The sequence below is a fragment of the Ceratotherium simum genome, chromosome 8 (assembly GCF_057802395.1).
Source record: "Ceratotherium simum simum isolate JZ-2026a chromosome 8, ASM5780239v1, whole genome shotgun sequence".
In the NCBI taxonomy this organism is placed as follows: Eukaryota; Metazoa; Chordata; class Mammalia; order Perissodactyla; family Rhinocerotidae; genus Ceratotherium; species Ceratotherium simum.
This window is the reverse complement of record NC_141907.1, coordinates 18,358,554-18,502,732: the sequence shown is the minus strand read 5'-3', so window position 1 is coordinate 18,502,732 and position 144,179 is coordinate 18,358,554. Positions and strand designations below refer to the sequence as shown.

The 144,179-nt window shown below is 38.8% G+C and overlaps 1 protein-coding gene across 1 annotated transcript; it reads right to left on the bottom strand.

Moving 5' to 3' along the window:
- Positions 1-33,668: 33,668 nt before the first annotated feature.
- On the bottom strand, positions 33,669-138,145 carry LOC101395770 (cytosolic beta-glucosidase). Its single transcript, XM_004432315.3, has 5 exons — positions 138,084-138,145; positions 103,410-103,637; positions 92,709-93,505; positions 91,843-91,966; positions 33,669-34,746 (listed from the first exon to the last, which is right to left on the bottom strand). The coding sequence occupies exons 1-5, from the start codon at positions 138,139-138,141 to the stop codon at positions 34,544-34,546; spliced, it is 1,410 nt and encodes a 469-aa protein (XP_004432372.1). The 5' UTR covers positions 138,142-138,145; the 3' UTR covers positions 33,669-34,543.
- Between the last annotated feature and the right edge of the window lie 6,034 nt (positions 138,146-144,179).

Here is a 144,179-nt window from a genome sequence, read left to right as displayed (position 1 = left end):
TGGTTGTCTAGGATGGCAGGCCCTGCCTAGATCTGCTTATTATATGGAGAGAAGTCACAAGGGAGAAGGAAAGATGCCCTTCCCACCTTTGAGGACTGTAAGCATACCTGTAACAACTGGTGTGGCCCCAAGGAGTGCTTTGATCTGATCAATCATATTATCAACTGCTTCCTTGGTGGCAAGTACAAAGGTGATGGGTAGTGGCAGTGGAAGAAAAGTCCAAGTTTGCTCCAGCTGCAATTCACTTGATAACTGGTTTTGACATTGAAATGGAATGGTCAATCTGTTCCCTTCCCCCACCTGCCTTTCTAAATCTTACCCATCCTTTAGGATTCAGCTCAAACACAGTCTTCTGCCTGACACCTATGCAGGCAATTCTTCCCCTGTGATCACCTGGCACACATTTAAACCATTCGTTTGCCAGCTCAAGTATTGACAGATTGTGAATGGTGACGCTTACAAGAAAGTAATCTAACCCTTTCATGAACTCATGGAATAATCAGGAGGAATCTTAGAAATGTGATTATGCCTCGTCTTCTTAACTGGATTCTCCATTCCTCGAATACAGCATTTCTGTTTCAAATACTTTTGTAGTCCTTGTATCACCTGTAATGTATAATCCAGAAATCCCCTCACTTACAAACATTCAAGTTACAAACTTTCATAGTACCAAGCTTTTCACTTAAGCACAAAAGTGAAGCAATCTGCCAGCCATCAACAGATGGTCGGGTACGGTCCCCTGAGATGTGGTGATCAAGTCTTTCATTGATTAATTGCACTTTTGAAGTAGTATCATGTTATCAACTTATTTTTGATAAAAAAGGAAAAAATGAAAATGCACATGTATTTGAGAAAAATGTTTGAGGATTAAAAAAATCAGAACTGTCAAACAGTCACAGTTCTTTTACAAAACTACATAAATATGCCGACAGAAATTGCTTGTTGATTATCCTAGGACTTCTGGACAAATAAGGTAATGAATGGCCTTTTGGATCCCAACTCAATTATAAATTGAAGAAGATTTTGGCCATCTAATCCATGTAGTAAGTACTCAGTAAATTTCGATCTGATTTGATTTTAATTTCTTTGACTCCACAAGGAAATTTTAACCTTTTCAAAGGCAAGAACCACATCAACTGCTTCTTTTACATCCCCCTCAAAAGACCAAGCATGGTGCTAAACAGCATTGTCAGCCATAGAAAGAGAACAAGTTAAAAAACCATCATCAGAATAAGTTCTTAGCATAGACGTCTGTGTATGGTTCTACATGCTAACTCAGATATTTTTCCTCCAAGAAAGTACCCCAGGAGATGAAGGGAAAGGAAAGAACGTGGAGAAGATCTTCAGACACTCATGTACATACAGCAAAGTGCGTAGGTTTAGATCAAACAGCTTGGTTTATACAGATGGAGGCCCTGATTAAGTATATAACTTTGGATAAGTTACCTAGCCATTCTGTGCCTCAGTTTACTCTCCTATAAATAAGGGTGACAATAATAGCAGGACCTACCTCATATAGACACTCTGGGACTTATAAGAGTGAGAGATTTGAGAACTACAGCCCCACAACCCAAATCTGGTCCACTACCTGTTTTTATAAATAAAGTTTTATTGGAACACACAGACATACAAAAGAGGTCATGCATGTGAAGTGCTTAGAGCTTTGCCTGTCCTCTAGCAAATGCTCAGTGAGTGTTAGCTATTGTTTTTGTGGTGTCAGGGGACGTAGACTGTGGTCCTAGTTCTGCTGCTCCTGTGCTCTGTGATTTTATGTTTCCGTGTCTGAGAAACGGAAATATTTAAACTAGATGATCTCTAGGGCTAATTCTGACTCGGATTATTCAGTAAAAAGAATACATGTGGTATTTGGAAGAGGAATATAGACAAGAAAAAAAAAAAGCAGAGTAAATTATTTGACAGAAAGGATTCTGCCTCCCCCTCCCACACAGAATAAAAGGCAGCCGAGAGAGGGAACAGGATATAAGAAGAGATAGTGACACTATGAAAAGAAAGAAGAGGCAATATTTCACTCATGGCTCTATTGCTTTTATTAACTGGGAGACAAATTCACTCAGAACTTTTAATTCTTCAAATAACAGGCATCATAAACACCATTATCTGTTTGCTTGTGCCTGTAGCGTTGACTGTAATTCCTCAGATTAAAACCGCATCTTCTAATATTACAGGACAAGGATGGAGTGAGAAAGGCTTAATGCAATTCAAGATATTCAAAGGTAAAAAGCCGCAAATGAAAATTATCACAATGAGCAAGAATAAAATTATTATAAAACTGTCACATTTCTAATATTTCATATCACTTCTGACCATAAGCTCTGCAGCTATAAAAGCAATATCTTTTACTCCCCAGTGTGCAGTGGTGATGGTTCGCATTCTTCAAGGCTTATGATGTTAAAATGCCTTTAATTATGTTCTGGATAGCTATTCGGAAGGCATTCTTAAACCTCTCCAAGGTCGGCATCTTCCTTCTCACTGATTCTCAGATCATCACTCTATGATTCTAGCTTCACTGACACAATGTTCATATTATCTTGGGGAAAGACACAATTGCTGAATTGGTCACACTGGCATCCGGGATGGGAGCAAGAATTGTCCCGGAAGGTTCCTTTGCTGGGCACTTGATGTCTGCATTGGTCTCCTCTGCCGTTCTTTAGAGGTCAGCCAAATGGAAAATTCAGACTGGTACTTAATGCAATTCAAAAGTCCGAGCGCTGCAAACGGCCACCACCTTTTGGGGCCATTTGGAGACCCTGAGTATCAAGCAGATGGTGAGCAGCAGAGCCCCGTATAGATTTGTGTTTCTGGTGACACCTTGTAATTGGGAACATGAAAGCAATGTTGACTTGCCAATTGCAGTGCTAAGTGGGCACCTTGAAAACTGAAAACCTAAGTCTATCCATAGTTTATTCTGAATTTAAACAATTGCTGGCTATGCTGCATACAGTAATAGACTTTACTCTCAAACCATTAATTTAAACACTCAGACACCAAACCCCAAAAAAGAATCAACTTCATGGATCGCTGGCCTTGTTAACAAGTAGCAAATGGGGTAAGTTATATTTCAGGAGCACTGGCTCACCAAGTTCTTCTTAAGGTCATAGCAACTTTGGAAATGTCCTTGTTTTCAGGGATTTTCTTTCCCTTCACACACACATCCACCCACACAGACCCATACATCTGTTTCCTCTATGCGAAATTTCTGAAAGGTTGTGAAAAATAAGTGGGGATGGGGGGGATCCAAAGCCCAAAGCCCTGCAGAAGGGAGACCACGTACAGAATTAGATATGGAGTCATTTCCAGGGGCCACCCAGGTAATAAGGAATGACTTCACCTTCTTTCAATAACTTTTAACAATAATTTTAGTGTGGTTTTTCTGCTTATTGAGAGAAATCAACACCCGTTTTAGGAAATTTGGAAAATTTTTTGAAAAAACAGAGATGTCGTGGAATAACTTTTACTACTTGAGACCACTATTGATAACATTTTGATGTATTTTTACCTAATCCTTTTTCTAAGCATCATTGTATTGTTGATTTGTTTTACACCTGCTCATTTCTAGCCTAGACCTAATCACAACCTTTAATTACTTTGCTTATTTGTTTGTTTATTGTCTGTTACCCCACTCCCAACCCAAAACCCTCCTCCTGCCCTAGAAAGTATGCTTCCAAAAGGAAAAGAGTTCTGTCCTGTTCTTTGATTTCACAGAATCTAGGACCTCTTGATCTTGCAATAAATTATCTGATGCACAAATTAATTGAGATCTTTTTGAACATGTAACTTTAGATCTTATATTTCTCTCCCAACATTGTAACAGTATAATGAGCACATCTTGTGTATCACTACATGATCCCCTCAATCTCTCCACTCACTCCAAGTACTGCAGGAGAGGTGAGTTCCTTGTAGGCCTTGATGGGCTTCACCCAAGAGCAGTTAGAAAATGCCTCACATGGACTTTTGCTTCCAGCCTGAAGGCTTCCCTCATTCCACAGACTCATGAGAATCCTATGCAAAATCTGGAGTTGTGCCCATGAGGCCACCCTTGACCAATGAGAGGCAGGAGCCAGTGGATAACTGCTTCCTCCATCCATTCCTGTGGAAGATCGTTCTGAGATGTATTTTATAAGACCCCTCCAAATGTCCTGGTGGGACTGAGTTCCAGTTGGCCACGCACAACATAAAAACGCATCCCGATTTTCGTTCTCCCTGTTTGACTTCTCTGTGTTCTGCAAGCTTGCTCCATGGAACCCCATCCTAAAGATACTACCTGCACACAAGACTTCATCTCATATTCTGCTTCATAAGAAATCAGTGTAAGAAAAATAGAATTTTTATACATTATTATAAATTATTTAAAACATAATTTTAATGGCTGTATAGTATCTACTAATATGAATTACTGTATACTGTGTAATAATTTTAATATTACTGGAAGTTTAGGTGGTTTATAGTTTTAATCTTATAAATAAAGCTATGATGATCATCTTCACATGTAAAGCTTTTTCCTCATTTAGGAAATGGAATTACTGAGTCAAAGGTAAGAATTTTCTTAAGGTTTAGATCATATAGACCCATTACTTTCCAAAAAAGACTGTACCATTTTATAGTCCCATTAACAATATATGAGCTTGTTCCTTTCATTGCAACCTTGCCAGCACTGTTTATTATCTTTATTGCTATTTTTTGATAATTTGGGAGGTTGAATACAGTTTTTTATTTTAATTTGCATATCTTATATTTCTAGTATTCTATCTTTTAGTAACTGCCTCTTATTGAAGAGCAATGCTTTTCAGAATTATGTGAAACTCTGATTTAGTCATACCCTACAACGCGAGCCAAATCACCCTCGGAGATGGTCATTAGAGTAAATGAAGGTTGGAGAGGAAGTCTAAGGGAAGGTTTGAGTTAGAACAAGAAGGAGAAGGGAGCTCTTCAATTGAAGAAATATGGGTGCCTATTACACGCTGGGCACATGGGAAGATATTGGAGATCCAAAGATGAAAAACACACAAAACTGTCACCTTGGAGCTAAAAGTCCAATGATCATGCTGAGGAGAGAACTGAATGCCTGAGCTAAAGCCATCCTAGAGGAAAGTTGTAGAAGAAGCTTCATTAAAGTTTAGTTTTAACTGGAAAAGGAAAAAAATAGTTCAAAATCCTCCCACAGTAGGTTAGGAAAGGTGGATTCTTTGGACTGCATTTAGTTTGGCTATGAAAGAAATTATACAATGCTGATGGTTTAGAGCAAGACAGAACTGGATTAGGCTCAAGTGATACCAAGGAGGGTAAATGGGAATGTGATATTATAATAAGAAACCTGAGCATATGAACCAGGCAACCTGGTTTCAGGACTGAATTCAACCACTTCTAGTTTATGGCCTTGGACAAGTTAATTTCTCTGGTCTTCTACTATCTGTGAAATGAGAATTATAATACCTTCCTGACAGGGTTATTATTCGACTTTAAATAAAATAGTATATGGCAGATCCTAGCAAATTATAATGACACAAAGTAGATAACCAATAAAAGTCATAAAAATTTTATTTTTTTTAAGTCAAAGACAAAGTCCTCTGAGGATAACTGTATTTTGTTAACTAAAATAAGATCAACGTCACGTTTGACCGTGAAAAGATAGACTCAAGACCAGCATCTGAAAATGGAGAAAAGACTCTAAAATATAGAAACTATGAAGAAGGTAAGAAGTAAGAACCAAAAAGAAAAAAAAAAAGCTGATTTAAGAAACTGTCCCAACAACTTGTTCAAGAATGAAGGATATGAAACATCCACTTAAAAGTTGTTTGCTACATGGTAACTGTAGTTAATAATAAGGTAGAATATACTTGAAATTTGCTAAGAGAGTAAATCTTACATGTTCTCATCACACACACACACAAAAAAAGATAATTATGTGAAGCAATGCATGTGCTAATTAAATTGATTGTGGTAATAATTTCCAAAGTATACATGTATCAAATCATCACATTGTCTGCCTTAAATATATACAATTTTTATTTGTCAATTGCACCTCAATAAAGCTGGAAAAAAGTGACTTTTCCCTACCAGCTCACCAGAATTAGATATTATCATTCTTTAAATTTTGACAGTAAAATTTGTGAAAATGTTTTATTTAATAATTGTTTTAATTTGCACATTTTATTATTAGTGGGGTTGAAGACCTTCCTCTCATGAAAATAATAAAAATATTCTCTTGGAACAAAAAGTTGTTTGCTGGACAATTCTGAGATGTAACCCCTCCTTCTATATCCAAAACTACAACAAAACAAACACCTCTGTGATGGATGTGTTAATTAACTTGATTGGGGGAATCATTTCACAATGTATACATATATCAGATCATCACTTTGTACAGTCTAAGTATATCACAATTTTATTTGTCAATTATACCTCAATAAAGTTGGAAAAAAACAAACACCTCCAAAAAACTTTGCTCTCCACATAGTCTAGTACCAAGTATGTTGACTAATATGTAAATATTCTGTTTTTCCACAGTCAGCACTGTTTTTTTGAAAAAATGTGTTAGTTTGAGGAATAAGAAATGGTAGACATAACTAACATATTTTTATCTACTAATCTTTGCATGTGCTTGCAATGCCTTCTCTTCAAGGGAAGTTCTCTTAGTTGGCTTCCCTGCCATCTTTCTTACAAAAATCATACCTATAATGCAGCATTAATTTTCATTTTGGTTTATTTAAAGTGGAGCAAGAAATTAAAGACAGTTGCAAAATAATCTGAATACAGTATCCTTCTAGATTCTCACAAATTTTTCCAAATCATTTACTGTTGTTTTTTCCTTGTTTAATTCAATGCTGTTTTATTTAGCAACTCCTCTTTATTGAGACGTGCCATCATTATTTCACAATAAACAAAAGCTGGCTTAATTATGTATTCAGTTAGGATAATATTTCTATAAATTAATTAGTTATACTAAAAAGAAAGTCTGTAGCAAGGAAGTTGGCAACAGACACCTCTAATTTTTGTAAGCATACAACTTAACTGGTAGAGGTGTATGTGCATGGGTGTAGTTCTAGAGGGTAGCCTGAAATGGCTTCTATTTCTAGCAGTATGGCAGTCCAGATAGTTCTGAACAAGCCTCCTGAGTGAAACTTCTAAAGTGCCAGATAAAACATATATACTCAACCTTCTAATAAACATTGCTGAGTTGGCAGAGAAGGAAGTAATTTACAGAGGCCAAAGAAAAAGTGAAAGCAGGAACCTTGCAAGATAAGAGGATAGCAAAATCAGAGTATATGTAGAGCTTTCTGATGAACGCTGGAGTTCTTGAGTTTCTACATTGATGCTATAAAAGGTGCAGGGAATTGGAGTTAAAATCTAGGATCTGCCCAAGGATGGAGGCTTTGAAGAAAAACTCCATGAGGCTCAGCCCCCAAGGATTACTATATACTCACGGTAAAAAGAGCCCAAAAAAATGCATTTATCAATGTATCGCATTTATTGATTCTATGCTGAGTGAAGAGAGAAAAAATTTCATTTGAGAATTTGTTACCATTAGGCAATCATTAGAGAAGTATACAATTCAAATTCATGCTTCCATTTTGGTCAGGCACACAAAAAAATCCCAAAGTGAAGTAAAGTGATCCTGGGTTGGTTATGCTCCAAATAGCATAAACAAATACAAATGAAGTTTGGAGGAATCCAACTACAATCCAGCCCTCATGAAATTCTCACAAAGTGCCAAGGAAAATGAGTAGATCGCAGCCAAAGATCACAAAACACAAAAAGAAACACAAAAGTGACAGCCAGCAGGAACAAAGAGATGGCAATATCAGAACTGAAAATCTTCAGTGATTGCAATGTCAGGTGCAGAATATAAAATACACAAATTCAATATGTTTAAAGAAATAAAAGAGAAGCTTTAAAATATAAGCAGAGAAAAGAGACTACAAAGAACAACTAAGTAGATTTGGAAAGACCCAAAGTACATTCCCAGACACAAAAAATAAATTAATTAAAATTTCACATACAATGGGTAAATTAAACAGCAAATTAAAGGCAACAGATGAGTGTTAGTGAACTGAAAAATGGATACAAATAAATTATCTAGAATGCATCCTAGAGAGAAAAATGATTGAAAACATTAAAGAGGGTAAGAGACATAGAGGATAGAGGGATAATGTCTGGCATAAACATAACTGGTGGTCCAAAAAGAACACATATTAGTCAGAATAGGCTAATCTATGGTGTAGCAACAAAGTAAGCCCCAAATTTTAGTAGCTTAACAAAATAAGTGTGTTTCTTACTCACATAAAAATCCAATGTGGATTTTCTCTTCAGGGAAATATTCTCCCCCGCAGCACCCCAGGGATCTTGTGAATCTTCCATCTCAACAAGTGGTCTCCACAGTTACTGCCAAAGGAGAAGAGAAAGCTGCAGAGTTGCAGAAGAAGCAGAAATGATATGGTGAATGCATTGCATTATCTTTGCCTCTGTTTGCCCTTCCGTCATTAAATCATTCCACTCTTCTACCCACACATAAAATACATTCAGCTCCAATGCAAAGTCCCATCTAGTCACCACCATCAGTTCAAAATCCAATATTTCTGAGTGATGTTCAAGTTAGTCTCTTCAAACATGGCTTCTCTTGTTCCTGAGAGCTATAAACTAAAAAGTCATCATTATGCCCCCATCACATCAAATCAACAGTGGTGAAACAGGAACAAAATAATTACTATAAATATTCCCATTCTGAGAGGAAAAAAATAGGAGACATATTCTATTCACTGAAATCCACTGGGCAGACATTGTGCATGCTCCTTACTCAAGGGAGATTTTCCGTGATGAAGCCCTGATTTTTCTCTTTGGAAGAATCTTTGTCCATTGGTCTCCTGTCTATGGTGCCATTGTCTGCGAAGTTATTCCTTTTTAGTTACCATCCTCGGTCACATCTGAAGTGGGGTTTGTGAGTCAGTCATCCTTGTGGTCTGCACAGGTTTTATAACTGATTTTCTGTTTACAGAAAGTTGGAACCCAATGGTCGTTTTAAGTCTTAAAAGTCACACGCCTTTTTAAAAAATCTAGGCTCATAGTTTCTTTGTCAATATAGGTTTCCTAAAAACTTATTAAGCTTCTGATGCATTTGCTTCCAGTCAGTTACATGTGCCAGTAATGATACCAGAAGTACTCTTAGAGACATTGTTTTCAGATATAATTTATTTCTTTGTTTTCTTGTCCTTTCTCTCCCTTGATTTAATGGCAGATACAGGCTACCTGGTATAATGTGATTTTATCCTGAGTCGTTTTACCTATTGATAGGTTTTGCTAGTTGGTACTTTTAGATCTTTTGACTTTCCCAATTCTGTAAGGTTCTGAGTTTCCAGAATTTCATTTTTTCCTTTTATTATGCTTGCAAACTAGCTCTGTCTCTCTTGGACAAGTCCCATTTTTATAACATAGTCACAGGTTGGGTTTTCCAGAAAGCAAATTTCAATATAGAGTTAGTGTACAGGATTCTTGTTAAGGGCTGACCTTGGGATTAGTACCTGAGAAAAGGAAGAGAAGGTAGCAGAATTAAACAGAGAGAGAAATTGAGATGTGAAAAAGATGCATAACAGCCACAGCCTACCTCACAGGGAATTCTGGAACTAAAATGGTCAAAGAAAATCTTCACATGCTAGGCCAAAATGGCTGTGTGTTTATACATCTGCTTTGATCAGTCATTTGATATGAATCACAACAAAGAAGATTGTGATTTTGGGCAAGGTGGCTATCTGCAGCCGAGGAATTCTGTGAAGAAGCTGTTATCTGAAGGACCTCTGTTAATACAACTTCTAGAATCAAGGGATTAAGTGCTTCTGTGAAGAGAAATCTAGGTAAAACATCTCCTTGTCCATCACAGTCCGCCCCTTGTGGCTCTCAACTACACTTCTCAACATATTTGAGGAGCAGCTTCTCCACAATTCCAGTAGGCCTCTCTTCCTGGGAGAAACTTACAAGAGGAAGATTAATGGAACAAAAGACGACTCCCACTGCTGCAGATGGTCTCTGGGCCACAACTGATATGCAATGTCTCCATCCTCCACTATATGATACAATCCATGGGTGTCAGGATTGTAGAACTACTTGTACATTTCTTTGCTATAAACTGGGTCCCCTGATCTGACACAATTTTATATGGGATGGGCCAGTGAGTCAAAGATCTGTAAGGTCTTTAATTTTGGTGCTTGTTGAGGTCTTCCAGGCAGGAAAGAAAAACTCGTACACAGAATATGTATCTATTCCTGTGAGAATCAATCACTGGACTTTCAATGGTAGAAAGAGTCAAATGTAGTCAACTTGCCACCAAAGTAGCTTATTGGTCTCCTCAAGGAATGGTGCTGTATCAGGGGCCCATCATTGGTATCTGTTATTGATTAATTGGACATTCAGCAGTGGTAATAGATACACCAGCCTTGGTGAGCCCACATTGTTGAGGCCATTCGTGGCCTGTATCTCTGTCACTTTGGCCATCTCATTCATGTGTCCATCATACCAGCACCCAGGTGACTGAGGCTAGCCGATGTCAATAAGCCAAGTCACTTTGAATACTTGGTTGTTTAGTACTTCTTCCATGGAGGATGCTCTCTGATGTCTATTAATATGTCTTACAAAGATTTTTACACCTAGCATCCACTCCCATATATTCACCCACAGGCCTCTATCCCAGATCACCTTTTCCCTAGTCTTCTAATATTTCCTTTTCCAGATGTCTATCCAGGATAGTCACATTTGCCTATAAATCAATATATATTTTTACCTGAGGTGATCACCTCTCTGGCCAGACAAAGTTGATGACCAGGTACACCACTGGTTGTATGTCTGCCAAACCTGGGTGGGACAAGCATCCCTTCCACCCATATTCCATTGTCCATAACTCAGTCACACAGTCTCTAACTGAAAGGTAGTCTAGATAAATTAATATTATTCTGTGCCTGGAATGCTCAAAACATTGTCTCTGCCACAGAGATAATAGAAAATGGAAAAAAGGTAATGTTCAAATTAAGAATTGTGGAGAATTTTCCAGAACTATTTAACGACACCAATTCTCAGAACTAGAAATTGCAACAAATCCCAAGGGGATTAAATAAAAAGATATCCACACCTAGATCATCATAATAATACTGAAGAATAGCAAAGAAAAAGAAGTCTTAAAAGACAAATTGCCCACAAAGGAATAGAAACTAGACCAATTGATGATTTATCAATATGAAACCCAGAAAGTACTGGAATGATACCTTTAATATTATGAGAAAAAAAAAGTTGAACTATTGTTCAAGAAAGAGGGTAAAGATATTTTCAGATAAATAAAATATGATAAGCTCAGCCTGGCACAGACCCCTCCCTACAGTACAGTCTATGGGCCATATTTGAAACAGAAAAAAAATGATCACAGATAGAATATCTGAGACAGAATTGTGAGCAAAACAAAAAGAAAAAAAGAGAAATATGTGGGTAAATGTAAATCAAAATTGACTATTCAAAATAATTCTAAGAATTTTTAATTGTTGGAGAAAAATAGGAGAGAATAGAGAAAGTACTTAAAGTATTAAGTTAAAGTATTTAAGGTCCTTGAACATCTGGGAGGATGACAAAGTGGTGTTGGTGGTGGTGGTTGTTAAATAAGTCTGTTAAAGATGTTAGGGTAACAAAAAAATACATTGAGCACATAGCATCCAAACATATGAAGGGAAAAATATTAAATGAGAAAAAAAAAATTATATAATCATATTATTTTACTTATGCATAGATCAAAAAGCAGCAAAATGAAACAATATTTCTTAGGTATACATATCAAACCATAAAGGAAATTTGGAGAGTAATTTAGAGAAAATTCAGGAAAGTTTTCACCCTAGGGAGAGGGCAAAAGGAAGGAGGAGCAGTGAGAAGAAGGCAATGAGGAAGGGGCACACAGGTTTCTATTTTTTTAGCTGGATGGTGGGTACCCGGGTCTTTATTTTATTATAATCTTTTAAAGGAATCATAAATGTTTTAAATGCTCTTTTATATGTATGATATATTTCATCAAAAAATAAATATACCAAAAAAAGGTAAATATGCAAGGTGATGTATATATTAATTAACTCAGTCGTGGGAATCCTTTCACAATGTATACGTATATCAGATCATTATGTTGTACACTTTAAGTATATTACAATTTTATTTGTCAATTATACCTCAATAAAGCTAAAAAATAAATAATAAATAAATACATAAACAAGGAAACCAACTTAAAAAGAGCGGCCTACTAACTCTGAGTATTCAAAGTGCCATGAGCGTTAGTAAGTGTGGCTTGTCAGCACATATATTTTCGAGAAGGAATGAGAGTGTCAATTAATGCATCAATCAATCCAGAAAAACATTAATCCAGAAATTGGATTAAGTGGAGATCAGTTAAGAGTAGTTCCACTCTGGAATTGTACATGTATTTCGATGTGCTCTCCCTGAGGAGGAGAGGAGACCCAGTAGAATTCATTGCTCCTAGTTTGGTTTCTTGGAAACTGCTCTGGATCTTGGATGTGGGTTTGTCTGACTGCAATGCTTTGCATGAAGACTCTGTATGTGTTAACTGCGTTTGTACCAAATGCGCACTGACTTTCACTCTTTATGGGTTTATCTCTTTCTAGACAGCACTTTTTCCTCCACAAAAAGCACAGGAACAGGTTATTGTTTAACAAAGAACGATGACAGTTAATAAGGCTTATATTTCCTCTAAAGTTGCTTGAATAGTGTCTGCTCAGCTCCCTGAAGAAACTAGGATGAAATAATGGTATACATTTTAATAAAATATGCAACGAGTTTGAACATTAAAACTGCCATTATCAGTATTACCATTATCGGTAAAGAAGTTGTATACCTAATTCACCATACATTATCTTAAAAAATTAAAGCATTATATCTAATACAATGTTAAAGACAACGGTAATGCAAAAATTAACTACAGAAAAGTATAAAAGTGAAAGAAAGGAATTCTAATTGAACAGATTACAAAGATGGGAGCAAGAACATATCTTCAGCTTCTAGAATTATTACAGAGAGTTTTCTAACGTAGAGCTTTGAAAAAAATTTCATCCTTGGAAGTTCTACCTATAGTCATTTACATTTTCATAAATGATATGTAAAATGACTGGTTGTTAAAATGCAATATTGACATTAGGTTGATAATGAATCAACAACCAAGAAATGCCCAAGAGTGTATTCATCTAAACTATCATAATTGGCCAGGCACTGCACTTTGTCAGAGAGAAATATGAGGATAAAATGATCAGGATTCTGCCTAATGGATGAGTGAAGCAAACAAGCAAAGAGATTCCATGCTCACAGAGTAAGTCCCTGGTTCTCAGTTCTCTGTCTCATGGAAGGCGCTTACTGAAACGTTAGTTAAATGATGGCTATGTGGCATGTTGGCTCAAAGTGCTTTTGGAATACCAAGGAGTAGGTAACATTTGAACTGAATCTTTAAAGAAGGATTGAGCATTTTCAATTAAAGAAATATTCAGCTAGCAGAGATCAGTGGAAAGAAGATGTTTTCCATCCAAAATATAAGGTAACACACGGGTAAATGGACACATATGTCCCGAAAGTTCCAGAGTTCCTGGAACAGAGGATGAGGGTGGAGATGAGATTGGGAGGTAGACTGGGTCACATTATGAAAGAGGTCTATTCCAAACTAAAGAGCTTGTACTTTCTCCTGTATACGATTCAGAGCCTTTAGAGGTCTTTCTGCAGGGGAGTATGTACTCAGGTTTGTTTCTTTAGAGAGGAGAGCTCTTGCGGCATCACAGAGGATGGATTGGGAGAGGGCTGCTGTGTTTTAGGCCCTGTGTTAGTGACCACGTACAAAAGAAGCACTATCACTGCCTTCCAGCTGGTGGAAGCCTAGTGGGGGAGGCAGGTGAAATCAGGGGACAGATAATTTGCTATACAAAGGCTGTAAATTGCTGTGATAAAGATATGCACATTGGCTTTGGGACTTCACAGGAGGCTACCTATCTCATGGTGAAGTCAGAGAAGGCTTCCAAGAGGACGTGTCAACTTAACTGAGCCTGGCAAATCAGGAAATAAAGGCACATATGCTGTACTTTAACTCACTGCTCAGGCCACGCTATAAGGTTAAGTGATCATAGCCAATTTTTGTACAAACAATGTGTATTTTGGGGAACATGGCAGGGCATAAATATGTACACAATTAATTTAAGAAGTCAATAAAATCATAAGCACAGTATTTAATCTTGTTAAGCACAAGGAATTTTTAACTGATTAATCATGCACAGAGAGTGTTTATCAAGGAGTAGGCATCAAAGAAGCTTCGAGAGAATTTTCAGAAGTGCCAAAACTGTGGCCAGTGGGATTCCCACATTGGAGAAGGGGTTAGTCCCTTTGAATACTGAGGCTCTGTTTCTGCTACCTTCCAGCTCTAGGAGCTATAACCCAACTGATGGAGTAGATTTTTCATGCCAGAAAAAATAAAAGGCTAAAACAAGGCTTATTACAAAATTGGAGTAAGTGGTGTGGTATAAACTGAAACTTCCATGGCAGTTCTGAGAGATGAACTGAGAAATGTGGACGAGCGGATTCCAGCCCGAGGAAATAGTCTGAACAGAGGGCCTAGGAATGAGCAGAAGCATGGCTTTCTCTCCTTCCTTCCTTCCCTCCCTCCTTCCTTCCTCCTTCTTTCTTTCTTTCTTTCATCCTTCTTTCCTTCCTTCCTTCCTCCCCTCCTTCCTTCCTTCCTTTCTTTCCTTCTTCTAATAGATATTTACTGAGCCTGGAATTTTTTTTTAACCAAAAACATGTTCCTCCACTGCAAGTTGCTTGCATTTCAGTGAAGGGACACCAAAAGGAGAATCTACCCTGCCTCCTTCCCTTCCTAAATCTAATTCCATCTTCCGGAAGCAGGAATAGTGGGTTAATTAGGGAATATATCCCCAAAGAGATGATGCCCAAACTAAATCATAAAGGAGTCTGCAAATTCCTCTAGGCAGAAAAAATAGCTCACACAAGAGCAAAACACAGAGTGTGTCATATTCACGGAACTACGATGGTCTGACTATAGCAGGAGCTTGGGGTGTGTTGGAGAGGGGTGAGGGATAAGCTCAGAGGAGCAGCTCGATGATGACTCACAGGACAGGAGACTGACCTGGCTCACGGTAGGAAATAGTAGAAGATAAGTTGAATAGGTCATTTAAGGTCCTGCTAGCTAGAGAATAACAGATGGACTTTACATAAAAATTCTTCCTAGTAGTCCTTCAGAACTGTGTTTGCTAAGTAATTTTGCACACTTGAAAGCAATCTGGGTACATTTAGGCCTCCTAACTATAGTTTGTGTTACCTGTAATTATTATTAATTAAGGCAGAGACTCATGTATATGAAAGGAGCGTGGAAATCTGCAGGGTTCATTTTCGTATTTGTCAACTTTTATTTGAAAACAGCAGGTGAAATTCTGATTTGAGCAATGTTTAGCCTCCAACTATCATGCAGATTGTTTTGGTATCCATGTAATTGCAAAAGACTGCTTTGGTCGAAGCTCCCGAACACTTTTTATTGCTAATTTTGGCAATAAACCTGTTAATTAGTTAATTGTAAAACATTAGTGAATCAAGCAAAAAGAATCCATCTGTTTAGAAAATTTCAAAGATCTCTTCTGGGCATAACATTTAAAAGCAAGAGCTGGCTTGCACTGTATTGCCTACTAAGTACAAACCATCTCTTTGGAATATTTGTACAGTCTCCTCTTAGGACTAAGAGGTGATGTTTTAATGCAACCATTTGCTGTATTTGAAGGTAATTTTGTAGGTACGTGGTGCTGCATACAATTTGTTTCAGGAACTGTTAGAAACCAAAAAATTGTAAGGAGTGTATGGCTTTTTCATCTATATCTCAAGCGGAACCTGGAAAAAATTAGCCAGGTGAAGAAAAAAGCAGAAGGGCATTTCACACAGAGAAACACAGTTGTAAAAGCAAGGAGGAAAATAAAAACAGAAAACTGCAAAAATTTCTAAACAAAGAAAATCTGTAGTGTACCTAAGAGAAGAGCAAGAGAAAAGACTGCTGAGTTGTGCAGGGGCCAGATGGGAAAATGTTAAATTTCCATAAAGAGGAACCTTCCTGCAACTTTCCCATCAAAGTTATGGGAATCCATTGAAAATCTTCCATCTAGAGAGTATGGTAAAAATCTGTTTTTAGGACATGATGCCAATCATCCTCTTGGAAAACTGGGAAGAGTCCTAACATCCTCCTTCTCCAAGTGCCCGGAGGGAAGTGTAGTGGAAGCCCAGGAAAAGCCCAGGCACCCAGGAATGAACTAGAAGAAAAGGTCACCAGACTAGGAGCTGGATATATGGGTTCTAGTTCCACCCTGCTACTGACTGGCTGATGAGTAAAGCCATATAATTTAGCTTTCCTGGGTCTCTACTTTTCTCTGTAAATAGGAAAGTTGTTTGGGGACACACACAGTCTGAGTTTAGGGGGATAGATTTATACACTTCCTTTCACAGTCACTTCTATGTATAGCTAAGTTATTGATAGCCATCAGGATGTAGGGATGGCTTTAAGGAACTCTTACCACCTGAAATCCCAACTAATCTGACCTCCTGACATGAAGGTGCAGGGCCAGAGGCCATATCACAATATGAGCTAAGGCACCCATAACCAGAAGTATATGGGTTTGAGAAAGAAACATGGTTTGAAATGTAAGATGCTGGAAACTAGTCCACGATCTAAAATCGTAAACAGAGGATGTAGTTTTGATGGACACCTAATCATAATGGAAGTTACTACATCTGTTAAAATCTGAGTTTTTTTGTTACAATTTGCCTTCAATGTCAGAACGATTTCTATTGATTTTTTGTTGCTGGCTTTCAAAAATTTTGCTGTATATTCCATTTATTATCTGAATTTTCTCTCAAATCTTTAATAAATAAATTTAAAGATAACAAAAGAAGGTACCCTTCAGATATATCTACATCCAAATCACTTGTTTTGGTTCTTTAAGCATTCCAAAACATCTTAAATAGTTTTCTCAAATGCAATTAAAATGACTATAGGTTAGGCCTCTGGAGAGGAGCATCAAAAGATCCAAAACCTTCAAACATTCTGTCTCTCATTTCTGTTTTCCCTTTCTGTGGACTTTATGATGGCATTATGCAACGAGTTATTTCAGCACCATGGGGGACCCAGCCACCACTAACTCCCATGCTCATGTTTCAGCCTCTACCATAGATTACCTAGTTGCAAGTCAAAATTCCATTTATTTCATTTTAAGGCCTACTTTGATATTCTCACTTGGAGGTCCCAGTGGACATCTGTTATGAAGTACTCTGATTTGTTCACGAAGTCCTCACTTAAGTACTTAGCAAAACTTGAAGAAGGGAAGGTACCATAATGTGATGAAGTACATAGGACCAAACTAAAACAGAGTCACTTAGTCAGGGACAAAAGGGAGACAGTCAATGCAGGTGCATAAAGAAAACTTAACCTAATCTCACAGGAATTCACAACTTTTCTCAGAAATCAGCAGAGGACACCAGGCAATCCCCAAATGCCAGGTCTGTTCATGCCATCTCCAGACTTCCTTGTTCTCCTGACTCAGCTACCCTGATCCAAACGAGGAAGACTTCTAGGCAACCAATCAGCTGAAAAAGCCAAATAACTTCCCCGTTTACCCCATAAAAATCCTTTAGTCCATGAGCTACTCGGAACTCATTGCTCCCATAGCTTTGAATGCCCTGGCTTGCTGGTCGAAAGCCATGTAATAAACTCATCTTTCTGCTTTGTTTTACTCAGTGTGCAGAGTTTGGTTTTTGACAAATATTAAGAGCACTGAATTAGGAGGCAGGAAATCTGGCCTCGAGTACAGTCTTGAGAGCAGCGTGACCTTTGATAATCCATTTAATCTCCTTAAGCCCCAGTTTCTTCGACTATAAAAACAGAGGGTTGGACCAGGTATCATTTTAGATTCCTTCCAGTTAAAATGTTCTGGAATTCAATTTCCCAGGCTGTTTTGGGGGCGTCTATTTGCTTCCTCCAAGCAGAGGCCAATGCTATTATAACCTGACAGCTGGAGAGAGAGACAAAGAAGAAAAGCTTCCCTAAGTGCTCTGACCCTCCTTTTCTGTAAATAAATGAAAAGACTTCATTTTCCAGGCAAATCTGGAGTTGCAAATGCCTTTTTTTTCCCTCACGGGGGGGTAAAAAAATTAGCATTTAAAAATATGCCAGCTTGTAACATTTCGTTTGTTTCCATAATGTCTGATTTAAGGATAAAGATCTTTTTTCAACACTGAAAGCCAAACCTCCTAATTCATCTGGCTTACAGGATCATTTACATATCCAATGAAACATTTATTTTGTCTGACCAGAATTGAAGATGATACAACATTCTTGGCTGAGATTAAAAATATATAAGGATGGAATATTGATGGCAGTACATAATATAGAGAAGAACAGCCCAGATGATGCACTGTGGATGATAAGAATGAAATGGTTCCTCGCTAAAGTGAAATGATAACCTCAAAGGATATAGATTAATGACAGCAGTTTCTAAGATTGAAAAAGGAGAGGCAAGGATAAAAGAGGAATAAATTTAAGCATTTCAACAAAGGATAGAGAAATTTAAAGGATAATGTTAATTGAATTATGTGTTGTAACCAGATAATACTCTATTATACAAAGATGAAAGCCACGGTCATATCAAACCATCTAGTGGGAAAACGTCAACTTGAATGCGCAAGGGTTATTTTTAAAGAGGCAGATTCTAATAGGAATCTGGATTTCAAGAGTACAATTTCAGCGTAAGCTTCTTAATTTATAATGGTGATAAACTTAGTTTGATTGCTCTGGAAAATATATCCAGATTTATGGGAACATTGAGATAACTGAATGCATTATTTCTTTTCATCCGGAATTCATTGATTTACTTTCTATATATTTATTGAGTTCTCCTATAGGTCCATAATCCCCAATGGTTCACAGGACACTGTTTTTTCGATCTTCATTTATTCAACAAACCTTTTCTAAGTACCTTCTGTGTGAAAATCACTGTGCTACATTCAGAGTCTAGAAGAAATTAATACACTTTTTGAGGCCAAGAGCTATATCATCTTTACCTTTCCATGCCTAACAAGAGGGCCTGGCCCAATATATATAGTAGGTAAATGTTAAAATAAACTAAACATTTTAGGGAGGCAGATATATGTAAAACTATGAACTAAGAGAGCCAAATAATATCTTACATATGTAGAATCATGAACTGAAAAAGTTGGAAGAGATCTTAAATGTCATTGAACCTATTGTTTCCTAAATTTCTTCCATGGAGTAAAAGCAGTGGATGTTACTAAAACAAAAAGAGATGGGAGATTCCTTGTTCAAACAAGTTTGGAGAAAACAGAATCAAACAAGTTTCTTTACTTCTCAGAGACTTTGATGTGCTAAAATTTTGTGTTTCTCTCAAAATTGGGTATAACAAATAGCATTTCCAAACTTATTCATCCAGGGGCACTTTTATTGAGTCACATTATGAAACTAATGTTTTGACTTTGGGAAGGGCCTCAACTGGTCCATTTTCCTTTACCACTCAACCCCAAACACCCTTCACCCAGTGTGAGAGAACCAGGTAACTCTGCTTAAGTAATTCTACGAATAAGCGATTCATCCTATTTTTTGAGTAATTTTTTGATTCTCTCATTGGATAGCCTTAATTGTTAGAGATCTTTTGGAATTTGAGCTGAAATCTGCCTCACAGTCTGTAGAGCAATGGTTCACAGACAGTGGTATGCAGGAAAAATCTGGCCCACAGCCTATTTTTGTATGATCCTCAAGCTAAGAACGGTTTTTATAATTTTTAAAGATTGTGAAACAAAAAAAAAAAAAAAAGGAAGAATATACAACAGTGATCATATACGGCTCACTCAGCCTAAAATATTTACAGTCTGGACGTTTACAAAAGAGTTTGCAGACCTATGCTCTAAAGAAGTGGTCTCTGGACTTTTTGATCATGCACTCTGTGGTAAGCAGCCTCTAAGATAGTCCCTCAAAATCCCTGCATCCTAGTATTCACACCCTTGTATAATCCTCTCCCCTTGAGCATAGGCTGGATTTAGCAACTCACTTCTATTCTATTCTATTACAGACTTGCTTCTATTCTATTCTGCTAAATAAAATATGGTAAAAGACAAGGAATGCCTCTTCTAAGATTAAGTTATAAAAAGACTGTGGCTTCTCACTTAGATGTTTTCTCTCCCTCCCTCACTTTCCTGCTCTGAGGGAAGCCAGCTGCCATATTGTGAGCTACTGTATGAAAAGGCAAGGAAAGGAGAAAGGCCTCCAGCCATAGCCAGTGGGAACTAAAGCTTTCAGTCCAACAGTCTGCAAAGAACTGATTCCTACCAACAACCAGGTAAGTAAGCTTGAAACAGATCCTCCCCCAGGTGAGGCTTCAAATGTGACCACAGCCCTGGCCAACAGCTTTATTTCAAGTTCATGAGAGACCTTGAGCTAGAGGCAGCCAGCTAAATTACACCTACATTCCTGACTCATAAATACTGAGAAAATAAATATTTGCTGTTTTAAGCTGTTATGTTTTGGGAAAGTGGTTACCCAGCAACAGATAACTAACACACACTTCAACTAGTAAAAATTTTTAGAGCACACAGTCCCTGTATATATATTTACTTATGAATCATAAACATGTACTATTGCAAACTTTCATTTTAAACATTAGTAAAGTTTACATTTTTTTCTTAATTTTTAGGTAAAAATAAATATAGACAGACATTTTAATGACTTGTTATGAGTATAGACCCCACTGGATTGGTTTGTCCATCCCTTGATGTGCCCACATCTACTTTGGAGAACACTGTGATTGAGTAACAAATAACATCATAATAACACAAATACTCCCCAAAATTGTAAACACAGAATTTTATTTGTCTGGTTACTATATCCTTTCAACAGAATCAGATCTTTCAGATAAAATATTTTATTTGTTCAGAAATGTTAGCTCTTCATTCATGTTAATCAATGCACAGCTCATCACAGATGTCACCTTGGAAACCAATTCTTAGGTTTGTAAATGTCTAAGAAAGTTTGTTCTTGTCTTAAGGGTTGCTTGGCCACTGAAGAGGAATGTTAACAGCTGTGGGAGAAGCAATTAGTGTCCATTCTATCCTGATTGACAATACTGTAAAATACCCAGTAGCACTTTCTATGGTTTTGCAAAATGGCGACCTTCTGTTTCAGAGTGCTGGGTTCCTATTGAGTTCTGGGTACAGTTATCATCATGCAGACGCCCCATGTGGCTTCCACTTAGGGAATCAAGCCTAATTTCACTCCTCAACCAGACTGAAATATAAAAGAGACAGATAAGACCTTCATAGTGAGGTATGAACAGAGATTTCAAGCAAGCAGAATACATGAATATCAACTTTTAGGAGCATTCAATTAAAAATGCAAAGGCAGAGCACTCTGAGAAACTGGGAGGCTCTGGATGAAAGGAGAGAGATTAGTGAGAACCCTGCGATGAATGCACTGTTTCCATACAATGCCCTAATCAGGAGGACAAGTGGCAGTTGTTATGAAGCAGTGAGATTCAGAACAATGCCTTTCCCAGGGAAGGAGTCACTCCAAAACCAGGGCTGCAGGAGGACAATGCTGATTTGTACACATGAAAGAGAATAATTACTTTAAGAGATTATGCCCAACATCTGGTGAACTTCCTTGGTCCAAAAACAAAAATACTAGAAACTGGAAAGTAGTGGGTTATTTTTCCCACGGCTTCCAAACTTCCTATTTTTCTCGCTATGCATTTCATATTATCCCAATTATCTAAGTTAGTGCATTAATATAGAAATACTATGATCTTCCATTTTCCCTAATTAAGACTATTAGGAAGACATTTTATGCTCTTATTTTTTTAATGAAATTCAATTTAAAGTCACTGTATCAGATCTTATTAGCTGCTACATGATAACATATAATATTTCATTGGGGGCAAAATGCCTAAATCAAAAATTAGATCCAAACTTCAAGAATACAAACTATGATAGTAACATAGTCATGGTCTTTTGCATATATTTCATCCTGTATAAAATAAAACTTGCCTTGTGTCAAGTTTTAATCAAGAATGTCCCCAGGAAATACTATGACATGGAAAATCTGGGAAGAAATTTTACCATTCCGTCTTTACAATAGAGTATCCAAATTAATGGTTGCACATATTTTAAGGAGGATGTGAGAGGTGAATAAAGAAGTTGACCGACACCATGCTATTTTTTAAAGAAACAAAATGGGAAAATTTCATTCAATTAATTCAGCAAGTATATTTACGTGTTAACTGCACGCTGAGCATGAAGCTGATCACAATGGAATGGGGTAACATACTGGAGGAAGAGATCCCATATTCAGCACATAGTAGTTGCTTAATACAAGGTTTTTGAATAAGTGAATAAAGACCTTACTTTCTTCTATTAAGAAACATGCAATCTAGTCGAAATTAACATTCTTTCCTGTAATGTTCACCATACCTCCATGAGAAAGAAAATATTTTTAAGCTAACTTTGTAAATGAGGAAACTGAGATTCTGAAAAATTATTTGCTCAAGGTCAGAGAACTAGAGAGAGGTGGGGCAAGGAATTCAACCCTGTCTGTCTGACTCTGGAGTCCAGGCTATTAACTTGGACTTGAGTCTTTCAGCTGCTGATGTTTCACTCTTCTGAAAGCTAAAGAGCTGCCCTCAATGATCTTCTGCTGGTCCTTCAGTCCTGGACTCCTTTTAATGTGTTTTCTTCTTTTATCTATTATTCTCCCTTAGAAATGCTATAGGACAACAATTCAGCCCCCTACGGGAAATCTTCTAGCAATAATTACTAAAACACAAGTAAACATGTACCCCGAAAGCTTGAGGGAAAACCATATTTCAAGTAAACCTTGAGGGTTAACTGGCAAGCCACTTGGCATGTAACCAGGGCTCAGAACAACCATCACTAGGACAATTGATACACAGAGATGTTTTCTTTGTCATTGCTGGACAGGAGGGACCTTTCTCAATGATTTTCTGTCACCACATGAAAGTGATAAGTTCTATGAACAGTTTAATGTCCAAATAAAGAATTTTTGGACACCCCATGGAGGGGATTCTCAATTTTACTGTGCTCCCAGTGCATCTCACAGATCTGCTTCGAGGAAACCTTGATGCTCAGATTTTCACCAGTGCTCAGAACCGCCTATTTCTCTTAAAATAGCTCAGCACTGGCAGGACTCAGCCAAGACTAAAAAGGGGAAGTTGTCAATAACATATGGGGCTTCATTTTTAGTTCATGGGGATAGAAAGGTTTTTTACTTAAGGTCTAATTTTTTTAAAACCTTAATAAATTTGAATAACAGAAACTGTACAATGGGTCAATATGCCAGAAAATAAAAATGACAGTTGGGATTCCTCAACCAACAGAATGAGTTGCTTCACACAGCCGAAATAGCCTGTTGCTTGATTTTTATTTTTGTTTTTGTTTTCTCACTTAATGCTTAAGCTATACCATTCTTTCTTAACACTCTATCACTCTTGAAGGAGGTTCAGCCACTCTCGGCAAACAGGCTTCATCCATTCACCGAAAATCATATCTGACTGAGAAAACTTGCAACTGGGATTCCCCCAAAATTGACAGATTGCCAAATGCAACAAAGACAGAAATTTCTGGAAACACCACAAACTAAGTCACACCCAGTTTTTCTGTAACGTCTGATTTGTAGCATATTGATAGTCTGCACTGTATTCTGTACTGTGATCACGATGGTTAGAGGTCAGAGATTTACTCTTTCCACCCTCTGGGACACCTTCCCCAATCTTTGGGCCTTTGTTCGTTGGACACGCTAGGTAAAGATATATGATCACGCTGAGAATTAAGAAAAAGTTTTAAAACTCAGGGCTTTTATCAGTTTACAAAATGCTTTTAGATATGTAATTTGATCCTTTTAACAACTTTGTTATAAGAACATGCATTCTCCCATGAGGAAGAAATTCGGAAAAGTTCAATGACAAGATGATTAAGGCGTTCAAACAGTAGTACTGGATATCTACTCAGGTCTTTTGATTCCTAAACCAATACTCTTTTCACCTCCCCACCATTAAGGTGAGTTGACTCATTGGCGTACACCAAAGGCTGTCAAAGTAGGCAGCAGCAGTAGCATCATCTGGCAACTCAGGAGAAATACAAATTCTCAGCCTCCCACCCGAGACCTGCTGAATCAGAAACTCTGGGATGAGGTCTAGCAATCTGTGTTTTTTTTGTTTTGTTTTATTTTGTTTTTATAATTTTATTTATTTATTTTTCCCAAAAAGCCCCAGTAGATAGTTGTATGTCATAGCTGAACATCCTTCTAGTTGCTGTATGTGGGACACGGCCTCAGCATGGCCAGAGAAGTGGTGCGTCAGTGCGTCCCCGGGATCCGAACCGGGGCCGCCAGCAGGGGAGCGCTCACACTTAACCGCTAAGCCACAGGGCCAGCCCCAGCAGCAATCTGTGTTTTAACAAGCCCTCCAGGGGATACTGATGCCCACTAATGTTTGAGCACCACTGGCATACACTAAACATAGTAGCCTAGATAATACTATGATTGACATACAATTTTATATTAAACATACCCCTTAGGACCATGCAATACGTTGCTACTTATGGTATCATAAAGTCATCCCAGAAACAGTTCCTATATTAATAGTCCTTATATTAAGCCTTCAGAAGACCTCAAAGCCATGAGAAGCAGAATGTTTAAAGCTTATCCGTACAATGCAGGTGACGTGGCCCTTACTTGAAGCTTCTCTTCCCCTTATCCCTACCATTTGGAGATAAAGGAAGTGGTTTCTGTTTCTTGAAGTCAAGATCATCCAACTATTCAATTCTGTTGGAGTAAAATATCTTTATCCTATGCAAGTCCTTTTTCATGGGTCTTCAATTCCTTCTCAGTCTTCCCAGATCAGTGGTTTTATCCAATTCATGGGCAGCCAGAAAGAGTGATTACTTCTCCCCACCCCTTGCCTACTTCAGGCACACTGTAAATACCAACTCTTTCAAAGGCTTTACTCCACTATAGTTTAACATGTGCATGTCTTGGATTTCACCAAGAACAAAGAAGAGGTTAGGCCCCCCTGTCATATGCTTCATAGCACTCTGTACATCTCCCTTACAGTACTCATCACACTTCTAATTACTTGTTCAATGTCACTGTCTAATTACTTGCTCCCCACATGTTCTCTATGAAGACTTGAGAGGCCCTACGCTCTGACAGGATAATGGTGTCTCCTTCAACACCATATGGATTTTGAAATTAAAAAAATCAAAACTTTCAAATGAGTTTGAGATGTCCAACAAGGTTTTGATAGTTCCCATCATGACTGCTTCAATGCTTTACTCCACATATCATATAATAAGCTTAATTTTTAAAAGGGGTAAGGAAGATGGCTCCTCCTTTGCTGGGGCCCTAAGCACAGGGTTGGTCTTCATGTTGGGTAATCCAGCACCATTTCCACATAAATTGTAAGTTTCATGAGGACCAAAGAGATATGTGTCTTGGTCATGGTGTAGTCCCAGTGCCAGCACAATGCCTGAACCAAGATAAGTTCTTAACAAATTTCTGATGAAAGCCTAAGAGAGTGAGTAGATGGAGAAGAAGAGAATGAGGTATAAAAGGTAAGGTGACAGGGAGGAAAGGATGAGAGAAAGAAAAGAGGGAGGTAAAGAAGAGGAAGAGAGAGAGAGGGCAGAAGGGCAGGATGAAATAAAACCAGTTGGACATTGTCTTAATTTTACAATAGGTTAGGAAAGACATGTATTGGCACTAAACTCCCTAGTCTATTGCTAGAGCTCAAAGAATCATCTGTTTCATTATTGCTTAATTCTAGAATAAATGTTGCCATCATCCTTTTATAGAATTATGAACTGTGTCTTTATTTACTTACATGGCACAATTTTCAAATACTTGACAGCCCATTGCTCACGTTGTCTTTGTCACGGAATTAGGGAAGTGTAGCATAAGCTTTAAATTTGCAGCTGTCGTCCAATAAATGAGGAGGGCCCACTGCAGATAGCGCTGTGATACATGAAGTTAGCTATTCAACACTTACAGACCTTGGGATTTTGATTTCTGTCACCCTGGAAAATGAACAGCATTTGTGCTGACAGCTTTTTTTTTCCAATTCACCCCTTCTAATGAATTTATTCTAAAGCAAGGTACGCATTTAAATAAATTCTTCACGCCATATCAAAACAGCAATATTAACAGTATTTGTCGCCACAAAATCCCATGCAAATTACAGGGAACTTACACATGCAATACATTTAGCCAAAATGGGGCTTTTAGGTGACATCAATCTTATAAGGTGTCAACACACAGCAATGATATGCAGACCTTATTTTCTACCTTTTCTTGATGAGAATAAAAGTATGCTTTGGCACAGCATTCAAATTCATCAAGTAAGCACCCAAGAACGGATTTATTGCACAGGCTCAAGTTGAGTAAAGAAGGCCCATATGCTATGAAAAAAGCTCCTATGTCTTTAGGTCCCTAGATCCTAAAGTGACAAGGATATTATTATCCACTAGAGTCATAAAGCCTTTTATAGAGATATTTTCCCCCTTAGCCCTGTTATTTTAATTTGTACACAGATTTTAGCACAGGCAATTTCCCCCTGCCAGAGTTTTTCACTAATAGAATTATACTGTCTTAGCTCAAAACGGCCTTTGGTTCTTAGTCCACTGGACTCAAAAGATTATTTTCTTGTGGTGGAGAGCTCTCCACACCACCCGGGAGCCCACTATTATCTGCACCGAACACCCCACTCCTCTACATCCTTCAAGAGGCTACACAGCTGGGCCCAGCATGAAAATGACAAGCATTAGAAAGCTCCAAGAGTTTATTTTCCTCTGGCTGGGCATCTCGGCTTCTGGACTCCCGTCAATGCCATCACAACACATGCCTTTCAATAAAAAGTGATCCTAACAGGATTAAATGTAATTTAGAGTCAATAAGGAGAAGTTTGCCATCGGGCGGAATTATAATAGACAGTATGATCAGAAAGTAGAGAATCTGGAAGGGTTTCAGGGGCGCATTCTACTGTAAAAATGGAACACGGAGAAGAGAAAAACATTTTATTCTCAGCCAAACACTTTCACTAGTTCCATCTTGCAAGCAAATAAATTCACAGTCTATTAAAGTAATAAGAACTGTGTATTGTCTTTTACGGGGAGGAAAAAAGAGAGAGAGAATTAGAGGAGAATGGAAAACACAGTGTGATTTCTGCACCAGTCTTCTTTGTTGCTATGTAAGTGGTCAATAAAATGTTTTTGGTGTGTGTGACATGGAGCCTGAACCCACAAAAGGCGCATGGAGCCGATCACAGAAGGATGCTTGATGCAGGACAGCTTCTAAATCATCACTCAGCAGGCGGCAGCTTTGGAAAGGCAGTCACTCTTCTGTAAGGCAGCCCTCTATCTCCTGGGCATGGTGGGTCTGGAAAAGTCATGGAGGAATTGAGCAATGGATTGGAACTCCAGTCCAGAGAAAAGCGTCCACTGCAAGAAGGGTGAGCTGGTATCTTGGAGCTGCCAGTGGATGCCCTTCCCAGAATCAACCATGTTAGTGCAGATGGAAGGAATAGAAAGCGAGGTAGGCATGGCGCAAGAGTTGATTGCCTGTGGGGCCGGCCCGGTGGCGCAAGCGGTTAAGCTCCTGCGCTTCGCTGCGGCAGCCCGGGGTCCGCTGGTTCGGATCCCGGGCGCGCACCGACGCACTACTGGGCAAGCCATGCTGTGGTGGTCTCTCATATAAAGTGGAGGAAGATGGGCACGGATGTTAGCCCAGGGCCAGTCTTCCTCAGCAAAAAGAGAAGGATTGGCGGATGTCAGCTCAGGGCTGATCTTCCTCAAAAGAAAAAAAAAAAGAGTTGATTGCCTAAAACTGTTTTCCCAATCTTAGAGTCTTTGCACTAATAAAAACAGAAAATAATAATAATAGTTACCACTGAATGGACACTGTAATTACCACTTAGTGGACAGTGTTTTAAGTTACTTTACATGTATCATCTCATTTAATTTTTACTACAGTCCTATAAAGTAGTTACTTTGTTTTAATTCTTGCTTTACAGATAAGGGAAATCAAAATCAGAAATATGAGTAAGTTGCTTGAGGTCATGCATTCCATAAATGCTGAAGCTATGACCAAGCCCTGGGTTATCCGACACTGTCTACGTGCTTACCCACCAAATCTGCTCAAATGGTGACCAGAAATGCGACATTTTTATCATGGGAATAATTTTGTTTTGGTCAATGCCATTTCTGGGAAGAGTACCTAGTTTATTAGAAGACAGGATTCAAAAGTAAGATGGCCTGGATGAGTGTAAAAACAAAGAAAATAATTTTCGGTGTGGACAATGGTAGTCTTAGGAAAGAAAGTACACATCCACCGCTTTGTGAAATGACTAGCTGTGAAGTACGGAAAATCAGCTGAAGTTTTAGAGACATTGAGCATCTTATACTGAACTGTTGCAACATGGCTAAATCTTGTGTCAGGAAGCTCACTGAAAATAACCGGAAGCCAGAAGCCCTGGATGGCAGGCCGGATTCTACCACAACCTTATCAAGAAAGAATATGAAGTAGCATTTTGATGTCCAGAAACAGACTGTCTGGGTTGCAATGCTTGCTCCACCGTTTACTAGCTCTAATGTTTAGACAAGTTACTTATCTTCTCTCTGCCTCAGCTTACTCATCTGTAAAATGGGGATAATAATTGTAGCATTTACTCCTCAGCGTTCCTGTAAGGATTAAATGAGTCACCCTACATCTTAAGTTTCTGTTGCAAATAAGAATTTGACTGCCTAACATCACCACATCAATGATTTCATACACATTTATAAATTACTTAGGTATGCCCAAAATCATGCTAGGTGCTGGAAATATTAAGATGAATAAGGCCTCAAGTTGTTCACCATCTGGGAGGGCAAACAAACCAAAAACATTATGTGTGGCAGAGATATAATAAATTGGTGTTTATAGACTAGAGGTAGCAATTAATTTTTAAATATTTCAAAACTGTAACAAGCACTTAAGAAATATTTGTTGCCGTTAATGTATTGAAATTATCACCTAGATGGAGTAATGTGTACACTTGTCAATTTCTATCAATGGTACCATTGTTCCCTTACAGAGCCATCTGTCTCCATTACTCCAACATCCATTGAATCACCTTCACTGCTGAAGTTAGTCTTTACAAATATTTTCTAATAATAAAAGGAAATAGAAGCTAAGTGTGGAAAACTTGGGAACCAACTATAAAAAAGAGGAAAAACAATTAGCTATAATACCACAACGCAGCGAGAGAGAAAAGGAGTATCAAGACATTAACAGTGATTATTTCTTTCCTATCTTTTATCCTTGTATACGTAGATTATTATATACGTCTATATCTAACATACTATCCGAATATGTTACTCACTGTTCCCATGTACATTTTGAAGACTTTTGGGGAGAATAATTTTAGATTTACAAAAGAGTTACAAAGAGAGTACAGAGCATTTCATATATTCTTCACCCAGCTTCCCCAATGTTAACATCTTAAATAACTGTGATGTATTGTAACATTGGTAAAGCACTATTAGTTAACTAAAGACTTCATTTGGATTTCCTAGTTTTTCCACTAATGTCTTTTTTTCTGTTCCAGGGTCCAACCCAAGAGACCATGCTGCATTTAAGTTCCTGTGTACTCTTGATACATTAATTGTAATTACACATTGACTTTTCCTATAGGCACTTGCCACCTTAAATGTTCTGCTGCAAGTAACTTTCTCTCTGGTCCCTACATCCCAATTTCTTAGCCAACTTTCAACATGTTGCTTTTAAATCATCACCATCCTGCTCAGAGAGCTTCAATCTTGCTCCAAGAGAAAACCAAAATGGCTTCAAAGAACATCAGAGACTCTCCATATTCTAGTCCCACCTGCCCACTCTCTTCCCTAAGGTGAACTGGTTTGGGTACTGCCCCCCACCCTCAACAAGCTTTATGCTTTCCACGTCTATATTTTTACCTATATTATTTATATTTTATTATTATTCATATTATTTCTTATATTGAAGGATTTATCCTTACCCATGAAGCCATATCTGCCCACCCCAGGTAGCAGAGAGTTCTCCCTTGTCTTAGCATCTGGAAAACTCACCAGGCAGCATTTGTTATCATTTCCTGCCTCTATCCTAGTTCCCCAACTAGACTACGAACTTTTTTGGAGAAGAACTGTCTTGTCTGCAGTATTGCATCTCTACTATGTATTGCACAGTTTAGTTTAATAAAAATGTACTGATTGGGTTGCTGGAAACCTACCGTTCTAATGATTATAAAAATAATGGTGACTTCTGGTTTCCAGTCCGATATGTAAGGATCTTGGAGGTTGTCACGCCCATCCTAACAAGAAGAAAAAAGCCAAACAAACTGAAAATGAACAACTCTTCGTGGATTCATCAGAAAATTGAGGTCACAGGGAAAACCACTGCCACAAAAATGGGAGAGACGGTGAATCACAACTTACCGAAGCAGAAACCTCTGCAGGAACCAGGTGTAGGACCAGGGTAGGAAAAATCTAAGCTGTAATTGGCGAATTGCCGGAGGATAAGGGTGAACCAGCTTGAAAGTTAAAAATAATGGCTCACTAATCGTGTCCAACTACTCTAAACATGTTACCTCTATCAGCGTATTTAACTCTCACAACAGCCACATAAGGAGCCCATTTTACGGTTAGGAAAACTGAGGCACAGGGAAGTTCAGTAAATTGCTTAATGTCACTTGGTTAATAAACGTCAGAGCCAAGATTTAAATCCAGGTAAATTGACTCCAGAGCCCACATTCTTACACTATATTTGCCTCATACTGGATACCAATAGCCACTCAGGCAAGGTCACATAAGCCAGTCATGGGTCAAGTGACACTTGTAGACACTGGGAAAACCAGGGACAACAGCCGTGTCTACTCTCTACAAGAAAGTAGAGTTAATGAGTTAATGACTCATTAACTCCCACCATTGGGAGTCGCTCTTCCCCATGACCCTAGCCCAGCGCCTCTGCATATCTCCACATCTCACCTACTGCCACGGTTATAAGGGTCATTCTCCCTTTGTGCTGCCATAATTCTAAAGGCCACAATAAAGTGTCTCTATGTCAAAATTTCTTCTAATTTCATTCTTTAAGTCTCATCATACTTTGTGCTCAGTACTACATCCCTCCCAGGACAACTAGAGCCTAAAATATTGTGATCAGTGATGAATACGCATTCTCCAGGTAAGGTATATTGCTAGTAATTAAACAGTATTAATTCCATCAGCTTTGATTTATTCTGTTCTCTCAGTGATGAAGTTCAGTATTCTATTGCCTTTCTGCCTAGCATTGAGCAATAGAATTGGTGTTTAAAGATTATCATATAAATCTACTTTTTGGTTAGCCAGTGTTGGGGAATTTTTTCAATAGATTTCAAATGTATTCATTATTCTCTCATTCATAAAAATAACTAAAAGCTACGGGCCAAACACAAATTAACAGAGCACAAAGTCTGACTGGCATTCCACTGTCAAATACCAACGTTGCCAGATTCTTAGTTCACAGGTTTCTTACTGAGAACTCGAACATTCTCATTCAATAAAGAGCTTGGGTGGACATTTCCTGCTGGCATTCACAGGAGTTATAAAACTAAAGCCCTACACGTCAAAATGAAAATGTGCTACTCTTATTTTCTGTATGTTTTTAGCAATTCAGAAATGTCTTGCCCTAAAATAAAAACTATCAAAAAAACCAATTCTTTAAAGTGATCCCAGGGTGTTAATAACATGTGTTCACATTCCCTTTAAAAAGAAAAAAAAAAAAAAGCAAAGAAGGAAGGAAGGTGGAGAGAAAGAAATACAAGTAGTTCCAATCCATCATTGTGCTATCCAAGTTTCTTCTTAGATAAAACAGACATAAAACATGTGCTTTACAAGCCTCAGATGACCTTCAAGACATCTAAGTACAGTATCTATGGATTTTTAAGTATAATTAACAACTCCTGTTTTTCCATTTGAAGGATCTAGGTTCTGTTTCCTTGACAGGCAAAAGCCAATCAATTTTGTTCTTAAATGCTAATACAAGCAATTAAAAATAACATTAATTAAAATACTACAGGGGCCGTTAGGTTTTGGGCTGGTGGATTTTTCTTTTTCTTCACCTTAACCTCCTGGCAATTCTAATTTACAGGACTAATTAGGGAAGCCCCCTTGGTTTGATCCATCTCTGGGACCTGGGACGAAGAGCTGGCCTTTAGAATCCAGTAGAGAGCCGCAGAAGGCCACTGCACTATGAGGAGGCTCGGGCGCCGCAGCTAGAATGTTTATTTTGCCTGGTAGACCAAATGTGACAGATCGTTTTATTTATGGTACAAATATTAATTTTCTGGTTTTGGTAACTAAAAAACTGTGCTCATTTGTATTGTTGTAAAACTTGTAAATACGCCCTGTAGGATAAGTAATATTCAAAGCAACATCCTAATTAAAAGGAAAACTCAGTTGTCTTGCAAGATAATATAAGAGAACACATAAATTGTAAACAAGATACATGATAAAAATGAAAAAGACAGACTGGATAGGAGAGGAATGAAATAAGATTTGGAAATGCTTTTTAAATGAACACAAATTGTGAGATAATGTCTCATTGAACAATAAAAATAACAGACCAGTGGCAAAGATGTAATAGAATTTCCTATACCATTTTAATCTTAATATGATTTTTCCCCAGTGCGTCCACGTTTATTGAACTACTACAACCATCTCTTTCTCACTCTGTCCAAAGTTACTGAGAGACTGTTCTTTGCTGTAAATAATTCCCTGATTATGAACATGAAAATGATCCAGAAATTGACCACAGTGTTTTTAAAAATTGACAAAGTGTCCACTCAGGGCCGAAAGCCTCCTGAGAATGGCAACGTATGTGCAGTTTCCTCAGGCAAGCAGAATGAGGATAGAACACCACCTGCCCCACTTCCTCTTGCAGAAGACAACTTCATGCTTTGTTTCTTTTCTCTTCTATTCAAGAAATGCAGAGAAGACTTCCAGGGCACTCCAACTACAGTGTGCTAGGCAGAGAATAGAGCTGATGCCAAGGAAGTGCCAAGTCCAGGAAACAAGTACTAACGTGACTTGAGGAAGATACACATCAGTGTGGCCTCAGTTGCTCAGTCTGCAAAATGGGAGTGGTAATACTTACCTCTTAGCTTCAAGCCCGATACACAAATGAATGTTTCATAAATACTACTTAAATATGGATGTGAGGGTCCAAATGCCACATATGTGAAAGGTTTGTTGGAGGGAAGACAAGAAGTCCAGAGGGAGCCCTACACCTACTACTGAGGAAGCTCAATGAAATGTCCAATTCTAATCAACCTCACATACCTCTCAGACATTTCAACTACCAGTGTCATGAATCCTCCCCTCCCTTGCTTACGCTCATGTAGGTCAATCAAGTCATGAATTTATTGATGGTTATCACGAATGTTCTTACGGGTCTTACATTTAAAAAAATACCTAAAAGTAGAGACCGTGCCTTGCTTATTATTTTGTTTTTATTTATTTATTGTTTTACTCTCTAATTTTTTTTATTGCAGTAACATTGGTTTATAATGTATAAATTTCAGGTATACATCATTATATTTTGATTTCTGTGTAGATTTCATCATGTTCACCACCCGAAATTATTTTGCTTTTCATTTGGTGCCACTCTGGAGTAGGAATCCAGTTTCTGCCAAGCATCAACACTCAAGCACTTTTGCTGCCATTTACAGTCTAATTTGTTTTATTAATTTATTATTTTTCAAAAGTTCTTCAGGCAAGAGAAAGATGTACTTGTTCATGCATGGATAAAATATGTGCCAAATCAACATCAACAAACCCATTTTATTAAATCGGTTACCAATTAATCCCTTTGGTGAATAGAACGCATAACTATATAATGTGACTAAACTTTAATTTTGTCTTTTTTTATACTAGATTAAATAGCAGAAAAATTATGGACCACACAACAATGGATCTGCTAAGCAAACAATAGCTTATGTAACCAGAAAAATTAGGTTCATAAACAAGCATTCTTATAATAAGTGGTCTGCTATTAGAGTTGCAAATCATGAGCTTACTGTCTTTATAAATTTTGCATTACTTTTTCTAGAAAAATTCTAAGGATTTAAATTGAAGTTTCCAAGTCTATCTGATTTCTTAATTTAAAAATCAATTTCAGTGGTTTTCTATTCTATTTTTTTTTAAAGCCTCATTGATCCAAAGGCAAATAGAGTAAAGGCCATCATTAAATACATCCCCAGGCATTACACATTCAGACTTCATAATCATGGATAAATTGGTAGGAGCTGTTGATTACAAAGGCAACTTGAGTTTATCCAAGGGATCACCAAAGCAGATTTTCTTTCCAAAAGCAGAGGCCTCTTCTCCAGGTGAAATTGCCCAGACATATTTTTTATAGATTTCCCTCTAGGCCATTGTTTCGGATGATCTTAGCATACTCCTTGGCTGATGTGTAAGGGACTCGGGGTCTAGCTGGATCTTCAAAATCAACATGGAAGAGACCAAACCGGCTGCTGTACCCCTCGTTCCACTCAAAGCTATCCAGAAGAGACCATGCACAATACCCTTTAAGATTGACTTTATCAAGTTGGATAGCTGAAATTAAAAAAAAAAAAAAAAAATTACCATTTCAGGGAAGGTTTTATGAGAACACAGACAAAATCTTTGATGACCAGCGTAGGTCTCTTTCTCCTGCAGAGGATCACAGTGGGAATAGAAAAAACCTTCTGTCAATACCCTTTTCCAATTTTCTGTTTTAACCAAGCAGGGGCTTCACTCAAGAATTAAATTACTTAATTCTAATTATTTGGTTATTCATTCACTTTGATATTCATTTTATTCATTCATTCATTTACTCGATACACATCTTTTCAATACGTACTTCTTTTCAGACACAAAGAAACACACACACACAGTTTCTCCCTAGTGCCTAGAATTATGTTCAGTAAAGACACTGCCCAGTTTATAAGTACAACCTCTAGATAATCCAGAAAGCCCATTGGTAAGTCGGAAGAAGTGATAATAACATGGCTGAAGAAACCCCAGCACTTAATATGTGTCCTCACACTAAATTGAGACGTGTCTTATAATTCTACAAATAGAACCTCCAATGAAAAGGGTCAGCACACAGCTCTGGCTGTGCCTATATCCTAGATTGAGTAGACACAAAAGTGCTATGGCATCCCCTCTGCCCCACATCTAAAGTCAGAGTGGTGCTTAAGCTCTCTAAGAACCAAAGCAATAGACCACCTCCTCCAGCAATGCACATATGCCCAAACACAACATTCTGTTTAATTTCATTTGTGGACGCTCCCAAAACCCATCCCTGGACTCCATATTAAGATGCCAAAACTGTAGGGAATTCTCTAAGTAGTTTTACACTGATTTCCATCACTTTAGTCAGGGAATTGACTCATTTTTTATTAGTATTTTAAGTTTGACAAAATGCTGAGGTTGTGTGAATCTCTGCATTTTCTTTTTTAAAACCAGAATAAGTAAACCCTATCTATGGGATGCACTAATATTTGTTTCTCTGTACATAAATTAAATAAGAAGGTAGGTTTCCTTTACAAGATAAATATATTCCTAAATAAGTTGAGTGAAAATGAACATTCATATAATAAATCAAATTTTAATTGTACTGGGGATTGCTTTCAAAGAAAATGACTCTTGCAGTTTTGCAAAGCAAGATCCACCCTTTAATTTTTTTCTTTGGTGTAAATCTGTATTTTTCAGGTCTCTTAAAAGTACTACACTCATAGGGGCCGGCCCTGTGGCTTGGTGGTTAAGTGCGCGCACTGCGATGCTGGTGGCCCGGGTTCGGATCCCGGGTGCGCATCGAGGCACCGCTTCTCCGTTCATCCTGAGGCCGAGTCCCACATACAGCAACTAGAAGGATGTGCAGCTACAACACACAACTATCCACTGGGGCTTTGGGGGGAAAAATAAATAAAATCTTTAAAAAAAAAAAAAGTACTACACTCATATACTGCTACCCATGTGTTGGTCTCCAAATCTTCTTGGAATTTTTTTTTGACTATGGATATTCCATAGACAAATGTTCCTGACAGGTTAATTGATGCGTAACCTCCCTACCTTTGTGCACAGAGGCGTGCAAAGTGCTCTGCTTAGAGAATGCTTATGAATGTCCTAGAGGCAGGAAGTCAGCCAAGCTGGATTGGCCCTTTTTAAATAAAGTATTGTTGGAAAATGAAATGTATAACATTCAAGCACATCAAGCTTTGCAGAAATGAAAACATTTACTAGATATTCCTTCTTCTCCTACTTGTCTACATTGCCATGTGTGTCTCCTCCCTGTCTGTCAACCACAATCTGCAAAATACCAATTTTTTAAATTAAAAAAAAAAAAAAACTCATTTAAGTTCTTGATGGTATATTTCTAAGAATTAAAGCGACCAAAACCAAATACCAGCCCCAAAAACAACAATCTCCTTTGACTGCCTTGTAATTCAGTCTGGGGACATGTGAGAATCTGCATATTTTCTTTCTCATTTGCAAAACTACTGTCCAAGAAGCAAGCCTGCCAGGTATAAAGCCAGACGGTTTCTGAAAACACACACAGTCCCACCGATCATGTACAAAAGGATTGATTCATGTGCTAAACCAGGGGATAAAAACCATGCCCTGCCTGCTTGGAAGGGAACAAAAAAGGAAATCTTGACAATTTCATTGTTAACTGCCAGGAGTTCCACAGCAGGTACTAAACTGCCCGAGTGACACTGGTGGATGTCTCTGCGTGTTCATTGCAGGAACATTCAAGGAGAGAATTACCTAGTTAGGGCTGCGGAGCCAGCCTGCTGGAATCCTTCTCACTGTGCCACCACTGAACAAATTACAAAACTGTGCTGGAACCTGCACGCCTCTCCTCTTCCAATCTCCTCAAGAGCAGAAAGAGACCAGCATCACATTTCTTGTCACCATGATTTATGAGGTCCCAAATCTTAGTGGGGAAAAAACACTTCTGTGAGTTCACTTTCTTTCTTTAACCAGAGTCACAGGCCAATACAGTAAATACAGACTGACAGGAACTGTGGATGGGCGCAAAACACCCTGGGATACAAATGACACCCATCGCAGAGTCAGAGTTTGGTTTGGGATTAAAAGGCCAGTGGGAAGTGTCTCACAGTCAACAGATTGAATATAAAGATGCAGGGAGAAAAATAGGTAAGCCTTGCTAATATGTTGGAGTCTTAGTCGGGCTATTCTACTTGTAGGAACCCCATGCCAGTGTTGTACTACACACACACCCATGGACACATACACACACTGCCCAGTGTTAGCCAAACTGAAAAGTTGAGGGGACAGTCCTCACTTCTGAACCAACTGCAAGTTCAAAGGATTCCCAAAACCACCCTCAGTTTCAATAATTTGCTAGGGCTCACAGAACTCACTGAAACCTATTATACTCACAATTATGGTTTATTACAGGAAAGGATACAGATTAACATCAGCTAAAGGTAGGGCAGAGTCTGAGAGGTTCAAACATGAAGCTTCCATTGTCTTCTCCCCAAGGAGTCAGGACAAGTTACCCACTTGGTATTGAGATGTGAAAATACACGCAGAATATTGCCAACCGGAAAAGCTCACCTGAGCTTCAGTGTCCAGAGTTTTTACTGGGGCTTCATTACATTGGAATGATTGATTGATTGATTGCCCATGTAAATGAACTCAGTCTCCAGATCAAGTGGCACTGTGTCACCAAAAGCCCCAACCCTGACATGGTTGGTCTTTCTGGTGTGACCAGCCTCTGCCCTAAACAAAGACTTCTATCAGGTATGACATAGATTACCTCTTAGAAACTGAGAGCAAAGGCCAATCTACTCTTTAGGGAAAGCCAAATTCTTTACTACATGTGAACACACACCTATTTTAGAAGCTCATTATTTCATGGTACCAGGCAGAATCTTTCCAAGTTACTGGTTTATGAAGTGCCATGATTATGCTTGTGTTTGTCACATTACAAGAGGCTAGAAATTGGGCACTCAGCATCAATGGAATTTATATCTCCCCAGGTTACAAACAGAGATAGTCTTTGTTTTCAAGATTGCCTAGGACTTATAGAAGACATTCATGAATGTAGCACAACTATCAAGCTATCAAACAAAGCACTAGCCCACAGACCCAAACTGCCATGACAAGAACCAGCGGAGAGTTCAGGACAGTGCAGAAGGCAGCAGCCTCATAAAAGAAAATGAGAGAGAGAAAGCCCCGGGAATGAGTGAGAAGAAAAATTAATGGCATCCAGATTTCTGTGTTCAGGTAATGACAAACTACATTATTCAAGCAAACCCTCCTAATGAAAACAAGTAAACATGCTAGATAAAATTTTAAAGACAAATCTTGAAAACAATGGAAAGCTAACAATTTTTGTAAGGCCAAAGCAGAAAGTGGAAATTGAGATTGGTAGACATGGCAGCTACCCTGGATGGAATTTTCCAATCTTAGGAGATCAGAACCTTTTTCTGTTTTCTGGGGTGAGCATAGGTCTCAAAGCCCAGAGCCACACCAGCTGGGAAATCTAGTATGTGACCCACATACAGAAAACTAAGGTCCCAAAAGACTAAACTCTCAGGGTAAGGATGAGCCAGAAGCAAACCAGTCATCGGCAAGTCTCAAGTCACCTGGTGATTCAGAAAATGTCAAGTCTGGATCTTGGATTGAGGTGATCCCAAACTGGTAATACTCCAAGTGCCTGGAATATGCACATTCAACTTCTTTAGGAAGGGAGATACCTATATTCCAAACCTCCAATTATTGTTACAAATGTTTTTAAGTATAATCATCAGCACATAACCAAATATAACCAGAGAGACATGAAAAAATGATGACATAAAAACATCACCAGAAACAAACCCACAAAGATCTCAGTTATTAGAATTTTCAGACAGACTATGAAATAACCATGTTCACTATGTTTAAATCATAGAGACAAACTTGAAATATCTTCAAGGTTCAGAAACCTATAAAAAGTGATGTGGCAGGTCTGGAAAAGGAAGCTCTACAGGCTTGGGTTTGAGTGCAGCAGTTATATAGGTGAGAAGGTCCTTCATTTTTCATGAGTACAATGGAGACAGTAATGTCTACTCCTAGGGCTGTTGTGAAGATTAAACAGGAGAGCATGAACCCAGCACAATACCTAGCCCACGTTGGGTTTCTGTTACTTTCCTGTCTGGCCACCCCTTGGGAGAACGCAGAATACAAAGTAAAAATATACTTTGATGTAGCCTTTCCCTCCCAACCAAACATTTTGATAAAGTAGAAATTGGGTTTAAATGAACATCTAGGACAGCGTAAAAGGGGAAAAGGAGTCGCAAGGACAACATTCACTCTAAGAAAGGTGAGTGTAAGGATGAAGGGAGAGGTACAGACAGACTGTGTAAATCTGAAGACAGGGCTCTTTCCACCAGTTGGCAGACTCCTTTCTTTTCTCCAGGGTGACCTCTCCAAGTCATTGCCTGGCTTCCTGCCTCCCTGAGTCCTGAGCAGCTGGCCTGAGACCCTCTAAAGTACTGAGTTTCAAGTGTCCGTGCTCTCAAACTCATATGATGTTAGTTGAACAGGTGCATCCTGGGGTTTAGTTCTTGAGCAGCAAATCCTATCCCAGGTGTGGAAAAAACTAGTAGAGTGGATATGAGTCAAAATCCATAGGTAGTACATGGCTAAGTCAATGTTGTTATAAGTCCAAAAGACAAGATGCCGAACAACCTCAGATTCAAGGTCATTGAAATAGAATGGGACTAGATCTGAGACAAAGACACAGGAGTTGAGGAGAGGTCTTCAGGAGTGTCTGCAAAGGGTCATGGAGTATCTTCCATTTGCACTAATTTATTGCTGAATATGTGGTGTATGGAAGAATCAGGATGATGTAAAGACATGGAGCCAAAGCAAATGCCAAAATGATTACCAATCCACCACAGCATTGTGTCTCAAAGAGTTGACTCTGACCAGTTGAACCAGTTGGAATTACCTGGGGCATAGCTAAAAAAGTTCATTAGCCCCACTCCAGACCTACTAAAATCAGAATCTCTTGGGTTGTATTACCGGCTAAACTCATATGTTGAAACCTCAACCTCTAGTACCTCAGCATATGACCCTATTTTGACATAAAGAGGTGATTAAGTTAAAATGAAGTTGTTAAGGTGGATCCTAATCCAACATGACATGCATCCTTAACAGAAGACAGAGAGACATCAGGGGCACGTGTGCACAGAGACCAATGAGGACACAGGGAGAAGGTGGTTATGTGAAAGCCAAAAAGAAAGGCCTCAAGAGAAATCAAACCTGCTGATACCTTGATCTTGGACTTCCAGCTTCTATAACCATGAGAAAATAAATTTCTATTGTTTAAGCCACCTAGTCTGTGGCATTTTGTTATGGCAGCCCTCACAAACTAATAGAGGTTGAGACCTGAGGATTTCTGTTTTTAGTAAACTCCCTGAACATTTTTTTTAACTTAAGTTTGAGACTTATAAGCCTGGCATAATCTGCGACAGTCCACTACAATTTTTTGAACACAGCTTCCAACCCCAGAGGCATCCCTCTTGAGGCTTATCAATGTCGGACAATCTCCGTCAGCCCCTCTCCCTAGCAGTCACGGCCAGAAGAGCTCAGTGCAGAGACACAGCTTTGTGCAGCCCAGGTGACACAGCCTTTCAGACATGGATGACCACCAAGAAACTAAGGTGGAGATACTGCACACTCAGGAGTGTCAAAATGCCTTTCCACTCCACTGCTCAGTGGAAGCCTAACCTTACCCCAGTGGATCATGAGAAATCCTCTCAATTTACCGTGTGTAATGGGTTTATTGGTGGCTCCCTCAAAAGATTTGTTCATCCAAAACCTGTGAATGTGAACTTATTTGGAAAAACGGGCTTTGCAAATGTAATTAAGTTAAGGATCTCAAGATGAGATCATCCTGGATAATTGTGAGTCCTAAATCCAATGACAAGTGCCCTTATAAGAGAAGACAAGGGGAGAAGACATATGGGGAAGAAGGTAATGTGTTAAGAGAGAGGCAGAGATTAGACTGATATGTCTACAAACCCAGGAATGCCAAGGCAGCCCCCAGAAGCTAGTAGAGAGGCATGGAATAGACTCTCCCTCAGAGCCTCCAGAAGGAACCAATCCTACTGGCACCTTAATTTCAGACTTCTGGCTGCCATATCTCTGAGAGATTAAATTTCTATTGTTTTAAGCCACCAGATTTGTAGTAATTTGTTATGGTGGCCACAGGAAACGATGCTCTTTTAGAGTGGTTGCCAACTGGGCTCCAAGTCCCAAACCACCCACCTGACTTTGCTGAGGGCTTTTGAGAATCTCTCTCAGGGCCTGTCAAAGCTGAGGAGCGAGAGCCTCCCTGGGACATAGTTTGCAGCAGATTTTCTGGCAACTGTCCCCCCACACAAACTTTGAAAATGTGTTTCTCTGAGTTGGGTTGCAATGTGCAAGAGCACTACAGTTGGAGGACAGCTTTAGCTGAATAACAGTTCCTGCAGGAGAACTGGCACATCTGCTGTTTTCCCCTTTCTTTGGAAAAAATAAAATAAAACAACATTAGGAAGATCTAAACACAGAAAATGCACGATAAGCACCCCCCCCCCCAACTCCAGGTGAATATCAGTGGCTGGACATCATCTGTGAAAATGTCCAAATAATCCTAACGCCGGAGGCCCCACCTGCACATGGGAATTCCTAGTAGCAAAAACTGTGACTCCCTGAAAGAGAGTCTTTGAACACCAAAGGCTAATTTTTAAATATTTTATAGGAAAGTGCCAATTACCCAAAGTGAGCTGTACAGATTTCTTAATTATCTGCATTGTTCCTAGTACTTACATTAGACTTCCGAGTAAAAAAGCTGCAAATAGCAAGCAGTGGAAAGGGATCATGTAAAACTATCTAAATTATAAAGCTGATCTGAGGATAGATACTTATTCAGTGTCATCTTCTATAATTTCTCCATCAGTATTATTTTTTGAGTTAATTCTGCAGCAGAGAGAAGTTCTTCTTGTGGAAACCGAAGTTCTCAGCAAGGGAAGCTCTCTTCCACCAGAAAAGCTTCCTTCCTTCCTTCCTTTCCCTCTGGGACTTTCTTTCTCCTTCTATAAAATGGGAGTAATAGTATCTTCTTCCTAGGATTGTGGAGGGTATTAATAAATTAATACATATAAAGCTCTACAAATAATGCCTAGTTTATACTACACACTCAGCATACACTACTTGTTGTAACTGTTGTTGTTATTTCTCTCAGAGTCTGGGAGGGCAATGAATGAAACCTATTTTATTTCTTCCTACCATCTGGCTTTAACAGCTTTCCGAGGGTGTAGTCAGCACAAAATGCTCGGTGCTGAGAACCAGAAAATCAGGGCATTGAGAGAAAGTGCAGCATCTGGGGCAGGGTTTGTGCTCTATGGGACCGGGTCAGTTGTGGGTCACGAAAAATAAATCACTAAAGACAAGGAACTTAGGGTGAGGCTGCCAGGAACACCAGGTGCTGGTGAAGCTCCCCTCCCTCAGTGTGCTCGGAGGTGGGATGGCTCACTCAAGGTTTCTGGGACCCTGAGACAACATCTACCCTACATTTATCAAATAAATATCTATTGTGCTAAGAATTGAGAATATGATGGTGAGCAAAATAAACAGCCCCTCCTTTTATAGAGCTGAACAGCCTATGTCAAAGACATATCTTAATATAATTACCACCCTGTGAGCTTTTAATTACAATCTGTGAAAAGCATTATGAAAGAAAAGAAGTGGGAACTGTGAGAAAGAACAACATATTAGCTAACATTTATTGAACATTTAGGTGCTGTTTCAAGGATTTCATGTATGCATTAATTCATTGGATCTTTACAGTAAACCTATGAGTCAGATAGATATTATCATCATCCCCATTTTACAGATAAGGAAACTGATGCAGAGAGAGGTTAGGTAACCTTTAAAAAATTCATATATCAGGTAAGTAGGAGAGTTGAGGTTGTGACCTAGGGAGGAAACAACAGAGGTGGCATGCCAAGCCACAACACTATACTGAGTCTTGACAACATTCTATAATGGAAGATCTATCTTTGTCAGCAAGGGTGGGAGACTGGGGAGGATGGAGCAGTTTCCTGGAATGAGCTAGAGCTGAGAGCTCAAGGATTAGCTGGAGCTATCTACTGCTGTCAGCCAGAGTTATTCCTTAGTTGTAAAGGAACAGAAGCTGACCTTGGCTGATGAAGCAGAAACGGGGTCAAGCTGGAGAGCTAGGCTCAAACGAAGCTTTCAGGAACAGCGCCCAAAAGCACACCACAGCATCGGTGGGAGCAAGAAACTGCCTTAACTGCCGATAACCCAATGAGCACGAAGTCCTACAGTTCATGTTGCTACCAAAACCCAATTTACCTGCAACCACAACAGCCACCAGCATCTCAACTACTTCTGCGCCAGAAACCAAATGTTACAACCACTGTTGTTCTCAAGAGCTGGATGCCTCTGCCTCCACCCTCTCCAGCACAATAGGTTCTGCTTTCCTCAAGCTGTTTATCTTCAAATTAAATTCTCACATGGATAAGTCCAATTGGTAGAGACTAGATCACATGTCTGTGCCCTTGCTCCAAAGAAACCTGGGAAATGTTATTCTCTACCTTGGCTAAACAAAACTCCTAAGTCTGGACATTCCTCAAATGTAGCAGGTGTATTCAACAAGTGCTAGGCAGCCAGGAAAAATGACAGATGTCTGCTTCATGAGATGAAGAAGGATAAGAGCAATCCAAGAAAAAAGAATAGCATGTGTGAAAGATGGGAACGTTCATAGCACTTATAAGGAACTTAAAGAAGATAGTTCAATGTCATAAAGAATTATCAGGAACTCATAGAAACAGAGCACAGAATGGTGGTTACCAAGGGCTGGGGGATGGCAGAAATGGGGACATGTTGATCAAAGTGTACAAACTTTCAGTTATAAGATAAATAAGTTTTGGGGATCTAATATACAGTATGTGACTATAGTTAACAATACTTTATTATAGACTTGAAAGTTGCTAAGAGAATAGATCTTAAATGTTCTCACCACCAAAAAGAAATGGTAATTATGTGAGGTGATGGAGGATGTTAGCTAATGCTATGGTGGGAATCATTTCACAATATATGTGTATCAAATCAACACATCATACACCTTAAACTTATACAAAGTTACATGTCAATTATATCTCAAAAAAGCAGGAAAAAAAAAAAAAAAGAAGAATTATTGGGAGAGAGCCACAAGGCAAGCGCTGAGCCATGCAGTCCTTATAAAGATTTTAAGGATTTTGATCTTTATCCCAACAGCAATGAAAAGTCATTGAAGGAGTTTAAGAAAGGGAGTGACTTTAGCTAATTTGCATTTTAGAAAATTACTGTGACCTCTGCGGAGAACAGATTTGAGTGTAGCAAAAGTGGAATCGAGAGAGCACTTAGGAAAGATTGCAGTAAATCATGAGGGCGATGATGGGAGCTTGGGCTGGGGTGGTATAAGTGAAGATGGAGAGAATCAGATGGATTCGACGGATACTCAGATAAAATCAACAGGGTGGAACAATTCACTTGAGATCAGTGGTGAAGGAGATAAGGTAGCAAAGTTCGCACAATTTAATGGATAATGATATCAGTCTCTGACTTAGGAATACTGGACACAGATAAGTTTTGGAGGAGAGGCAGGGAAGATGATAAATCAAGCTTTGGTTATGGAGACTTTAAGGTGCGTTTTTGACTTCCAAATGAGAGTTAAACAGGTAGTTGGATAGACCAGTAAAGACCAAAGCAGAGTCTGAGATAGAAATGTAAATGATGGAGTCATCATTACAGTATGACATGTGTACACATGATGTACACATCATGTAAAGATGGTAATTGAAATCATGATTGTCGAATAGAAGTTAGAGAATAAGAAAACAAGACTTTGGCGCAAGCCTGATGGCATTCCAACATTTAAAAAGAAGCCAGAAAGGGAGATGGAGGAGGAGGGCCAGAAATGTCCCATGTCCTTGACCTGATACCACCACAGGTGACAATTTCTGTGGGTGTAATTTGACCAAAGTCACACAGCTAAAAGGGGAGAATTTGCAAATGAATCCTAAGGTTGTCTGACCCCAAAGCCTAAAATTCTATCAGAAATGACAATGAAAGACTGCAAACCTAGGACTGTGATGACACGTAAGTGTCAAAGTCTCTATGGGAAGCACATTGCCAGGCCATGTGGAGAGCATAAAGTGAGTGGAGGCTGGGGAGGCACCTGTAACACCAATCCCCTAAGAGCAAAAATCTGGACTTATAGTATAGGGAAAATTCTCAAGGCTTCTCCACTCTTCCATAATCCCCTTATATCTCTCTGGGAAAAATTCAGGATCAAAACCAAGAAACTTGCTCCAGTGAGAAAGAGTAACACCCAATTTAAAGGACAGTAACTGGTCCAAGTTTTTCTGGGGTGATAGTTTTAAAGGGGGTCAGATTATGAAGTTATAATCTACATGGGTAGGGGTGTCTCTTTCATGCATTCCTGAAGTCGGTGGTAAAACGCACAGATTCTCTCCCTTTGGAGCACACTTTGCCAACACTTATGCTTTGTTCAAAGTCTCTCTTTTCCCTATATGACAACAGGCATAGAGCTTTATGACTTGCTTAAAGCCAGGACAGAGGCAGACTTGGTTGGTGGTGGTGCAGTGGTGGGGGGATAGTAAATGCACCCTCTCCTGGTGTCACTCTGGTTCCATTTCCTAGGGTGTGGTCTGGTGGTGTGGCTTTTTATCCTATTAGAAGAATAAATTCAGAGATCCTAATATAAATTTAGGGGAAATTGTGGTCTTTTCAGACTGTTTTAACTCTGGGCTTTAGACTAAATCTAGCCTGCCTCTAACCTAGGCCAAAAAAAAATGTGCCAAATTGTTCAGCCTAGCCCGCTAGATTTCTGAAGAGAATTGGGGGCCAAAGACCCAACCAATAATAAAGTTTTACTTTACTTTCTTTGTCTTCTTAGTGTATATATCTCCACGGGAGGTGACCCAGCTAAGGCAAAATTTGGGTCGTGGGTCCTCCAGTCAAACACTGTGATGACTCCAAAATTTATATTTCCTGCTCGGGCATCTCCCTAACCTGCAAAATCTATAAATAATTACCTACTTGACTTCTCTTCTTTCGGTCTAAATGACATTTAAAATTTAACATGTATATTTGTACACTAATATTCATGGCAGCATTATTCACAATAGCCAAAAGATGAAAACAACCCAAATGTCCATCAATGGATGAATAGATAAACAAAACGCAGTATATATCTACGATGGAATGTTATTCAGTATTAAAAAGGAGTAAAATTTTGATATATACACAACACGGATGAACCTTGAAGACACCAGGCTAAGCAAAATAAGCCAAACATAGAAGACACATATTGTATTATTCTACTTATATGAGATCCCTAGAATGTCACATTCAGAGACAGAAAGTAGAATAGTACTAGTTACCAGGGAACATGGGGAGGAAGCAATGGGAATTTATCATTTAATGAGTACAGAGTTTCAGTTTGGGAAAATGAAAAAGTTCTGGAGATGAATGGAGGAGATGGTTGCACAGCAAGATGAATGTATCTAGCACCACTGAACTGTACACTTGAAAACAGTTAATAAGGTAAATTTTATTTAAATACTTAAAAATTTATTTTATTTTTTTATTTTAAAAATTATGTATTTTAAAATTTAAAAATAAATAAAATTTATTACGTATAAAGTAAAACTCGTGATTTTTAACTCGCTTCTCAAAACTGCCCCCACTCTAGCTTTTCTAATCCTGATAAATGGCACCATCATCCCTGCAATTCTTCAAGCCAAAAACCTAGAAGTCATGCTTGATTCTTCCTTTCTGATATTCTCTTCCACTGCCGATCTGTAGCTGGATCTGCCTCCATCCACTTCTCTATCCCTCTAAATTACCACAATAGCTTCCTTACTGGTCTCCCTGCCACAACTCTTGCACACAATGTAGCCAAATGTGTAAATCTTGGAAAAACCAGTTTAGCTGTTGTCCTTCCCCTATTTAACTCCCCCACTCAATTGTTTCCTATTTCACTTAGCACAAAATTTAAAATCCTTATATGACCTCTAAGGTCCTACGTGATTAGGCTTATGCCTAACTCTCCTACATCTTCTCCTTCCTGCCCTCCACTTGCCAGGCACACTGGGCTTCTTTCTCTTTTTGAAATGTGCTGAGCTCTTTTCCATCTTATGGACTTTACACTGACTTTCCTTCTCCTGGGTCACTCCTCTAGGTCTTCATCTTCTGGCTCTTCGTTCATTCAGGTCTTAGTTTAAATTCACTTCCGTATGAGGTCTTTTCCAATGCCCCAATTTAAATCATATTCCCAACCACTCCATTCTGTCTCATATCATCCTGTACTATTTTGTTTGTGGCCCTAATCATTCAATGAACATGTCTTGTTTACGTATTTACTTATTTTTTACTGTCTATCTCCCCCAGAAGACTGAAAATCCCATGAGAAAAAGGGACCTTCTCTGTCTATTCTCTTAAATATGCCCAGCCTTGAGAACAGTATTTAGCACACAGTAGATGCTAAATAAGCACTTGTTGAAGAAAGGAATGAAGGAAGGAAGGAAAGAAGGAAGGAAGGAAGGGAGGGAGGGAGGAAGGAAGGAGAGAAGGAAGGGAAGAGTCATCTTAATATGATCTTATTAGGACTCTGGTCTCACTATCCCCTCATCTGGGTATTAGAATCATAGCATCTCCTGGTTGAACAAACAGTACTTCAATGGCGATTGACTCCAAGTCCCCACCCAGCACCTGAATCCCTGTTAGAGCACTGTTGGCTGTCCCTATCCCACGGGAAACTAGCCTCTGCTTCCAGATCTGAGATTCCCCATCACGTTCCACTGACCTCCCACTCTCTGACATTCCCCAAAATCTCCTCCACTCTCTCAGCTGCTGCTACCACACTTCACCTCTGATTCCAATATTTCTCAAAGAATCCTTTATTTGTCTTTGGCTGCCTTTCTAGGGTAGTCCTCTTGAGTGCTTTCCCCTTCTTGAGAACTCTGGAAGCTCTCAGTACTCTGGAGCAATGTCACTGCACTCTCCAGGGCACAGTCCTAAGCGAAAATCATGGCTCCTTGGCCCCAGAAATCCCTTAGGCTACCATAGCAGAGCTCCAGGAGAAAACACCTTCCATCATATGACCTTATCCCCAGGCCCATGGTACACACTTTGGAATAGGCTATCACTTTTATGGCGATAATAATATTGATCTACCTGTATATAGAAATAGTCTATCTCTAATAACTACAGCCACCTAACAATAGCCTTCAAAGAAAGTAGCTGATGCCCCAGATAGAAATATTAGAGCCCGCTATTTCTAAATGCAGGTAAAAGGCTAAGTTCTAGGTTCTATGGCTCTAGAGGTGGAAAAGTAGGTACTATGGGTAAATAAAAATGGCATAACTGCATGTGAGGGCAAAAGAAAAATGTGTAGTTTTGCTCTGAAACTGATTTAAGGCTTTAGAATTGTAATTTGTAATCGTATGCTGAATAAATGGACTAATGTTAAGACTTCCTTCTTAGCTTCTTTCTTTCATTCCTATCTTAGATCCACAAAATACATTATTAAGCATCTACTATATACAAGTTATTGTTTTAGGCATAGAGATTCTCACGCAAGAGGGAAAAAAAATCTAATGCAGACTTTGCCCTCAAGGTCAAATAGTCAAGTAGAAAAGCAAAGACCCCACATAGGTTTCCCTGCTATGTGCATTCACTTAACACCCTTAACTTCCCTTTTGTAACATGAATAAAACAAGAAATTAATTATTTGATTAACTATTTGTTTGATGTCTGTCTTCTACTCCAGACTCTGAGCTCCATGAGAGCAGGAAGCACAGGGATCTTGTATTCCCAAAGCTTAGGACAGTGCCTGGTAAAGATAGATGTTTAAAAATATTGCTTAAATCAATGAACGATTATAAATAGATATAGAATGCTGAACATAATATCAGCAATATAAGAATAGAGAAAAAGTACTTCTCAAGAAGACAAGATTGTTTTCTTGACCAAAATGACAAAATTCAACCCCAAATTCACTTTGTCCAAATAAAGAGAAAGAGATTTCTTCTTCCAATCTCACTGCTCATTCTGTATGCTAGGACATTTTTCTGTGATCACTTGACTCCTAGACCATGTCTCTTGTCAGTTACCGGTATTCCTACACATATACAATAAATGTTGAATAAATTATATTAAATGCTCCTTAAAAAGCCATTCTCAGCAGAGTCAATGGCCCCTTTTGTTAATGACAAAGGGAGAAGGAGCAAGTGTTAGCATTATCCTCACCACAATAACACCACAGAAACACTTCGCGCTTGCGTACAGCAGCCACTGTAATTGCTTAGAGTCAGGAAATACAGGAAAGCGAGCAGTAGAGAGCTGAGGAGAAAGAACAATGACACCTCTTTAAAATGCTACTATGTAAGTTTCCATATTGTTGGCACCAAGTTCAAGCCCAGGTGGGTACACCTCACCCAGACTGCCTGTCCTGGCCTATTGTACAAGTTTCACAAGTTTGCTTTTGAAGGACAAGGAAGGACACTGCTTGGTGATGTGGCCACAAGCTGTTCAGGGAAGAGACTTTGCTCAGCACATTTCAGCTATTGAGTAAGGCTGGGTTCATTTCAGAGAGCCACATAAAATAAATAATCATGCAAAAGCAGATTCGTTCTGATAGGGCTCTGACAGCTGCTCCGAGAGGTGGGTCCTTGCAAGCCCATCTTTCAACAATGAACTGACCCAAAGATCCAGGAAAGCTCCAGACAGGACCATATGGCCTGGAATAAAAACATATTTCAAACTCTGTTTATTATGCATATCTTTCAAAGGTTCACTACTCGGTGATGAAACATTGCACCTGCAAGGCTTTAATAAGCTTCCCAAGCAAGTACAATTATAAAAACACAGGCACCTGAAGAATTTGTCTTCTCTTACACTTAGCCATGCACTGCCCACCAATGACTGGTCTCATTCTTTTTAATTATATAGGTTTGCAGTATTTTGTAAGCTGCGATCAATACTTATTCAGAAAATAAAACTCCTTATAGACCTCAGAGTGAGGGCCATGAAATATCTCTCCTCCTAAACTTTGGGGACTCCAGCATTATTGAATATAGAACCCTCCAGTCTGCCTGAAAAGAAAAGCAGCAATTCAATCATGCAGCCCTGCAAAGATAGGAGAGCATTTGACACGAATTTAGGCTGGGCTTCATTCATCAGCAATGGCAGAGGTTGAGGGGACATGAACAGTTTTCCTTCACAAGTGAGCTCTGTGACTCCACATCTGGTCCAAATATTTGAGAAGCACAGGTGGTTCATTATGCACTCAACAAATATCCACCAAGCAGCTATTATGTACCAGACTCCAGGCTAGGTGTGGTGAGTCAGAGATAAATAGCACATAGTTTCTGCCCACAGGAGTTGATGGTCTCATTGGGAAGATAGACCCAAAAAGAACTGATTTGGGAATACAAAGGAACATGGGCTATCAAAGACACTAGGGGGACAAAGAGGAGGTGACTTAGCTCTCCTGGGAAGTTCAGGGACAGCTTGCCAGAGGAACAGGCATTTGAATTGAAAATTGAAAGATAAATAAGAGTTCACTAGCTAGTCAAGTAAGGGAAGATATGAGCCGTATCATGATGGGAATTATGTCCATGTGTCCATTTTAATGGCCTCTCCCAAGGCCATGAGCAGTGTGATACAGCTTGAGGCCCCAAGTCCTGTTTCTATGTCTGCCTCTAATTAGCTTATGTATAAACAAGACATGTGTGTCTGAGATTATTCATATGATCAATATGATGGGTTTGGATCATTGATGGATTTAGAGTGACTGATCTTTATAGGTCTATTAGCACTAGAATCTCTCTAGGGTTCTTCCCAAACTGAGAGTCTACATGAAATTTGGAATTCTTTTATTTCTCTACCCCAAAACAGCACACAGTGGTACATCTTAGGATTTTAGGAATGGATTTTATGTAAGATGGCTTAGTGTAATCATTATGTAGAGTGACAGAGTGGCGGAGTCTTGTCTGCTAAGATCCTGTCTTATTCCCCTTGAACCCATGGTCCCACATCAAAAGAGCCTTTGGATTGTATCATAGAAGGATTATATGATACTTGGCCATCAAAATGAAGAATGTAGGACCAACGTGGTAGACAAAAGAAAGATTTGACTATGAATTACATGGTAGACTTAGAGACTATAAAAGAAGTAACTGTTGCTTCCTATAGGTACTGATGATGCCATCAGCAATCTGCAAGAAGATGGCTCCTTTGATCAGGGGTTGTTATTTGATAAGTGAACTGGGGACACAAAAGAGAGGAAGGGAGGAAAGGAGGAAGGAAAAAGAGAGGAGGTAAAGAGGGAGAGAAGAGGCAGGAGGAAGGGAAGGAAAGAGAGAGGGAGGAAGGAAGGCAAGGAGAAACATTCACTACAATCAACAGTATCTCTAAACTGTTTTTATCTCCAGACTCTCAACAATGGCTCACAAATATGTAGCCAGAGCATTATCTTTCAAGCCTTTTCAGACTCAAGAAGAACAGCAGAGGGTTACCAAAGATGGCACCTGATACTGCCCTGGCACATGGAAAAAGAAACAGCTATGATTTATTGCTAAAAACCATGTTGTTCATGACAACATTTAAAGATAGATGCTATGTCCATTAAATGGACACAGAAAAGGAAGTTTAGAGAAAGTAAATGTGTTCAAGGTGATCAAGAGAACAAGTGACAGAGAAAGGATTGAAACCCAGCTGTTTGCCCCCAAAGTCCATGCCCTTTCCAAGACTCTATCTTTCCCTTTTTGTGATTCATCTTCATGGGAGTTCACACCACTCCTTAGGAGGTAGAGAATAGTTTTTTTCATCATTTTTTTTCATCATTTTGCTTATGCTTTGAAAGACTGTTGATCACAGCTGTGTGGGTGACCATATCAGATGAAGTGTCAGAGGAATGCTGGATGGGTACCTGGCACTGAGCATGTAGCTGACAGAGGAAGGTCCAACCAGTGTCTCTTTTATTGGTCCTCACTGTTTCTCGTATATCAGTTAATCTTTTCTTGCTTTGAGTACTAAAAAGACAAAAATGTTCCTAAAAGTAGAAAGGCAGAAAGAGTAGAGAATGTTCATGGGAGTTGAAAACATTACATTTTACTGTGAACTGCAGGGGAGAGAAAACCATCAGATAAAGAAAGAATGCAATCAACAGATTTTTTGTTTTTCTTTGGCTTGTGCCAGGACTCTACAAATCTTTAATTCCACTGTTTTTCTGGATAAATATTGGCTTTGTTTGGATTTTAATAAATTCACTCTTTTATGAGCTATGTCACTGAGGTCAAGAAAACCTACAGACAACCTCTCCCACTCAACCTTTCATTGACTACCCACAAGAGCAACTTTCCTGAATAAAGGATGGGATGAATTTACTCTGATTTTGGAGATAATCAGACAGTAGTAATTCAAACATTTACTGGATGTTTACTGGATACCATGTGCTGTTTTGAGAGTTTTATGTGCATATTTCATTTGCTCTCTCCAACAACCCTATAAGGTAAATATTCTTATTATTCCCATTTTAAAAGATGAGAAAAATGAGACATAGGGAGGCTGTGTCATTTGCCCAAGGTCATGCATTTGATAATACATCTCAAGTATGGTCTCCTTTGTAAGCCTCTTATAGAGTGGAATGGACTAGCAACTTGGAGATGCTTCTTGAAGGACAACTACATCATCTTATTTTCATTGAGTATATTTTTATTCTTTCATTCAATCAACATTTATTGTTTTTGTTCCAGGCCACTTGGAATACAGAAACAAGTAGGATGAGATCCTAATCCTTAAGGATTAGGATCTCATCGTCTCTGTCCTATAAGGAAGAGAGATAAAGGAGTAGCTATAATACAATGAAATCAGGGCAAACTCTGGGTGTCATGGGGGCATAAAGGAGGAGCTCCAACTCAGTGACAGTATTGGGAAAAGAGGATGTCAGAGGGGGCTTCTTTAGAGTAGGTGATGCTAGAGTAATCTTAAAAGGCAGGTAGAAGATAATGAGGAGGAAAAAGCCAGAAAGCACAAGAAAAAGACAAGGACACATTCCGGAAACTACATCTAATTTGGTGTGACACACGGCACTGATAAAGACAAAACGGCAAGAATGACCCTGGGGAAGTTTGTAGAAAACCCATGTTATGGGAGGCCTTGCTTGTGATGATACGAAATTGGAATTTTATGCTTAAGGCAATGAGAAACCATGGTGGAGTTTTAAGTAGGGAAATGAGAAGATTGAATTTGCACTTTAGAACAATCATTCTGCCAAGAGACTGAAGACTGGAGGCTAGGAGGCCGGTTAGGAGGCTGCTAAAGCCTTATGTTTAAGGAAGTTGCAGTGAAGTAGGAGAGAGGGCCCAGATGCTAGAGATATTAAAAAGAATCAAATCTTAAGGGCCAACTAATTGGGAGGAAGAGTTTAAGATGACTCTTCTTTGTTTTATAGCTTTGTCAACTGGATTGACAAAGAAAGAGAATTCAATAGAAAGAGCAGGTTTGGGGGATTAATGATGATAATGAACACAAGGCTTTACAGTTTACAAATGAAATTGACAGATATTATTTTATTATTCCTTTAAATAACCCAATGAGGTTGGTGTTATCCTCATCTCAGAGGAGAGCACTGAACAGACAGATTAAGTGACTTGCTCAAGCTCCTACAATTAGGAGAGGGAAGAAGTAGGACTTGAACCCTCTCTAAATCCCATTTTCTACCCCCTACATAATCTGATGCACAGAATAACAGTAGCAAAATAATAATGGTGATAGCTATTGTGTGTTGAATGCCCAGGCCCTCTTCTAAGAACTTCATCAACTCATTTAATTCTCAAAATGACTAGGTGTTATTGTTATCTCCATTTTATAGCCAAAGCAAATGGGGCACAAAAATGCCAGCAATCAACTTTATCAGTTGGGACAAAGAATCTGTTACCATGTCTCCTGTGGGGAGGGTCTAACGTGAAGGCAAACAGAACCACATCTTTGCGTTCCTCACCAGAGGCCATGTTTCTTTCAGAGCCTGTGGACTAGAAAAAATCCAGACACAGGCCCTCATTGTTTTAATCCATATATGAAAGATGAGAACTATTTCCCCCCACCCCCACCCCAATTCCTTGAGTTTACAAGCAAGAATATCCAGGACCTCCTTGCTGGGCTGCTAGTGTCGCCTTCTGAAAGCTAGAGCCAGGCTTTGTGGATCCGCTTTGAGTTTTCAGTAGGGAACAGTGTTCTAGCAGCATTAGTGTGCAGGGCTGTGCTATCCTTGACTGGGATAAACAGCCACAGACTTGACTGCCCAAGACATCAGGCTGTGGAAACAGCCCTCTGGAGGACACTACTCACCAAAAGTCATTAGCCAATTACTCAGAGCCCGTTTAGTAAATGAGCTCTTTCTCTGTACTAATTAGAGCCCTGTAAAAGTAAACTTGCAGTGAAAGCTAGCTCTCTCCACAGCCAGATTCCTCTCCTAGCACACTCCCGAGGTATACAGGAGAGGCAGGACGGCATAACAGTGTAGCCACAAGCTCTAAACCTGGGCTGCCTAGATTCAAATCCCAGCTCTGGAATTACCAGCTCTACAGCCTTCAACAAGTTATTCTGGCCTTAGTTTCCTCGTCTGTGAAATGAGGATCATAGGGCCTATTTCATGGGATTTGAGGTCTCAAATGAGGTAATACTATGCCCAACTCACAAGAGCTAGTCAATAAATGTTAGCTGGTATTATTTACTTCCCTTGCTTATTTATGTGGAACAACTCACCTTATTCCATGGATATAAAAAAATGAGAGGAGAGAGAAAAAATTTACTCAGATTTGAGTAAATAAATTTACCCAGGGCATCTTGGGTTCTGCTGTACCTCTCATTTGGCAATTAAGATATACTTTGTTATTAGTTTGTAGTGACTTTTCATATATCTAAGCATTATTTCATCAATTTGATTTTATGCTCCTTGAAGACAGGTTCCATGTACTGTCATGCCCCCCCATAACATCAAAACACACAATAGATATTTGTTGATTGATGTCCTTGAGTAAATTTCTGTTATTCCTGATGAAAATCAATTGAAGTCAATACTGGTGCATTAGCTTTATTACCCATGAATATTTACTTCTTCGTGATTGAAAGATTCCGACCAATTTACCTCTATTCGTGTTTTGGTGTCAAATTAGACATACATACAGTCAGATCCCTGGAACAAAATAGTAATAAAATAAGTGAAGGCAAGAAGTTATACTACTCATGAGCCACAGGTAGTTTATTTTATATGGACTTCATCACAAAGTTAAAGTAGATCAATATGAAAGCCTTCATGGTCTTAACTCCACTGAAGTTGGGCAATAGTTACCCTAAAAAATACTACAGAAAAGTAAATTGAAATTCTGCCTAAATTAACTCTAACTGTCATTGAAATGGTGCAAACCTGATCGAATAATGTTATTGCCTGCAAAATTTTAAGTCTATTTTAGTATGCATGAAAACAATATGTTTGGCATTATTGAAACAACATTAACCCAGTAACCGTTTTAAGGGTCTGAATAGTTGATGATTACTTATTGAAAATTATAGTTGTCAAGGTAAATATTGAAAATAATAGCTTCATAACGTGGTCAAAGCCAATTATTGTTATTTAATATCTTTTATTTTATCTCTTTTAAAAGCATAAAAATAATATGTTGATTTGTTTAAAGAAAAAACGTCACATCTTTTGTTAACCATAGGTAGCAGTTGAATGGAAAAGTCAGGACTGCAGATCTGTCATTCAAACAGACTTAGGTAGAGTCAAATTACTCTTCATTATCAAGTTTCTATGGAAATAACTTTGTACTTGAAAAAAGAGAAGAAAACCCTGAAATAGCTTCCTTTCTTTAGTGTGGTCATTTTCCTGATTTCACAAGCAGAAGCAAACACAATGAGACTAGCTAATTCCCAGCTGCATCAAGATTTAAATCCATGTCTGAACACTGGACAATCAAATTATGTAGTAGCACAGTAGCCAGAAATAAACCCAACACATAAATGCAGTTTATTCAACATTATTAACACAAACAAAATTTACACCTACCGTCCCGTGCATTAAAAACAACTTCTCCCACATCAAATAGCAATATTTTGCTATGCCAATCAAATTAAACCACCAGAAACATACACAAAGAAATCAATTCTGTAACAAACCTTTGAAAAGTATGGCATTTATCATGTGCAAGACAGGTTAATTCTAGTTCTAAACAAACTTTCTCCTTCCAAGTTGGGGCTTTTGTTTTTGTTCTTTTCTTTGTTTTGCTGGGAATGTACTCAACACAAACATTCTGTCAATCTAGCCACAAAATCCTTTTTCTCCCATCCTACATGAGTTAAAAAAAGAAAAAACAAAAACAAACCAAATACATAGATATTTGTATATACACACACACAAATAATCCTCCTAGACCCAGACAAATTTGACTGTATTGATTTTAGAGAAAAGTGGGACTAAAATCCTATGCCACAAATGACAGTCTGAAAATTCTGGTGGAAAATGTTTACAGAAAAAGCCCCGTCCCCTTATTCCTTGTCAACAGCTTCAGCGACTAATTGTAAAATCACCTCAGCAAATCTGCTTGACTAAAGGGAGAGAAGCCATTTTTAATGGCCTTCGGAGCCCTAAATGCCACATAGTTCTACAGATGAAAACTGATTGCCTCCAGCAGAGCCCTAGTCTGAACAATAACTGCATCATCCACACTACCTGAATCATATTCCTAAATTAGCAGCCTCTGCAGCCACCATTAGCTCACTTTGAAAGACATAGTCAAGACCAGTCTTCCAAATCATGTACCACAATAGCCTCATCTGCAAGTTATGAGCAGATGAACAATACAGATGAGGCAAAAGGAATACTGTCTGCTCTAAAGTGCATACACAGTGGAATGGAAGGAAAGAAATGCATAGGGTGTACATTTTAGAGTAAAAGGAGACCTTCCCGGTTACCTAGTCTGGTCTTGTAGCTTCCATCAGGTGAGAGTGTGGGAATGAAAATGTGGAATGCAAAAGCTTTCCCCACTGGCAAAGAAGAAATGAACACACAGTGCCAAATGCCCACGGGGCTTCTCAGCGTTCGATCGGGTACCTGGTTATTCTTCACGAAAATGGAAGCAGTCAAAACTATTGTGTCAAAATTAAGAGAGGAGTTGGCTTTTCAGCTGGGGATTCTAAATTTGCATTTAAACCAGTCAACTGAAACTTCAAAGTAAACTTCTTTGTTTTGTCTCAGTTTTACCATATACATCCTAATTAATTCATCAGTCATTCACTTATTGAGTCAACAAATATTCCCTGAGAGCTACCAAGTATTAGGCACTGCCCTGCTGCAGGGGTTCAGCAATGAACAAAGTAGAGAAAGTCCCTGGGAGAGGAATGTCAATAAACAAATATAGACATGTATCTATCAGGTGGAGGTAGATGATATAAAGAAAGAGAAATCAGAGAAAGAGTTGAGATTGTCAGAAGATGCTATTTTATACAGAATGGTCAAGGAAGGCCTCGTGGATAAAGTGACATTTGAGACAAGATTTACAAAAGAAAGAGCAAATCTTGAGAATATACAATAAGAGCATTCCAGGCAGAGGAAACAGTAAGTGCGAAGGCTCTCATGTGAAAGCATTTTTGACATGCACAAGGACCAACAAGAAGGCCAGGCTAGATTTGAATGAGCAGAGGAAGAATGGTAGAGCAGGAGTGAGAGGGGGAGTGGGGACCAGATCAGGTAGGGGCTTGTAGGCCACAGCAAGGAATTTGGATCTAATTCTAAGTGAGATGGAAAGCCATTAGAGTGTTTTGAGCAAAGAAGTGACATTATCTGACTTGGCTGATGTGTGAAGAATAGACCACTAGGAAGCAAGTACAGAGCAGTTTAGAGAACTTCCGGTAATCAGAGGCAGCCACTTCCCCACAAAGCTTGTTTCATTCAAGACCTCAGTTCATCACACACCACCACCATCACTAACCAACACCACCTCCCAACCCAGTATATATGAGTAGAACCAGGAGGGAAGAGAGGTCACCTTATTACAGTTTGCAGAGCAGCAAACATCCTTTCTTCTAGGACCTCTCCAGTATCCTCTTCTATACTATTGAAGGGACCCAAATGTCCTCTCCCACCTCTGCTAAGTCAGGAACTTGTGATCATTTCTTGTCTGAAAGACTAAGCAACGGAATCCTCAGAGTGCTCAATGTTGTGGTGATGTGGGACAAAGGGCAGGAGCAGGAAGTCAGAGGTGAGACAGACAGTGGTTTGGGGACAGCCTACACTCCCACAGTTCACGATGGCAAGTATGTAGGTATTTTCTATGGGTTGACCAAATGCCAAAAGGTAGATGGATTAAAGCATTTCCAAAAAGGTCACTTGATGAATGAGGGGAACCTGTAGCAAGAGGCCATGAGGTGAGTGGCCTGCCCGTGGTATGGGCTGAAGCTGGCAGGAAGAGCTTAAGACTGAGTCAGGTCTCTTGGGCCAGTAGACTGTGTAGAGCATGTGTGAAGAGGGCTCTCCCATGAGCACCCATAAGAGGTAACTGCTGGGGAACCTGTCACACACACAAGAGCGATAGCCAGTAGGTAAAGGAAAGCAGACTAAAGGGTTCTGAGAAAGCCTGAAAGGCTCTTTTACCCTAAATGCTTTTTATGTGATTATAATATCTCATTGAGGAATTCTCAAATATGGTCTTCCATGCATACAGTTTAAATTATGAAAAACCCCAGTGAAAATTTTCTACATTAAAAAATGTGATCATGAGAGACTCTGATTAAATGGAGCTTATATATATTCTCCTTTTACAGAATTAAATTCAAAACAATTCAACAGAAAAAGTTTTAATAGTTCTCTCAAAAAGTAATATTTACTTGCTTTTGGGGCTTTTCCAAATTTTTGAAATCAGGCAAAAATATCACTTTCAAAAATTGACTATTTAATCATATATATGATTAACCTAAGAAATATCCTGGTCTGTAAGGAAGAGCATTAGAATGGTGTTAGCCTGTCTCTACCTTTTTAACTGTGATTCAATGGACAAGTTACTTCATTTTTTGGAGATTATATCCTCATGAAGGAGTTGGAATATAGAAAGTATTCCTGATCTGTAGATTTTTCAGTTCTCTGGAGATGGTTCCTTCTAATATCGCCTACCTCCCCTCCTGTTATGACTGCAAGGTGTCCTGGAATCCACTTGTGAACTTCTCACGGGCGTCTGTTAGTTTTGCCTACCTTGCTTCTAATCTCCCACCAACCACTGGCAAGAACCTCCCAATTTTTCTGGAGAAATCATACTGCCCACCCTCAGTGCATAATGTGTGCAAGTATGCACACAAAATCTATTTCTGGCCAAGCAGTATTTTCCAAAGCTGGAGTCACAAGGGATTGAGTCAAGGATGGACTCTTGACTCGTCTTCTCATCAGAGCTAAGTCAAGCATTGGCTGGAGACACAGGAGAAGTTGTTCTCTTCCCTCTGATCTTGAACCTAAGGATGTCAGCCTGGATCTGCTAGCAACCACAGAGTTAGAGTCTTGGAGTTAAAGAAAATCCACAGAAAAGCAGAGCCAAAATATGAAGAAGAAAAAGATCTCATTAAGCCTCTAAGTCCAATTAATTTGAAGACTATCGTTGAACCTTCCAGTCACTTGAACAAAAAAAATTCCCTTATTTCTATTAAGTGTTTGTAACTGAAAGAGATGTGTCTGATATACATGGTCTATCAGTTGAATAATTTGTTCAGTCTAATACAGAGATATACAAATATTTTTATAATCTATGTAAATAATGTGCCAAATAAAGTACATATCATTGTAAAGGTTTTCTACATGTTTTTTTATTAGGATTTTCTCAATGAATATATAGTAAAGGTCCAATTAGAAAATTCTGGTAGTCCCTTGTGGTTCTAAAACCCTAAGATGTTTAAGAGCTTTTGCATTGCATAACTCAAGGTATAAACCTGGGCATAAAATGGGACAGAGGACATTTGTCCTCAGAGATCAATCAATAAACAGCTGTGTAACTTTGCCTGCTATTGTGAAATGAAATAACTTTGAGACAATGATGTTACATTGTGGGTTTTGCAGATGAGAGACATGGAAATAAGGTTGTGAAAACTGAGTAACACCAAAAAAATTTAAAAACCCAAAAGATGTCTTTTGTTTTGATCCTTCCTTTGGTGCCAGTGGAGATTTCACACTGGGTAATATAAATCACTAACGTGCTAATTAAGCTGTGTTTCTCACTTTAAGGTCTTTTTGTGCTTCCCTCAAAGTGATAACAAATGGAACATCACCATTTTCCTTAGATCTGAGATCACAAAATGTCCACAAGCAATATACAGTTGTAGTGATACAATACCCAGGAAAAAATAAGGCTTTAAATATCACCCACCACAAAACTTGGAATATAAAATGTGAAATTTGCAGAGGCATGACTAATGGGGTGATTTCTATTTTTCCAGCAACTGAACACCCAGTCCATGAACTGAGCACATATAATACTTAGAAAACAGTCTCAGAGAAAACTGACAGATATATGGGATATTTTATCTTGCATTATGTGATTTGTAGAAGTAATCTCAACTGGAAGTACTTCAAAGGAAGGCATTAAACAAGTGTAAAATAACTAATCTACAAGTATTTATTAAGTGTTTGCTATGTAGCCAGCCAAATCCAAGGTGATTGAGGAGGAATAGGAACGTGAAATCTAAGGACCCTGTCGAGATTAACCTGCTAACTATGCCCTCTTCTTTCAGCCTCATCTTTCCCAACGACTATACATATGGCTCCCGGGCTAATTGATTCAAAGCACAGTCTGACGTCTTTCACTCTCCAGCTCAAGCATCTTCAGTGGCTCCCTGCTGTCTACTAAATACATTCTAGATATCTCAGATTGGCATAACCTAGTCCCAACCTAATCATCTAGCCTTGTCTTCCAGTATTGCCCTTTTGGCAATGTGAAAACAGGTTAGCACTTTTATCTGAGAAGGAATTGTTTCTAGAATGGCTATGACAATGGACAACAATGATCATGGAGAAGAAGAGGAGGAGGAAGAAGAGACTGACATTCTTTGATTGGTTACCATGTGCTAAGTATTAGCCATCGTGCTAAGTATTTAGCATCCTATGAGGTATGTACTGTTTTTATTCCCATTTTTTTCTATTGAAGTGAGATTCACATAACATAAAATTAACCATTTTAAAGTGAACAAGCATTTAGTACATTTATAGTGTTGTGCACCCACCACCTCTATCTAGTTTCAGAATATTTTCATCACCCCAAAGGAAACCCCACACCCATTCAGCAGTTGCTCCTCATTCTCCCCTCCGCCCAGCCCCTGACAATCACCAGTCTGAATTCTGCCTCTGTATCATCCCCATTTTAAAATGAGGAAATTCAGTCTTAAAGAGGGGAGGCTGCTTGTCCAAATTCTCACAGCTGGGAATAATGGAGCTGGGATTCTGTCTCCTTCCCTAAAACAACTAAGCTGTGAGGCTTTTGAAACACAATTACTTGAAGAATAAACTTACCATGAACACAAGGGACAGAGAGGTTGAATGGTGCATCTTGGGGCTGTGTATTTAGAAATAGGGCCTTTAAGGAAGCACTTAAGATTAAATAAGGTTGTAAGAGTGAGGCATTAATTCTATAGGACTAGTGTCCTTATAAGAAGAAAAAGAGACACTAGAGATCCCTTTCTCTCTCCTGCATGCCCTCAAAGGAAAGACCATGTGAGGACACAGCAAGAAGGCAGCTATGGAAGCCAACATGAGAGGCCCACCAGAAACCAACCTTGCTGGCACCTTGATTTTGCACTTCTAGCTTCTAGAAATGTGAGAAAATAAATTTCAGTCATTCAAGCCACTCAGTCTGTGGTACTTTGCTATGGCAGCCATAGCAGACTAATCTCTTCTTGATGAAAGGCCAGGGATCTACTGAGAACGCACATCAGATTCTATACGTCCTCTGCACAAAACCTTACAATGGGTCCTATTTCCATCAAAGTAGAAGCCAACATCGTTAAAGGCCCCTGCCCTGTGGAATCTGTTCACACAGATTCCCTCTCTCCCTCAGTGACTTCTTTCCCCTCACTCATGTTGTTCCAGCCATGCTGACCCCCTTATTGTCAGTGGGCCATGACAGGCCAGGTCCCGACTCAGAGATTCTGTGCTGGCTCTTCCCTCTGCCCGGAAGCTTTTTCCCAAACGTCTGCACTGCTTCCACTGTCATCTCCTCCAACTCCATCCTCAAAAGACCCCTAGTTTATGAGACTAATGTTGCAACCAGCCCTTCGACTCCATGCCCCACAGTCTGCTCCCAGCATCTCTGCTCCCTCTGTTCCTGCTCTACCTCGTTAATCCTCTTGGGAACCCCATGAAGTAAGTGTTATTATTACCCCCATTTCTTAGATGAGGAAACTGAGGAACAGATGGCTTAATTACCTTGCCTTGCCCATTAATCCCTAAAGGAGAGGGACCAAGACTTGAAGCCAGGCAGACTTACTCTAATTCCATGCCCTTACTCATTGGACTAGACTGTCTCTCACTGTTTTGGGGAAATCTCAGCTTAATTGAAACATAATTGACATATAACATTGTGTAAGGTTAAGATGTCCAACATAATGATTTGATATATGTATATATTGTGAAATTATTACCACAGGGAATGCTGCTTTCTGATGGAACACAATGAGTCAGACACAGCCCACACCCCCACTCCAGGGCACACCATGTGTACATTGTTTCATGTCATTGCCAAACAATTCTGTGAAGTCCACATGGTTCCCTTTCTACAAAGGTGGGACAGGCCTTTTAGGAAAGATTAGGTAACACAGCAAACGAGAGAATTCAAATCTTCTCTCTAAAATCTCTACCTCCACTACTCCATGCTATTGCTAACCAGCTGGCTATGGATAATATGGGTATTACATAAATGTGAACCTAGGATGGGTTCAGAGGTAAGACCGCCATAAGATTTAGGGCCTTCTCAAAGACAGAAATTAGTCGAGTTTGGCTTTATACTTGTATATAGGGTCTGATGGACATATGCTTTGTAGGATTCATTCCTTGTGGTCAGGGCTAACTTTATACATGGCCCACATATTATGAGCTGAAGGAGGATATAAAGTCTGTTACAATGCATGTAATTCCATCATTAAAAATGAATTCTTTTGGGGACGGCCCTGTGGCGTAGCGGTTAAGTGTGCGTGCTCCATTGTGGCGGCCCGGGGTTCCCAGGTTCGGATCACAGGTGCCCACCGACGCACCGCTTGTCAAGCCATGCTGTGGTGGAGTCCCATATAAAGTAGAGGAACGTGGGCACAGATGTTAGCTCAGGGCCAATCTTCCTCAGCAAAAAGAGGAGGATTGGCAACAGATGTTAGCTCAGGGTTAATCTTCCTCACACACACAAAAAAATGAATTCTTTTGAGTTATGGATTTGCTACATTCCACTAAACCCTTTAAAATTATAACAGAGTATCTTCTAGAACTCTTTCTTTTGAGACTGACAAAGAGCTGACCTAAACAATAAAGGGAATTTATAGATCGAGGCAATTAAACATCTAGAGACATAATGGCTTAAGTTAAGGTTGGATCCACCAGCTCGGATGAGCTTGGAGATCCAGGATCTCTCCATCTGTCCGCTCTGATTTCCATGTTATCGCTTCAGTTTCAGGATTCCCTCAGTGCCTTTCAAGCTCCAGGTGGGGAGACTTCCCTTTCTCACACCACATGAGAAAGACCAAGGGTCTCCTTTAATGGTCCCAGTAGAAGAAAGGAAAATCATCTTTGTAGAAATGCCAACAAATGTCGTCTTGAATCTCTTTATCTCTGAGTGGGTTACATCCCTTTCCATCCTCCCATCAGAATGTCTCAGGAATGAGATTCTCTGATTGACCTGAACTAATTAGGGCTCCTCTCTGAAGCTATGGGTGGAGCCATTCTTGCCAAAATTAGGGGGCTGAAATGGAAATCTAAGGAATTGCTCAAAGGAAATGTAGGATGATGTTGGAGGAGGTAACATATATCCGCTAGAAAAGAGTAAGGTATAAAGTCATCTTAGGTTTTTAATACCTTATCAGGATGACGGTATAGTCACTGATCACCAATTGTGGCATCTAGCCTGGTACAAAACAATGAGAAGAGGAGTGTGCAAAGGATGTTAATCTAGGTGGGTGTTGGGGGGTGGGCACATTTCATCTCCTGAAGTAGGAAATTGGTAGAGCAGGCAAATGCAAGAACTGGGACAGCCTGAGAGGACTGAGTGCCTTGCGTCACCCGTGAGTAGCGGAAGTTATGAGGCAGAGCAAGAGGAGGAAGGCAGAAAGGTGCAGGAAAGAGAAAGAGGTTTTGCCTACTTGACGATTTTGCCTTCTCCATGAGGCAGGAGCCATAGGACGGGCAGGCTGCAAAATGAGAAGAGATTGACTCTGCAAAAACAAGCATACATTACAGAAATTCTCAGATGGGATGATCCTCCTGAGAATTTTGTTATGTCCTAGCTAATTAGCCAAGTCGATAATTCATTTTACTCTTGAGAATCCAGTTTTCCCTGAGGGGGGAAAATATTCAAGGTCTGCAAAAAGAGAGCCCCAGACTACTGCGAGTGTTACTAAATACCAAACATTCGTCCTCCAGGGCTGGAGCCCAGCAAGGACAAAGCAAAGACAAATTATCTGGCTTTGGAAGCAGCCCCTCCCCTCACACTTCCTTTATCCCCTTCCATCTAATTTTCCTGTCCCCTCCCCTAGCATTTAGACCTGAAGATATCTCATGCCATGGGAATGCAGATCCTGGAGAGAATTCCTTCTGCTTCTGCCAAAATGTACAGTAGGGAGAATCACACAGTCTGATGTGGGCAGAACACAGGGGAACGAAAAGCATGCCCAGTGCTCAGTGAGTTAGAAGAGCATCACTGCATAAAAATGAGTGAGAGCAGACAACTACAGAAATCAACACAGTTTCCCCCAGTACAAATGGGGCTGACCAGAGCCATAATGAAGGTGTGGCTACACCCAAAAACAGGATAAGGAAAAGTTTAGCCATGAAAACATAGGAAATGGGACAGAATTTGTCAACGTGTGTCCAACACATCCAGGGACTGGATACCCTGGGCAACTAGGACAATTTTTGCGCCCTCATGTAGTAATACCTTTATAATAGAGGTAGGGGCATCAGGCTAAAAGACTATGATGCTGTTAGCCCTTGCTGTGACTTGACTATCTAGCCAGTTTTTAAGCTTTTCCTCTGTTTCACTTATAGCTTTCTCCCAGAAAGAGAATGTGTTAACTAATTGACACAAGTATCTTAGGTCCTTGACAGTTGTGTTTCAAGTCATAACTTAATAAATTGACATTTTTGTTTACATGTCAGTGTCTTGCATGTTACTAGATATGAGTGTATTCCATGAGAAACTGATATACTCTAGGAATGCTGACAACACTTTAGTTTCTGAACAGCAAAACTGAAGAGCACGGCTATGACTAGCCATAACAATGTCCTCTTAAGGGCCTAACCCAACTGTCTGGCTGGACTCTCTAGGTGTCATCCCTTTTGCTCATGCCCTTCAGACTACAACAGCAATGCAGAGATGTCAGCAAGGTCAATTTCATTGCAAAGGATTATCCTCCAATCTAATTAGAAATATAGGAGAGAGCTTTGTATGTTGAAATTTTATGGCCACTTTATTCAAAGTAGCCAAAAGTCAAAATATCATGCAGAATGTAAGAGCTGGAGTGAGCCCTCATTTCACAAGTGATGACGAAGTGTCTCAAAAAAGTCAAATGACTTGTTTATGGTCACATGTTTTGGGCAAAAATACAGCACAGGATTCTTGGTTTAAGTCTAAGGTTCTTTTCACTGCTACACAATGGTCCCCAAAGACCGTCAAAGTTATCATCTTACCCACAAAAAGCCATGTTTCCACAACATCTTTTGCATTCTCAGTTATTCATAAGTGAATTAAATTTGAAAATATAGCCAACTCCAGTCTATGTTCTCCCCGCAACAAAAAACATAGAAAAATTTGTATTGCATTTCAAAGGTGAAATACTCTGACTAGTTAGTAGTCAAATTATAATTTCTCTTATGGGTCCTCCGTTTCCTTACTATAATGAACCTAAGATTTCATATAAAATTTCAAGTGAAATAAATCAAGTGAAATCTTAATCTCAATAAGTTGTCAACATGAGTTCTTATTTTTACATGGCACACAGTAAATTACTGATAAAGTCACAGTCAAGTGTTTTTTATTTTGGTATCAGGAGATTATACTGTTTTGCATCCTGAAGAACTGGCATGCATCGTTTTATTGGGTAAAGAAAATTATGCAGCTCATATTATTTTCCTTTTTATCCTGTCTGATAGGTGACTCAGCAGTAAACATAATGATCAATCACAGGAATTGTGCTAAACCAGTGTTTTGTTATATTCATACCCTTCACTCTGAGCCAGCCATGCTGGGCTCAAGCCACATTCAGGCAGATCTGCCCAAGAAGAAACCATGTAGGCACCATGAAGAGTGGAGCATCGGGTAATGGGTCACCTACGCTACATCCGGTGAGAGCTGACTAATTAAATCCCAGCAAGACGAAAAGCCAGGAAAGTAGAACAGTGTATCAGACTAGAGAGAGAAACTACAGACAATAATATAGGAATGAGGCACATGTTGGCTAGAGATAATGAAATCTAGAGAAGAAGAAAGGGGCTAGCCAGGACAAAAACCCCGTGAATTCAGCGCAAGCACTCTGCCATCTTCCTTGTGAGTATATTGATTGGGTTCCCAGCCCAGTTTAGATTCCTAAAGAGTCATCTTCCTTTAGTTTTGCACTTTTCTTACTAATCTGTCTAATTGTGTTTGTTAATTTTGTTTTAAGCCCCCTCTATTCCTACGTGAAAGCAAGTAGACATAGTATAAAATGCCCATATAAGAAATGTATGATGGTTGCTGAACCTAACTTGTAATGCACAAACTATATGTTGATGGGTGAACAATCACCTTTCTTTAAAAATATGACTCTAATCCTCACTCTAGGCAGTCATATGCCTGGAGTGTCGAGAAGCAGCATGAAGGGAAGTGTGGCTGGAGTGGAATGAGGCAGAAAGAGCAATACGAGATGAGATCCAAGAGTTTGAATAACAAAGGGACCATGTATGATCCTGTCAATCAATTAAGGGTTTTCACTATCACTCTGTGTGAGATGGAAAGCCATTGAAGAACTCTAACAAGAATATTTATAAGGTCTGACATGTTTTAAAAGGATAACTCTGGCTGCCGTAAGATGGAGAAATGGGAAATCAATTAACAGCCCATTCCATTAGTCCAAGAAAAGATGATCGTGGCTTAAAGCAAAGTGTTTGCAGACTAATTGAGTGAGAAGGCACAAAAGAAAGAGAGGAGGCAAAAATGACTTCAAGATTTGGGGCTAAAGTCATTGGAAGCTTGGAGTTTTCAGTGAATGAGATGCTGTGCCGAGGCATCAGGCGTACAGAGATGAACAAGACATGGCGGTTCTGAGAACTCACAGTCTAGAAGAGGAGGTGGACAAGAAAAAAGATGTTGACAAAAGCAAGTTCTATTTCTAGGACACTTACTTTGCACCAGGCACTGAATGAAATATTCTACAAATATGACATAATTCAGTCCTCGTAGCAACTTAATGTGGTTGATACAATTAGCCCTATTTTACAGATGAGAAAACTGAAGCTCAGGGGAGTGAAATGACTCACTCAAGATATAAGAGCTGAAAGATAAAGAATTGGTTTGAACTTATATCTGTCTAACCTCTAACTTACGCTCTTAACTACTCTACTTTCGTCTAACTCTGGCTCAACTTAATCTGAGGTAATAAGGTAGGCAGGATATGCGAAGCAGGCCCATGCGTACGGGGAGCAGTTTACCTATGACAGAATGATTGCCTGATCATTTTTAATCCATAAAACAAGAAGGACGGACTCGATGATTTCCATAGTTCCTCTCAGCTCTAAAAGCCTACAATTTTAAAACATGGTGATGTTTCTTTTCACTAAAATGAAAGTCATTTTTATTCCTTAAGATTGAACAGCATATAACACAATTCTCTTATTTATACAAAGCTATTCCAAGCCAGGCTGAATTGAGCCTCAAGCCTTATAGTTTGCCCATTTTGAAATAGAAAGAACATTAAAGGTGAAAAAAAAAAAATAGCAGTGAACACGGAAGGGTAAATGAGGAAAAGGAAAAGGCACATGAAAGAAATAAAGGCCTTGTCATAAAATAAGCAGGGAAATAAAAATGAGGTTTGGAATATCATCATTTTCCTGAAACTTGAAGAATTTTTACATCTTTTATACTGAGACCTTGATTGTTGACTAAAAAGTTTAGTGACAATGAAAAAAGTATCTTGCATGTTAACAGAAACTTTAATTTTCATAGTCTTTGTTGTTCCAGATCCTGGTTTGCAATATCACACCTTCAATTTATCACAATAACAAAATCACATGAACATATTTTCATCCAGAGAGGACATAAATCATACACAGCCAGAAAGAGATAATGCAATATATTTATGTTTGCCTTCGATTTGGGATATGTTTGTGAGATTAAAGTAAAATTTGGCCTAGATTCAAGGAGTCATAAAAACAACTTTGGGTTTAATTAGGATGTATACATGCAGCGTGTTTTTCTTCATCATCATCATCACTAAATTTATAATGGGCATCCATAATGTGCGTATCTCGGTAGCAGTAGGCAGCTATTGGGGTATGGCACTTAATATGCTGACATTGAAGGCAAGTGAAGTTACAGTGAAATGATACCAAAGTGTTTGATTAGCATGAATAGAACAGGAACAGCTCTAAACTCTGGTTTCTAAACTGTGCTTCGTGTAGCTAGAGCATCAGAGTCCAGAGGCAAGAGCTCTCCTTCTCCTTGTCCCTCTGCCTCACTTTATTCTCTTTTGATGCTTCATATGATGTCGCTTAAATAACGATATCTTAAAATCTCATTTTAAGCTTTAAAAAATGTGTAAAACTGCATCTAAGATCATAATAAATGGATTAATGTTCAAAAATATAAATAAAATTGAAGACTTTGCCCCATATATTAAAATCATCCTTGTCTCTATATACTTTCTGGGGATTCCTAGAGGAAATGGCATTCAGTTACTATAATGGCTATTATTTTCTTTAAATATATATGCTAAACATGAAAACCACAATACAGAGGACATGAACAGACACCTCATAGAAAAAATGTAAGTAACTAATAAATAAGTAAAACATTCAGACTTCTCTGAAATTAAAATAAATGTAAATGAAAACAGCAGAAACATACATGAAAATGTATATATCATATCAAACTAGCAAATTATATGTTGTGTGTATGTGTGTGTTTTAAAGATAATACTCAGTATCGATGAGGATGTGGCAAAATGGGTACCTTACCAAGTATTAAGAAAAACATTAATTTCTAGAAATCAATTTGATCCTCTTCACCCATTTGAGTGAAGAGGGTCAAAAGATACAAACAACCAGTTATAAAATAAATAAGTCATAAGGATGTAATGTACAGTGTGGTGACTATAGTTAATAATATTGTATTGCATATTTGAAAGTTGCTAAGACAGTAGATCTTAAAAGTTCTCATCACAAGAAAAAACAACTGTAACTATGTGTGGTGATGGATGCTTATTGTGATGATCATTTTGCAATATATACAAATATCAAATCATTATATTGTGCACCAGAAACTAATATAATATTATATGTCAATTATACCCCAAGTAAAAAAAAAATTCTTAATCACATCTCTTTTACACAATAAAAAAAAAGAAATCAATTGGAAAATATATATCTAAATGCTTTTAAAAGTACCTACTCTCTGACTCAGTAATTTTCCATCTGGAACTATATCCTAAGGACATAAAGAGAAGCTGGGTCAAAAAAATATTCTCCAAAGATTTATCGTGATTTTAGATAAGCTGTCAATGTGAGCACAAGCATCTATCTCTCCCAATTTCCACATTCTCATAGAACATTTCAAAGTATACAACAGGTAAAACTTGTATTAATTCTGGAAACCATAAAAGATTTGCTCATTAGCCAAAAAATGTAAGTTTTCTGGTTTGTCTGCTGGAGAGAGAGAGCAGATGGTTCCAGATTGAAGGAAGAACAGAGGGTAGATCAGTGTGGACAGGAAGTAAATAGAGAACACTCATGTGGACACCACCATGAGGAAGACAGCCTGGAATCCTCCCAAATGAAGAGAAAAACAATTAGACCCTTGAAAAGCCATTACTGCTCATAAGAAGAGAACCACTCCTAAAAATTATAAAAAATGCTTCATTCTGTCCTTTCATCTCAAAAATATGTGAACATTTACTGTATTTATGAAACTAAAGTAAGTATTCATGACATCAGGAAAGAACACATGGAGAAAATAAATTGCTGAATCAAAAATCATGGTCGTAGAAATCAGATAATCGGGCATAGCCAAAAATCAAAGTAGAAAGTGGAAGACTAGATTGGAAATCTGCCCAAAACTCACAGAAGGAAAAAGTGATTTAAATATAAGAGAAAAAATAAAAGACATGGAGAACAGATTCAGGAAAGCCAACATGCTATATGTAAAAATTAGAATCTCTGTTAGAGGCTATGGCATAGATGAGGCAGACTTAATTACTAAAAATATAATAGCATAAAATTTTTCTGAGCTTAAGAAAAACCTGAAACTATTGTTGCAAATGGTTTACTGACAGGCTACATTAATGACAAGAATAAACAAATTTCTTATAAGCATCCATACAGATGCTTGGTCCCCAACAAAGAAATACAGTTCAATCTATGGACTTCTCTTCCACAAGACCACCATCCAGAAGAAAATGAATCAAACCTTTAATTTAAGAAAGAAGAAGAGGAGGAGGAGGAAGAGGAGAATTTTAGACACATACAAGTTGCTATTCGTGTGCAAGGGCAACAGAAATGCACTCTCAAACAGTACATTTCAGAAATGCTCTGAAAACATTACACCTGTAAAAAACTCTTGCTGAAGTCTTTTTCAAAAAGATTATCTACCATTTCGCAATGGTTTAACATAAATGAGAACACTGGTCTGAAGTGTCTCTTAGACACTAGATCCTCAGATCCACAGTCTATGTTCTAACGCAAATAAGTCTCCGCAAATAATAACGGGGAAATTTTTAGATTTCTCTTTGATATTAGAAGATCAAAGTCCTCAAATCAGTGATTCTCAGCAGTATCTGCACATTAGAATCTCCTGGGGAACTTGTAAAATCCCTAATGCCCAGGCCACACCCAAGACATTAAAATTAGAATCTCTACTTCTGCACCTCCATGTTTATTGCAGCATTATTGACAATAGCCAAGACATAGAAACAACCTAAGTGTCTGCCAACAGATGAATGGAAAAAGTAGATGGAATGTTATTCAGCCACGAGAAAGAAGGAAATCTTACCATTTGTAACAACTTAGATGGACCTTCAGGTCACTATGCTAAGTGAAATAAGTCAGACAGAGAAAGACAAATACTGCGTGATCACCCTTATATGTGGAATCTAAAAAAAGCTGAACTCATAGAAACCAGGGCTGGGAGGTGGGGGAAATGGGGAGATGTTGGTCTAAGGGTACAAACTTCCAGTTACAAGATGAATAAGTTCTAGGGATCTAATGTACAGCATGGCGACTATAGTTAACAATACCGTATTGTATACTTGAAAGTTGCTAAGAGAGTAGACCTTAAATGTTCTCACCACACACACAAAAAAAGATAATGATGTGAAGTGATGGTGGTGTTAACTAACTCTATAGTGGTAATTGCTTTATAATATATACATGTATCAAATCATCACATTGTACACCTTAAAATTACATAATGTTATATGTCAATTATATCTCAATAAAACTGAAAAAAATAAATTAGAATTACTGGAGGTGGAACCCAGGTGTCAGTATTTTTTAAATCTTCCCAGCTGAGTCCAGTGTGCAGCCAAGATTAAGAAGCAGTGCTCCAAACCTTTGCTGTAGAGGGAGCAAAAACTGGAACATTAAGAAATGTAGGGTGGGCCGGCCTCGTGGCTTAGCGGTTAAGTGCGGGCGCTCCGCTACTGGCGGCCCGGGTTCAGATCCCGGGCGCGCACCGACGCACCGCTTCTCCGGCCATGCTGAGGCCGCGTCCCACATACAGCAACTAGAAGGATGTGCAACTATGACGTACAACTATCTGCTGGGGCTTTGGGGAAAAAAAGGAGGAGGATTGGCAGTGGATGTTAGCTCAGAGCCGGTCTTCCTCAGCAAAAACGAGGAGGATTAGCATGGATGTTAGCTCAGGGCTGATCTTCCTCACAAAAAAAAAACAAAAAAAAAAAAGAAAGTAATGGAGGGTAATGTTTTCTTCCCAGTCAGAATATGCAAACTTCCATTTTACTATTTTTGATTTTCCCAAATTTAATGCTCTTCCAGCTAAGAACCTTTAAAAATACTTGCATGCCATACTAAATGGATACCTCAGGCCTTGCTGGCTGATCACTCTTAGCAACTCCAAAGCAAAGGCCTGGGAAGGTTCTCTCCATCACACGTTCCTTCTGTACTATGTCTCTTACTCAGAACACATTAATCTGAACTACATTTGGAGAACATAACTTTAAACTGGATTCATTTCAGGGTCAACAGACGAAAAGTAGACACAGACACAGAGATTTCAGCCAATAGAGGGAATAACTAGATCCCCAGACTATCTAGCAAAGAAATATTTTTAAAAACTGCTCAAGTATCTTGCATATTTACGAACAAAATAATGAAAGCAAACATTAAACATCTGGAGCTGTAATCTACTCAGGGTCTACGTGGCTCCAGTGTTATGTTAAGTAGGCTAAGGAAGCATTTTAATCCCTCAGGTCACTGTGATAGCACGTGACTGCAGGAGACATAACATACATCAAAGCGACTCTAACACACTTGTTTCTGAAGTGTGTGAGAGACAGAGGCCATATCCATGCGACAGCCAAGATCATATCCTTGGCATAGGCCAGAGAATTCAAACCGAAACATTAGGTTCATAATGTGATATTCAAATCTAACTCCTAAAACTGCTCCAACCAGACACTCGTTTATTAACGTTCTCTACCACATCGTAGGAGGTTTCCAAGTCAAACACTTTGCGATTGATTGGGGCAGACTTGACTTTAAAGAATTAAGTGTGCTTACTTATAAGTCTGTGAAGCCTCCGCTTTATAATTCATGTTTTTGTCATCAATGAGAATCACTGCAATCCAATTCTAATGCATAAATATTTATCTCGACAGAGGTTGATTAAATAAAGCTAACACGCCATCCTGGGCTAAGAATTCATGTTAACTTTCAAGACCACAAGAGAAGTGAACCCAAGAAAATAAACTAACTTTTCGTATGCTGTAATCTTTCATGCTACAAAAGCAAAGCCACCAGATCTTAATTATTCCAAAACCTAAAAAGAAATAATTACGTGAGGTGGTAGCGTTGCTGTTTATCGCTACAGTGGCAATCATATTACAACATATAAATGTTCCAAATCAACACGTTGTACACCTTAAATCTACACAATGTCACATGTCAAGTATACTTCAATTTTAGAAAAACAAAAAAGCAGAAAAACAAAACCAGAGCTTAAATCAGGGGGCAAAATTAGGACTTGACTACAAAATGGTATTCCACACCACGTCCTTCCTGTTGGACATAAGGTTGAGTATTACTGGTAGCTTGGCGGTATTTTGAGACCACATAACTTCAGATTGCTCTAATGTGGAATTTGTGAGAATTACATCAGGACCTTGGCTAACACTCCCTGAGAGTCACAGAATTCAGGATTGAAAGGTGATCACGTCCAGGCAGCAGCTGTGCCTTATATATTTCTGTATCCCCCACAGAAGCAAGTGCAATATCAATAAATATTAGGTAATTGCGCACACTTGTGGAATGACCCTCCCTTATGGGGCAGACGTCCCCTCAACAGCGCTTTGACAGATTGGCATCTGGCATCTGCTCCCATGCCATCTATTGACGGGTATCTAATGATCTCCTGAGGACATTCATTCCCTTACTCAGCCTCACTAATTGTTAGAAAGCTCTGTCTTATGTTAAACTGAAACTTGCTTTCATGTAATGGGCCCCCACTGGCCTGAGTTCTGCCCTCTCTAACAACACAAAATGAGTCTTTTTAGTCTTCTACCTGATAGTTCTTGAACAATTTTAAGAAAAACTAACAGCCTTCTTCCTATATGAGATCATCCTAGGCCTTCTCTTCTGGGTATGATTTAGATTATTAATATTATCATTAATGCTCAATGGTGCCATGGGTGGAAGATAATATTCCAGATATAAACTGAGAATGATGCTATTACATCTTATAATCAGGAGATTTGACACTGTGAATGCAAGTAAGGCAAATTCTTAAATGACTGGAACATATATGTTTGCTTCCATGAAGCATATTCAACAATTTCTACCAGGCTTCTAGCTTGACTCCTTTCAAGTTTTATTTCTAAACTAGGAATCTGATCATGTCACTTCCTTGCCTAATATTCTTCAATGATTCCCATGACTTTCTTTCAACCAACAAAAATTTATTAAGTTCCTATTATGTGCCAGGAACTATTCTATGTCCTGAGGTGCCAGAAATGAGCAGGGAAGCGTGGTCCCTTCTCTCATCAAGCCTACAGTCTATGGAGATGTGTCAGGAAACCAGTAAACAACTAAGAAATACAATTTCAGATAAAGGAAACAGGAAGAAAAAAAAGAAAAAACAGGTAAAAACTGATTGGAAATGGAGGCCATACATTAGTCAGATCCTCAGGGAAAGCCTTTGTGAGAAGGTGAAATTTAAGCTAAGATGTATTGGATGAAAATGAACAACCATCATAAAAGTAGCAGCAAGCATTTTTTTCCTCTCTCCTGATGAGCTTTTTGTCATCTGCAAATCTGAAACGCATTCCCTCTACTCTTCACTCAAATCGTTGATTAAAACGTTGCAGGGGACAGGGTCAAGAAGAAAGAAACTTTAGGCACCTAGAGAATTTCCTGCTACACTGTCTTGTGCAACATCTAATTACAAGGACTCTGCAAAGCAAATAATATGCTTTCAAGATTTCCAAAGCAGGGCGGTATTTATCCCCTAGTAAACTCCCATAGACAACGAAGGGGACATTGCACTGCCTGTGGTAGAGTTGTTTTCCTCTTCAGACAAAGCCACCTAGTGAGGACCAAAGGAACTTTAGATGAACGCTTTTCAATGTATTGACACTTGTAGCACCAGCCCCAGTGGGAGGCTCACAGCTTGGTACCTCAGGCCGATCCAAGTCAAACTTCTTTTCCCAGAGCGAGGGCATATATGCCTTCCCTGCATAACTTGCCTTTCTTAGTAGCGTACTGTTGAGTTAGCAGATGAAGCCTGGTAGAAGTCTGCACTGTATAGAAAGGGCTTGAGGGCAGTGTTCTGGAAAGGGAGAAACTAATGGGTAATACCTCCACACATTATCACTTGGCCCTGCTACTGGTCCTCTGTGACATGGCAAAAACAAAAGCCTTATACATCTTCCTTGTGTTCTCCATTTGCAACATATTACCTCTAAAGAAGGTATAATTTCCCCCAGCCCCTACTTTTAGCTAGAAAAACCTCATGTAAATACTAAGCACGAGTCTTATATTTAGATTACAGTGGCTAACCTGTTAAGCACACTAATTCACTCAAACTCTACATATCCTACAGGTTTTCACACTTATAGCATCCCCTACATGCAGGATCACTCCTTACGATTATGCAGGTTTTACTTTGCACAACTCTAGAGAACATCCTTGACATAAAGTCACTGTAGATTATTTGTTTAATTTTTATGACTATTTTCCAGAAAACATAAAGAGTTTTGAGGAAAGGAAGACTTATTCTAAGTGGTACAAAGACACCTTGTGGGCTAGCCGTGGGGCTGCTTTAAAAACTCCCATGTATGAGATGCCTTTCAAACATACGAGCTACTCAAGGATATTCAGTGCAGCACTGTCTGTAACAGTGAAAAAGACGTCCATCATTTGAACCCCAAATGTCCATCAGCAGGAGAATGGATAAATAAATGTGATCCGTTCCCATATCAGAATACCATAGATCCATTAAAAAGAATGCAAGTTAAAAGTATCAACATGGATAAATCTTAAAGAACATGATGTTGAAAATGATTATATATAATGTGATGCCATTTATACAAATAGTAAAATGCACAAAACAATATACAAATAGGTTATGAGTACATACATTTGTAGCAAAATGTACATCTAGCACACAAGTAGATAGACATCAACTTCAGGATCAGGGTTATCCCAGATGAGGGAGGGAGGAAAGGAGATTTGGGAAGTGTACAAAAGGGTTTGACTTGGGTCAATAGTATTTTATTTCTTTTTTTAATGTAAAGTATATGTTTTTACATATGTCAAATATATATGGCAAAATATTAATATTTGTTAAATCGGGGTCACAGTTATATGGGTACCTGTATTTTTCTCTACATTTGAAATAACTTTTGTTTTTAAGTGAAAGAGAAAGGAAGTTAAGCTTCATTTTCCCAAAGGAGTTACTATGTTTCTTCCTCTCTGATAATGAGATTCCTATTATTCAGTGGCTTTCCAATTTTTCTTTTTTTAGTAACAGTGTCTTCTTTTCAAAAGAAAATTTTTGTGGATTCCTAATATGTACAACCAACAATAGCTGAGGTGCTCTGGAGCCCTGCTTTCTCACCTTCCCTCTATGCAACCTAACAGAGTCCCCAAAGAGATCTCCATGGAACCCAAGGCTCCGCAGAGCACATTTTGAAAACTACTGATGTAACTAATGGTGAAACCTTTTGACCCAGATGCCAGGAAGCTGTGAGCCAGTTTTAAAGCTTTATGTCAACAACTATGGTCAGGAAATTTGCATTCTCCCTTTTCCCTTCTGGTTCTGCTTTACTAGCTGGTATTTCTTTTTATCAAGAAGCTGGATGTAATAAAATGGTCCATCTTCAATAATTGACACAAATTAATACCTCTCAACAATTTTAAACTGGCATTTCTTAATCATCCCCCCTACCATTATTCTGAATAACAGATTTAACAGTGCTTGTGCTAACAAAAATATTTTTTTTTTTTGAGGAGATCAGCCCCGTGCTAACATCTGCCAATCCTCCTCTTTTTTTTTTTTTTTTTTTTGCTGAGGAAGACCTGCCCTGGGCTAACATCCGTGTCCATAGTCCTCCACTTTATATGGGACGCCGCCCCAGCACGGCTTGCCAAGCAGTGCGTCAGTGCGCGCCCGGGATCCGAACTGGCGAACCCCGGGCTGCCGCAGCGGAGCGCACACACTTAACTGCTTGCGCCACCGGCCAGCCCCTCAAAAATATTTTAAAAAATAGAAATACAAAAAGATCATCTTTTTGAAGAAGCAAATCTCCCTTAAATAAAAGGAAAACAATAAATGACTTAGGGTGAATGCAATTACACATATTGATAAGAGAATCCAGCATTAGGAATGTCAAAAGTTAAAAAATAAGATGCACCATATGAACTTCCTTCAACTAATGACCAACACAAATATTGAATATGACATTTCCATGGCTAATAATGTACTGGTACAGAAAGCTAGTGAAGATATTTTAACTTCAATTTTGCAAATGTTCTTAAGTTTTAACATTTTGTACTAACATAAATTCATTTGGTTTACCAGGTGATCTTTGCTATACTTGGGAAAATATCATCTTTTGTTTAAAAAAAACCTATTCATTAAAACATTCAAACTTGACCATTCTAACATGCCGAAGTGGTTCCCAGAAGATTCAAAATAGCCCTACAGTGTAAATATGGTTTGTCAAACATGAAACATGTTTGCGATAGTCAAATAGATACAGGTTTGCTATAGCTAGAGAAACAGTGATAGCAATATCACGGAGATGATGGCTTTTAATATATGTCTATATAATGAGAAAAAAATCACTTCAGAGAGAAGTTACTCACAGTAGTGGTAACAGGCAACTTACCTTATTAACTGAACCACAGCTACCTAGTGAGGTTAGTCTCAGAGAAATCACAGGGTTAAAGTAGAATGCTAATTGTTGCTTTCTGGCTCTTCAACCAGGCTCCCTATCCTTGGCTAGCACCCATTCAGACATCACCAAGGAAGACTTCTACATTTTGATTGGAGCACCCTAGCCAGTCCCGCCTTCATACCAGGGTCAAGTGCTGCCTGGGCTTGGAAAGCAAAATTAACTCTTCCCTGGCTATTTTGCCTCTTGGCCTTTCTCTCCCTTTAAAGGAAAAAATCAGCCTCCTTCTTCTGCCACCATTGTGCTCACTAAGTACCAGGAATGTCAGCTGGGATGTGAAGGACATTATGGGAGAGAAGACTTGAGTTGGCAGGGGGGATTTCAGGGCAAGGCAGAGATTTAAGGGAAGGCAGAATGAGGTAAAGGAGAACTGATGAATACTATGCCCTATAATGACCAGTTAAACCACTAAAATCAATCTGCTTGCCTGAGAATGTACCTTATTAACTGAGATCACAAGGGAACAAACATATTAATAAATTTGGGGGGACTTTATTTTTAACACAAGTCAGCTGTTAAGCCATATTTTCAAGCAGCGTATGACTTTATGTCGGGGGAGAGACGAATGAGAGAAAATGTGGAAAGTTAAAGAAGACTCACAAAAATGATAAATGCATGGTGAAGTTTTCATGAGGAAGGTTATAGAGCCTAAAAAGCCCAGTGAAAATAAGCCTAAAACATGATTGGATAAGAGTAAACGTTGATGAAACACCAAGATAGATTGATTACTAATGTCAGCTGAGATGTCCATCTCTAGAAATTCATGGGAAAAGAACAGACAACCCTCAGGGCTAGAAGATTTAGTTACTCATCTGCCCAAAATCAGACAGGATGACCTGCATTAAGACCTAGTGAAAAAAATATGCAAAAAGTGCCTTGTACAGACTCATACTATTGGTTAAGGATATTTAAAGATTAATTCTAGAATTTCCAAGCAGCAATAAGTCAACATACTGGCTCTGAGAACAGATATAAGACCGGTATGAATTGAACCCATCCAGCAAATGCCCAGTTTATCCATAGAGCAGAGTCTGGATTCCAACAATGTACAATAAACTCTTTATTAGTCAGATAGTCAGGAAGTGGAGTGCTCCAGCTAATCAAGTATTTTTTGTTAATTGTTACCACATGCAGAAGGATTACAAATTTTTAAAGAATGGGAATAAATTAAAATACACTTAACACTGAAACTAAACTGATTATAATTTAATCTTTCTCTAATTATTCAGAATGCATTCCAAGGTCATCAAGAGAAGCATAAATTATCAGTGCTTGATGACTGTGCAGGAAGTCACAGTTTTTCTAAAATCCTGGTTAATAGATGCTGGGTAACAAAGAATTCACTGCAATAGTTATCATTCGGGGGATTTGTGTGCTAGGCATTTTGCTAGGATATGAAATATATCATTAATCATTGCCAAAAATAAAATCTCACAGATAATGAACTGATATTCATAGAGTTAGAATAATTTGTCCAAGGTTACACAACACAAAAGAGTGGCAGAGCCAGTTTTGAACGCAGAACTATCTGTCTTTAAGAATATGCTCTTTCAGTATGTCAAACGAGCCAACCCTCCTTGTGTGAAAGTATTCATAAAATGTGCTGCCTGTCTGTACAAAACTCAGACACAGCCAATGGGTCATGGTGTTTGTTTCTCCAGGAGTGCTGAAGGATTTTTCTGAGCCATTCTTGAATTCGCTACCAAGTACCCATGAGGGCAGCAAACTGTCCATGAAATATTTTTGAAGTTTTGCTTAAACAAAAAGCCAACCTCTCATCCCAAGGTTCAAGAACATAGCCTGAACATCTTCAAAAGAAAAATGTTTTAAGAGACTAAACCAGTGTAGTCTCAGCCACACACACAAAAAATGACCTACCAATAAATGTATAAACTTATATACACTCATTTACTCATTTTATGAGGTGATCTAATTTTTGTGTTATTCCACTTATTCCCACCTATAAAACATATTTGACTTGACTATTACTTGTAAAAGAACATGGTCATGTAAAATCATTTAAGACTTTAGGCTTATATTTAAACCTAAATATAGATATTTTTAGGTTTAAATCTACAAAAGGAATGAATTCCACTTGTTAGGGAAGGAAAAAGTTATTTCGTCAACAGAAGTGACACATTCCTCCTTCCATCATCTACTTTTTAGTCCCAAACCCATTCATGTTTTCACCTGAAACATTTATGGCTTCTTGTTCACCTTCCGTCACCAGCGCCAATTAAAATTCTTCAAGGTTCAAATGCCTTTTTTTCCTCCACCCATAATGGTTTCACTTATCTCTAAAGCAGGCAGTGATTCCTATAATGGAATTTCACAAACAAGGGGGGAAATGTGGCTGAACTCTAGAATGGCATAAAATCATCTTAGGCCATGATACTGTTTTATTAGCTAATCTCATTCACACACAGGAGACTTTGCTGTTGCTGAGATGACCCCATTCAAAGAGACAGGCCTCCCTCCCTCTCCTCTGCACACAGAGTTTCCAGATAAGCCTTAAGAATTACTTTCTATTCCCAAAGAAACTATTTTCATCTCTAGAACCAGGTTGATATTTTCATTGTGTTGAAGAAAATGCTACCTAAACAGTAACTTGGGGTAAAAGAAGCCCTGATTAGAGTAAGCTCTGTGCTCAAAAATTCAGAATAGAAAAACAGACTTTCCATATATGAAGACTCTGCAAAAAATTATGGCAGGAAGGTAATTCTGAAAATTTGTTGCAACTTGATCCCTCCTTCTAATTCAGGATCTCACCCAGAGACAAAAGTTTCATACTCAAATTTAAAGAAAGTGAAAATTACAGCACAGCCTAACTGAATTAAATTATGCATTTATGGCGAAACTTGAAAATCATACTTGACTGTCCTAAAACTTAATAGATTAGGTGGTGCTTGCCATGATCATGTTTTGAAAGGTGATTTCACTGCTCATGATTGTAGCTGCCGAGGAGTTGTTCAGCTGGGGATTTACTCTGATGCTTTGAGCTGATTTGTTCGTTCAATTTCCTCTCGGAGATTTTATGGTCTCTACACTAACTTTGTTAAACTCGAATCTTAGGTGACCCTTCTGATTCTGAACTCCAAGGAATAACTTTCTCAGGGGAAGAAAAGTGAGGTTCGTTTTCAATACGAGTGAATAGAAGAGGAGACACTCAGGTTGAAGGTCAAGAAAATGTGACCTGGAACCTGAATTGATATCAATAGAAACAGTTCATTGAAGGGCAAGATCTAATTTTATGTCCAGATAAGAATGGTGTTCAAATTTCAAATTAAGTAGCTGGATGAGAAGAATGAAGAAAGTTTAAAAAAAAAAAAAAAAAAGACCATTAATTATAATTCCTTAGACTTAATTTTATAGCCTAAGAAATTTTCAAGAGTTTTAATAAAATATGATCCTTGAAATTCCTACCTAGGTAGGGTATTTAGAGGGTCATATAATTCTTAAACTGGAAGGATCCCAAAAGAATAGCTAGTTCAACCTTTTTGTTTTTCAAATGAGGAAACTGAGGCACAGAGAGGTTAAGTGTATTTATATAAAAAGATTTTAAAACTTTAGCATATATTTCAATTACTGTCACAACAAAACCAAACTTAATATCAAAAGGTATAATTAGCTTCCAAGCATAATACTGATGCACGAAATAATAGTAAAAACAATCTACCACTTTTTTTTAAATTAAAAAAGCAAAATGGTGGTATAAATCTAATATTTCATCGGAATTCCCAGGAGCAATTCAGTTTTTCGGCTAATCTAGACTCAGTCTCCTAGTCATGCATTAAACACTTAGTGAACACTTACTGAATGCTAAGTATACAGCTCAAAACTGCAAAATTTTATTCTGGTCAGAATTTTGTCTTTAAAAACTAGGGAATAAAATCTTTGTCTACACTGTTCTTGCCTAGGAATGCTTACACTTTTTAATAACTTCCATTTTTTTCCTGAAAATGGTTTTCTTCCTTCCTTTCAAAGATTATAATAGGTATTGTCTTCAAGAACCAAAGTGTCGGGCCAGCCCCGTGGCTTAGCGGTTAAGTGTGCGGGCTCTGCTACTGGCTGCCCGGGTTCGGATCCCCGGCACGCACCGAGGCACCGCTTCTCTGGCCGTGCTGAGGCCGCGTCCCACATACAGCAACTAGAAGGATGTGCAGCTATGACATACAACTATCTACTGGGGCTTTGGGGGGAAAAAAAAAAGGAGGAAGATTGGCAATAGAAGTTAGCTCAGAGCCAGTCTTCCTCAGCAAAAAGAGGAGGATTAGCATGGATGTTAGCTCAGGGCTGATCTTCCTCACAAAAAAAAAAGCAAGAACCAAAGTGTCTCTCAAATTCCATCTATTCAGTTGTCTTATTCAACAGGTACTTAATTGTGACAAGGCTGCAGTTAGGCAAGGAGCCCATGAATTAGTTATGGCATCAATTTTTAATGTTTTTATTCATAATATTGCTAATTTTCTTCTACACAGTGTCAGGCTCACTAGTGAAAAAATAATATGGGATGTAATTAACCATTAATTCAACCAATTATGAGTCTGGGAAAGCTGGCAGAAACTATTTATGAGAATGTAGAGCAACTGATCAGTATAAATAATGTCGAAGTTATAACTAGGTAAGATAAGAAGACCATCGAAAGGAAGGCAATGGAACTGGTGAGATTAATACTGCTTACAGTCTAATTATCAATTATGCCAATCCAGAAACTCATCTTTGCAGTGCACCCAGAGCTAATCCCCACTGATGAACTCACAGACCTTGATTTACAAAACACGATGTCAATGTATTAATTTATAATGGGGAATATCCCTTTCCAAGCTTTGGAAAACTCATGTTAAGTTTCCTGCATAGGAATGGCTAACACCTACCCATCCACTTCTCTCTGTTCTTTCCACGAGCCCACAGCTGTCCAATGGAATCCTTCTTAACACAGTTATCCAGGCAACCCCTGCCAATTACACTATGATAAAATCTACCAGCCTTGCTCCAAAGCAGCGCCTTTTCACTCTCAGGATAACTAAGACGCCAAGTAGTAATCAGGTTATTTTGGAGATCAGGAAATAAGAGCTAATGTAGGCAGATGCTTGAGGACCACTTCACCTTGGCCCTGGGGAAAACCTGAGAAGTTCACTTCCCTCAATTCCAGTAACCCCCTCATCACTTGAATATTCCAAAATTGCTCTCTCCTGGAACAAGTTGAAAAAAACTATTATCTCTTTGAACTCCTGTTTTCATTTCTTTTGGATATGTACCCCAAAGTGGAATTTCTGGATCATGTGGTAGTTCTATTTTTAACTCGCTGAGTTTTCTCTGTACTATTTTCCATAGTTGCTGAAATAAGTTGTATTCCCACCAACAGTGTACAGGGTTCCTTTTTTGCACATCCTCACCAACACTTGTTATTTCTTGTCTTCTTGGTGATAGCCAAGTGATACGTGGACTCCCATGTTTATTGCAGCATTACTCACAATAACCAAGATATGGACAAAATCTAAGTGTCCATCAACAGAGGCATGAATAAAGAAGTTGTGATATATGTATATATATATGCGCACAATGGAATATTATTCTTGAATATATATAATCTGAATTATGAGCAAAAGGGAAATCCTGCCATTTGCAACAACATGGATAGACCTTGAGGGCATTATGTTAAGTGAAATAAATCAGACAGATAAAGAAAAATACCATATATGTGGAATCTAAAAAAGCCAAACTCATAAAAACCAAGAGTAGAATGATGGTTACCAGAGGCTAGGGGATGGGGGAATTGGGGAGATGTTGTTTAAGAGTACAAACTAGGAACTAGTAGATAAATAAGTTCTGGAGAGCTAATGCACAGAATAGTGATTACAGTTAACAATATTGTATTATAAACTTCAAGGTTACTAAGAAACTAGATCTTAATTGTCCCCACCACAAAAAACAAATGATAATTATGTAATATAATAGAGGTGTTAGCTAACACTACAATGGTAAGCATATCGCAATATATGAACGTATTAAATCAACATGTTGTACACCTTAAACTTACACGATGTTGTATGTCAATTATACTTCATTTAAAAAAATCATTATCAAATCCGTCTTCTTTTTTCCGCTTTTTTGAGATTCCATTGAATCTACTCTTCACATTGGAAAAGTAGATTTTCTTCAGATAAATTATACTTCGATTATTTTACTGGTCTCTTTTACAGCTATAAAATAGAACTGAACTTCTTTTGCTGCTCCATCACACAAAAACTACTGGAGGGATTGTCATAAAAAATGGAGGGTAAGTTTGGAGTCATCCAAATTAAAAAAAAAGGCTTTATAGTAGTCTTTTTTTTTTTTTTTGCTTTTCGCATTTTTTTATTGAATATATTTGACATAACCTATGTAAATTTAAGGTGTACAACTGTTAATTTTATACATTTATATATTGTAATATGATTGCTGTTGTAGTGATATTTAGCACCTCTATCATATTACATAATTATCCTTCCGTTTAATGGTTGGGGTAAGTTTTAGTCTCTTAGCAAGGCTGATGATTGTAGTACAATATTGTTGTTGGCTTTATAGTAGTCTTAAAATTCACTGGGCCTGGAGTGTTGGGAAACCTTGAGTAATTATCCCCTTAGAGCAGTTGGAACTGAATTAAAAAGAAGACCATGGGAACGTCCACCAGTAGGGGCACAGCATAAGTATTTGAATCTTATGGAAAGAGAAGATAAAGAATGGTTGCCAATCAGAAAGCACAAGGGCAGATTCTCTGATGTGTGATTGAGCTGCTACTCACATGGGCAACTCCATGAAACCTGCTTTGATGAAGCAGATGCACCAGGTTCTATGTTGCTATGTTTCTGAGAGGGTGTGCCTGCTACATGGTGTATGTCCCTGATCATGTCAATATGTGCCTCACCTGGATAAGCCTCGTGAAGTGGCTCAAAAACAACAACGCCTGTGTGTGTGTGTGTGTGCGTGTGTGTGTATTATTTTGAGCTTTACCAAGCACTACACCAGTCACTTGGTCGTAGTATATGTTCTCTAAAACTCCTAAACTAATCACACTATCATAGCAGTTTGGAAACGTGCAGGAAAACAAAAACCACAGAATCTGAGAATTGTAGATGTTGAAAGGATCTGGGTAATGAGCACCAACCCCTTCCCTTTGCAGAGGAGAACACTGAGGTCCAGATTATGTATTTTGGCCCGAGTGATGGATGAACTTAAAAGTGTAAAGTAAATATATGAAAATAATATCTAAAATTTTAAGGTGTTCAGAGCATATGTAGATATAAATCATCTCATTTTATTTTCACAACAGACTTTGGGTTAGGCAGAATAGCAATTAGCATTAGTCCCATTTAACAGGTGAGGAGGGTGATATTCAAAGAGTCCTAATGATGCCTTACCCAAAGGCATACCACTAGAACACAGGACTCAATCCTGGTCTTCACTCTCCAGACACTACAGACTTTCTACTCTGCCACACTTCATATGGGGAATGGAAGGCAAAGGTGAATATGCATGCCACTTGATGGAAGTCGGGGAGAAGAAATAGAGGAAGGTCATCGGGTACATCTCTAGTTAAGATTAACTCTAATCTCTGGCTGTCTGAGTCTATATGTGGTCTGAATACGTAGCTGGCACTACACACATATATTAGAAATGGTTTTCTTCTTGACTTTTCAAATTCCACCAGTCTGTACACTAGCTCACACTAACAATTCTGATGCACGGCTTTCGAATCTCGTTCTTCCTTTTCTATTCTGACCTTGACTCCTCTTTGCTGGTTGCCATCCAGTCCAGCCAGCAGCAACAGTATCAAGTGAATCCAACATCCCACCCAACATGTGCCCAAATCTGTGAGCTCTCCATGAGCTATGAGATGAACTGCTTCATAGGGGCTGAGTTAACAAAGGTTTACTTTGAGAAGCAATAAAACAGCAGATATGGAGTGGGAATCTATATTCAGGTACTTGAGTCTCTATTCAGAGCTTGCAATGGATTTTTAATTGGTTGGTTTTTCTAAAAGGTCAAGATATTAACAGTTGAGATCTTTTCTTAATTTTTAGGATTTTTTTAATGCATATTTAGAAAAACACAGGTGCTTAACACATTTTGTCCAGTTAAATGGGCCTCTGTGATCTGAAATTGGCATAGGCAGGTGGCTGCCAGGTCTGCACTACTTTGGGAAATGGATGTATTTCTCCTTTACCGGCTCTCCATGGGAAGGGAAAGGGGAAGGGGGGCGGAAATGCTGACAGACAACAGCAGGGTGATTCTGTGCTCAGCGTCTTGTCTTAGTGGTATACCCAAGCTGCAAGATTTATAACCTCCTTGTTACAATGCATCAGCTTCAACACTTTCAGTGAAGTCTTCAATAACTTCGATGACATCTTGCTGAGGGGTTTTGTCATTAAAAGCCTAAAGCTGGTCATTAACAAACCTTCTTGGCAATCATCTACCGCTGTGCTAACTCAGGCATGGATCTGACTGGAAAGTTGGGCTGGCTCAGAAACTTTCCAGAAGGCTGCGTTTTTTTGTTTTTTTTTTTTTTTCTTCTATGTGGGATATATTTCTTTAGGGAAAGAAAATACAGTTCCCAATCATTTAATCATTTATTTCTCATTATCCGTTGACTACCTCTTCCCTGATAGACACAACCAAAATCAACGAACATGTGTAGAACACCTACTATCTGACAGAAATGGTGCTCAGGGCTGAAGATATAATTATGAAAAAGACACAGCTGTAGCTCTCAGAGGGTTCACAGACCGCCCCCCCCAAAAATGAGCCATCATTTACAGAATCCTTGGTAATATGCCAAAAAAACACACAAAATACAAAAATACATACATACAAAAATACAAAAAACTCTGCACTTAGGCTTTATAAGCATTATCTTGTTCATTTGTCACCACTCTTTGGAAGATAGAGTGGCTATTAATATTCTCATTTTAAAAATTAGACGGCTGAAGTGTTGTCTGTTTAAGAATTTTCTTAAAATTATTGAGCTTGTAAGTGGCAGAACCAGGTTTCAAACCCATGTCTTGTCTGACTTTAAACCTGTTCATGTCCTCCAGACAACAAGATTGAGCCAGGAAGAAGGCAAAGGCCATGGCATTATAGTTTGAGGAAAGATCACGAGCCAAGTAAAAGGCAGGCACATGCTGGGTAGGTGTGAGGAACAGGTTGATCACGGGCTCAGATCCCCTTTCAGGAGAATTTAGGTCATGGGTGGAGTATTTCCCATTAGGAATAACCTCCCCTGGCTTACATACTTCCTCACCTCTCCAGCAACATTCAGATTATAGAGGTATCCATTTGTGTGTGTTTACGTATGAACTTAAACTCGCCTGCTGGCTCTGGAGCAGCAAGAACTGGTATAAATTTTATGAACGTAATAAAGATTCATATGATGTGAGAAAAGCTTAACTCTTTGAAGATCACTCCTTCTGGAACTTATACAAAAATTTATGTGGCAGAGCAATTCCAGTTCCCCAGTTGCTTGACAGTTGTTTCTGCTGCCAATGATTTGATTTTCACCTAATCTGGCAACCTCTCCAATGGAAATAACGAATGAAGGGAGGTCGTTGCTGCTTTCTTCTCCACAGGATGCAATGGTAAATAGCCAGAGGGCCAATGTTACAACACTCATTCAGAGGTACCCCAAAAGAATGATAGAGAAACCTGCAGACTTGGGGGATTATTCTGCTGTAACTTAAGAGACATGGTGGGGAGGAATGAAAAGAAGTCTTGGGATGACATTTTTTAAATAACAAATTGGGGTGATAAATATATTCTTGAGTGAACATTTTATGATAATAATTATTACCATTGGTTGAGGACCTACTATGTGCCAGGCATTTGCTAGGGCGTTTTACGCAATAGCTCACTAAATGGAATCTTTCCACCGACCCTGCCAGGGAAAGTGTTATCCCATTTTTATAAGTGAATAAACTAAGGGTTTGGGAGGTTGAACAATTTGCCAGATGCCCCTCAGTGAATAATTTGCAGAGCTGGAATGCAAGCCTAGTTATATGTTATTTCAGGTTTTTGGTGTCTCCACTGTGTTTCTTTTCTCTTATCTATATCTACATTAATTAAAACACAACCTATTTAAAGGCGTTTAAATAATGCAATGATTAAAAAGGCATTAGCTGATTTTTTTCTTGAAATGGCATTTTTCCTCTTTTTTCTTTCCTTTCCCAAAAAGAAATAGAAACATTAGCTTACTTTTTACTGCTCTATTAAACGCTGTGGGATTTTGCCTGAAGCGATCAGTAAGACCTCCAGGTGGACGCCATTGATCCAACTATAGTGTCATTATGTGCCTGTCTGTAGGCGTGATGGTGGAGGGAAGGCTTTGTTCATGGGAATCACAAAGCCATCATCCGACTTCCTCGGTTCTGGCAGGCTCTCACCTGCAGCGCTTCCCATGAATGTCTTCCTTGGCCTGTTATTACTTTTAAGTGTTCACAAGGTGCTTTTTACTAGTAAAGCTCTCGCCAATCAGGATCATCAGCATTAACTTGGAAGAGTCTCAGGAAATCGATTAGTAAATTCTGCTCTGCTCCTCTGAGGAGAGGCAGGATATGGAGTGCCTGGGCTTTGTCCAAGGTCATAGGACCTGTGGGCTCTTGCAGAGGAAGCAGAATCTATGCAAGCCCAGAGTACCAAAGGTGAGGAAAGGTTCTGTGCGGTGGGACAAGCAAGCAGCCTGAGTCAGAAAGCCCTGGACTCACAGATCTTATCAAACACCAAAATAGTAGTAATAACAATAATACCGACATTCTGCTTTGTTTCAGGAAATATTACTTAGTAACTCTGTGATCTTGAGCAAACGACTTAGCCTCTTCAATACTCAGTCTGTAAAATAGGAGCAATGACCTCATCCCACTGTTTTGAAAATGAAATAAGATGATGATATAGATGAAGACTTTTTGTTCCAAGTGATAGAAACCCAATCAGAATCAGATGAAGCAGAAAGAGCACTTAATTACAAGTGAAAGTATTGTCTCTCACGAACATCCTGCAGGTGGGTCTGAGGAAAAACTGAACTTAGAGGCTCAAGTGCTGTCCTGAAGCTCTTCCTGTTTCTTGTCTCCATTTCCCTTGATGCACCTGCAGCTCCCCTTCTCACTGTTCCTAAGCTTACACGGCAGGGCATAGCCACCAATGGCCCACAGAGTTACATCCCTCTGGAACCCAGGCTAAGAGACAGACAATCTGATTGATGCAAGTTCTAAATCCCAGGGAAGAACTGGGATTGGCCCAGCTCATGTCATGTGCCTACATCTAGACCAATCAATTATCTGGAGCAGTAGTTTATTCTACTTACGTGGCTGTCCCTGTGGTAAGCCTGAGGATGGGGGAGGTGGGTATTTCACAGAAGAAATGGGATTAATTATTAGAAAAGAAAGTTTCACCACAGAGGAAATAATTGCCGTCCACTACAACGACAAATGAAAAATCATTATATACCACATCCAGAATAGATACACTTATGTATGGGTTTTTTTTTTTTTTTGGTCAATATGTAGATTTCTGCACATTTTGAAAGGCTATTTTTTAAAAAAAAAAGCAAAACAAACACAGTATTAGGTGTTCCTTACAATGAATATAGATCATCTAATGTTAAGAATCAGAAGAAAACTTAGATTCTGTGAACAATTAATGTTTTAAGTGCATGATACTTTTTCCATCAATTTAAAGACACAATAGAAATTCAACAAGTTGAAAAACAGGATTTTGTTCCTAACCCTATTTTCCTCTCCTGTCCCTCAGAAACCCAAATCTTCTCATATTTTCCACTCTTGCTCTCAGTTACTTTTCGATCTTTAAATTGTCTTAGCTTGTGGGTTCACCATTGAGTTTTTAGTTTTAAAGATCTAAGCGACTGCATAAAGTACCTGCAAGTATTTCAAAGAGCACTGAAATGTCCTTATATGTTAGCACTAAACAAAGCACCAAGCTGGGAATGAAGAAAGCCAATCTCTATTTTTCTCTCTTTTCCCAAAAATACACAGAACAATTTTGGACAAGTCATTTATGGTCCCTTTATCATCCATAAATCTGCCTGATGGTAACTAGCCTACTTGTATCTCAGCGTAAAGCTGGGAACATCAGTGTATTAACTATGAACAACGTCATTTACAGGGAGAAGCGGGGAGGAATCTCAGAAAATTAGAGACTTCCATTTCTTTCCAGAAGGTGTATTCCCAACGAGAGGAAGAATCAGTTTTGTGTGTAATACAAAAGAATTATTTCACTTGGATCAAATTGTAGGAATCCTATTGCCCTCTGCCAATAAATTCCAGACCTGAGTGAAGGATTGAGTCAATATATTTCAGGTTTTGGAAAGAAACCACTATGTCACTTTCCAGAATTCCTTCTGGCTGATTCCAGTATATTACCAATTAATTTCTGAATGAATAATTCCAGGACCTTTCAAATAGAATGATGAGACATAAGTGTACCTATCATGGTAAGGGAGGAAATTGAAAGTCTCATTTTGCATTGGATTTTGGTGCTATGAGATTATTCCTACATAGGGAGGAGAAATTAAATTTACGAAGCAACGATGTTCCAAGTGGTAGCAAAAAGGGGGAAATTAACTCGTGTAGAAATGTGTGTTATCAGTTAAACATTATTCCTTCACATTTGTTTTCAAATATGAAAAGAATTCCGTGGGGGAAAAGCAGTTACCATAATAATAATATTGTCTTGAAACAAAATTCACATATTCTTTTTTTTTTAAGATTTTATTTATTTATTTATTTTCCCCCCAAAGCCCCAGTAGATAGTTGTATGTCACAGCTGCACATCCTTCTAGTTGCTGTATGTGGGACGCAGCCTCAGCATGGCCGGAGAAGCGGTGTGTTGGTGCGCGCCCGGGATCCGAACCCAGGCCGCCAGCCGCGGAGCGCGAGCACTTAACCGCTAAGCCACGGGGCCGGCCCACAAAATTCACATATTCTATATGACAAAAAAACTGTTCCCAACTGGGCTGCTTTGTTACAGCTTAAACGAAACACACATTGATCAAAGAGTGATACCACTTTAAAGTTTATTGCACAAATGCTTAATTTTGGTCCTTTAAAAATTCTATCAATTCATATCTTGGTAGGTAGGATATTAAAATATGCAAATAAGCATGCTATAGTTGGTCAGTGCTAATCCTTTTGTAATAACTAATGCTCTCTCCCAACAGCTACTCTATTCATGTCACCTTCACCCAGGAGTCACAAAATGCTGCTTTTTTGCTTGATTAAATTTTGGGAGGTTGAAGCTAGGCCAAAATCTCAGCTTCCTCTTTCCCACATATTTTTTCTCCTCTTTCTTAATTACGTGGCTTTACACTGATTTACATGAATTTCAGCTTTCAAAATCATTGGTCTTTGCTGAATGCAAATAGACACATGGGAAAATTACATTAAGTTTGCACAATTGATCTTTCATCATTTCAAATGGTACCTTTGAACAGTTCCTGAAACGTCTCTCTGTAAGACTCCCAGCGCTGAGTGTCATCAAGAGACACGGGGTCACGCTGGGGAAACCCATTCTCAGTGATGTAAATTACAGGGTTGTTATAAGTATCCTGGAACAAGAGAGCAGAAGTTTTATTCCAAACAGATGTAAAAAAAAAAAAGGAGTCATAAAATCAGGTGCATTACCTTCGCTCTTCTCTAAGCTACAACTCCAAACCTAGTTTTCATAAAATTGCGCTGACCCTATTAACTTAATTTTCCATGCACTGACACTTTATGACTAACAATGGAAAAGCAAAACTGTGCAAATGTCCATGAAGACAGTCAAATGACTCTTATTATAATGAGAAGACAGAAATACCTTTCTTCCATCAGCATCTGCTGATTGTCACTGCTCCTTAACCCCTTGGTCCCACCAGCAGCCACACTCTCTATCGCTCCACAGTGGGGGTCCTGAAAACTGATACCTTGAAATTCTAATTTCAGCTATCTGGATGTCATCCAGAAGAACAGAGACCCAAAAAGGATCCAGCTATTTCAACCCTTAATATGCCTTTTAATAATCACAGTCGTGGCACCAGCCTGAAAAACACATCCCAGCTACTCCTATGGCCACAACTGACTTTAACAGTGCATTCTAACTTTGACCATGGTTTTGAAGCCCTTTATCAGCTGGTTACCCTTTTTCCACTTAAATCCTAATCTTCTCTTCCCAGGCCAACAAATGTATATGCTATTGCCTAAAATCATTCTTTTTTCAGGTTCTTATACACACGTACATATATGTCTGCCTGTCTTCCTATCGTACATCCTATTTGGATGTACACGGACACAAACAAATTGTGCATTTACCTTAATGTATTTCAGTAGTTTACGTATTCCCCATGGCACCACGTAGAGCCAATACAGACTTATCCAAGATGGGTCTGTAAGAATTTCAGTCTCCACATCCTGGAAAACACCCAGTTCTCCTTTCTTGTTCTCCTGGTATTTGACTAAGCGACTCGTATAATATTGCACAGCAAAGAAATCAGCAGTGCCTTTGATCATTCTCTTCTCTTCTTCTGTAAATTCTGGAAGTCTTGATGATGGATAGCCTTGCTTTTTACTCATGGAAGCAACCTGGGACTTGACAACTTCAGGATAATCACCATCAATAAATATGGGTTTAGCAAAGAAATCCAAGCAGAAAGCGATGGCTCTTTTAGCAGCTTCTTGGTCAGACACTGAGTTGGGATCTGCTGGTTCCACCCAGCCAGCAAAAATTGATAGAGACACCATACCCTTCTGCTCTTTTCGAAATAAGGAATCGTAGCTGTGCCAGGATCTAGCATGAGCTTTAATCATATTATGAGCTGCCTGGTAACCTCCAGTTCCTAAGTGAGGTACACCAGGAGGAAATAGACCAAGATCATACGCTATCAGGGCCAAACAATTAGGCTCATTTATGGTGATCCACTGCTTCACTCGATCCCCGAATGTACTGAAGCAAAACTGGGCATATTTGTCAAAGGATTCAATGATTGCCTCTGACAACCAACCTCCTTGGTCTTCTAACGCCTGAGGCAGATCAAAGTGGTAGAGGGTCACTATGGGTATAACCCCATTTGCTAACAAATCATCAATGATCTTGTTGTAATAGTCAATTCCTAGGAGAAAAGAAAAAGAAAGTATGAGAAGAAAAGTTATTTTTAGTATAATGACAATAAATAAGGATCAGGAGAGGATAGGGAATAATTTCCAAAATAACTTTTATTCACAATAAAGTCTATTACTTCCTACGCATAGTCAATTAAAGGCTGGGAGGAAACATGAAGAATTCCAAAGAGGACTGCTGATCAGAGAGTGGGCGTATGATGGGTTGACACTATTGTGGAAGACGTGTGTTCTGAAAGGGATACATTTGGGGAAGTGGCTGTCACACAACTTTGTTATTGTCACACTTATCGACATTATTTGATTTGTTTGTATGCTTGATTTGTCTCTTAACCCCACTAGAATACAAGCCTCATGATAGCAGGGGCCTTGCCTATTTAATTCACTTCTGGATCCCGCAAATCCTGGAACAGTACCAGAAATTTAGTAGATAATAAATACTTGTTGAATGAATAAAAGGATTCCAATGGTATTAAATATAAAGTAAAGGAATTGAACCAGATGACTGTCCTAGTGCTTCTCCAGACCCATCAGTCTCACAAGTTTAGGAAAGGAGACCCACTGAGCCTGAACAAGAGCTCAGCACCTATCCCAGAATGTGGGTTGCAAGGGCAGTTAGCCAGAGGCTTGGCACACTAAGAAATTCTCTGCTGGAGTGTTTGCTCTAAAATTCTGACACAGTCCATGAGAACACACAGCCACCCCTGGCTCTCAGCTGATTGTCCCAGCACTGCATGCATGCGAGAGAGAACTTTCGGGATTGCAGCAGAGTTCAGAAGACTGTTATTAAGTTCGTTGCTCTGCCTCAGAAACCAGGGCCAAGAAGATGTTGAGTCCAACCTAATAATGACTCTTTACTGAGAAGAGACTTTCTGAAGTGAGGCTGATATTAGTACTTCATGTGATTTTTATGTCCAAGAGTAAGGAGGAGACATAAGCCTCGAAGAGAGATGCTGTCCTCTCCTTTGAGAGATTGTTTCCTGAACAATAATTGTAAATTTATATGTAGAATTGTGTTGCATTCAAAGTTTCCCTAGGTGTAGAGTCCCTTTCCTTTTTGTAACTTAGTATCCTCCAATTTTAAAAAATAATATTCAAACTTTTGCATGTGTTCATTCATCCAATCATTCATTTATTCATTCTTTAAATACACGTTTATAGAAAAGCTACTATGCGTATGTGCTGGACTTACAAACATTAGTGAGATAAACACCCTCCTTGTCCTTAGGGAGCTGAAGTTTTGGTAAAGACCACAGATAAATTAATAAACAATTACAATACAGTATTACTAGTAAAGATAAAGTACAGAATACTCTTTAAACATATGATAAGTAGTATCCCTCCCAAACTCAGCACATTTGAAAATCTTTTCTGAAAGCAATGTAGCATAATGGCTTCAAAAGTGAACTGTGGCGCCAGGCTACCTAAATTCTATCCCAACTCCTTCAACTCTGTCTCAGTGACCTTGGGCAAGTGACTTTATCTCTCTGAATTATCTTTCCCCATCTATAAAATGTGGATAATAGTACAAACCTACTTCAATAATTATTGTGAGAATTTAATGAGTTGATAAACTGAATATGCTTAGAACAGTTCTCGGCATAAGGTAAGGGCTCAGTACAGGTTAGCTATCATTCTAATAATTATTATTGTTATCATTGTCATTAGTGACATCTAGGCTGATACTCAAAAAATGAATGCAAATTACTCACATAAGGCAAGGAGGAAAGAGTGATCCAGGAAGAGAAAAGGAGAAACAAACATGCAACAGACCAAAGGAGGTATGGAGATAGCCAAAGACCACCCCACGGTGAACAGTCTATTTATTCAGAGCTTGCTACAGCAAGGGAGTCAGCCATCATCACTTGCATTTGGCAGATACTCAAAGGCTGTCGGGGAAGAGGGAAAGCTTTATAGTGAAAAAAGATGGGAGGGAGAAGACTTCAGGTATGTTGTGATTGGAGGCTGTTGGATAGGGCAGCTGGAGGTGAAGTAGAAGCAGGGCATTCTGTGTAAGTGGTTTGGGGAGCACGTTTGGCTTCCTCTGGTTGGTCTTGAGTTGGACACAGGAGGCAGGGGAGGAAAAAGTGGAGAAGTTGGCAGTTTTTGACCAAGTTCGGACTATTCTGGGGCAATTGCTTGCAAAGGTTATGGTTTAGCTTCCTGAATTTCTTATGTGGGTCAGAGTTTTATTGTCATATATTGTCATATATGGTCTCTTCTTTTAGAAGAGAATGGCTCTTTCTCGGAAATGAAAGTTCAGTGTGAAAAGAGTAGAAAGCTGAGAAGAGGAATAAGAATGGTAAGGGGTGAGCAGGGTAAGAAGAAACCAAATTACGCAAGGTCATGTGTTGTCTGTAAGAGGGGATATTTTTAACAACAGCTCATTTATTTTGCAAACTGGAACATAATGTGAATCATGCCTACCATCTCCATACTTGGAAGACCCATTTGTAAGTCCTTACTCTCTGGTAGAGGGAATAAGCTCCCCCCACCAAAGACGTCCATACCCTAATCAATGGAACATGTGAATATGATACTTTATATAACAAAATGGACTTTGCAGATGTGATTAAGGTTAAGGATCTTGAGATGGAAAGATTTCTCTAGATTGTTCAGGTAGGCCCAAGCTAACCAAATGAGGGCTTAGAAGTAAAAGAGGATGGCGGAAGAGTAGGTAGGAAAAAGGCAACAACAGAAGAGGCACAAGAGATCGCAGCATGAGAAGGACTCAACCTATTATTGCTGGCTTTGAAGATGCAGGAAGGGAGTCACGAGCCAAGGAATGCAGGTGGCCTCTAGAAGCTGAAAATGGTCCTCAGCTGACAACCATCAAGGACATGAGGACTTGAGTCCTACAGCCACGAGAAACTGAATTCTGCCAACAATCTGAATGAGCTAAGAAACACTCTCCCCTAATCCTTCAGAAATAAATGCAGCCCTAGAGGCACCTTGGTGAGACCCATGTCAGACTTCTGCCCCACATAACTTTAAGGTAATAAATTTGTGTTGTTTAAGTAGCTAAACTTGTAAAAGTTTGTTGCAGCAGCAGTAGAAAGCTAATACACTCACAAAAATTTATAAACTTTCCTTTTCTCTCTCAGTGAAAAAGCATTCCACCGTCCCATCTCTGAGCCTCTGTAAGCCCACAGTTCCTCATTTGTAAAATGGAATATCTAGAGATGGTATGATGGAATCACCTTAGTATTGACATGTGTTAAGGTTTTCATAGCCAACTCCTTCCATTGGCTTTGAATATAAAAATAATATCAGCTTTCATTTATTGCATTCATACTATATGTACTTGATGTCGCGCATTTTGTTTAATCCTAGTGCTAAACCCAAGAGGTGGGCATTTTTATTCTCAAAAGACATGAGAAAACTGAGACTCAGAGAGAGTGAGTGCCAGACTTAAGGTGACAATGTTGTCAAATGGCACAGATAACATTTAAACCCAGTCTGTCTCACTACAAAGACTGAACTGTTCCCACCATGACATTCCACTTTCCACATTTACTAATGTTTCGGAACCAGAAACATGGTAACTCTGTTTCACCAGCCTTAACAATTACCTACTCTGGAGCTGATTTATAATATCAGATTTTTTTTTCATTTTTGGAGGAATCGATGATTTATCTCTTGTAAGCATCATTAGATATGGCACAATCGTTAATGATGGCAACGTAATTCAAACAACATGATAATCCTCAGTTGAACTGAAGATAAAAAAAATTTTAAGTAAAATTTTTTCTCACTCATCAGCACGACAGAGCGACAAAGCATTGCATAATTAAGATTTAATATCCCAGAACTGAGTGTTTTACTTCTGGTTTGTACAGTTTATTTGGTGCTGCAATGAGACTTTTCCATGATCCATTGAGGTAAAGTTTTTAAGAACAAAGCTCCAGAGTCAGACAATTCAGTCAAAAGACCATGGACATATCATTTGGCCTCTCTACACCCAATCTGCCTCATCTGTAAAAGAGGAATATTAATAGCGCCAGCTCATGAGTGTTACAGTGAATGAGAACAAATCATCAAAGTGTTCTTTAGCTTTATCAAATTGGTACAATTCAGGGTATCTAATTCTATGGATAAATGTGTATTTTTAAATGATCATCTGTTACCAATCAAGGGATCTCGAAACTTTGAGAGATCATTTGGACCCTGTTCTGCACCTTGATATTTAGGACAGGATTGATTATTTTAAGTATTGAAAATTCCATAGTCTTCTTTCATAGTTACTACCACCTTCCCTGTTTCAATTAAGCCCATTTCTTCATATTTGACCTTTGAAAATATGAAGCATATTTGAGTCAAAGGTCTTTTGGGTAAAGGTGTTTTGGAAAAGAAACCCACTCAGATTAACTCAAATACTATAAAGGTGGCATAAGGGGCAGGTGGCTGGTTTGTGTGGGATGCAGTGGGCATTATTTGAAGTGACAGATAGATATCAGATACCCAATGACAGAAAATAATTGCAACTGGAAATTGAAGGACTTGCAGCTGGGAGCTGAGAAATCTTTGCCTCTCAGGAAAGACTGGTTTCTCCCACCCCAACTTCACTCAACATCTACTCCATTTCTCTCCTTCTCGCAGAACCAGTTTTCTTTATGCACCCAATTTTCTATGGTCTCTAAATGGCCATCTCATCTGCTAAAGATAATGCACAGCCCTAGTGCCAACCACCAACCAACTCAGTCTCTCAGCTCCTCAATTCCAAACATCCTTGAGAAAGGAAGAGAATTGGGCAAGATTATCTTTTTGAGGTTATACAAATTACATGTCACAGATAAAGAAGTATTTCCCTCGTCCAGCCAGCTGTGGCCAGGAGTGGAGTAGGATTATGTAGAACAAAGAAATGGAGACATTCCCTTAGAATAGGATGTAGCTGAAACTTGCAAAGATGATGTCTCCATACGGAAAATAAACTGGAATTCTCCTAGTCAAACTATAAATGTCTTAAAGTAGAACTAATTTTGATCGAGTGCCTACCATGCGTCAAATATATGATAACTCTCTAGGTTCATTCCTCTCTAGACTCCCACCACCAACTTCTTTCCTTGCCCTAGGATCTCTTGGCACACTGTCTATATTAGTTTCCTGTTGTTGCTGTAACAAATTGCTGCAAACTTAGTGGCTTAAACCAAAACAAATTTATTATCTTATAGTTCTGGGCATCACATATCCAAAATAGTTCTTACTGAGCTAAAATCAAGATGTCAGCAGAGCTGCATCCATTCTGGAGGCTCTCAAGAAGAATCCATTTCCTTGCATTTTCCAGCTTCTAGAGGCTGCCTGCATTCGTTGGCTCATGGCTCTTTCCTGTTTTCAAAGCCAGCAGTGTAACATCTTCTCTTCTTTCTGCCTCTGCTTCAATTCTTAGATTTTCTCTCTCTGACTATGATCCTCTTGTCTCCCTCACATAAGGACTCGAGTGATTACATTAGGACCACCCAGATAATTCAAGATAATCTCCCCATCTCAAGATCCTTAACTTAATCACCTCTATAAAATCCCTTTTACCATGAAAGATAATATATTCAATTTCTAAGAATTAGGACGTGGACATCTTTGGGGGACCCTTATTCAGCCTGCCACACTTAACTACCATTCCTGCTAAGTGTCCTCATATTTTAAATCTTAAAGTGAATAAGAAATTCTGCATAAACATTCTTTTTTATTTATTTCCAATACTTGGGTCTCCCACTAATCATCTGAAACTTATCTTTGTGGCAGATATGAAAATGCACTTGAACAGTTGATAAATACAGAAATATGTGATTTCCGCTGCGAGATCCATCTCTTCTCGTTAAACCTCGAAAACATCACATTCGAAAGAGAAAGGCTGTGTAACAATTCCATTTTGTAAAATGTTCCTCCAGTTTGGGAACACAGGATTTTACAAGTTTCCAAATGTCCTCTTATCAAGCTTTAAAATAGGGAGTCAAACACGAAAAAGGGCATTCCTTGGAAAAGATTGTGGCAAGGATTTTCTAATTTTTTACATGCTCTTTGAGAAAATGTTTAAACAGAAAAAACAAATGATGGCCTTTCTAAGTTAAAACCGTTCCAATTGCTTCAACGGGTCACTGCACTAGAGTGAGCAACTGCTTATTGAAATTCTGCCTACTGGAAGCACCTCCAGTGCCCTCTTGTTCATGGAAAAGTCTGTAATATTAATCAGCTATGGCTTTACAAAAGCTGAGGCCGAACGCTAAAAGCTCAGCGCTGGGGGCAAGTGATCCCCACGTGAGATTCACAAGAGTGATTTCCTCACATTGTTCAGGTGGCCCCAGTGACTCCAGCTCCACCACCAGCCCCCTCCAGCTTTTCGGTTTCCCCACTCTCGGGTAACTGATCTACAGGGTGCCCCATGAACTTCTGTATATCTTAAGTTGGCTTTAAATAGCTTGATATGTTGACATATTGGTACACGTCCATAACCCTTTATCTGAAAATCTTGGCAGCAAATGTGTTCAGAATTTTGGGATTTTAGAAAGGAAACACAGAGTAAATACCATATATTAAGCTTAATACCCTCCATAGGTCTGGGTCAGTATCCCTTAACATTTCCGCAGTAAAACAGATAAATATTCTCACCAAGTAGAATAAACTGAGATGATAAAAAACTTTCACATCAATTCAGGTCAGCTTTTGCTGCCAAATTAGTTTTAGAACTAAACTTGCTAAAAGGGATTCAGTATTCAAAGCCTCTTGGATTTTAGAATTTCAGATAAGGGATTATGGACATATATTATGAGTTGGTGGGTTGTTTGTTTGTTTGTTTAATTCTTCTGTTGTTTAACATCCAAATAGAAGCTCAGTGAAAATTCCAAACTTCTAGAATCATGGACTAGAACAGTGGAAATGGTTTTATTGATACAGTGCCTCCACTTCATTTTACCAACAGGGAAATTGTAACACAGAGAGTACATGTGGTTTGGTGAGATTGTAAATAGCTCTAGCCTAGATACTAGGTTGTTGAAGTCAGACAGACCCAGGTTGAACTCAACCCCAACTAAATTTGTCATCCTGGCAAGTTTACGCCCAGGTTATACCCTAGGTTACCATTATTCTCTCTGTTTCGAGCAGCCCCTCACTCATAGGACTGTTAGGAGCATTACATCAGCAAAAGCAGGTGCAGTGCTGCGTACAGTGAACCGCACACACCACATGCTCGATAAAATGCAAACATTACTTCCCTGAGAGTGATTTTTATGATTGTTATAGACCTAATTCAATTAAATTCAGTAAATGTGTACTGAATTTCTCCCTGCCAGGCACTGGACTAGGTTTCAGGGGTGAACGGGCAGAATTATCTGCCCGTTACACTGTAAACATTTCAAGGGATTTTCTTATATCTATGTTATGAGTACCTAGCACAGTCCCTAACACACAGTAGACAATACATGTTTGTTGAATTGAATTAAACTCAAGGTTCTCACAGTCTAACAGGGGATATAATAATGTGAGAAATACCTTAAGAGTTTTACAAAGTGCTATGGGAATAGAAAAAAGCCTTCTTCTGTCTTGGAATATTGGAAGACTCTAAAGAAGAGGAAACATTTGTGCTAGTCCTTAAGGGGAAGATGGACATTCAGCAGGTATAGTTGGGAGTTAAGGAAAGGCCATTCCAGGCAGGAGGAAGAGCTTAAGAAAATTCCTCCAAAGGTGGTAAATTGCATAGTATGTTTAATAAGTAGCAGGCTACATGCTTAGGGAATTGCATGGAGGAATTGTATGGATCACATGCATGGGAGGATTCAGCCTCTAATACTTAAGAGGTGAGTTAAGACTAAGTGAAATAAAATCTAGAATGTTATATGAAGGAGTGTAGACCGTACATTGAGGCTTGGAATGACTTAAAAAAATTCTATCTTGCTTTGTTTCTAGCAGGAGATGATGCAAGCCCACATGATTTGGACAAAGCTTTAGGGACATTGCTGTGGTGGCATTTTGTACAGGATTAAAGGACAGAGAAAGAGAATGAAAGTAAGTAGACTTGTCAAGGATATCTCAAAAAGTCCTTGATGAGAACGATAAACACCTAAACTAGGGCAGGGACAGAGAAGATGGCTGGGAGCGGAGAAGTTAAAGAGACATAAGTAGAATGTATCATATTTAGCAGGCAATTAGATGTAGGAAGCAAAGAAAAGAGAAGATTCAATGATTACTCTTAGTTTTTAGACCTTAGGGATATGATGGTGCCAAAGAGAAGAGAGGATATAGGTGGCGGATTAGGAAGGTAGAAAATTATGAGTTCATTTTTAAACCAAACAAAATAACTCATGCTTAAAGTAGAAAAATAAAACTGGCCAGTGATGATAAGAAAGTAGACATTCAACCTACAGCAGTTAGTCACGGGGGCTAATGTCTTTAGAATCAAGCAATGGACCTGCTAATTTTATGTTGTCCCTATCTGGGGAGGCCACTCTAAGGCCATATGCTACAGGTAAGTCCATGAGCTGCGGTTCCATTTCACAATGTAGAGATTACCCCAGCTTATAAAATGAGCATCGCAAGTGCATGTCTACCAAGGAATTGTTATCACAGATTGTGCATACTATGTAGGAAATTAGATAACTTACTCAAAAAGAACACTTTAGGATCAATGAAGACTCTTTGGGCTGGAAGTATGGTGAGGTAGGCAGGTACCTTCACTCAGGTTCCTGACTTGCAGGCCCTGAGAGTGAACACCTCCTTAAATTTTGCACCCAAGGCACCTCACTTGCCTCACTTGGTCCCATCCCTAGGAGTGGTGTGAAATCTTTTCCAGGACAAAGTAGCAGTAAAGTTTCTTTGTTAAGAAGTCATTGTGTTGTAATAGAGGGGTCACAAAACTTTTCCCGTAAAGGACCGGATAGTAAATAGTTTAGGCTTTGCAGGCCATACCTTTTCTGCCCTAACTATTCAATTCTGCCATTTAGTGGGAAAGCAACCAAAGACAATATGTTATAAATTGTTGCAACAAAACTTTATTTACAAAAATAGGTGGCAGGCCAAATTCGGCTCTGAGGTCATTGTGTGCCAACTCCGTTGTGTGGAAGGAGCTAGCCAGACCTTAGGTTTAAATTCCAGATCCACCATTTACAAAATATCTGGATTTGGATATACACCTCTGTAAAATGTGATAATTATACCTTTTAGAAAATATACGTAAAATGCTTCATATATAAAAGGCTTTCAAAAAGGGCAGTAGTCTTTTTAATTTGAAGGCATAACATGAATAACAGCTAACACTTATCGAGTGCTTTTATGATATACCAGCTACCACGTAAAGCACTTTGCAAAGATTATTTCATTTAATCTTCCAACAACTGTCTGGAGTAGGAACTATTATAGTATCCCCTTCTACTCGTGGGGAAACTGAGGCACCCAGAGACGCCCAAGAGATGCTTACATAGATAGTAAGTGATGTAGCTGGCACTTAACCCCAAGTAAGTGGACTCCAGGTACCTTGGTGCTAACCTCTGTTTTAGTTAATTATCTCTTCTAATTCATCTCCAATTGAAATGCTCAGAATCTCTCAAGTTCTGCACGGCTTTCCTAACTCATCACAGTGTAATACAAGTGAAAATAATTCAATACACAACTTTTGGAAATTCACCTTCAGGTTAACACTCAAATAGCATCTTACTTACATAAAACACTTATTCCAACTCCCTTCCTGCTCATCAATTTTCCTCCTTCCAACAAAGATCTCCAGTTAAAGGAAACCGGAATATTATTGAGAAAGCTAACACAAACCCATTTCAAAAAATTTATCCTATAATCACTCTAAAAACTTGCCATTTCAAAGCTACACTGCAGAATAGCATACTGGATTAATTATGCCAGACTGCAGCAATAACCTTGAATTAAAGCTGCAACCTTCTATTTTTAAGAAACACTTGCCTTTCTGGTTGATGAAACCTGTCGTCCCATCAGGTAACAGACGTGACCAGGAAAGAGAGAAGCGGTAATGAGTCAATGCAAGCTGTTTGATACATTTCAAATCTTCCTCCCACAGAGTGTAGCTGCCACAAGCTACATCGCCAGTCTGGTTCTTGAAAATTCTGTCTCCTCCCTGATGGGTGAATGTGTCCCAGACACAAGGGCCCTTTCCATCTGCATCCCAGCCTCCTGAGAAAAAGAAGAAAATGAAATGGTTACACTCTTGACATCAAGAGGCATATATGGAATGTAAATATTTGTCGGCAAAAGGGCATACCTCGTTAACTCAGTTTACCGTATTTATAACTTTAAAATATGCCTTTAAAATAACACGCATGAGAGGGTTACGTGTTTAGCTGTCCTTGATCCCTGAAGCTGACTGGTGGCAAATGAAAAATTGTTGCATAGTGCCGGTGCATAACATGCTTTCATGGTTCATTATCTGAAGATGTCCCAGCTGGTAGACAGAGGCAGGCCCCAGCTTATGAATGTGTGAGTTGAAAACATCTCCTCCTTGTAAGCATTTCTCCTGGCCGTGACTGACACGCTTTGTCCTTGATGTACCTGATGAGTCTTGGAACCTTATCGTTAGCCCTCTACACTTGAATCCTATTCTCCTGTTATCTAAAAATGGGGCCTGTGATGGCAATTATTGTGGGGAGGCGCTAGTTTCTGCCATTGTTGACATGACATTGGTATCCTATATTCATTCATTCGTGCCTCCATTAATTGAACAAATGTGCGTCAGGCTCTGTGCTGTGTATGAAGGATACCAGGGTGAACTCTGCTGTGCTTCCTGATCTTGAGGAACTTAGTTATTGGCAATTGCAAAACAGCCAACATAAAGGCCCTTGCGAGAAAACTAGGGAAGGGCATTTATCCAGATGTGGGCCAGAGTCAAAGGTCTCTTACAGAAGTGACTTCTACACTGAAACCTAAAGCAAAAGTCGGATCATCAAGGTGAATTGCTGGGAGGTGGAGGGGAGAGGGATGGAGAAAAGAAGAGCTAAGATCCTCCTAAACCCAGAGGTAAGAGAGAGTGTTGCATATTACAGGAACAGAAAGTAAAAATTACATTAGATTTGGAATATCTGTTCACACAGAAATTTTGTTTAAAATGGTAGTTAGAATCCATTTTATGGTATAAAGGATTAATTTTAAAAATCTCATAACTCCCTAATTCCTCCTTTAGGCACATACCCTGGAGAAACATTCATATATATTTTCACAAAGAGATTATATATATGAGATTATTGAGGCAGAGATGTCCATAATAGCAAAATCCTGGAAACAATTTACATCCTATCAACAGTGAAACAGACAATTAATTTGAGGTATATCCACGGAGAGGAAACACCAATCAACAGTTAAAGTGAATAAATCAGAGCATAGATAACCTTCTGCCATGGTCTGAAAGTTTGTGTCCCCCAAAATTCGTATGTTGAAATTCTAATGCCCAATGTGATGGTATTAGGAGGTGGGCCTTTCAGAGGTGCTTAGGTCATGGGAGTAGAATCCTCATGAATGGGATTAGCTCTTATAAAAGAGACCCCACAGAGCTCCCTAGCCCCTTCCACCATGTGAGGACACAACAAGAAATCTGTGATGCAGAAGAAGGCCTCAGCCGGCCATGCTGGCTCTCTGATCTCAAACTTCCAGCCTCCAGAACTGTAAGAAATAAATGGTTGTTGTTTGTAAGCCACCCAGTTTATGCTATTGTGTTATAGCAGTCCAAATGGACTAAGACACCCTCAAAACTATATTAAACAACAACAAAAAGTCAAGATTCAAGAGAATGTATGCAGGGATGAATAAGTGGAGCATAGAAGATGTTTAGGGCAGTGAAACTATTCTGTATGATACTGTCGTGCTGGATACTTGTCATTATGCATTTGTCAAAACCCATAGACTGTGAGCTTTAGTTAATAACATATTGCTATTCGTTCATCAATTGTAACAAATGTCCCATGCTAACACAATATGTTGGTAGAAGGAGAGAAACTGGAGGAATGAGGTGTATGATAACTCTCTGTGCTTTCTGCTCAATTTTTCTGTAAACCTACAATTGCTCTAAAATATAAAGTCTATTAATTTAAAAAAGAATATATATATAATATGTTTATCATGTTTTGTTACATATTTAAAAATATGTAAAACAATCCATGTTTTTTCTGAACATATACATATGAGTAAACATACAGCAACATGCCTGGGAGTGATAAAATTAGGCTAACTAACAGTTACTTTGGGGGAGAAAAAGAGGGAAAATGGAACCAGGGAGGAGAATAAGGGGTCTGTGATTGCATATCTTATGTTTCATTCCTTAAATTGGGTAAAAGATATGTGGAGGGAGAATTTATTACATTATTCACAATCTTTTTTGTATGCCTAAAATATTTCCTAGTGATTTTTATACAAGAAAGGAGGTCACAGCTAGAGTAAAGTAGACTAAAGCAATTATAGGAAGGTCTTTAAGGTCCTCGTTTAGCATCTACTTACTCATATTCTGTGCACAATTCTAACAGGATTAGGTATAGTCACTAGTCCAACAAAAGGACAACACAAGCAATTAAGTTATGAGAGGGGACCTTGGGGAGATGGGAGAGGCTGCTGAATTGAGAAGCTGTGACAAAAGCAAAAATGACAGTTGATATCAAGGTATGATACTAAATATCTATAGGAAGACGTCATGCATACTAAAAAGTGTTGTATTCTGGAGCGTTGTAATATAGAGGCAAAAGGTTTATACATTCCAATGGCTCTCAAGTTATATCTATATATGGGGTTTAGAAGGATGGAGGAAAAAAGAATGCTGGTATCCAATCTTAGAGTGAAACAGGCATGAACACTAAAATACAATTTTGGTCAAGTACGGTGCTCATAGTTTTGGATAACTGATTTAATAAATGAAGAAGCTTGATCTCAGAGAGCTTAAGCAGTGATGTGCTAGTAAATATTAACTGGCTATATGTTTAAAAATATATAGGGGCCGGCCCTGTAGCATAGCGGTTAAGTTCGGCACATTCCGCTTCGGTGGCCCAGGTTCACGGGTTCGGATCCCAGGCACAGACCTACACCACTCATCAACCATGCTGTGGTAGCAACCCACATATAAAGTAGAGGAAGATTGGCACAGATGTTATCTCAGGGCTAATCTTCCTCAAGCAAAAAAAACAATAAAATAACAAGGAAGATTGGCAGCAGATGTTAGCTCAGGGCTAATTTTCCTCAGCAAAAAAAAAAAAAAAGGAAATATATATATATATACACCTATATGTATACATATGTTTATTATAAACTTTATTGATATAAAGGATTTGTAATACACAATTTCAAAATAATACAATGCTCTTTCTGTAAATTCCATATAGCCAATTGATTCTTATAGAATGCTCTTTTAGATTTTTGCCAAACTCTTAACACTGGTAGCCAAGCTATAGTTGCAACTTGACAAACGTGTGTAGTTCTCACATGAACGGTGGTTGATATTTTTGCTAAAGTTAACAAGCAAAATGAAAGCAAAACAACTGAGATGTACCAGAATTTTACTTGTTTGTCAGAGACATGAGCTGCTTTGCAGAATTGGATAATAGTTTTCAAACACTGAAAGAATATTTCCTCAAATTTTTTGTCCTCCTCACAATGTGACAGTTACAGACATGACACACTTTTAAGTTTAGTCTTCATTATTAACATTTTCTCTAACACTTTCTTAGGTCTGGACCACTAACAAAACAATAAATCAAATACTGACTTGTAGTACGTGCCAATTTCTGTGGTGTAAACACTTCTACCATAGCCAATTTCAAGCAACCAATGGGACAGCACTGAAGACCGAGTTGCAAAAAGATGAGCAGCGCCACACCATTATACAGTGTTTTCTACAGATACAAGAAATTAAATAACTTCAAGGGCATAGATAATAAAATGTAGTAAAAAATTAAGAAGTAACGATTTTGAGTACTTGTTATCTTTGTTTTTAATATAAATTATGTACTTATAGGTTTCTATAATTTAATTTTTAATAATGGCTATATTTAAGAATCAGCTCACAAAATTGCTGAAAACTAAACAGTAGGCACTGGTGAGCCAGTACAAGCTGGCCTCACCACAGCACCAATAAGTGACTTGTCTAAGTGTACACTGTTATTAAGTAGCAGAGCCAAGATGTGTATCCAGATCTGTCTGATCTTAAAGTCCAAGTCCTTCCACTGGATCACACTACTCTCAGTAACAATGACTCTGAGTGATGAAGGAAGAGTCAACTGATGTCCATGCTACTCAATTTACAAAGCCTAAAAGGACATAACACAATCTATACATTTTGGAAAGCATTCTATCTAAAGTGCCTAAAACAAGTTTTGAGAATTTTAAGAGGTAAATGTCAGTTAGCAGGAAAATTTACCTAGGTGAAGTATCTCATTCTACATGTATACTAGCTAGATGAAGCATATCTAAGCGACATTGTTTCTCTGAGAAACTAGAATTTGAATTGAAAATTAACCATTATAGTAGAAATTATGATAAAAAAACATATAGTGGCTGGTACTCACTAGTACTCTAATGTAAATTTTGCTGAATGAATGATATTAGTAACTCATTTTTTCATTAGAGATTTTCTCTAGCTGCAGTTATGTCCACATTCTAAGCGTATGCTTGTCCTTTATGATTAAAAAGACTATCATTTCCAGGTGGACTATATACCCTGAGTCATCCTCTAAACAGCTACAATTGCTGGACAAAACATAAGAAATATATTTCTAAGTGCACCGTTGATCTGGCAGGATGTTAGGTAACCCCAAAAACGGAGAGGTAATTCAGAGGCATGAGTGAGTAGTGAAGCAGGCTTTTCTTCTGAGAGCATCTGCCAACCCAGATGAACTAAGCTGTCATTTTAATGGCCTTGTGGGAAAAGGAGAAAGGAGATAAAGTCACCAAAAATGGGAGGTTCTAATATTGTTTAGAAGGAGACTAAAGATATTAACATTTTCCTTTGTTACATTTTGTACTTAGGTCAAAATTTCTAGAGTAAGCACTTAAAGAAAAAAACGGAATTTTTAGTTTTAAAGAAGAGTCCAAAACATCTATAGGAAGGTCTGTGCCAGGCTCTATCTAAGCATTTTATATATATTAACTCCTCACAACAATATAATGAAGTAATTGCCATTATTATCCCCATTTTCAGATAAAGAAACTGAGAAATGAAGAGATGAAGTAACCTGCCCAGATTAGTATACTAAATACTACAGCTGAGATTCTTAGACAGCTGATCTCCAGAGCTCACATGCTTAACCGTTATACCAGCTGGGGAAAGCTAAATAAACCCAAAAGAAGGCAAGAAAATCAGGAAAAATAAACATAGAAATGGCAATAAAAATAAAAGCATAAAATAAGATGGTAGGACAAGATATGTTATCACTCATAATAATGTACGTCAATGAACTAAACTCCTCAAAGGACAAAGATTGTCAGACTAGATATAAAAAAAAAAAAGTAGTGATATGCTACTTACCAATACACCTAAGATATAAGAATATAGAAAAATTGAAATTCAAAATATGGAAAAAGATATCCCTGCCTCTTTCTCCCCACAAAAAAGCAAAATACTTCAAGGGTAAAAAAACTGGAGGTAATGTTTTAAATATGTATGCACCTAAGAATCTGGTTTCAAAATATATGAAGCAAAAATTGACACAACTGAAAAGCAAAATTGACAAATCCACCTCCTTAATGGGAAATTTTAAATAACCTGAGTTCTATCAAACACTTAAAAAACAAAACAAAACAAAATTTGTACTCCCCTCCACAAATTATTCCATAAAATAAAAAGGAAAGATTTCCTCAACTCATTTTATGTGGCTAGAATATCCCTGATTCCAAAACTAGAAAACAGCGGGAAAAATTATAAGCCAATCTTATTCATAAACATAGTTGTAAAGTAGGTAGAGACATGGAAAATTAAAAAACATTTTTTAATTAAAAATTTAAAAAAAGATTTAAAAACTCTCAATTGAACTTCAAGGGATAAAAACTGCAATGCCTGAGATGAAAAATACACAAAATGGGATTAATAGCAAATAGAACATTACAGAAGAAAAGATTAGTACACTTGAAGACATAACAATAGAAACTCTCCAAAATGAAACACAGAAAGGAAAAAAAAGGTTCAAAACATAAACAGAGGATCAGTGACCTATGGGACAACTTCAATCAGCTTAGTATACATGTAATCAGAATCTCCAAAGGAGAACAAATGGAGGGGACAGAAAAAATATTTGAAGAAATAATGGCTGAAATTTTTTTTTTTTAATTTTTATTTATTTTTTCCCCCAAAGCCCCAGTAGATAGTTGTATGTCATAGCTGCACTTCCTTCTAGTTGCTGTATGTGGGACGCGGCCTCAGCATGGCTGGAGAAGCAGTGCGTCAGTGCTCGCCCAGGATCCGAACCCGGGCCGCCAGCAGCAGAGCGCGCACTTAACCACTAAGCCACGGGGCTGTCCCCTGAAATTTTTTTTTATTTGATGAAAACTATAAACCCTCTATAGATCCAAGATCAATGAACCCCAAGCACATGACAAATGAAGAAAACTAGGCCAAAGCACATCATAATCAAATTGCTCAAAAGCAGTGATGAAGAGAAAAATCTTAAAAGCTGCCAGAGGAAAAAGATATACAATGTCTTGAAGAACAAAGATAAGAATACAGCAGATTTGTTGTCAAAAAACAATGCAAACAAGAAGATTGGAATGACATCTTTAAAATAATGAAAGGGGAAAAATCTGCCCAACTATAATTCTATACCCAGAAAAAATATGTTTCAAAAATGAAGGCTAGGGGCCGGCCCAGTGGCATAGTGGTTAAGTTCTCGTGTTCTGCTTCGTTGGCCCTGGGTTTTCAGGTTCGGATCCTGAGCATGGACCTACTAATCGCTCATCAAGCCATGCTGAGGGGGCATCCCACATAGAGGAACTAGAAGGACCTACAACTAGGATATACAACTATGTACCGGGGCTTTGGGGAGAAAAAAGAGGAAGAATGACAACAGATGTTAGCTCAGGGCCAATCTTCCACAAAAAAAAAACAAGATCTTTTAAAAAAAAATGAAGGCCAACTGCTTTTTCAGACATACAAAAGCTGAAAGAATTCATCATCAGCAAACCCTGACTACAAGAAATTAAAGAAAGTCCTTCAGGCAGATGGTAATGGACACCAGAGGGAAGTATGGCTCTACACAAAGGAACAAAGAGCACCAGAAATGGTAAACACATAGGTAATATATAAGATTTTTAAAAATTATTTAAAAGTCTCTTTAATAAATAATTTATTGTTTAAAGAAAAATAATAATAACATAGTATAGGGTTTATAACATATATAGGTATAAAATGTGTGACAACAGTAGCACAAAATCCAGGAGGGAAGAAATGGAAGTATGCTGTTGTAAGTCTTCAATCATACATGAAGGGGTATAATATCACTTGAAGGTAGGCTGTAACAACTTAAAGATGTATACTATAAATCCAACAGGAAACACTAAAATAACACAACAAAGAATTAAAGCTAATAAGCCAGCAAAGAATACATAATGGAATCATAAAAAATAATTAACCTGAAAAAGACAGAAAAGGGGAGAAAAGAGAAGAAAAGACAGATGGAACAAATAGAAAACAAACAGCAAGATGGTAGATTTAAACCTAACCATATCAGTAATATCATTAAGTGTAAACGAGTCTACACAACCCAATTGAAAGGCAGAGATTATCAGATTGGATAAAAACACCAGACTCAGCTCTATACTGCCTACAAGATACCCACTTTAAATATAAAGACAGGGCCGGCCCCGTGGCGTAGTGGTTAAGTGTGTGTGCTCCGCTACTGGCGGCCCGTGTTCGGATCCCGGGCGCGCACCGACGCACCGCATCTCTGGCCATGCTGAGGCCACGTCCCACATACAGCAGCCAACTATCTACTGTGGCTTTGGGGGAAAAATAAATGAAATTAAATTAAAAATAAATAAATAAATATAAAGACAGAAGAAGGTTAAAAGTGACAGGATGAAAAAGATATACCATGCTAACACTAATAAAAGAAAACTGGAGTAACGATATTAATACCAGTGTAAATTTCAGAGCAAGAATATTACCAGATATGAGGAAAGTCATTTCATGATATTAAAGGGGTCAATTTATCAAGAAGACTTACAATCCTAAATGTTCAGGCACCTAATAACAGAGATTCAAAACACGTGAAGCAAAAACTGATAGAACTACAAAAACTAAGCAAATCCACAATTATATTTGGATATTTCAATTAAAAAGACTGATAAGACTATAGAAAAATGGACAAAAGAGGTGAACAGTTCCTTCACAGAGGGAGAAACACATGGCTAGTAAAGACTTTTAAAAATGAAAGAGATCATTAAAAATCTGGGAAATGCAAATGGAAACCACAATGAGATACCATTCTACACCCACACAGTTGACACAAATTTAAAAGTTGGGCAATAACAAGCATTAGAGAGACTGTTGCATGGCAGGAATGTTTATACACTGCTGGTAGGAGAACAATATGGAAATACGTGGTAAATTTGAGGAAACATGTATACCAAAACCCCATAATTTACATACCAGCATATACCCCATTTCTACAAACGTAGACCAGGAGACATAGAGCCATGATTGCAGCAACAACAACAACAACCAAAAAAAAACCACACTGGAAACAGCCCAAATTTCCTTTGTCAGGACAATGAATCAATGAATAAATAAAGAAACTATAGAATAGTAATACAATGAAAGACTACACAGGAATAAGAATGAATGAACTACAGCTATATAGATCAACATACATAAATCTCTCAAATATAATATTGAGAAGGAAAAAGCAAGTTCCAAAAATACACACAACATATTTCCATTTATATACAGTCTGCCCTCCACATCCATGAGTTCTGCTTCCTTGGATTCAACCAACTGCGATGGAAAGGCTTACATGATTATGTCTGCACTGAACATGTACAGAGTTTTTTTTCTTGTCATTATTCCATAAATAATATAGTGTAACAACTATTTACATAGAATTTACGTTGTATTAAGTATTATAAGTAATCTAGAGATGATTTAAAGTATACGGGAGGATGTGCATAGGTTATATGCAAATACTACACCATTTTATATGAGGGACTTTAGCATCCGTGGATTTTGCTACCTGCAGGAGTCCTGGAACCAATTCCTTGAGGATGCCAAGGGATGACCATAAAGTCCAAAACATATAAAACTAAGTAATAAATTGTTTAGTTATACATCCTCTTGTGCTAAAACCATAAAGAAAAGAAAGGAATTAATAAATGCAAAATTCATTTTAGTGGATACCTCTGGGCAGACGGATGAGGAGACAATATTGGAGAGGGGTCCTAGAAATACGATAAGTATGTGGATATCATTTTTATTTCTTTATGCTATACACATAAATTATAAATATTATTTTATCTATTGTTTATCTAACAAACCAATTTTATAATACATTTCATTGTTCATAGTAAAGCCCATTTATTGCATGCTAGCTCTCTGTCAGTCCTATACCAACAACTTACATCGACCATCTCGTTCTTTCCCTCACATAACCCTTAGAAGATGTTGTTTGTTGTTAGTGCTATCAAGTCAATTCTGGCTCGTAGCAACCCCGTGTACAGCAGAACAGAACCCTGCCTGGTCTTTATGCACCATCCTCTCACCTTCCGGTGCTATATCAGATCATGTCCCACTGCTATTCATAGAGTTTTCATGACTAATTATTTCAGAAGTGAGTGGTCATGTTTTTTTTCCTAGCCTGTCTTAGTCTGGAAGCTCTGTTGAAACTTGTCCACCATGAGTGACCCTGCTGATATTGGAAATATTGGTGGAATAGCTTTCAGCATCACAGCAACACACAACCACCACAGTATGACAACCATCAGATGAGTAGTGCAGTTCCCTGACTGGGGAACGAACCTGGGCCATGGCATTAAGAGCACCAAATGTTAACCACTAGACCACCGTTAGAAGATGTATTATTAATTATTAATGATAAGAACAAAAGGATAAAGATTGAGTAACTTTCCTAAGATCACATAGCTAATAACTGTGAATATCAAAACATGATACACCAATCCTACCCTTATGGACATCAACAGATTAAACTCCTTTAAGTTTATTACTTACAACTTAGGTGAGTCTTGGACAAAATGAAATCTTTCTTTATGAATTAATGTTTCATTCATAATTATTGCATATCCACTTTCCTTTGAGAATCTCAGAATCTAGTTGATATCAGACAAATTCTTAGACTACATTAAGGTCAGAGTTGTATTAAGATCATGTAAAAACCCTACAGGAGGATCAAGAAGCAAGCACTCAAGAGTCACTTCTGTCATTGGGAGTCAGATAGACTTGCCCAAGAGAAAAAACATTTAAGGCAGGTGTTGAAAGATGAGTAAGAGTCTTACAGTGGATCCAACGAGGGGAAAGCAAATGCATAATTCAGCGGCAATGCTGAGGGTGAATTGGAGAAAGAAGGCACTAAAGGCCCAAAGACCAGTTAGCAGGTTATTGCAATATTTTTGGCAAGAAATGATAAGCTCTTGTATTTTATTTTTTAGTAATTTTGAAGAAAATAACATTGTCTCCGAAATTCCCACCATATTATGACATAGAAGAGATTGCTACAAAAATGTAGAGTATTGATATTACCTACAAACCTAAATGTCAAAGACGTCCAAGGCTGCGAAGTATTATGGAAAGAGCACAGGCTCTAGAACCAGGCAAAGATAAGTTTAAGTCCTGTCTCTACCCCTTACTTGACTTCTCTGTATGTAAAGTGGGTAGATAATAGCTACTGCATGAGGTTCTAGTAAAAATCAATGGAGCCAAAGCAAAAGTGCCTAGCAGAGTACATGGCAGAGAGGATGTGTTCAACAAGTGTTAGTTTCCTCCTCTTCTAGACTCAACGCAGTGAATATTAACTACATTTAACTACATCTGCACAAAACATAACCAGCTGCGTTATTTTTTCTTCTGTCTGTGGCCTGTTCTCGATGTGCGCATGTAGGAATCGCTCTGACTAAAAATACCTGCAAACTTGCCTGTGATTAATAATCAGGAGTCTGGGCTGGCATGACTTGGTCTGTGGGGCCCCCAGCTTCCTGAGTGAGAAGGCATCTTTACAAATGGTGTCATGTCACCTTCACTTTTGCCATGACAGTGCCTTTGAGAGGAAATAGACCTATATAGACCTCCGTCCTCTGTACAAAGGAAATCACGTCAAGTAAAAAATAAATAAATAAGTGTGCAAGTGTGTGTGTGTGTATACTCTTCCTTCAAACCCCAGATGACATTACCACATCACCTCTTTTCAGAAACATTCTCTCACTCCCACCATAATCACACCCTCCTCAGTGCACACACTGTACTATTAACACATGTGTTGAGTGATCTTTAAAAATGTCTTTTGCCTCCTTTACACTTTGAGTTCTCTCAAGGCAGGGTCCAGTTTTCACTCGCTTATCTGTGTCTCTCCACTAGCAAGAATGGTGTATGGAAATAGTAAGAGTTGAGTAAAATGCTTTTGGTGTGGTGTGCTTAGCATGAAATAGAAATATTGATGTTTGCTATCACATTGCTTCACAGAGATATGCAGAAGTTATCTTCATGTTTGTAAGTTATTGCAAATTCTTTATTTGAAAGATGAAATGTGGCTAAAACTCCAAGTAGTTGCCATTTATAAGTTATGACCTGGTGTGCTTTCAGACAAAAATATTTGTTCATTTTTACAACTAACATTCAAGTGTATTACACATAATTACTCTATGTGAAACGTTGAGGTTGTGGCAAGCAAATGTTCCCTGATCTAGAATCAGTACACTGTGCCCAGAGATAATTCGGAAGGGACAAGTATGCCCAAAGTAACAAGAAAACGACTATACTGCATGGAAACGCATTTCACCATCATGTCACAGGAGAATGGAGGGTTCCAGAAGATATGTCTCCAAGAAAAAAAAAGAGAAACTGGTAAAGCATCTGATACGTTTGAACACGTCAAGAAGCAATTTACATTTCTGGCAGACAATGTGGGAATGAATTAGTGAAAGAATCATAGAATAGGAACAACAACAAAAAAGACAATTATTAACTCTCAGGCAAAAAAAAAAAACTGTACAAGAAAAGAAATTCAATCATAGGACGTTAGATGACTCAGTTGTGCACAATATTTACATAAAACAGTGATCTAAAAACTGAATGGTGATTTAACAGAAGGTGTTAAATAACCAAATAGGAAAAAAGGAAAAGAGAAAGTTTGCTTTGTGAGTATGATGCTATAAGCAGGCTTAAAAAAAAATCTCATCTTACATAACAGAAAGTCAATATGTTATATTTTCAACTAGAACATCAAATAACAGCTGTATATGCATGCTGTTTAGAAACAGAGAAGTAAATACAAGAAAAAGATAGTGAAAAGACTCAAAAGTATTGGCTTTGGGGAAAATAAATCAGTAGATAGGAGTGACATAAAAGATCTTTCTTTATTGTTGGGTGTCATAACTCTCACAGTACTATTTGAATTTTAAACTACGAACACATTATCAAAAAAATTTTTTTATTAAGTTAGAAAAATAAAGATAACCACAAGAGAAGAGAAATTGTAGACTTAGTCCCCAACTAGTGAGCAGTGGTTCACAGTTAGCAGTGGTGTGACACCCGAAGGAGGCCTGTGGAAACGGGCAGGTGTGCTTTTGAATGTCCCAGTGACTGAGGTGCGGCTACTAGTGAGTGGCAGGGCAGTAATGAGGTCCTGCCAAGGGCAGCCACACAATCGAGAAACGGCCAGATCAAATACCAACAGCACCTCCACTAGGAAACCCGACACTCGATGGGAAAAACAGTAAAGAAAAATATAATGGCGGGAGGCAGATAGAAGAGAGGGGAGAAAAAGCAAAAGGAAACTGTTGTATTAGAAAATATAAAATAATAATATGGCAGAAAAAAGTTGAAACATTGGTAATCATAAAAACCATAAATCCATTAAATACTCCTGTTTGAATAAAAGTAAAGGTTAGGAGGAAAAAATATTTACCATGTAAATCCTGATAAAAATAAAAGAAATTTAGCAATATTAATATTATATAAAAATGAACACAAGGAAAAAGGATTAAATGGGAAAAAGAGTAATATTCTCATATTAATAAAAGTTACAGTTCACCAAAACTATATAGTAACCACGATCTTTTGTGCATTTAGCAATGGAGTTTTAAAATATACAAAAACTTGCCATAAGAAGAAAAAAGTTGCCATAAATGCAGAGATATACTGAAAACTCCACTAACACAGTGAAAGACTTTCTCAGAAATTAAGAAAGAGAGAATTTAATTAACATAGCTTATAAGCTTATTGTCTTATAGACAGATGTCTATGTATGACTTTATACATATAGGTATATAGGTATGTATATGTGTACGTATATGTATATGTATACATACATATGTATGTATGTATACATATAATACATACACACATGTAAAAGAGAGACAGAGTTGTTACTCAGCAACAGAAAATTATTTTCAAACACCCTTGAAGTATTCGCAAATATTAGAATTCACACAGACTACATTCTCTGACAATTAAACAGAAAAGGGGGAAGGAAGGAAGGAAAGAAAGAAGGAAGGAAGGAAGATTAGCAATAAAAGAGTAAGCCAATTTATCCACTTGGTTTTTTTTTTTTTAATTCTAACTAAATCTTGTAATAAACAGAAAATAAAAGCAGAATGACTTTTAAGGAAAAATACGTCATGACAATTATCTTAAGAAAAGGCAAAACTCTGAAAACAAACATCTTTAATGCAGCTAAATGCATTAAAACAGACTTTTCCTCAACAGCTGGAGGCTGAGGTACATGGCTGGGTTCCCATAGGATGGAGGAAGTGATGAGCCAGAGGAGACAGCTTCACCTCCATCTAGGATACTAGGATACACCCCAGCAACGGTGAGGTCTCTGAAGAAGCCACAGACGTGTATATGAGAAAAAGAATCAGGTCTAAATATCTGCTCAAATCACAGGTTCTGAAACCACCTTGAGAACTCCTTTTTATTACCTTGCCTTCAACCAGGTCAACCAGGTTCAACCAGGTGAGAAGCCTTGGTAGACAAGGGGAAATAAGAGAAGCGGGGGAAAAAAGATGATGACCATATTCCCTCCAAAAGAGCTAAGAAAGAGAATTAAACCTAAATCGGATTTGGAGTTTTAACTATTTCATAGATTAATTATTCTATATACCAAAATGAGACTGTGTTTTCCCACTGAAAGTGGCCATATGTATCAGCCAGGGTCCCAGCAGGAAACAGATGGCATTCAAACTGGATAATCGAGGAAAGTTTCATAACAGGACCATTTACAATGGCGTAAGCAGGGTTTGGGGAAAGCAACAAGGCATGGTGCAGTACCTGGGGGCCTGCAACAGCAGGAAGTTATTAGTACCCCGGAAGGGACTAGGGACAGAATCAGTTTCCAAAACCTGTAGCGAGTACTGGCCTGCAGAGGGCTGCTTGGCAGGAGAGAAGGCCTTTAGTAGAGAGATCCAGCCAACCCACCGCAATCCAGCAGGGAAAGAACCGGAAGAATAAATACTTTGGCTCCTCTCTCCTCCCACCTGGACTCTACTAACTCCTGCTAATGCTTCCCATTGATCAAGTCCAAACCGAAGCCAAAGGAATACGCCATCATATAGGTTGGCTGCCCAGGGGCAAGAGGAGGGGAGGGTGAGAGTGGATCTGGATGGGCAAAGAGAAAATATCCAGCACACAAGATCTCAGGCCACCAGAGAAACAGAGCTCACCTGTGTTGTCTGCTCAAGAGAAGGGAAGAGCTACCCCCACTAAGTAAGTGTGAAGGGACAGTGGGGAAAAAAACAAAGGTACTTTTATGAGTGTGCCCTGGGTGTCCTACTTGTGGACTGTACCGCTATAGTGTGTAACAGAATGTGATTATAATTTAACTCTATTTAGTATTTCGGGGAAGTGATAAATCTTTCTAGGAATAAATAGTGTGAGGAAATATTTCAGTCTTGGTTCAGGGACTCCACCTCCTGGACTTCAACCCTGCACTTGTCGTGTTGTTGTTTTCTGATAACATCCGTAGCCTCAAAGACTTCTCAGACTCCCTCTTTATTTACTGTAGTCCTGCTTAACATATGTGACTTTTTGTCTTAATTGCTTTTGCCTCTTCTATTCTATTGCAATTATTCTTTTATCTTTCAATTAAGTCTCTTTGCATTCAGCCATTTATGCATCAAATCACTCTACCTGGTGAAAGACACTTTTCTGTCTTTGAAGGGAAATCTCAACTCTTTTCATCTGTCAGAGCATTGCATTAAACTAAGCTGGCTTCAGCTTCTGGTTGCCACTATGCTAATCTGAGCCCCATTTGGAAGGATGGAACAGTACACTGGAAAAAGCATCTTGATAATAATAACAGCTATCATTTATTAAGCTCATACAATAGGGTAGGCACTTTGCCAAGCACTTTACATGTGTAGGGAAGGAAAAAGGTTTTCTTTGCCCCTCTAAGGGTCCCTGGCTGAGTCTGAAAATTAAACTGACAAAGACAGATTAACAGGAGAAAAGCATACAAATGTATTTAATATAAGTTTTAGATGGTGTGGGAGCCTTCATAAGGAAATAACGATCCGAAGAAATGGTTAAACCTGAGTATTTTTTTTTTAACTTTATTTATTTATTTATTTTTACCCGCAAAGCCCCAGTAGATAGTTGTATGTCATAGTTGCACATCCTTCTATTTGCTGTATGTGGGACTCGGCCTCAGCGTGGCCAGAGAAGCGGTGAGTCGGTGCGCGCCCGGGATCCGAACCCGGGCCGCCAGCAGCGGAGCACGTGTACTTAACAACTAAGCCATGGGGCCGGCCCAAACCTGAGTATTTTTGTGGTAGGTTTGATGAAGAGTGGACAGTCATGGAGGAATATGATAGGTTAGAGTATGAGGCAAGTGCAGTAAATTGGAGGAAACTTAGCAAGGCCTGTTTATTCAGATTCTTCCCAGTGTCCTTCTGTCTTCAGAGATAAGGATGCTCCTTTTCTCTAAGTATAAGGAGGGCACCTCTCACATGAGGGTTTTATGACCAGTTTCTGGGGGGAAAGTCGGAGCGACCTTCCTGTCCCTGCCGCTTTTTCAAACTTCCATTTCCAAGGTGCCATATTTTGAGATAGTGTGTCCTGAACCCCATCACATGCTTTGCACCTTCTGATTCTACCCCCTTTAAACATGAGGAATCAGAGGTTTCCTTAGAGTTTAAGGATTTGGGAAGATTATAGAGCTGGTAACTAGTGAAACTAAAATTGTAAGCTGTAACTGAACAAAGTGTCAGGTGTAACTGAACAAAGACTGTGCTCTTGACTACATTCTATGGCCTTTCAATTCATATTTTCCACATATTAATTTATCTCAATGCCTTACTGTCACTGTGACCTTGGAGAACTCACTCCTCCTCTCTATGCCTTGGTTTCCTTATCTGCCAAATGGGAATGATAATAACACCCAGGTCTCCTTATTTGGCAGAGTGGTTGAGAACATTCATTAGATGTCTTATTGAGTCTAAGCATTGAAAACTGACTTGCTGGAGGCAGTGTATAATTGTTGTTGTTCTTAACAAACAGCCTTTGTACCTATGACTCTAGGCTACCCTGGCTCCAGTAAGGAGAGATCTCAGAGTAACTAGGCTTTATAGGAACCCACCCTGTCTTCCTGGCTTCCTCGAAGACTACAGTCCTGGTTTTCTTTTCTGACTGCCTTGCTGCATCAGGTCTCCAAGCCAGTGACCACCCAGACCTGTTGGGTGTGCCCAGAGAATCTGCCCACAGAGCTCTGCAGTTCTTCCGATGCCTGCATTTGCTCATCGCTCTGGCCTCTTAGCACCTTGAGAAGAGCACTGGGGACAGGAGGAAATGGCTCCTGGACAAAATGCACTGTAAAAGCTGTCCCCTAGGAGCAAGCATTTTTCTCAGTGGCCTTCTTTCTTAAAAAAATAAAGTTCTCTTATTGCGTAACTATGGGACAAGAGATCAAACATCAGTGCTTAAAATGCAAGAGGTGCCCTACATTCAAACCGCTGTGGCTTAGAAGAAACATTCTTTGCAACGGATAAATCCTTTAACTCTTTCCTCCCTCTGCTACATAAAAATTACAAAGAATGCTTCACTATTAATCTGTTACTTCCTAGTGACATCATGTAAGACATACCCCCAAGAAATCTCGACTCCTGGGAGTTTGCCTGGCCTGATTCCAGAAGCAAATCAACCCAAGAATTTTATAAACACTAGTTTGATTTTCATTATTTTTTTGTTAACCATGAATCACCGAGTTTCATTGTACAACACAACTAAGCAAAAAAAATGGGCTCCCTCAATCTCTTCTATGAATTGGGCCAGGTAAATCGATTCTGTTTGTCAGTTAAATTCAAACATCTTATTTTAATTAATTCTATTTTGATACATGTTCTCTAGAATACTTATATAAACCTGGCATTCATGAAAATGGGCTAATGGCATCCTTTTATGACAAATAAAAATCACAGTCTTCATAGTCAGCTGGATCTTTATTTTATTGTATCAACAAATATTTATGGATCATACAATGCTGCAGATATTGAGGCATGACTCTGGAGTTTGAATCCTACTTTCCATTTCCCAAGAGAAGTGAGAAGAGCTGGGAGTAGGTACAGTTGGAGAGCTTGACCTGTGGAGAGGGGGGTCATATCCAGATATCAGCACCTAAAGAATGCTAAGCCCACCAGCTAATAGGGCAAGAATCCCTGACAACCTCTCTAAGCAGGAATATGGGTTTATTTTTTTTTTCTGTAATTAAAAAAAACTTCTAGAACTCTCACACACTAATTCACCCTGGACAACTTAACTTCTTCAAGTCTGTGTCCTCATCTGTATAAAGGGAATAATTATATAGGAAGCATGCAAAATGTCTGGCATGGTGGCAAATAGTAGTTGTTAAAAAAGGGCACCTATTATTGTTATTGCTATTATTCCTGTCATCCCCATGATAGCAAGCTTTTTCTATATGTGATTTTTATGTTTCCAAATACCTCATTAGACTTGCTAAGATGTATTTAGATTCACGCAATATATCCAAACACATTTAATGACAGGCTATGTCATAAAGCAGCTCCACTATAGTTGCTTTTTTAGAAAAATGCTGTTCAAAATCAATGTCTCATAGACATTAAGAGCCCAGCTTGAGGTATTATTGAGTCATAGTCCATTGCCTGAGGAGAGCAGAACCATCCATCCCCCACAGACAGGTCTACACTTGGTACCTTTGGGTCTTACTAAATCTGTATGTCATCTAAGTTTTGTTATACTTGAAATGGTTAATCAGAAGAGGTAGGGGAATCTGAAATGTCACAGCAAGTTCCTCTTGGCCCATTGTCACATTTCATGAATTCTTGTGCTGAACCCATTTGGATTAAGCAGTGACCCAATCCAAGCAAATTGCTTCTGTGCCTCTTATCTCCTGTCACCTATTTATGTCCCAATACATCTGCATTGCGTGGCTCAGTAAGATCCATTAAGTCCTTGGGCAGTGTTTACGCCTAATTTTTTTTATTATTATTTTTTTTAAGGCTCAGATTTCTCACAATAAACTGATAGAAAACTATTGTGCAGATAGTGAGTAAAACACTTTTTAAAAGAAAGGATAAAAAGAAGCATAAGATACGCAATTTTGGTCTGGGAATTCTCAGAGCCACCCTGTGGGTGAGACACAATCATTTCTTGTAGATTTTAGGTAAAGATATAATTTACCTTTATTTGCAGACACAAAACTCTAAGAAAACATTACTTGCTGTCAATGCCTCTGGCTTTAAAAATATTTATGAGTTTGAAATAGTTACCTGGAGGCAGACATTTCATTTCAATGTCATAGGTCAGGCACATTGGCTAACACCCCAGATAATATTGATGTACCTTCAAAATTTAAAATAATGTTTATACCATTTATTTATCCATTCGTGTATAGAGCGCCCATCCTGAAGTATCTGGGACACTGAACGAGGTTTACATAAATCTGACTGTTTTTTCCTCTGGGCCATTTGGCTCAGTCTGGTAGACCATAAATATTCAATAGTACTTTACAATGACAAAGCATCTTTTATGCAAACATCTCTAAGCACATTATTCACCAATATTACAATCTCCTTTTTAACCTACAGGTAAAGTCATAGAAACTAATTGACTTTCTTCAAGGTCCCACCACAAATTGTTTATTTTGTAGATTAGAGTCCAAGTGTCCTGATCCTAGCAATAACTAAAGGGAGAAACAAACAAACAAACAGTTTTTAGGTGCTTAAGCTGATGACCTACACTAAATATTTCTAAATTGAATCTATTAGGCAAAACGTCCTCCTTAAAGATGTTAAATGTTGTGATGCATCCAACTGAATTTTATAACTTTTGTTCCAATTTGCCCGAGGCCAGTTACCATTTTCAGAGCCCCCAGAATGACCTATTTTAATTGAATCCTGTTACAAACACTTAAACTTTCACTCTTGAATCAAATCAGATTTCTAAATAGAAACTAAAGTTGGAGTAGAAAAATAAAACTTTTTATGGAAAGGTCCAGTTGAAGTCATAGCACAGCTGTACCAAAATAGTCAAGCAAAGTGAAAAGCTGGGAATTACTGTAAGATTTGGGCAAGCCTCAAACAGTTCAGGTTACCCAAGCAAAAGGAAATATTTTAAATTCTTTACTTTACCTCTTCTCTCAAATGTTGAAGTGATGTAGGTTAAATATAGAAAATTAATGAAATACAAAAAAATGGGAAGATTTTTTAAATCACTCAGAACTGTGACGGCTGTAAGAACACACTTCGCAAACCCCCAACCTCAGGGAGTACAATTGACTAAGGGCCCTAGCTGCTGAGCCCTGAAATCCATCAGGTGGATTGATATGCTGGAGTTTGCGCTGAGGCCACACTTCCCCGGGCTGATCTCAGCCAATGCTGAGTGTGGCAAGACTACTACGACAAGCCTGTACCTGCAAGATGTGGGACTCTTCTGACAGGCGACTTTGAATCAAAGACCTTGCTGAACTTTCCTTTGAACTGTACTGCAGTCTAAATGCTTCACTCAAACTTCCTTTCTTCCTTCTCTCATCAGACCTGCATCCCAACCTCTCCTGGCTCCCGGTCCAGTTTCTCTCATGGACATTTCTCCTAATAAACTTCTTGCATGTTCAATACCATCTTGGCATCTGCTTCTTGTGTGGACCCAGACTAACAGACCGCCTGAAGGTGATGATGATGGTGATGGTGATAGGAGTGATGATTATGATGGTGGTGGTCATGATGGTAGAGAAGATAATGATGAGATGGACTAACATTTATTGAGTTCTTTAAAAAATGCCAGGCCCTGTGCTAAGAGATTGCCTAAATTATTTCATGTACTACTTCCAATAACCTCCAAAAGGTATATATTACTCACCTGAAGGAAGTAAGACTTAAAGAGGTTAAGTAATGAAAACAAGACCACATTGCTTGTGAAAATCAAATTTGAACTCTTGTTTTTCCCAAGCCAGTAAGCAAAAACCACTGGTGCCAGTAACTACATTATATTACTTCTCTGTATTAATATTTTGCAGCATAATCTTCCAGTAGTTTTTCTGGATAGTTATTACATAGTTATAATTACACTCAAATGATAAAGGTAATAAGCTAAGCCTTTTTTATAAGAAATTGAGTTTTTACTTGAACTTTTTGATTCCTTTAAAATTTGCAATTATCTACTTCACTTTGGCTGTACGGACCTGATCTAATCATTCAAATACAGATAGTTTACTTATTCAAATATTTTCCATATTTGTATCACATATATGAAGAGCCACTATATCAACTCTGTGTAGTCAGGGGAATTTTTCCAAGACATAAAAACAAACAAAGGTTGAGCAAATGAACCAAGGCCAAGTAACTTAGATAATCAGGAGCATTAAAACATCCAAATAACAATACCCAGTCTCCAATTTTAGAATTTAGTGACACTATTAAATAGACCACTTAATAACAGACTAATAGGCTTTTTCTAAACAAAACAGTTGGTACAATGAAATGCACTTAAAAAGATTTATATCTCATAAACATCTTTCTAAGAAAGAACACCAACTTGGAACCTGTAGCAGCTTGCTAATTCAAGAACAGAACTTTATGATGTCAGCAAATGCCATTTAGAATTATTTGAGGTTCCTTTGACTCATAAACTAATTGACTTTCCTCAAGGTCCCCCAGGAATCACTGAGTCAGTCGTCAGTCTTGGCAGATTTCTGCTGATGTCTCAAAACAACTCCCTGAATACAGTTTTCTGGACTTTTCATGTTAAAGACTGATTGTGGTAGCCACAAATAGTTTCTACTGTATGCCAGTTGGCAGTATAAAGTGGTGTTCCATCAGCAACCCCCCAAAAGAGTCCTCTTAAATAAATATGCATTCTATAAGAAGAGCATGCTGGCCTTGCAAATACAACTTTAAGACAAGTTACCAAAACATTGCCTCCCAAACAAGTTGCCCTTCCCAAACTCCCTTTGGGCAGAAACTTACCGCTTCCTTCACTCTGACTCTTCAGCTTGTCCCATCGTTGAACTTCCACTCCTACTGGAATTTGCGTGGAGTCTGAGCGATAATTGCAGTGCAACATATATGACAACTGCCTCGATTTCGTAGAAATTGTAAAGACCCACTTTCTAACTTTCTCCAACCCAGCATAAACCTTTACTCTGACTTTTAAATGGGCAAGAAACTGAGTCCCCAAATGTTTGCTTAGCCTCCGAAAATCTACCACGTCTGCAACTCCTTCCCTGAATATGACAACTCGGAATGTTAACCTCCCCCTTGAAACCACACATTATCAGCACCACTCGATTTGGCTGTGAGTTCCACATTGCTTTGTGTTGCTTTGTTTCTTATGAGGCTTATCACATCACATTCACCCTCTGTCAGTACTGAGTTGTGCGACATTGTACACATTGTGTACACATTGCGTACATCGATGTTTTAAGAATCACGTTCCCTGGAGAGGAGTCAAGGGTTGCCATGTGGGGAAGAAGCAATAAAGACGGGAATGTTGGATGGAGAGACACAAGTTCTCCCACCCTTCCCTTCAACCAGAGACGCTCCATCTGTATCTATTTTATTAGAGTTCTGAGTCAGATTTTCCTTGAAAACCTAGTTCTGCTGCATTAAAAAATGTTTTAAAACCACTGGGATGGAAGGCTTCTAAAGTTCTCTCTAGTCATTCTAATATTCTGAAAGAATGTCAGTTCCATGTGGGCTCCTTCTGAGTCTTTTGAATTCTTCTACAGCACTGAATCTGGGCTTTGCAACCTTTGCTCCTCTTTTGGTTTCCTCTATAACCCTATTTCAAGCATTCTCTTCCGTTATGACTTCAACTATCAGCTCTACACTGGTGACTACCAGCAAATCCACCTTGAAATGGAGACGTGAATTTCCAGTCACCTCCCAAGCATTTCCATTTAAATACCCTAAGGGAATCTCAAACCCAAATTGAACCTATTATACTTCTACCACAAACTCCAAACCCACACCTTCTCTAGTGTATTTTATTTCTATTCATATCATCATCAGCCAGCCAGTTACCTAAACAACAGTCTCGAGTCACCTCAGTCTTCCTCCTATTTATTTCAGGCCTTGCGTTGTATTCATGAACGTATCCTTTTGGTTCTCCCTCAAAGATGTCTCTTTATACTTTTTTCTCCAGTCTGTCCCTTGTCCCTTCCACACGAACTCAGGCCTTCATCATTATCTGCCCCATCTATTACAATAGCCTAACAATTGTTCCCTGTCTTCCGTGTCTCCTTCCCTCAGTTCATCCTCCACATTGCAGTCAAAACTCTTTCTAATATGCAAACTTGATGGCATGACTCCCTTTGCTTAAGAATATTTTATGGCAACCAAGAACCTATTGCATGTGATCCTATTACCAACTCCTTAGCCTGGTACCTTCTATACATCACAAAAGGGACCTATGCTACCTTTCTAGCTTTAGGTCCTGCCATTCACCCTAGCGAATGTAGTTTATGGCAGACTTTCTCCAAGCATGAGCCATTTACAACAGAATCATTCAGAGCACCTATAAAAAATGTAAATTCCTGGGACCCATCTGAAAATACTGGTATTATATAGCCTGGTATGAGGCCCCAAAATCTACATTTTAACAAGAACTCCAGGTGATTCTAACACAATCTAAAGTATTCGAATTCTAAACCATTACCTACTTCACTAGATGTGACTATACCATTCCCCAAATACAACGTAAGTATTCATACTTCTATGCCTTGGCCCATAATGCTTCCTCTGCTGACATGCCCTTCCTGTCTCTTTCCCTGAAAACAAAACAAAACAAACTTCTCCTTAAAAGCCCAAGTGAGATGCCCATGGAATCCCACCACTTTTTTCTTGTATCTCCACCCCTACCACCTGTGCTTCAATAGCGTTTTGTTTGTTCTACTGTTAGAGTTGTGACATCATATCCTAGTCATGTATATGCCTCTCTCTCTCCCTAGAATGTTGGATTTAAATGATCATTTTATTTATCTTTTATACCTCTCAGCTCTAGTGCCCACAGTAAACAGATGTCCAATTGGGATGAACTACATAGTAGTAATTCAAATAAATATTCATTAAATTTAACTTAATTATGAATTCATGCCAGGAACCCAGGTCTCCAAGTACAACATGGAGACAGACCTTTTCTGAATCTTCTTTCATAATTTCTGTCCAACCAAAAGAAAAGTCATCATCCAACAGCAAGCCAACCATATCATAGTTTTAGTAATGCTGTACCTGGTCTTTATTTGAGCCACAGAGAGTGTAGTAGGATGACCTTGGAAGATGTTTGGTCTAGTCGTATAATATCTATTCTGAGAACTCTTCAGTTCTCCCTTTATCAAATCAGTTGGGCAATAAGAATGTATTGTGTGCCTATATTTGCCAAATTCTGGGCACTACGAGGAACCAGAGGGTACACTAGCATCCCATCACCTCTGTTCCCATATCTTGTTCCTCACACAAACATAATAGGCAATGGCCAAAGCCCCTTTGTAATATTTCACCCTGTAAAAGAGCCTTAGTCTCCCACACTCTGTTACAGAGTGTCTGAGGTGCATCTCTAACCTGTGCCTGCAATTTAGACCTGGGTAATAATTTATAAGATATATGAAGTAATGGACCATCAAGAGAAAATGTTGCTCTTTCAAAGATCCCCAAGTATGCATCTCTATGATAGACTACAATGACTCCAAAGGAAGATTATTGTCTTTAGAGTAAATAACGCACTTTTTCTCCCAAGTCGCAAAGCCTGTATTTAAATGATTATTCATGGGTGTTGTGGGAGACTTTAAGCCTTAGCTTGGCAATTCCCAACATAAAAATGGGTAATGTTTCAAAAACCTTGTTTATGAGTCACCTGCCCAGAGACTCACCATTGCCTCTTACATTGTGTTCCAAATTCCCAGGCCAACCCCCAAAATCTATTTATCTCATTACACACCTGAAGGGTATTCAGGGACACTTACCCCTATTTACAACATTGTTCCTTTGAGAACATGTTCTCTAAATTCCCAGTCGGGTGACGTAAATATATTTCTCCCTGCATTCGGGGACACATGAGGAAAGATGAGAGGATGAAAATGAGAAGTGAATGAGATCGGATAGTCCCAGGAATCAGAATCCTGTTAATCTTATACATACATTCCTAAAATGTCCTTCTCTACATGATTATTGCTTATTAGGGGCAAAGAATTATAGCCTCCACTATCAAGAGAGAGATTTTCAGAATTTGAAGTGACACCCAACCTTTCCTTGCTACCTGGTTGAAACATAAACATGGTTATAAGAACATTTGACATTTAATCTGAAACTGTCCAACCTCTTGCTGTACTTTCAATTTTTCTCCTAACTCCTTTAAGTACATCTTGTAATTAGTATACATTTTAAATAGGTTTTAAATGGATGCACCATAGGAAATATTTTCCTATTTTGAATCAACTTAAAACCAAGTAAATTTACAGTTTCATAATATAAAATAGGCCCTTTTAGATTAAAAAAAGAAGAAGAAAGCCCAGCTTGGTTTTTTTTCTGTTATTAAAATGTAAAGGATTTTGTAAATCTCATTTATTTTGTCAATTGGTTCTGCTTAACATTCTTCAGCCCAGTCCACTCTCAATTACCCATGCTAAGGAAGGGGGATCAGTGGCCTGGATAATCTAAAACAGCAGACAATTTTAAAAGCCCTTGTATTTGGCCTGGGCATACTTGACAATCAAACTCTGATTATCCACACTAATGAAAGGAAGAGCAGGCACCTTGAGAAAGATCCAAAGCCAATATAGATCTGCTCTGTTGGTTTAGGGCACCACAAGGCGGAGGCCCACAGAGCATAGTAGAAGGAAAACAACAAGGTCCCAGCTGCTGCCAATGGTGACCACCCACGCCATCCAAAATACCAACACCCAGCTACAATATCAACATCTCTCATGTTATTAGTCATCTTTAGAAGCATGGAGTTATGTCCAACACCCCCACAGGAAAAGGCACATTATTCATGTCGTTCCAAATAGTTAATGTAGAATAGATTGTTCATATGTGCTAGAAACTTCTTTTGGGGGTTCCTTTTGCCCCACCTTACCCGCAGCCCATTACTACCACTCCCAAGCTCACAGTAACACATTTGCAAGAGGAGCATAAAGGATGAAGATGAAAGAAGCAGTATGTCGGAGTAGGAAAAGATCCAGCCTGGAAGTCAGAAGGCCTGGCTCTTTGCCCCCTTTGGTCTCTGCTCATGCCAAGAGTCAGGTATGCGGCCAAGCAGAGGGAGCAGTGTGTGCAACAGTGCATGACGGTCACGGCACATTTAAAGAATTACACGTGTTTCTTTTTGGTCAAAGAATAAGATACGAATGACAAAGAAGCAAGAGACGAAACTGGGGATGTAGTTGGAGAAAATTACAGAGTTTTTTTAATGCTATGCAAGAAGTTCAGAAATTATTCTGCAGACAGTAAGAAGATAATAAAAAAAAATTTTATAATTGTGAAAATTTATTGAACACATACAGTTTGCCTAGTACTGTTCTAAGCATTTGCTGTTTGTAAACACATTTAATATTTACAATAACCCTGAGATAGGCACTCATACTGTTCCCATTTCACAAATGAGGAAACTGAGGCATGCAAAACTTAGATATCTCCCAAGATCACACAACTAGTAAGTGGTGAAGTAAGGGTTCAGACTTAGTCTGTCTGATTTCAGATCTCACGCTGTCTTTCAAGAAATGGAATGATGTGGTTAGAATTTTAAAAGACCATGCTAGAAGCAACATGCCAGAAAGATTGGAGGAGAATGCAGAAGAGGGAAGGAGACTTTAAGAAGACAAGAGCCGATGAGTTCCAGAACTAAAGAAAGGTAATGGTAATGGAGGAGAGGGAAGTAATCAAGAGGTTTAGAGGAGAGAGAATAAAAAATAATTGGTTAAATAAAGAAGAGAGTAAAAGGAATGGCCTAGCATGAGTCCCATATTTCTGGCTTGGGCACTGTGTGATAGCCTAATAATTTTAAAGGAATCGCTTAACCTTGTGCACCAGTAAACTTACCTGGAAAGCAACCCCTACCAGATGGGCAGAACCAGGAAGGAACAGCACAAGTAATGCTTTTTTCTTTTCCAGTAGGATGTCAGCACATATTCATCCAAATAAACAAATGTCCTGACTTAATTGATGAAAGTAGTCATGACCAAAAAAATTCATGTACAAATATGTAGGACAATATATAGAACCTATACTCCAAACAGATTATTGAGATGCAGCAAATCTTTTCTTGTTTTCCAAGGTTAAATATATTGACTCACATTTAGCTTTCCATGGGCAAGTGTAGAAAGATAGATAAGGGAGAAAGGACACTGGAAGAGGAGAAAAGATGCAGACATGTTATAGCTTATCAAGATACTTGTAAGTGTCTTAAAGAAACCAAAACTACTTCCAGAACGTTCCTATTAGGGTGGGAAAAAAAAGTGTATGTGTGCGTGAAAGTTTGTCAACTTAGAGAAAAAGACTGGAAGTATGTACTCAAAATTTAAAAATACCTCTCTGGTTGATTTGTTCTTTAATTTTTTGCTTGTTTGTATGTTTTAAATGTTCTACAATTCTTGTATTACTTTTATAATACAAATTAAAAAAAATTTTAAACATATGTCATAAGCATCCATTCTGTATTCAGAACTACGCCAATACAAAAGAATACACAAGCAAGCAGACCCTAATTGATAAATAATCCACATATACCTATAGCGATGGCAACAGATACCTTTCAGCACTGCCCATGAAGACAACTAAAGTACTGGAAAATTTGGCACATGGAGAATCTGAGTGTTCAGAATGAAGGAAGGTAAGAAATGATGAAAAGTGGTCTTTCTTGGTCATAGCACCCCTCCTCCCCTATGCCTTTCCACACATCGTATGAATATTTCACTTTCTCTTGCTACGTTGTCCAAAATTCCATCAATTCCATATTATCTCATCCTCTTTCTAAAAAGCACAGGACTAGAAAATTTCCAGACATTGGATGTGTTGTTGGTGACCAGAAGGATATAACAGAAGGATGAAGAAAAGGTGAGAATTTATTTGTTAAGTTTGAATAATACCACGTGGCTTATGAGGCACTTCCGTATATTAACGCATGTTAATAAAGACTTCCAGTTCAGGCTGGGAACAGAGTATCCATATTTAATTCCTCTCCTTCTCATATTGAAATTGAAATGACAGAAAATAAAAAAGGAATCCACAACAGAACTGAAAACAAAAAAAGTCCCAAAAGAATACTACATTTACTAAAGTATTTCTAGGCAACAGAAAGAAAAAAAAGGACTGAATTGTCTGAGAAACTAAGGCAAAGAATTACAGCATAAACTCACACACTGATGATGGCTGGTAAGGATTAAGAGGGGCTCCCCTAGAGAATCTGTGGGTCAACCAATGCAGAGAGCAAAGCAGGCCTCAAAGCAATCATCACGACAATCAATTAAAGGACTATCTGTCGTACTGCTGATCAGACTGGTTCCTCTCCCCCATAAACAGAGCACGTAGTAGGGCTGCCATTACCCCATGCTGAAGTCCCAAGAAATGCTTAATAAAAGTGAGAGATGTGACTGGGAAGGATTCCTATCAAGGGTACTGCGACAGTCTAGGAAAGTAGAACCAACTCAAAAGATAAACAAGAACTTGACAGGCAGTGGGGAGAGGAAATATAAAAGTAGAAAACAAAACCATTCTTCTTTGAATTCCTCATTATCTGGCAGTTATTGAGGTCTAAATCTTGGTTCTCTCCTCTCACACACACAGTCCTTTATGAGAAGACTGACTGCTGGCAAGTCCTACCCACTTACACAGAACCCTGCTTCTTATAGAGTCAGCTCTGTTTCAGTTAAACAGAACTACCTAACTTCAAAGGAAGCCTAACTCAGTTACTGATCTCAATCAACAAATCCTTTCATTCATAAACATGAGCAGGCACTCAAGGATTGCTAGACATTTGACAAAAACAAATAGCATGGAAGATAAAAACTCAAATATAACAAATAACCCAAAGATCTTGAAGTGATACCAAAACAAAAAACAACAAAGAACAAAAAAGAAAGAAAAGTTAATTTTCTAAACTACCATTCTTAAAAAGATTTGAGGGTGACAACATCCAGAAAACAAAACACAGCTTCCTGAAAATGAAGCAATCAAAGAATAAGAATGAGTTTGAAAACCTAAAAATAAGAGTGCCACAGTTAAATATTCAATAGAGAGATTGAAAAATAGAATGAACGAAGCTGAAGTCCACATTAGTAATCTGGAAGAAAAAGTTGAGGAAATCAAATTCCAAAGTACGAAATGTAGGAAAAAGTTCTCAAATATTCAGAAGTGAAATTTCAAAAAAGAGATCAGCGTTAGGAATTTTGCAGATGAGAAATCTGAGGCTTGGAGAAGTTAATTGATTTAACTCTTCAGTAATCCACAAATAGAGTCGGATATACTCCAGACGTGTCGCACACATAAGCCCAAGGCTGAAATTCAATCAGCACGTATAAGTGCCGCCCCAGTGGTTGTTTACACAGGGTACCAACTCTGATTGATTAATGTGGGTGCCAGCCTGGTCAATATCAGTTGTTTACTCTTAACGGTCAATGAAGATGCTAGTCTGTCCCATACTGGTTGTTTACGGCTGGCATCCACTCTCATTAGTCAAGGCAGGTATCAGTCTAGTCTACACTCACCGTTTACAGTTGGCATCTAATTGGTCAACGTGGATAGTGTATCAGTTGATGAATATTTGAATGTCTTCCCTGCCTAAGCCCATACTCTTTTGATGACTCCTACATCATTTCATGGTCCAGGCAAAAAAGGGGGCAATTATGGAGATTTGTGGATCTCAAATTCGAAACTAGGGGAAACAAATAAGGGTGGTTTCTGGCATATCAACTTTTAAGCTATGAGAAATTTCATGGATAAATGCTTACCTCTCTTCTCCCTTTTTTCCTTACACACCAAGAAATAAATGACTTTGCCTTCAGTCTGTTCCCCCTCCTCTCTTAGGTGGTCCAGACAGAGGGCAGATCTATCTGATGAGCTTTGTTCTAGAAGAATACCAAGGGCAGCCAAGAAATCAAGTCCCAAACTGGGATGCTTGATCCAAAGGGTTTAGCAGAAAATAGGAACCAAGATACACAGCCAAAATTGAGTGGAGAAAGCAAACAGGAAGTGGTCTAAAGAAATATGGGACCCGTGGTGACATCTACAGCAAGTAGATGAAATGTGCCATGAGCCCAGGTTTCTGAGGGCCGGTTGAGTTTTTAAAAGATACCAGAGAAGAAACAGCCTGGATAGAATCACCACAAACTGGACCTAAAACCTAAACAAGTAAAGCAGTTGTCCTGTTTATTCTCCCTTGTTAGTGCAAAAATAACTTGACATTTCTTAACTATAGGATTCATCTTTGATGCACCAAGGCAAACAGATGGCCCAAGTTTGAGGCCAGCCCCAATTTCTGCCAACTAAGGTCAAAGTCAAAGTTAAATCAAAGTTCAAACTTTATATTGGTATGCAGTGCAGCATCCAGGGTTAATAATGGCATTCATAAAACTGAGGCCTTTGCCTCCATAAGAACCACAAACTCAGATCCCACCAGGAAGCGTTAACAGAGTAGTTTAGACTTTGCTTAGGATTTGCGGGATTTTGCAGAGTGTGTTCACCACTTAAGAGCCTCCCCTGAAATCACTGGGAGTTATAAGCTCATAAGAGCTGTAGAATTTGGTCCTAAATGTCATTTTCATAGCTCCTCTGTGGCCTACTGAGGAAGTAAGCAAAATATCCCTGAGCTACCAACTGTTTTGTGCCTCACATTCCCTCCAGCCAAAAACAGAGGCAAAGTCAGCTTCACAAAGGGTTAAAAATCATAGGACTTTTTCTGTACTTTAAAATATTGCATGAGACTCACTTCTGTACAAACGATGATTATCTGCATCTCCTTCCCTCCCTCTTCATCTAACAAATACATTTTTACAGGTTTTACAATGTTCTTTACAACTCACCTAAAACACATAATTTTCCTCCTGTTTATACCACTTGGTTATTATTTATTTACTAGATTTATATTGTGCTTTCCTCCAAAAGGCTCAAGGCACCACACAGCCAACTCATATAATAAAAATTCCATTAAACTCTTCTTGAAAACCATAACCAGGGAAGTAGCCAGAGTGGAGGCAGAAGGGGTGTGGACAAGAACGGGAAGAGGAAGAACCACGGGTCTGGTGACACGTGCAACCAAGTAGTCAATGTGTTAGGAGGCCCAGTGATCGGAAGGCCCTGTCCTGCCCACTTCAGTCAGTCCCACCTGCAACGACTCTGACAGTGCCTTCTATTCCAAGTAACAGAGCCAAAATATCTCCCTTTCTGTGTGGGGGTGAGGCATGAGTATATAGATGGGTGGGGAGGTAGCCGAGATTTCCAGTTATCTCTCAGGGCTCCCGAGAGGGTATCTGAAAACAAAGACAGCTACACGGACAACTATGCTTTAAAAATCAGTGGAAAGAGATACACGGTCCTGTTTTATAGCAAATTGGCGAAGTGTTAGATTTTTTTACAAATACAACTCATGCTCAGTTCTCAGTTCTGCTGAGTGTGACTTCCAACAGCTCTGTGGACTTCCAGAGGCCAGGGCGGCCCAAAAGTTCAAAGATTTTCAAAATCAAAAAATGACAGAGTGACCTCAGCCTTTAAATCCCAGGCCATATTGATTTGACAAAGCCACACGTTGACGTCCTGCATGTGTGATCTGTGCAACAGTGGAGGGGTAGTTAAACAGTAACTCTCCCAGCAGCGACTATAGAACCAGTCAAGAGTGAGTGAGGAGGGAGTATATTCTAATTTGCAGTCCAGAGAAGAAACGACAATTCCCACTAAATGGAGCAGACAATGTAACTCCCCTGTCAGTACAGAGTAGGAGAGAATCCAGCCAGGAGAAAGAACAACAACAATACTATTACTAATAATAAATAGTGTTGTTGTTATTGTTGTTGCTATTTAATGGGTACTACGTGCCACGCACTCTTGTGCTACAGTTAGATATGCTAACCTCTTTAATCCCCAGAACAAACCTACAGAGGGGGCATGACCATTTTCCCAATTTTACAAATAAGGGAACTGAGACTTAAGATATTTGCCCAAAGTCACTCGGCTAGTAAGTGCCTGAGCTGGGATTCAACCCCAGCACAAAAGGATAGTAAGAGCCCTCAGGTGGAAAACAAGCAAATGTAAAGTCATTCTGTGGGTGGACAAAGAGAGCAGACTGGTTGGATCAAGTTTCCCCTGAAAGCTGTCAATAGAGAGTTAACAGCACAATAGTGGGTTTGAGGCCACAAATAAAGAACCTAAAATAAGGCAGCAGAAAGCCCAGTGCAGAAGCCTGGGACAAACTGCCTCCAGGACACAGAAAAGGTGCAGCAACCCTGAGACCCTGTGAAGAGAGGAACTCAGAATGGACCCGTAAGTTTAACCCCCGGGCCCAAGCGAGCAGGTACCTGGGAGCTGGTAACTGAAATCCACCATATTGTCTTGTGTAACTGATTGAGTATTTATGCCAAGTTAACTGTAGAGTCCTATAGTGAGTCATTCTCAGTAATCCTTTTGTGACCTCGCCTAAATATAATGCCTTGAGCACTTATGAAGCACCAAGCATTTAACATACATCACCTTATTTAAACATCACATGGGACCGACTCCGTGGCATAGCAGTTAAGTGCACACGCTCCGCTGCTGGCAGCCCGGGTTCGGATCCCGGGCGTGTACAGATGCACCGCTAGTCAAGCCACGTTGTGGTGGCATCCCATAAAAAGTAGAGGAAGATGGGCACGGATGTTAGCCCAGGGTCAATCTTCCCCAGCAAAAAGAAGAGGATTGGCATGGATGTCAGCTCAGGGCTGATCTTCCTCACAAAAAAATAAATAAATAAACATCACAGGAACACTATAAGGTCAATACCACAATTACTGGTACTAGTCACACAAATACTAGTCACACAAAGCTAGTAAAGTGAGATGGACCCCAAGTTTGGGAGTCTGGCTCCGGAGTCCATCTTCCCAGTCACCGTGCTATGCTGCTTCTAGAACCTGATTGTACTCGCTCCATTCCAGTGCTCTGCACCCCCTCTCTGATTTGTCTGACCTCTCTTCTGAGAGGGAAACTAGCCAATGTCACGTCTCTTGTTTTCAATCCTAGGGGGCCAGCCTCATCCATCACCCACCCTGACCAAGTGGAAATTATCTGGGAAAAGATGAAAGAAGATACTACAGAGAGAGAATCCCTGCTACCCTGGACATTCCCAGATATTCTTTTGAAAGAGTCTTCATGACAGAGCATATATGTATAATAACATACATCATCCCCCTAGGAGATGTCTTCTACATGGCAGTTGTTGCAATTACTGTAGCAGAGATTCCTCATTCTCATTTCTGAAGGACTTGGAAATGGCAATCGAAACTGGAAATCATAAGTAACATGGATTGTGCCAGGATCAACCTGCACTCTATCTAGAAAAATCTTCCCCATCTTCAAATGGCTCTCTCCTTTACATCTTTTAAGTGTTTAATCAAATAATTCAAAGATCCTCCTTGACCATCCAACCTAAAGTAGCCACTTCCACATAACCCTTTACCAAAACATCCTGTTACCACCAAGCACTTACTATAAGCAATAATTATTTCATTTATTAATTTACTTATTTTTGTTAGTGTATTTGTTTTCTAGGGCTGCTGTAACTCAATACCACAAACTGAGTGGCTTAAACAATAGGAATTTATTGTCTCATTGCCTTAGAGGCTGAAAGTCCAAAATCAGGGTGTCAGCCAGGCCATGCTCCCTCCGAGGCTCTACATGGAATCCTTCCTTGCCTCTTCCTAGCTTCTGGTGGTGGCCATCAGTCCTTGGCATTCTTTGGCCCACAGCTGCATCACTCCATCTCTGCCTCTGTTATCACGTGCTCTTCTCCCTGTGGTCTCTGTCTGTGTCCAAATTTCCCTTTCTTCTAAGGACATCAGTCCTTTGAGGGCCTACTCTTCTCCAGTATGACCTCATCTTAACTCAGTTAATTACATCTTCAAATGGCTAGGTCTGGCCCCCAGACTGTGAGAGAATAAATTTCTCTGTTTGAAGCCTCCCAGTATACGGTAATTTGCAACAGCAGCTCAGGGAAACTACTACAAGAAGCTCACTTATCTTTGTTTAACCCAGGGTTTCCCACACTTATTTAACCAAATAAATTTTTATTTCATGATAGTATTAACAATCCCTAATTCCTTAGGGGGAACAATGTAAATATTTTCGAAAAGCTAATCTAATCTTCCTATCTTACAGATGAAGAAAGTGAGCCTCAGGGGGATAACAGACTCACATGCTCACTCATGGTAGGATGGAGACTAAACTCAGACCTCCAGCTCCATTCTTGGTTCATTTACCATCTAACAATTGCTTCCTTTGGCTTCTCAGCTGCCCAGGGAATGGGGTGGCAAGCTAGATAGGATCTGCTTTGTGCAAACAGAATGGAACAGGGCCCCTCTCCCAACTAATGAAGGTCCTTCAAGGAAGTCTCCTTGGACTCATTGGAGGAATTTACCCAATATTTTTCTAGCCAATAGGAGAAAGTGTCTATTTTAGGGAGGTTGGGGCAAATGTGTTCAAGAAACTAATGATGAAAGTAGCTGGTCCAATGCAAACTGATGTCCCAGATAAGCTTGGACTGATGGAAAATACACTGCAGCTTGGTCCTCATCCCGTCACCGACACTGCCTTTGTGCCTAAGGAAAGGGACATCAGAATGTGAGCCTCTTCTGTGTGAAAAGTGACACAGTTTCATTGGTACAGTTACAGACTCTCCAATCCTTTTCCTTCTTTTTCTTTTTGCCCCCTCACCTCCACCGTCTTCCCCAGGCATACAGAACCCACCAGAAGTAATCCAGCCCAGCCTTAGCAAAGGGAGGGAACTTCTCCTACCTTCCACTTGGTAAGCTGAGCTGGCTGCCCCCCAGCCAAATCCTGCAGGGAAAGCCATGCTTTCAGAAGACAGCCACCTGGAACACACAGTCAACGGGAGCGCTGTGCCCTTGAGTCAGAGGACCCCGCAAATTTACAAACAGTAAATGAACTCTCACCCCTGACCAGAGTCTCAGGTTGCAGATGTGTATGCAAACAAGCAGGGAGCCTGGTTCAAGGATTCCACTTAACTGGCCGTGACCTTGACGCGAATCCAAGCGAGCATTTGTACTTTTGATCCCGGCCCTGACATCAGTTCCCCTACGTTAAACCCAGAATATATGGGGTTAAAACCAAAAGCACTCATCCACTTTCCCTGCTTCTCTAAGTTACATTCATATGTAACTATTGGGTTTTCTTGTATCCCTGAACTTCACAAGGCAGATAGATGTTACTAATTGTTAAAAGCCCAGGTGGGTTCAAGCTGGGCTCACACTGATGTTTTGGCTAATTACCAGTTCTTGACGTTTGTTACAGAGAAACTATATCAAGAAGCTAAACCTTCTCAGACGTCAACTCCTTGGCTTGCTGGTGCCAGAATCCACCATCCACCACCGAGACGGAGACAGTTGAAGGACACCCACCTGCAATTCCCTTATCTCGCCATCCTCCTCCCTACAAGTAGCCTCACAGGGCCAAAGGCAGGCTGGTGGGAAAGTGCCAACCAGCAAGGCCACAGGCTCCCCCTCCCTACCAGCAGCCACATCCCTCACAACCTTTAAAACCCCCTGCCTCCCAACTTTCGGGAAGACGGGACAAATTTGAGAGCTCTCGTCTCCCAGCTGACGTCACCCGAAATAAAAACTCTTTCCTTGCCATAAGCCTGGCATTCTAGTTTTAATTGGCCCCTCTTGTGTGGCGGATAAAGAACCTGGGTATGTACCCGGTAACACTTTCTTCTCTGGGCACTCCCTGACTCTTAACTGAGTTGGACCAGCCTGACCACTGACTAAGTCCCTACTCTGGCAGGGCCCCCATTCATCTCATCTTTTCCCTTTTAGTGTAATGCATGGACATTGTTTTAGAAGTCACAGAATGCTACTAGAATTTCCCCACAGTTGATTCCTTCCAATTCCTAATCCTCACTCCCTAGTGGTAATCATTTTCAACTATTTCTTCTGGAATTTACTCCCATGTTGTTTAAATAATAGGCTGAGACTGGTGTTTCTCAATTTGTTTTTTCATTTTAGATAATAACTGTTGGCTTCTGGATATAAGGGTAGAAGATCTAGCTTTCTGCCTCTCTCTCTCTCTTCCTCCTCCTTCTACCCAATATGATAAAACTACCTTTTCTGTTTAAATAAATATTGGATATTTACGTTGCTATGACTATATATGGTTCAAAGCCGAGCCATGTGGTATACCTTCCTCGTGTGCAACTTTTTATTTTATCTGGGGTTAATTAACTATTTGATTTTATGTGTAATTTTCTCTATACCTATCACTAATTTATCCCCAAAGACTCTGATAGAACTATAGATCTCTGAGTTTTTCAAATACCTCTGATTGCCTGCACAAAGAAACTTCGTTTTAGGTCACCACAATGCTATAGGGTCTGCGACCTCCCTCACCGCCCCGCTGCGTTTTCCCTCTTTGTTTCTTCCCCCCTTTCAGAGAAGCAAATCCCTGAATAACTTTCTGACAAATAGGGCGAGGGAGGTAAATTTTTTGAAACCCTGTGGTTCTGGAATTTTTATTCTAACATCACACTTGATATATAGTTCGGCTACTATGGGATTTTATGATGGAAATAATTTTCACTCAGAATTTTGAAGTCGTGGGTTCATGGTTTTCTAGCTTCCAGTGTGGCTGTTGAGAAGTCTGATGACAATCCAAGTCCTAATCTTTTATATGTAACCTGTTTTGTGTCCCAGCCCACTCTCCCTGCTCCTCAAGCTTCTATTCCCGAAATTTCAGTCATGTGCCTGGATGTGGGACTTTTCATCCATTGTGCCGGGCACTCCGAGTGTGTGTCACAGTAACTCGGAATGTTGACGACAGGGGAAACTGGGTGAGGGGCACGTAGAAATGCTTGGTCCTATCTCTGCAACTTTTCTGTACATCTAAAATTGATCCAAAATTCCAAGTTCATTTTTTAAAAATGCCTGTGGATTCTACTTATAAAATAGCTAAGTCATGAGGATGCAATTAGTAAAACTAGTATAACTATATATAACTAATATAACTATAGTTATAATTGGCATATAACAATTATTAAATGTCAGTTATTAACTATATTAGTTAATATAATAACATATTAGGTAATATAGTTAGCTAGTAATATATTAGTTAATATAGTTAATCAAGAATATATTAGTTAATATAACAATTACTAGTAGTCAATTATTAACCAAATTTAATAATACTATATTGCCTATTTGAAAGTTGCTAAGAAAAGAGATCTTAAAAGTTCTCATCGCAAGAAAAAAATTTATAACTGTGTATGGTGACAGATGTTTACTAGACTTATTGTGATCATTTCACAACATATACAAATATCAAATCATTATGTTATACAACTGAAACTAATATAATGTTATATGTCAATTATACCTCAATTTTTAAAAAATGTCCGTGAAGAGAGGAGTTAGGCAAAATCAAAGAGAGGAATGTTACTTACTCAGTTCCCCCAAGACAGCACTAAATCATCCTACACCGTGTAATGACAGCAGCACAAGATTGGAACGAGGTATAATGAGGCCGAAATCCTACTCTTTCCAGTTATCCCGACCCTAAGAAGAAAGAAGAGGTTAAATATAGAAGGAAATGAGGGAAGATATTTAAAGGTAGATGTCTGGTGAAATAAACATCAAAAATACAGGGGAAACTATTAAACTGAGTCCTAAAGTCATTCAATTCTGAAGCAATGATCATAAACTGAATGAAAAAAACAAATATTAAAATATTTTCATTATGAACACTAGATGGCAGTATTGCAATTTTTTTAGGTTTACAAGTTAATGTATGAAGTATGATTAAAATTTCGTTATCCTGCCAGTCGCCACCTATCCCAGCAATCCCTAGCTAATTGCTACTACTTTTCCAATGATTTTTCTTCAGAAAAAACAACCTACCTTCTCAGCGCTCCGCATTCTCTGATATTATTTGACCACAAATTGCAGAATTTCATTTTTTTCAGCTCTGATAGGATTCTCTAGCACAGCATTCTCAAGCATTTTGGTGTCAGGGCCTCTTTACACTTTTAGAAATAATTAAGACCCCCAAAGAGCTTTTTAAAATGTGGATTCTATTCATGAATACTTACTTTATTCAAAATTAAAACTGAGATTTTTTAAAAATATTTAAATGACTTCAATTAAAATAGCAATAAAAAGCATGTGAATATAAATAACATATTTTATAAAAAATAACCATATAATCCAAAATAAAAAATATTTAATGAGAAGAGTGTTTTACATTTTTGCAAATCTCTTTCACATCTGGCTTCAGAGAAGACAGCAGGTATTCATATCTTCTTATTTGATTTGTTGCCTCTGGAAAACTCCACTGTATAGTCATAAAGATGAGAATGAAAAAGATAAAGCATGTCTTAGCATCATTATGAAGATAGTTTGACCTTGTAGACTCCCAAGGGACTCCTAGCACTTCCTGACACTCTCTCCCCTCCCCTCTTCCAGTACCCCCCATTGCTACCACAATCCCTCTGTATTCGCAACTTTCAGAGAGCTCATTCCACTAACATTCCCCACACTAAAGCCCTTATGGCTATAAGACATATGAATTTGCAGCCACCATATTGGGTAAGAAAAAATGATTTTATTTATTTTCTTTATACAAAAAGAATTCTGGTTTCATGGCCCTATCTAGCAAGACTGGGTGGTAATTTAATTTGTCATTATTTGGGTTCCCTCCACTCCATTTTAGGGCCATAGAAAAAAATTTAGGTCTTATGAAGACCAAATAAAAAAAATGTCTGATGTCATTCTCCCACCTCCCAGTTTTGGTCCATAGTGGTTGATGCCAAGATGTCCACTTTCCAATCTCCAAGCCTTCCATGATCCCTTCAAATCCACTAAGTCTCTGTTTTGAGGAACAGGAATCCTCTAAGGATATAAATCTGAGGCCTTAGGTCCAACTCTCTCCTCAAAACCACACAGTCCTGCCTTTGAGATCCTGCCACCTTCCCAGAGTACTGCCCTGGAACAGCATGCCAAACCATGCTATTCATGAGACCCATCAAACTCTGTCCACTTGCTAAGCTGGAGGGAAATATAAGTTACTTTCATTATGGTTTTGGCTACAGATACGCTCTCTTTAGAAGTTCTGGGAGTGCTAGGAGACTATAAATTCAGCACCCTTTGGGGTAAAAATACATCTTGCAGAAACTTTTCTTTGTTAACTGCAAAACAATCTATTATTCAATAAAGATTCAGCCCCATTAGTCATGACTTGGACTCTCCCAATTTAAAATGCTGAGATTCAAAAACTTTGGCATTCAAAATGTTCCTGTGTACCTGTGTCAAGAGAAAAGTAAGGTTCTAAATAAAGGTTTTTCTGTCTGTAGCAAAGACTCCTCTGCTTAGCCAAATCCTGTTTCCTTTCCATCTGGGCACACAATTAGACCACATTTGTCAGCTCCCTTGCAGTTAGATGTGGCATTATGACTGTCCCAGCCAGCGGAATGTGGGCAGAAATAATGTGCACCACTTCCAGGCTAGGTCACTGAAATCTGCCCACACAGTGATCCGTGTTTCATCCATATGTCATCATTCTCCTTTCAACCACCGACTGGACACAGAGGCTCCGCTGGAAAACTCCGAGGTCCTAGGAACTCTTTAGATGGAAGGAGCTGGTTCACCTCATCATCTCTTGGAGCACGGCCCAGTCACAACCCCACAAGCAACCCACTTTGGACTGTGGTATGAAAGAGAATAAATGTTTACTTTGCTAAACCACTGAGATGGGGGAGTTGCTGATAAATATTCTCTCTGAATAATGACTGTTTAAAAAAAAAAAAAAAAGCCCAAGGAAAAAGTTTGATGACTTCAAAGTACTTTTTTCCAGCAGGGGAGCCTCTTTGGTGATATCATATCACTGGAGGAGAATGGAAACGGAAAAGAAAGTGAAGGAGGGCCAGGTGGGGTGCGGCACACCAAAGGGCAAATCTACCCACAGTTGGTTGTGCAATGGACTGTTCATCTTGATTTTCTGCATTTGCCAAGAAAGATCTAGTCAAATCTTGACCTAAGGATGCGTATTTTACAAAAGTGCTTCCCCAACAGAGCTCTTGACTCCTGACAGTCATCAAGCTATTTTTAATATTTCAATAATTCTAATTGCAATTGTATATTTACTTCCTATCAGGTCTCCCAAGCTATCTAAAACATCAATTTTATTTCTTTAGGCTGGAATTATGTAAACTCGTTGTGGTAATACCAGCTTCTCATGCATGAAAATGCAAAAATCAATTAGTTATAACAATGCTCTTGGTTTCTTAGTAGATATAGAATCTGTCAAAACATGAAGTCCAGAAAGTAAATCAGTTATAAAAGGAATCTTTGATTGTGAAAATTCTGACAATCATGATGTGCGTGTGTGGGATCCATTGGGTAGGGGCATTTATTAATCTAAGCCACTCAGGATTCAGTCAACTCTCAGGATTTTCTTGGTAATCTGGTTTTCCTTTGGGTATCTGCCTTTCCCCCATGCAGCCTACATGCTTCTAGAGAAGCTGACACTGGACCCTACTCAATAGCCCACTAGCTCCAGGGATTAATTTAAGACCATCTTCATATCTCATCTCCTCGGTTACAGGGATTGGATTAGAGGTAGGCCGGAAACCAATTCAAACAATGAGATAGGAGGAAATGTACCTTAGAGTTTCTGAGAAAGGAGGTTTCTCACTCTTCCATAGAAGCTCTGTGAAAAGACACTCTTACTGCTACACGTGAAAGTGAAGTTTTTGGCAGCCATTTCATAAACATAAAGACGACTAGCTTTGGGATATGGAGAAAAGATGGGAGGAACTGAACCTTTGAGAATAATGAGTTCCCTTTATGGTTTAGGCCTATTTGAGTTAGATTTCCTGTTACTTGC

Excerpts from the sequence above, each read along its gene's own strand:
- LOC101395770 (XM_004432315.3), bottom strand. The coding sequence starts at position 138,141 with ATGGCTTTCCCTGCAGGATTTGGCTGGGGGGCAGCCAGCTCAGCTTAC. Across the intron at positions 103,638-138,083 it reads CTCAGCTTACCAAGTGGAAG|GAGGCTGGGATGCAGATGGA; the intron begins GTAGGAGAAGTT and ends TCTTTTTCTCAG. Across the intron at positions 91,967-92,708 it reads AACTACTGAAATACATTAAG|GATACTTATAACAACCCTGT; the intron begins GTAAATGCACAA and ends CTCTTGTTCCAG.